General features: G+C 35.6%; 6 protein-coding genes and 1 pseudogene across 55 annotated transcripts; 5 read left to right on the forward strand and 2 right to left on the reverse strand.

Annotated features, from left to right (window-relative positions):
- The first annotated feature begins 1,106 nt into the window (after positions 1-1,106).
- LOC122295513 lies at positions 1,107-56,267 on the forward strand (annotated as a pseudogene).
- LOC122295510 lies at positions 40,619-47,591 on the forward strand. 50 transcript variants are annotated; one of them, XR_006238105.1, is made up of 8 exons: positions 40,835-41,116; positions 41,863-41,945; positions 42,050-42,214; positions 43,400-43,503; positions 44,289-44,434; positions 45,243-45,317; positions 45,834-45,903; positions 46,025-46,564. XR_006238105.1 is itself a non-coding variant. In XM_043104549.1 (7 exons), exons 1-6 carry the CDS (start codon positions 41,033-41,035, stop codon positions 45,267-45,269), a joined length of 609 nt encoding a protein of 202 aa, XP_042960483.1. In that variant the 5' UTR covers positions 40,833-41,032; the 3' UTR covers positions 45,270-45,317; positions 47,123-47,591. The 50 variants fall into 50 exon arrangements, 6 of the variants coding, with proteins under 6 accessions (XP_042960483.1, XP_042960481.1, XP_042960480.1 ...); XM_043104549.1 differs by lacking the exons at positions 45,834-45,903; positions 46,025-46,564 and adding an exon at positions 47,123-47,591 and having other exon boundaries at positions 40,833-41,116; XM_043104547.1 differs by having other exon boundaries at positions 40,834-41,116; positions 45,834-46,564.
- LOC122295509 (disease resistance protein RUN1-like) lies at positions 52,481-54,107 on the forward strand. Its single transcript, XM_043104544.1, has one exon. It carries the CDS (start codon positions 52,863-52,865, stop codon positions 53,946-53,948), a length of 1,086 nt encoding a protein of 361 aa, XP_042960478.1. The 5' UTR covers positions 52,481-52,862; the 3' UTR covers positions 53,949-54,107.
- Positions 56,268-67,195: 10,928 nt separating the features above from the next.
- LOC122295609 (transcription factor MTB3-like) lies at positions 67,196-68,794 on the forward strand. Its single transcript, XM_043104676.1, has 2 exons — positions 67,196-67,393; positions 67,816-68,794. The coding sequence occupies exon 2, from the start codon at positions 67,853-67,855 to the stop codon at positions 68,444-68,446; it is 594 nt and encodes a 197-aa protein (XP_042960610.1). The 5' UTR covers positions 67,196-67,393; positions 67,816-67,852; the 3' UTR covers positions 68,447-68,794.
- Positions 68,795-93,292: 24,498 nt separating this feature from the next.
- Positions 93,293-94,362, reverse strand: LOC122296834. Its single transcript, XM_043106632.1, has 2 exons — positions 93,951-94,362; positions 93,293-93,903 (listed from the first exon to the last, which is right to left on the reverse strand). The coding sequence occupies exons 1-2, from the start codon at positions 94,360-94,362 to the stop codon at positions 93,293-93,295; spliced, it is 1,023 nt and encodes a 340-aa protein (XP_042962566.1).
- Positions 94,363-103,367: 9,005 nt separating this feature from the next.
- Positions 103,368-104,060, forward strand: LOC122296835 (secreted RxLR effector protein 161-like). The gene has a single exon (XM_043106633.1). The coding sequence runs from the start codon at positions 103,368-103,370 to the stop codon at positions 104,058-104,060; it is 693 nt and encodes a 230-aa protein (XP_042962567.1).
- Positions 104,061-109,336: 5,276 nt separating this feature from the next.
- Positions 109,337-110,688, reverse strand: LOC122296836. Its single transcript, XM_043106634.1, has 3 exons — positions 110,284-110,688; positions 109,895-109,987; positions 109,337-109,525 (listed from the first exon to the last, which is right to left on the reverse strand). The coding sequence occupies exons 1-3, from the start codon at positions 110,686-110,688 to the stop codon at positions 109,337-109,339; spliced, it is 687 nt and encodes a 228-aa protein (XP_042962568.1).
- Between the last annotated feature and the right edge of the window lie 33,491 nt (positions 110,689-144,179).

Raw genomic sequence — 144,179 nt, forward strand, 5'->3', positions numbered from 1 at the left:
AGGTGGAATCTTCAGTTTTTGTTTTGTGTGTTCGAATGAAATTAATGGGATGCTAGCTATGTTTGAATGTGATTAGAGGAATCGCCATATGTGTGGTTAGTCACATTCTTTGGAAAAAAATAACCACACTAATATTGGAAAAGAAAGAGATTCTTGGATTTCAACATTGAACAACATAATATATTCTCTTTGATGGGTGGATACATAAGATTATGAGGTTTCATTTCTTTGTGGATTATGGGTGGATACAACATAATATATTTTCTTTGATGGGTGGATACATAAATCAAACCAGGTATCTAGTATAGGAACATTAACTAAAAAAACTTATAAATTCATGACCTTTTGAAGGTCAAACTAATTTAACATTAACTAGACAGATTATTTTTTTATTTTAAACTAATGTGTACTTTTTATTTGTATATTACTAAAATAATATAAATATATTTTCTTTATTTAACAATATGAGGATGTGACATACATGTATATAGGATTACTAGTCTTTTATTATCTTTTTAATATTACTCAATTTATTTAATTGTATGAAGAGATCGTGCATGCAGAAAAATGTTGTTCTACCAATCACAAATAATGAAAGACAATTATGAGTTCAAAAGTCTTCCCAATCTGAAACCGTAATGGGTGTTAGACTTAGAAAATCTCAAAAGTCTTGAGTTCATACAGAGAATTAATGGGTGAGACTTAGAAAATCTCAAAAGTCTTGAGTTCACACAGAGAATTAATGGGTGTGAGATCTAGACGTTTGTTTTACGTCGTAAGACTTGAATTTCAAACTGTGTGAAGGGATGCAAGTAGACTTAAAGGCAGTTGGTCATTTTCATATATTATTGACTAGTCTACCCAAGTTGGTCCACGAGGAGTACTTGTTCAATGGGAAAATGCGAAAATTGAGGGGGAGTGAGGGATGGGAATTTGAAGAGGAAAGATGGAGAGGAAAGATTGGTCCACGTGACAAGAAGCAAAAGAAGTTGCCAACACGTTTGCCATCTTTCTTTTAACTTTCCCCTTCTTTTTTTCAATATTGATAGCGCAACGCACGTGGCATTGTTTTGCCCATCAATCCTCGGATATAATTTGGCCCCAAAAGGCATACTTTCTTGTAGTCCCTACCGTTCATCAACCTAATTTCATATACTGTAACTTCTTCCATGGCCTTGCAACCAGCTCTTCCATGGGTTTATGATGTGTTCTTGAGTTTTAGGGGTGAAGATGTTCGACAAAACTTTCTTTCTCACCTATATGATGCTTTGCGTAAAAAGGGAATCAATACTTACATTGATGAGCACCTTGAAAGAGGAAATGAAATTTCACCGGCACTTCTCAGAGTTATTGAGGAGTCAAGGATTTCGATTATCGTTCTTTCTGAAAACTATGCATCATCCACGTGGTGTTTGGAGGAGCTGATGAAGATTCTCGAGTGCAGAGAAATGAAACAACAAATAGTTCTACCGGTGTTTTACAAAGTGCGTCCATCGATAGTCCAGAGACAAAAGAAAAATTATGGAGAGGCATTGGCCAACTACAAAGACAAATTGAATGATGATACGAAGGTGGATAGCTGGAAGGCTGCGCTAAAGGAAGTGGCCAATTTGTCTGGGTTCCATTTAAAGAAGGATGGGTATTTGATTTTCGAATATTTATTTTATATCCTCATACATTTTAGATGCATACACATGCGTGAATATTTATGTTTGTGTGTGTGTGTGTATATATATATATATATATGCATGTATGTATGTATATTAATTGATCTAATACTCCTATTGTTTGTTAATCTCTTTGATCTCGATCTGTTTATTTTTGTGCCTTTTTCTTATGTCCTTATATAATGGTAATTAATTAATTCTATTAAAAGGATCGTGTTAGTGAAATAATGTTTTACTTGATTATTAGTAATGGTTCTAATGATATTAATTAACACTTCTATGTTTAATAATGTCATAATAAGTATAACCGTTAATAATTCTTCTCTTTTGAATTGATAGGAATGAATCTGAATTTATCCATAGCATCATTCAACTGGTGGACTCAAAAATAATAAATCAAGCATACTTTGAGGTTGCCAATCATCCAATTGGAGTGGTGTCTCGTGTGCAGCATGTATATTCCCTTTTATGCGTCGGAGAGAATGATATTGTACATATGGTAGGGATCTTTGGAGTTGGGGGAATTGGAAAGACAACTATTGCCAAAGTGATATATAATATAATTTCTTCTAAATTTGAAGGTAGTTGTTTCTTGAAAAACATTAGAGAATCTTCAAAGAGCGAGTATGGTTTGGTCCAATTGCAAGAGACTCTTCTTTCTAATATCCTAGGAGCATCTTCGGTATGTAATATTGGCCACGTCGACAAAGGAATCAATGTGATAAAGAATAAACTTTGTTATAAAAGAGTTCTTCTAATTCTTGATGATGTGGATGATTGGGAACAATTGAAAGCTTTGGCCGGAAATCGTGATTGGTTTGGTTTTGGAAGTAGAATCATTATAACAACAAGGGATAAAAATCTACTATGTAACTATGAAGTTGATGCAACATATGAAGTGGAGGAATTGAACCATTATGAAGCTCTAGAGCTATTTAGTTTGTGTGCCTTTAAAAGAAAGAAACCACTTGATAACTACATGGAACTTACACAACGTATAATACGTTATGCTGGGGGCCTTCCTCTAGCTTTGGAAGTATACATGAATGGGAAAGTGCTTTGGAAGAGTACAAAAGAATTCCTCACCAGAAGATTCAAAAAATACTTAGAATGAGCTATGATGGTTTGCGTGAAAGTGAGAAGAAGACTTTTCTTGACATTGCATGTTTCTTCAATGGAGAGAAATTAGATTATGTTGTGAAAATATTAGATAGTTGTGGTTTAAGTCCAAATATTGGAATAAAAAAACTGATGGATAAGTCTCTCATTACCATTGATTGTAATAAATTTGAAATGCATGACTTGGTACAAGATATGGGTAGAGAAATTGTTCGAGAAGAATCACCAAAAGAGCCCGGTGGACGCAGTAGATTGTGGTTTCATGAAGATATTCGCCATGTACTTGAAGAAAATACGGTAAGAATAACTTTCAAAAATGATTTTAGTTTATGCATGTTTGGTAATTTACAAGAAAATTCGAATTTTTTGCAACCAAAAACTTTGTCCACAAAAGTCATTTATGTTGCAGTGGAACCAATTATAAAAATGTAGATTTTTCTTATAACTATTTTCGAGTAAATGGTGATGAAGAAATGCATTTGTAAGTGCCTATATATACTAGCTGTCCATTGAACTATATATTATAATTCTAGCAGTTACCAAACTATTATATAGAGGATTTAATGCCTTACTATATTGTCTCACCATGCAGGGAACAAACCAAATTGAAGGCATACTGATAGATTTGCCTAAAAAAGACATGATATGCTTGAGTTCGGAGGCATTCACGAAGATGAAAAACCTAAGATATTTCATAAATCATAATGCACGTTTCTCTAGAAGTCCTAGTTATCTTTCTAACGAGTTAAGAGTGCTTAATTGGGTGGAATATCCTTCACAATCGTTGCCTTATAATTTCCATGGAAGGAAGTTGGTTGATCTTAGAATAAGTGATAGCCTCTTCAAGGAATTGGGAGTGGGATTCAGGTACAACCACTATTATAAATATTTGCTTCTCCTTTTAATTATGTTGTAATCATATTTGAAGCGAACTTTATCTCCAATTTTGCTTTACAGAATTTCCAGAACTTGGCCAGGATGGACTTCTCCCATTGTGAAATTCTGACAAAAATCCCCGATCTTTCTCAGATTCCAAATTTAGAGTGGTTGGATGTTTCTGATTGTACAAACTTAGTTGAGGTTCATGCTTCTATAGGATCCCTTGATAAGCTTGAGCATCTCTCATTTGCCCGTTGCACTAAGCTTATCGGTTTGCCAACAAAGCTCAAGTTTAGGTATCTTAAATGCCTCCGGGTTGACGATTGCTTAAGCCTTCAGAATTTCCCTGAAATCGAGTTTGAAAGGGAATGTTTAAGGCATCTTAGTTTAGCAAACACCGATATAAAAGAATTGCCTTTATCCATTGGGCACCTCTCTAGGCTTGAAGTATTGCATCTAAGAGGCTGCAAAAATCTTATGCATCTCCCCACTAGAATTCTTCGATTTCGACATCTGAAGTATCTTAGTCTAGCTGGCTGTTCAAAACTTGTTTTTATTCCAAATATCTTGAAGGATGATTGTTGCTCAATAGACCTTCCAGCACTGGAATTGTTGGATCTTGAAAATTGTCACCTTCCAGACCCTGATATCCTGATGAGACTCAATCGCTATTTTACTCTGCGGCATTTAATTCTATCAGGGAGTGATATTATCAGGCTTCCAGAAAGTATTACCATGTTTTTTGACATAATGTACATTGAGTTGATAGATTGCAAGAAACTTCAAGAAATTCCTGCACTGCCCCCAAATATGCAAATCATAGATATAACTGGATGCATGTCATTGGAAAGATTTTCAGATGGATTAAAAGTACCGCACCTCTTTACAAGTAAAACGCGAGACCAACGATGGATTGACTCGTCCTTATGCCTCAAAATTCGTATGAATATAGATGGGTTTTGGGTATCTATCTTGCTCATTCGTCTCTTTCTTACTCGTGCTTGTGTGAGCTTTGGTTTATTGGTTGTTTTATTGAAATTTATTGATATATTTTTGTTTTATAGGAATACTTCAGAAACCATTCAGGCAACATTATATTTCCGGGAAATAGGATTCCAAAATGGTTTAGCCATACGAAGCAGAATTTCAAAAATTAGATTCCAGACCGATTCGAAGATCTTGATACGTCTTTAGCAAATATGAATCAAGATTGCAGCTATTTTAAAAGGACTCTATATTGTAGTTTATGTCGAATAAAAATAAATGGGCTGAAAACTTTGGAAAATATAAGAGGAGTTGCTATATGTGTCGTTCTCGAACCCATTCTGAAGATCTACCCCCAAAAAGGTTCTACTCTTATGGTCAATACCGGAAGGGATGTTTTCCCTTATATTGAGTATTTGTCGGGACATCATGTTGATTTAAGGGTTTCAAATGCTCATGTATGGCTAAATTACACCATTTTAGATGATCATATGAACCCATTAAATCTGGAATTTAACGTTGGTAGTGCACATAAACTGGTGTTCTTCAAAAGCTGCGGAGTCCGTCTGATATTCAAGAATGAAAAGGAAGGGGAAGATCGTCCAGGTTTTTTGCATTTAATGGATGGTATTGGAGGTTCGAAGAGGAGGCGTGTCGATGATGACCGCTACTTGGAATCCACTTCGTGCCCATAACCGAACAGGGGTTCCTCAACCTTGGCCATCAATTTGGAATTTCGAGGAGTCTCTGAACAGTTTGGAGGAGGAACTTTTAAATAATTTGCATCTTGAATTGTCCCCTTAATTGCGGATCAGGTTTTCTTGATTAGGAACTAATCATCGCAATTTGGTGTTTTGGTTTGACAGTCTCCAGTATATGAATCTTATCATCCCTGTTAGACCATTTGTGTAACCGTGATCCGTGTACATAAATTTTTTTTTAAATCTTTCTTCTTTAGTTTCCAATTTCCTACGCCGTGACCCACACGTCAATTTTTTCGGTCTTCCTTATCTTTCGCCATAAATCACATGAATCTTCCTTCTCCTCTGTTTTTCTCTCCCAACAGCTCTCACCAACTCTGCCTCTCTCGCCCAATATTTTTTCTCCTACATATAGAAGTGCTACAACCTGAGCATTATGTGAACCATCTTCTCTGCATAACTGCCATCAGCCATTTCCCCACTAACCACTGAGATCATGTTAGGACCGTATGGGTTATGCTACTATGAATTGGAATGTAATAAGGGATACAGGTAATTGGAGCTGAGACTTTGCAGGAGTGAAATCCAAATTGCATATGAGATGTTTGTGATAATGCCTCATTGGGCCATACATTTACTGATGAGGGAAACTTCGAGGGTTGCCAAACCTCCTTACAATATTCAAGCTAAAATCTAGATTCTAAGATAACTCCCATTTTCTCTCCTGTTCCCCTATATTCCCACGCCTCACCTCACGGTACAATTCACTCATAACAGAATTACAAAAAGGATAAAATGACAAGCTAATACTCTGGCTACATGACAGTCATTTGAACGCATAACATAACTGAAAACGCACAGCATAAGTAAATAACAACACACGCACACAGCAGCTTAAATGCATCACTTTGTGGTCCCAAAACGAACAGCTCCAATAATAGCTAAACGCATAGTTTCGGCAATAGCAACTAGGGGTGTGCAAAATTCCGACCCCTCCGATTCCAACCGATTCCCACTCTGATTTCGACTCCGACGGCATTGGAGTGTTCGAAAATTGAGGTTGGAATCAAAGTAATTCCGACTCCGACTTTCAATTCTTTTAAAAAAAAATCCAGATGCAAAATGACGCCATTCTGCATCTGGATTTTTTCTAACTGAGTACTGGAACGAGGCCATTCCATTTAAATAGAAACGACACCGTTTTGCACACGACCAGCCTAGTATGTTCTTCATCCTTATTCCTTCGTTCCTACTTCCCTTCATTTCTCAGTTCCTCACTCCTCAATTCCTCTCACGCTGCACGACGCCACAACCCACGACCAAGCACGATTCTGCCGTAGATTGCTTCACGCCACCGTCGCCACAGTGGCTTTTTCATGCCCTTTTTTCCAATTAGTAATTTTAATTTTTAGGGTTTTAAATTTAGGAATTTGCTCCGAATTCTAGTTTATTATTTCTTATTCAAATTGAAAATTGGATTGTGTAGATTATATAATTGTGTGAATGAATGTATTGGGGAAATGGTTGTGATGTTTCTTTTGTTGAAGTTCTTGATTTTGGACTGTGAACATAAGGTGTTAGTGGAAATGTCACAAACAAAAAATAATTGTGTTTGTCTCTTTATACTTCCCCTCACACTTGGATACTTTAGAAACAAATTAGATGATGGGAGATCCGATCCTTATTGCTGGGTTCATTGGTTGATCTAGCAATCCTTGTGTGAAAAAAAGTGTTTCTTGAATTATGGTTCCTCGATTATTGGTGGGGCTAGGGATCAGGGACTTGAAAAAGCCATAGGCAGGGAGAAGGAGTAGTAGTAGTGGGGAAAAGTATATTTTATATTATTATTATTATTATTATTATTATTGAAATTCCCAACGTACTCCTGTAAAACCACGAAATTGTCTACCAATTTTCTTGAACAAATAAATTAGATCTCAATTATTAAGATTATGAAACGAATCAAATACTTTAAAATAAATAATCAAACTTGCAAGACACAACGATTGGTTTACGAAGGGAAACCCTTTAAAGAACTCCTTAAAGGTAAAACCCTACGGGGCAGCCAAACCCAGGAAAGTCAATCTTATTATTTGAAGAACAGTTACAAGCAATAATCAATTACAAAACCTTTGCAATTCGACTCTCTTACTTGCCTAGACAAACGACCCGTTTGTCTTCTACCACAGTAGCAGCCAGAACCTCTGGCGATCTTCAAATGTTGACTTCCATTCTGGAACTCTAGAGGCTGAAATCCAATCGATGTTCCTTCACACTCAAAGCATGATCACACTCAAGAAGATATGAAAAACCCCATGAAAATTCTCAAGTGAATTTTCTCTCATAAATGCTCAGAATATCCTCTCTGAAATTCGTGGCTCAAAGTCCTTGAAAATATACAAAACTGAATCCCTTTAAATAGAAAGTTTGGAAAGAGTTCTAGTCACAGTAGGACTCTGCTGACGGTTAGCAACAGTCGCGAAAACGTATTCCGACGGACTGCTAACATTTTGTGATAATATCTTCTAATATTGACTAAACTCTGTTCAGCTTTCTTCTGGATAAATACAAATCTTCCAGAACTCGATTTTAACCTCAAAGACTTATCTAAACAACACCTAAGACTTCTAGATAGATTCAACATTGTTTAGATACAAATCAATACTTATTTTACATTTATCCAAATTTAATCAAATAATGATAAGATAAACCTTATCATTCATCCAAATTTAATCAAATAATGATAAGACAAACCTTATCATTTAGTCATCTAATCCTAGCCAATTTTTGCCTTTACAATCTCCCCCTTTGGCGGATTGGTGACAAAACCAACTTGATGAATGTCTTGCATATACAATCTTCCCTTTGGCGGATCGGTCACAAAACCAACTTGATGAATGTAGTGTGTACCTAAGACAAAAACAACCAGCAGACCAAAATCTCGTGAAAAAGTCTTAATACAATAATGAGAAGAAATGACATAGAACATTCCTTGAAACTAGTCTCAATAATAATCAAAGGTTAGATGTAATGTAAACCTACAAAAAGAGAGTGTTCTAGTCATCATCAATAACCATGTTCAATATTCTGCTGCTCCCCCTCAATATTCTGCTACTCCCCCTAAAGTATATAGTTCTCCCCCTCAATATTTTTTTGCTTTCCTTTTTTATTTTCAGCAAATTCATTAAACTCCCACTTACTCAAACTTCCCCTAAATTTCACAATATCAAGATATTCCAATTTGCTCTTCCAATACTCCACCTTTTTGTCACTAATCTGACAAGATACAAAATAGAGTAAATATCACTTATGTGTGCCAAGATGAAGACACTAAGAAAGACATGATGAACAACTCTCATGTGTCTCAATTTTTCATGGATTAAATACACATGATGTATGAGCATGAATGTATGTTAAACAATGAGCAAAAGATTGAGACAATTTGGTTGAGACAAAAAAACAAACACTTGGTGGGCATACCATGAAAACCGAATGACAAAGATCAAGAACCCACTCAAAAATCGTCCTCAATACATGCATAGAGTAGATATAACAAAAAAAATAACCCATTTACGGGCAACATAGCTCAACAAAACAGCCCAGTGCTTCTTAAAATCAAAACCATCCACACATACTTCATCTATCCATATGCCGAACATGAAACTGGAAAAAGAAAAAAAAATCAGTGAATTTGAGTATACTTGCCTTGATGATGGAAAATGAAGAGAGGAAAATGAAAGGGACACCGTGAAATGGGTCTTGCATGAAGGAGCCAAGAGATCATGAAAATGGGTATAGAGAAGTGCTTAGTTATGGGGCTGGGAGCAAATGAAAGAGGCAAGAGATGGGTTTTAAGTCTTTAAGGCTTGACTCTCTAGTGCACGTGCTAGACCAAAAAGTCCCACTGGGACTTATACACTTTGTTTAAAAAAAAAAAACACACAATACACCATCTTGACCCAAAAAACAAAAAAAAAACAAAAAAAACTTTATATTTTTATTTTTGTATTTATTTTATATAAACCAAAAAAAAAATAGAGATTATAAAAAAAAATAACAAAAAAATTGATTTTTTTTTTTTTTTATAAAAAAAACAATAGGGCAAGTAACATGCCTAGATGCATTTTAATTCAAACATAGTGTAAGTCACAAAACAAATTCAATAGAGTACACCCTCTTATTTGTGTTCATGTTTGTTGCTCATCTTTTTCCATAATGATTAGAGCAACGATTTTTTCTGTAAGAACTTAAGGTGGTAGATCCGTGTAGGGTGTTTATCTTTTTCCGCAATGAATTAACACCGACTTTTTCTATATGGATCAACTCTTTGTGTTTGGCAAGAGGAGAGCCCTTTATTGATGTACTAGGTTCAACTAATATTAGTCAATTCAAGGCATGAACTCCCTCTTTGATGAGCATCTCATTAAATAATGTGAACTTTAATTATAAAATACATACATATAAGTTCATCACTGTGCATTGAAAATGAACTTTGCCAAGATAATCCATAGGGTTAGTATGCACAAAGTGAATCGCACAAAATAGAGAGATGTATAGGTTCAAGAATTTATTAAATGATAACACAAGTGCTCAAACTTTGACATATCAAGCATGTACTTTCCTTAAAGAAAAGCTTTGAAACAAACCAGAAATTTTTTTTTATATATTATATTTTTCTTATTTAAAACTTAAAAACATAAATATAAAAGCAAAATAGAAAAATAAAATGCATGTCCTAGAGTAATGCAATAATATAAAGAATGCAAGAACATGCAAGTAATCCTATCAATTAATGTGACATGGCGCCATCTTCTTTGACCACCCACTTTGCTTTAAATTTTGGCCTATTCTTTTTATCAACATCACTTTGTATGATCTTTTCTTTATTTTGAAAACAAAAATCTGCTAGTTCACCAATTTTGAGACTTAAAAAATTGATTTGTTGACTCATATCACAAACTTGATTTTCTAGACTATTTCCTTTCCTTTTTGGATTTCTTTCACATCCATTTTTCTTCACTTTATTCAAGTTAAAACAATTTGGCCTTATATGACCAACAACACCACAATAATGACAAGTAGGAATAAATCTACCATGCAGATTTTTTGAATAAACTTGCTTAGGTTCAGCATAATTTTGAAAACTCTTACCTTGACTTCCTTTAACAAAAACAATACCTTTGGAAGTTGTGGCAGCGGATGATGAGACCAGTTTTTCTTTCTCCTTTGAAGTCATGTACCCTAGGCCAGTTCTATCACTACTCATCTTTTGAACACTCAACAGCTCTTCTAATTTTTGTGTTGCTGTTTTTTCTTGAACCTTTTCCAATTCCTTTTCTAGTGCAATTTTTTGATCCCTTAATCTTGCTATTTCAATATCAGAAATTTTTTCTAATTTTTGTGTTGCTGTTTTTTCTTGAACCTTTTCCAATTCCTTTTCTAGTGCAATTTTTTGATCCCTTAATCTTGCTATTTCAATATCAGAAATTTTGAATGCCTCAGACAAGTTATTTTTCTCACTCTCCATATCAGTGAATTTCTTGTACAGCTTCTTGTTGAGTTTCTTTAATTTGATCACTTCTTCACACGCATTATTGTAAGCTTCTTGTAAACTCAACTCATGATCATCCACAACTAGAGCAACCTCCGAATCACTATTGTCATCATCACTTTCAGATTTTGTTAGCTCAATATCAGAAAAATCATTAACAACAGTAGAAAAAGCCACAAAAGTATTGTCATAATCAGATGATGAACTTGAAGTTTCAGATTCTGAACTATCACTAAGTGTGACATTCAATACTTTTCCTTTACTTTTCTTGAAATTTGGACACTCAATTTTTATATGACCATAACCAGAACATTCATGACACTTTACTTTATCAGATTTTTCTTTATTCCATTTTTCAAAATAATTTTTCTTTGCAGAAAATTCTTTACCTCTTTTTTTCTTTCCACTATACTTTTTATTAAACATGAATTTTCTGAACTTTCTTACTATGAGATCTATATCCTCATTGTTAAGATTTTCTTCATCAGAAAAATCATCTTGATTTTCTTCTATAGTTTTTAAGGCAATAGACTTACCTTTTCTTACTTGAGGAAACGAAGATTCATACGTTTGTAAAGAACCTACCAGTTCTTCTACCCTTATTGCATCAAGATCTTTACTTTCTTCAGTAGCGGTAACTTTGGGTCGAAATCTTTCAGGTAAAGACCTTTGAATCTTCATCACGATCCTTGAATCCTCCACCTTCTCGCCGAGATTAAACCTGGAATTCACAATATCATTTAGTTTAGCATAAAAATCATTAAAATTTTTGTCTTCCAACATTTTAATCTCTTCAAATTTTGAGGTTAGCATTTGCAATTTCGAATTTTTTACTATTCTTGTGCCTTCATGTGTAACCTCCAAAATATCCCAAGCTTCTTTAGCAGTCTCACACATGGAGATTCTTTTAAATTCTTCGGAGGATATCGCCATGAAAATAGTGTTAAGTCATTTGCTATTCAAATTGCAATTGTTGATTTCATCTTTTGTCCAAGCATCTATAGATGTCTTGGGTTTAGTCCATCCTCGTTCAACTGAATGCCATACACGTTCATCTAAAGACTTGAGAAAAGCCCTCATACGAACTATCCAATAAGCATAGTTTTCCCCATCGAAGTATAGTGGAACGTATAATAACGTCGACATGATCTACAAGGGCACAGATCACACTCAAATGAGTGAACCACGCTCTGATACCAATTGAAATTCCTAATGTACCTCTGTAAAACCACGAAATTGTCTACCAATTTCCTTGAACAAATAAATTAGATCTCAATTATCAAGATTATGAAACGAATCAAATACTTTAAAATAAATAATCAAACTTGCAAGACACAACGATTGGTTACGAAGGGAAACCCTTTAAAGAACTCTTTAAAGGTAAAACCCTACGGGGTAGCCAAACCCAGGAAAATTAATCTTATTATTTGAAGAACAATTACAAACAATAATCAATTACAAAATCTTTGCAATTCGACTCTCTTACTTGCCTAGACAAACGACCCGTTTGTCTTCTACCGCAGTAGTAGCCAGAACCTTTGGCGATCTTCAAATGTTGACTTCCATTCTGGAACTCCAGAGGCTGAAATCCAATCGATGTTCCTTCACACTCAAAGCATGATCACACTCAAGAAGATATGAAAAACCCCATGGAAATTCTCAAGTGAATTTTCTCTCATAAATGCTTAGAATATCCTCTCTGAAATTCGTGGCTCAAAGTCCTTGAAAAGATACAAAACCGAATCCATTTAAATAGAAAGTCTGGAAAGAGTTCTAGTCACAGTAGGACTCTACTGACGGTTAGCAATAGTCACGAAAACGTGTTCCAACGGACTGCTAACATTTTGTGATAACATCTTCTGTTATTGACTAAACTCTGTTCAACTTTCTTCTAGATAAATACAAATCTTCCAGAACTTGATTTTAACTTCAAAGACTTATCTAAACAACACCTAAGACTTCTAGATAGACTCAACATTGTTTAGATACAAATCAATACTTATTTTACATTCATCCAAATTTAATCAAATAATGATAAGATAAACCTTATCATTCATCCAAATTTAATCAAATAATGATAAGATAAATCTTATCATTTAGTCATCTAATCCTAGCCAATTTTTACCTTTACAATTATTATTTTCCCTTGTGAATTAGCAACCAACTACAAAGCAACCCCATTTTGATAATGATGCTAAAAAGTAAAAATAATCGAGAGAATTCAGATTTTCAAAACACAGGAAATTAGAAGAAGTAGAATGATTATTGAAACAGACTCTATTTTAGTAGTAAACTAGTTTAAATAGGGAACCTCCTTCAAAAGTTTTTCAACAATGGCATGATATCCTCACCTTTCATTCACTCATGCATTTTGAAATTTTTCATAAACTAGCTAACCTAGGAGCAGCTGTGCACAAATTTATCCTTTTGATCATCCATAAACAACTACCCTCATATATGGCTGTTGGGCATATACAACTTGGATAGGATGGGAATGCCTTGATTTCGATTGCTAGTGGGCATATAAAAGGTTATGCTGTTATGCATATTGAGTCCAGCTTTCAGTTTTGGACTCTGTCAAATTAATTCACCTAGAATGAATGATAAAAGGAAAATTTTAATTCCATCTATAGAAAAAATAAACCATTATTTAACCTAGAATGAATGATAAAATCCAATGTATTTTAGAGAAGCCAAAATGCTTTGGGGACCGATAAAGCATTGATTTCTCAAGTTTTTTCAAAACTCCTATTAAGCTGAAGACAGGATCAAATACTTGGGTTTAGAAGCATAACTCAAATGGCATTTTTACTTCTTCTTCAGCTTGGCATGATTAGTTTATTTGGAACTCTAATATTTAAATATGTGTGTATGTATATATATATATATGAATATGTATATGTATGCATGCATGCATGCGTTTATGTGTGCTTTGATTAGCTAGGTCCCTTACGGCTGATCATGATGAATCAAAGTTGGAAGTTTTAAGTTTCATTAATAGACTTATTAATTAGTAAGTCTATTAATTAATTAAAGCCGAAAGTTGTAAGTTCTATCAAAGCCGAAAGCTGAACTTTCCTATTAATTAATTAATTAATTAATTATACATCTATATTTATTTGTTGCTTTTTCTTAAATATTTTTTTTATTACTGTTTTATACTTTTTGGATATTATATATATGAATAGTACATGTCAGTTGTTCTATATGCCTTTATATATTTAGCTTATCTGTTTGATACCTTTACTTGCCAACTGTGTTATGCCAATCAATCTATGCATTAAGTATATATGCATAATATATATACATAATTACATATATATATATATATATATTTGAGAATTAAGTATTGGTGTTTATATATATATATATGTGTTAGATTTCAAGGTACGGATGCGCAACCATATGGGACTCCGAAACAGGATCAGGATGCCACAATTCCATCCCCAGCACTGAGATCTAGACCCACTTCCAGAACACAAACTTCGTGTGCAAGTAGTTTATTCCCACTCAGGTAGACATAGAAGATGATGATACATTTAATGAGGAGGAGGAGATGGCTACTGGGGATGAGCCAAATGTACCACCTCCATCTGTGAAGCCACCACAACCACGATCAAATAAAAAAAGGTCATGGAGGTCGAAACATTTCACCAAAGTTGACGGTAATCCCGAGGAACCGCAGGCGAGTTGCAACCATTGTGGTACACAAGTTGGATGTCATTTAAAGAAACAAGGTATTGCTTATTTGATATCACATCTTATTGGTTGCCAAAGGTATAAGATAGTGACTGATTGGCGGCCAAAGATCAGAGCAAGGTTAGTTACAAAACTTCTACAGTGATTGATGGTACGCAACTTAAGAAAATGGTCATCCCTCAATACAGTGAGAAGATGCTGAGGGATGCGCTTGTAGAGATGATAATTAAAGATGAGATGCCTTTTACTATAGTCGACACAAGAGAGTTCCGAAAGTTTATCAAGCTGCTTGAGCCACGATTCCCATTGCCATCATGGTATATAGTGATGTGCGATTGTATGAAAAGGCATTTAAAAGACAAGGCTGAGATGAGAAAAATGTTTGTGACCACTAGCCAGAGAGTCTCATTTACGACTGACACATGGACATCTATACAAAACATTTCCTACATGTGTATCACAGCACACTATATTGACAGCGAACGGAATTTAAAAAAATGGATTATTGGATTCAAAGAAATCAATGATCATAAGGGTGCATCCACTGAGGCAGAGATGGATGATTGCTTGAAGGATTGGGGAATTCAAAAAGTTTTATGCATTACAGTTGACAATGCCAGTGCCAATGATACTGTAATTAAATGGTTCAAGAGGAATACGAGGGTGAGAGATGATGTCATTCAAGGCCATGAGTTTATCCATATTCGATGTTGTGCTCATATAATCAACCTGATTGTTACTAAAGGGTTAAAAGAGGTTGACAATTCCATTACAAAAGTCCACAATATTGTACGGTATGTGAGGGCTTCCCCCCAAAGGCTTAAAAAGTTCAGGGCAATAGAAGAACATATTGCGATAAAACATTCACGGACGCTGTGTTTGGACATTCCGACTTAATGGAACTCTACATACATGATGTTGGATGTGGCACAGAAGTACCAAAAAGTGTTTGAGCGGATTGAGGTGGAGGATGGGGGCCTTAAATATGCTTTGTTGGAGCCTGCAGAAAAGGGGCTCGGTCCACCGGACACACATGATTGCACGAGTGTGGGGTTTTTTGTCACATTTTTTTAGATTTTTTATGACATTACTATGCGGATATCTAGATCCGCATATACGACTGCAAACTTGTGGTTAGATCTCGATGCTACACCATCACTTGGAAGATGGTTATGATGACCCTAGTGGACTGTTATCTGGTATGGCTCAGAGGATGCTTACCAAATATAATAAATATTGGGGGCAAGTTGAAAAGATAAAGAGATTACTTTTTGTGGCTGTGATCCTTGACCCCGGATACAAGTTGTCCGTGATAGAATATTGGGTAAATTCCGTCCTCGGGGCAATGAAGGCTGTGTCGATTATTACAGTGCTTAAAACTGATCTCAATGACTTATACAACCGCTACAAAAATAGTGGCCAACCTCCATCCATAGTGGGTACCTCACACTCGACTCCGACACCTCTCTCCGATGACCTTAGCCCAGATGGAGCATTGCATCAACACCGTCGGAATTACAACGTTATGAATGAGTATCATCAGCTCATTGCATCGAAGAATATTATGGGGTGTACTTCGGAGGTTGAATGGTATTTTATGGAAGAGGTCAAGGCACCTAGTGCTGTATTTGAGATATTAATTTGATGGAAGGCTGATTCCACCAAGTATCCAATCCGTTCTCGTATAGCCCGAGATGTGCTAGCCATTCCTATCACTACGGTTGCATCTGAGTCGGTGTTTAGCACTGGAGGTCGAGTGTTAGATGATTTCAGGAGTTCATTGTCACCGTCAACCATGGAGGCCCCCATTTGCACAAAGAACTGGATCAGTGATACACCCCTTGGACTAGATAGCATTGGCATTGATGATGAGATCTATAGGCTTGAAGAGGATAACCTTATTTTACTTTTTTTTTATTATTGATTATTTCATTCTTTTTATGATTTCATAAATCTATTTAACTTATACTTTTTATCATTTCACATATGTAATTATGAATCCTAATATAGTTGCCGATGATTGATGGAGTATGGATAAGGATAAGTTGATAATAGAACTAACTTAATCTTTATTGGTATTAATGGTAATTAAATTCTACTTTTACTGTGTTCAATTTTTTAAATCAATTTTGGTTCCTTTTGTTGATTTAAGACTTTTTTTTATCTTAATTTCAAGTACTCCTAATGACCAAGTACGGTGTCGCAGATGATGTTTTTCCTTTTAGTTGAATCAATATCTTTATTCTTATGGATTGTTTGATCAAACTTTGAAATGGACTGTTATTTCTATTATCAATTATTTAGGACTTTCTGAATTATGTATTTACATTAATTATATTTATTATTATTTATTTAGGGTTCAAAATGGGCCTAAATGGGCCCATTTAGAAGTCGGAGTTCCGAACGGAAGTCGGAATTCCGACCACGATCAAAAGTTAGAAATTCGATCATAAGTCGGAGTTCCAACTTTCGATCAGAGTCGAACTCCGATTCTGAAAGTCAGAATACGATTTGGATTTTGACTCATGTCGAAGTCAGAAGTTGGAAGGCACTGTTCCGACTCCATCGAAGTCGGAGCACAAGCCTAATAGCAATGTAAAGCTTCAGTAAAACTCAACGCACCGCTTCAATCTTCTTCAAAATGCAGCCTCCATTTTCCTTAATGACATAAATAACACTTTTGCATCTTCACTTCGTAAGCTTGGATTCCATCATCCCTTTCCCTTTCTCTAGCTGGGTTCCTAACAAAGCCCTCTCTTCAAGCACTTTGCCCTCAAGGTGCTGCAGTGCTTAAATCTTCCAAGTCAGTGGCTTCTCTCTTGGAAACATGGAGGATAGCCTCAAACTTGAATTGGCCTTCACTGAGCAATGTTTCATAGCCAAGTAGTCTTTCCAAACATTAGTAAGGCTCTTATAGATTGCAACATACTCTCTTGCAATTGCATAAACTTGCTCTATAAGCCCACTTAGAGGGCTCAACTCCTCCCCATCAAAAGTAAAAGGATCATGGCCTTCCGCTAGAAGTTCAAACTTGGCCTCTTCAATACGGTTTGGTCTCTTACCAAGACCAAAATGACTGCTGGAACCACTATCAGTTACTAATGTTCCACTATTTGAATCCCTTGAAATTCCATACAACTGACTCTGATTATCTTTACTAAGGAATGTGGCATTTTCCATTATCTTCATACACATCAATAGTTGCATTAGACTTTGTAGATTCGGTCCATTCTTGACATGTTGAGTGACTGAACCATGCTCCATCCAATTTAACTTGTCTAGCTCTAATGCATTGCAGCAACATGCTCCTTTAACCAATCTCTTAAAGCTGGATCACTATAGCCAGTCGATAGGTAATAAATTGTGTCCATAAATTCTTCTCTACCCCTATCAAAGGGCCAATGAGGTGGCATTATATTGAGCAACTGAACAGCAAAATTATTATCTACTAAATCTTGCAAACTTATGAGCCTTTTCCATTGCCCGGCTCCTTCAATTTCATTCCATCCAACTAGGAATGAGTCACCATCTTCACTTGTTCCACCAGAGAATAATAGTCTGCTTCCATCAGCACTAGAGAGCATTCTAGTGCACCCTTGTCCAGGTGCATCATAGTCACCCCTAGAGCCCATATGTTCGTCCAACCAAACATTAATTTTTCCGTCTACAGCAGTTGGAAATATAAATTGAATATTTTCTTTTTAGAGAAGACAAATGGAATAAACATGTGCTTCATGACCTTCAAAGTTAAAAAATCTTCTTCTAGAAAAATCCCAATCCTTTAGTAATTTATCAATTCTACAAGTTACCACACACATCAAAGGAAACACTCCAAGTCCCATGACAAGAAGAAAAGCAACCTTTATCATGGTCATCAAATGCCTTATTGCTGCCAAAAACTGCCTGAATAGAGATGGAAATATCTCTGCTACAGAATCAATACCATAGAATCTCCCCATAGTCAAAGACTCACCCTTATTGTACCGACTCAACGCCACAATGCCAAGATAGAAGAGAATTATAGCAAGGATAAAAATATATTCAACAACGAGCATAGTAACATCAAAAAGCCGTGATACCCCACGACATATAAGTAATAGAGTTGTAACTAACAATGCCCATCACTTAGCATATGGGTGGACTAATAAAAACACATCCCAAGTTTTCCATCCAAACCAGTCCCACGCTGGAAGCTCCTCATTTTCTATGTTACTGAATATACCCTTGTGCTTCTCCAATATCTTTATATAGCCTTTAATTGAGGCAAATGGGTTGTTTCCTGGATTTATAAAAATTGTTCCCTGGATCTTACAATTCGTCCCCACAAGATTCATTTCTCGTCCTCTATCAAAGGGTCAGAAAACAACCCTAAGGGGCAAAACATCAAGCAATCGGGGAGCAAAAAAATTCTTACCCATAAGTTTCTCAGCAAACTCAACCACACGACCTACTTCATCAATCTTCCTTGACCCACATGTAGTGGCATGCTTTTCAACCATGCGAAGTGCGGCCACAAACAGCCCCAAATCTATCTTACGGCATCAACTTGCCAAAGAGCATTGTTATCTCTATTGCTAGAAACATAATCTTCATGGGCAAACACATTGATAGCATGCTAAAAAATAAAGGTAACCTCTTCACCCATTTGTAGCACATGAACAGAAAAATTGTAATTTATGTGGCTGACAATAAGAAGATGGTGACGCTGCACTTTATCTACATTAATTTTGTAGAATGGAGTTAGAATTTCTCCAATTTGCAGAACTCGTGTATGTTCAAGGGCGTGATCAATTTTCGTGGACCACTGCTCGAGTTCTTCCAGGTGAAGCTAGAATTCTTAGTTTCCTTTCCCTTCAAATCTATTAGAGCATGTGTACCTGCCTTAGAGGATAACACCTCACAAGCCACATCTGCTGCATGCCCTCAATAGAATGTCACCTCCTTTTCATCTGCTGATCATTCTCAATAGCATGATATAACCAACTCTGCTTCTTATGGAATATTATAGATCCTTCTAGATTGATTCTCTCGTAAATGATACATTTCTGCTATAAATATGAGTGCTACTGTACTGAGGAAAACAATATAGATGAGGAATACTTTTATTGAAATACAATCTTTCTTTGATGCATTCTTACAAACTCATGTCCTACACTTATTTTCCTACTAATTTCAACATGGTATTGAGAGCCTGATAGGGCCAACACCCACTTTTTTCTTTCTTCGACCCACTTTTTTCTTTCTTCGATCATCATGGCCTGTTGGCCCCTTTCAATCATCACAAATTAGACAAGAGACTAAAGCTCTGTGTCATTTTAGGATACACTCCTTATCACAAAGGGTATAATTGTTTGCATATTCCATCTGGTAGAATTTACATTTCACGTGATGTATGCTTTGATGAAACTCATTTCCCATTTGCATCTGCTCAACAATTACCTCCTCAGGCCCCCTTTTCAGCCCAGCCTGCCCCTCCAAATTCATTTTCTCCCTCATTATCAAATCGGGCCCCCTTCTCATATACTCAGCCTTCCGCCTAGCCCAATTCGACCCAACCATCTCTCCATCTCCTCTCAATTCTAATAATTCAGCCCAAGAGCCCACCAACACAAACTCTACTTCAAATTCTTCTCCTCCTCCCGAAAACATCTCCTCTGTGCTGTTTCCTTCAAATCTTTCCCCTGCGACATCCTCTTCAACCCAGACCTCCTCTCTACCATATGATACTCCTTCGACCTCCATCAATATTCACCCCATGACTACTTGATCCAAAACCCTCATAACCCGTCCTCTTCTTCGACAAGATGGCACCATTTTATGGCCACCACCAAAACACAGTGCTTCCCTCACCACATCTCCTTCTGTCCCTGATGAGCCCACCTCCTACATGGAAGCTTCAACATTTCCTACCTAGCATGCTGCCATGGCCAGTGAATTTGAAGCTCTCCTCTGAAATGAAACATGGTCTCTCATTCCTCACTATCCCTCTCAAAATTTTCTTGGTTCAAAATGGGTCCTTAAGACCAAACGACTTGCCGATGGAACCATTGAGCAGCGCAAGGCTTGCCTTCTTGCCAAAAGGGTCCATCAACAAGCTGGAGTTGACTATTAGGAGACCTTTAGTTTGATCGTTAAGCCTATTACTATACATCTTTGATCTCTATTGCAGTGTCTCAGAAATGGCCCCTTCATCAGTTGGATATACAGAAAGCATTCTTGCACAGGGACTAGGAAGAAGTTGTCTTTATGCAGCAACCTACTGGGTTTGTTCATTCTAATTCTCCTCATTTTGTTTGTAAATTAAAAAAAAATCTATCTATGGCTTGAAACAAGCCCCTAGGGCTTGGTTTGCAAAGCTTAGTTCAAAATTAATTTCACTCGGTTTTCATGCTTCCATTTTTGACTCATCCCTCTTTATATTTACATCTACTACTGCCACTATGTATGTTCTAATTTACGTTAATGACATTGTTGTTACTGCCTTTGATTCTTCTCTCATTACTGATTTTATATCATCTCTGTCCGCATCTTTCCCTGTCAAAGACCTAGGTTCACTTCATTTCTTTTTAGGAATCCATGTCTGTCACACGACTAAAGCTCTCTTTTTATCTCAGTCTCGTTACATCTCTAACCTATTAAAGAAGACTAATATGCATGAGTCTAAAACTGTGTCAACATTGATGTCAACATCTGCTAAACTTTCAGCCCTTGATGGGTCATCTTTTGAGGATCCTCAGCTTTATCGAAGTGTTGTTGGCAGTCTCCAATATCTTTCCTTCACTCATCCAGATATCTCGTTTGTAATCAATACAGTCTGTCAACACATGCACTCTCCCCGCCATTCTCATTGGCAAGCTGTCAAACGCATATTGCGTTATCTCAAACTCACCATCTCTCTTAGCCTATTTTTTTCCTCTGTCTCTCCCCTTAAACTAACAACATTTTCAATTGCTAATTGGGCTGGTTGCCTGGATTATCGAAAATCTACTAGTGGTTTTTATGTCTATTTTGGGTCTCACTTAGTGTCTTGGGGTTCCAAGAAACAACAAACAATAGCTCGATCCTCAACTGAAGCAGAATATAAATCAGTTTCAAATACTACTTGTGAACTTCTGTGGATACAAGCATTGTTAAAAGAATTGGGAATTTTTATTTCTGAAGCAACCCACTTGTTATGTGATAATATTGGTGCCACCTATCTTTCGGCTAATCCTGTTTTACACTCATGGACTTATTCTAGTCTTATTATTTAGATATTTAGTAAATTTTTGTGTAATGCAACCTCTATTTATAGTTGGTTAAAATTTACTATTAGTTAAATTGACATTTGTTGATTTAAATAAAGTTAAAATTCATAGCATTAAAGTGTTTCTTGGTTATTGTAGCTTTCACATTTCCCACTTCACCTTTTGATGATATTATTCGAATTCCAATGCCAAATGGTGATAATTTCTCTAATTGGAAAGAAAATATTCTTCTGAAATTGGGGTGGTTAGAGCTTGATGTGGCGCTCCATGTGGACGAACCATCCCCCTCATGGAATCAAGTACGCCAACACAGATTTCTAAAAATGAACGGTGGGAGCGATCTAATCGCTTATGTTTGTTGTTCATGAAATCTCACATCAACAAGAGCATTCAGGGTTCTATCCCTTAAACTGATAAGACTAAAGCATTCCTGAAGGCTGTTTGTAACAGCCCGCTAGAAATTCAATTGTGGAATTTCTTTTGACCTTAAGAACCTCGTGAAAATTTCGTAAGTTTACACGAATCGACTAATCGCATAGGTTTTAGCCTGTCAACATAGTTAGTGTTATCACTCACTATGGTGCCAGAAATGCGATTTTAATTATTTGAGATAGTTAGAAGTGTCAGAATACATTATAGTCTACACCACTAGGCTTAATTGAATATTTAGGCTTTTTCAGTACTAAGTTTATTACGTTTATTTTTGGAGTGAATAGTAATCTCGATAAACGTACTAAACGCAGTGTTTTCAAAATCACAGTGTGAAATGTCCAAATTATGAAGAAAATCAAGATGTGAGATCATGACACCTAAGCAAAATACACATTTGGAAAATATCTTAAGAACATAGATTTAAAATACACATGGAAAGATTTTAACCACCTTACTCTTCCAAGTCTACTCCACATTTAGAAAATATTTTAAGCTAATTTCGTGGATATTATTGAGTAAAAATATCTTGAGTTGATTTTTGTAGATATTATTAGGTAAGAGAGAGTCCTACACTCCACTTTCACTCCGGTAAGAGAGTCCTACACTTAACTCTCACTTCGGGTAAGAGAGTCCTACACTTAACTCTCACTCCAGCCTCATCTCTTCCATATCTTATCCACAAGTATCTCCAGCCACCCCTCCCCACGAAATTATCTTCATTTATGCTTTCCATTGAAAGAATACCAAACACTCTCTCTTAGACAGCTTTTAGGAGTTCTTTTGTACACTCATTTCGAAGCTTTTGTAAGTGTTTTATCATAAAGTCTCCTTCATATAAGTTGTTCCTCTTTGAGTCTAGTTTCCGTAAATGTATTTTTCGTATCATTCCATGGTCATTTGGTTAGTCAAAAGTATTTTTAACCATGGAAAGGTCATTCTGGGCGTGAATTTGGAGAGTATGTTATAGTTTGGAGTTTTTGACCAAGCTAATGGATAGATATTGGTCTGAAATTTTTATGGAGTATTGTTAACATGTATATATGACTATTGGTTGAGGAGTTTTGCATGATTAAAGGTTTTGATGAAAGATTTTCTTAAATTTAGAAACTTAGAAACTGGAAGAGGAAAAACAGTTTCTGTTTTGAGAAAGTTTAACTCTTTGGTGGTCTAAACCTATTCTAATGACTTTGATAATTTTATTGGAGGATCCTAAGCATCTTATATACATGTTATATCATTATTTTGAAGATATTTGATGTTAGTTTCAAAGATATGAAATTTTATGTAAAGAGATATTAAGATAAGCCAGAGTGTAGATATTCTTGGCTAAATTTATGTTTTGGTTAATTGTTAACCATGTGATCTTGAATTAGAAGTTTATATATGTTTTAGGACATCTTTTTAAACCATGTGATGGTTTGGTTTGAAGATCACATATTTATAAGTCATAGATCAAAAGGTTGATCAAAACAAGTTGGAAACAAAAATCAATAGAAATAGCATATGAGAATTTCGGCCCTATGGAGTTTTAATAGTTGTGATTAGTTTTAAATTTTTCTAAATTGATATTTGAATTGAGGATAAAATTTATATGAGACATGTAAATTTTGGTGACTTTTGGAGTTAGTATGCAAAATCCTTAAGTTATGGGTAAAACGGTCATTTTCCTACATGCACTCTTTAAGTTAGTATTTTTCCATATTTCAAATTATTAGTGATTTAGTGCTAACTTTTAGAATCACTAATTACAGTTCCTCGTGATCGCGCTTAAGGTTTTAATAAGAAACGCGGAGATCGAGGTAAGTTAGCTTTTAACTTACTAGCAGTCTACTGTGTATGTGTGCTAAGTAAAGGAACTACAGTGTATGTATGTATGCTATCAAATATGTCATGCCATGCCAAGTTATTACGTAATTGTCTATTATACAAAATTTATTCTGTCATCAATTTTTATCTGTTACATAATATATTCTGTCATGTATTACTGTACATTACAAGTATGTCATGTTAAATATGTTGTCTGTTATTTGTTATGCCATGTTACGAAATGTTTTTATCTCAAGTTGGTCATGTATTTCAAGTTATGTTCAAGTCACGTTATATTACGTCAGGGCTTCAATCCTTTCGTATTCCAGCCACGTTTCATATTAAGTTTGTGTAGAATACATGGGGCTACAACAACTGTGGAATATGTATTTACACATAGAATACATGGGGCCACAACAACTGTGGAGTATGTATTTTTCATGTTAAGTCAAGTTTATGTAGGATACATGGGGCCACAACAACTATGGAGTATGTATTTAACTGCATTGTGATGTGTAGAATACATGGGGCCACAACAACTGTGGAGTATGTATTTACACATAGAATACATGGGGCCACAACAACTGTGGAGTATGTATTTTTCATGTTAAGTCAAGTTTATGTAGGATACATGGGGCCACAACAACTGTGGAGTATGTATTTACACATAGAATACATGGGGCCACAACAACTGTGGAGTATGTATTTTTTATGTTAAGTCAAGTTTGTGTAGAATACATGGGGCCACAACAACTGTGGAGTATGTATTTACACGTAGAATACATGGGGCCACAACAACTATGGAGTATGTATTTTTCATGCTAAGTCAAGTTTCAGATCAAGTTCATGTCAAGTCAAGTTCAGTTCATGTTTCAATTTAAGTCATGTTAATTATGCTATGTTGTACGCTAAGTTATGCTTTAATTACTTATGAATTTGATTATGCATTTATGCTTTTACTGTCATCCATGCATCATTAGTCTGTGTGGAAGTTTCTTGTTAACTTGCTGAGATTTGTAATCAAATCTCACTGTGGTAGTCCCAACTACCATTCCCCCCGAATGGTAGATCTTGTTACAGGACCTGAAGGAGGATCAGGAGCTGACCAACTAGACACAGTCGACTGAACGACGGTGCGTCGTTAATGTTAATATAGTAGTTAAATTACTACTTGTACGATGGAGTTGCATCTCCAGTACTTTTTGGATCATAAGCATTTTGGACTAGTGTTGTGATCTTAGTTGTTCAATGGATCTTTATGTATGAAGTATGTTTTAAGCAATTGAGAGATTTTCAATTTGGTGCATGGTATTGCTAAAAAAAAAAATTATCCGCTGCGAATATTGCATAATGTTAGATGCATGTTAGGAACATTGCATCTTATATGTCATGAACGGGGGCAGGTAACCTGGTGTTGCATGTCTCGACGCTTCAAATGTCTGTCCAATCCCAAACGGAATTTGGGGGCGTCACAGGGTGGTATCAGAGCAATACGTCTCTGGGCAGTAAATCCACATGTCCTTAGGAAATGCACCAAATATTAGGCTTGAAATTTTTAGTCGTCAGTAGGCTTGAATTTCTTAAGGTATGAAAAGTAGTATGTGGTTTTAATACATATACTTGTGTGTTTTAAGAAGGGACACATGACTCATGGTAGAAAACCTCGGAATCCTAAGGGAGATAACAATCAAGAGGATCAAAATTCCCCGATGGATGAAGGATTAACTGAGGTGGTTAGTTTGCTGACCAACGTGTTTAGACATCCACAACTACGGCAAGTGCACATATCCATTAGAGTATATGCTGTCACTCAGAGAGATGTAGATGCTGGCGCTCCAGGAACTGCAGGAGCTGGTATCGTCACTGGTATTTTACTAGGACCTATGTGTGGTTAAACATAGTTAAGGTTGATCTGATTGCAATTGATGGTAGTATTGTATTATTGTTATTTTGGAGTAGGTCAAGTCATTGGGGTTGGTAAATTGTACATTGTTTGATTCAAACGAGTCATTGTTTCTATTAATTGTGGTAGTACTTGAGAATTCAGTTTGAAAGCTGAATTGTTACCCTAGTGGTAAGAGTAACAATTTTCATTAGAAGTATTATTATTCATACCAATGTAGATATAGAATACATTTTAATAATATGAGAAAGGATATTTAGGGTTGATGAATGGTATTCTACATATTTGGAGAATTGTTTTGATTCTGAGAATACGATGGAAATTGTGTTTGGAAGAGTAATTTGATTAGGAGAAGTTTTAGCCATAGTAGGATTCATTTATGATAATAGTTTTACCACGCCGCCAGTAAATGATCTCTGGCAAAGTACTATCTTTATGGATACATAGATTGATCTTCTTTTCTGGAGACTATTATATGGGGAGTAAAATCTTAGTCTTGAGGATTTATGTGAACATTAGGAACAAATCATTTAGAGTTTGAATAAGTGATAACTTATGTTGGGTAAAAGAGTTATGACAATCATAAGAGAGAAAGTCTCAAGTTTAAGTTATTAACTGGTCAATTATCGAAGTACTACCTAGGAAAATGACTGATTTTTGCGATTATAAAGAAGTAAGTTAGTCCTAGACCAGTAGAACTCCTTGAGGTTTTTATTAACTTGAAGATTACCGAGAGTTTGGATATGTATGATTAAATGCATATTTATATGAGTCATTGGATCGTGTCATATATATGAAAATCCCTGAAAGAAATAAAATGGAGCACATAAAACATCTACCAGAAAATAGAAACACAAATATGAATATTTGTGAAGTTTTATTTTATTATCTTAAAGCAAAATTATAGAAATTTGAGGCTCTTTGCCTCAATCCTTAAACGCTCTTGCTCTTCAAAAATCTGCATGTCTTTCCTATCTAAAGGAGTAGCCACTCGAAAAGAAGATTTAAGCAAGGATTTTAAATCTCTGTTATCTCGCTTTAGTGCTTCTATCTTCATGTTGGACTCCATAAGAAGCCGTTGGAGGATAGCAATATTCTCGTGGAGTTTGTCAATCCCACCAGTCCTGGATTGTAGTCGCTGAGAATATGCGACAATGGCTGATGAGTATCGGGTACCGAGACTCACAAGCTCGTAGATAAGTTCATTTTCTGACTTATTAGTCAGATCATTATTTGATTGCATAATAGCACCTACGGAAGAAGCAGAAACAACTGGTGAACGAGGTGCAGAATACCTCATGTATTGGTAATGAGAAGATTGCTGAGCCATTGCAAAATGAGAAAGCAGAAAGAGATTGCAGAGTAAGAATGCAGACTAATTTCAGAAAAGTGAAGAAGATGAGATGCGAAAGAAGATGAACTGAATAATTCTTTTATAGAGAAAATTATGACGAATCATCTCTCGTGAAGCATTTCTGTACAAGAGACAAGAACAAAGTAGTGTCATAGCTATGCGGCACCTGACAACTACAGAAGACCTATAAAAATCATGCGGATCAGAGTTGTCTGGTCTAAAACAGAGTGCCACCGATTTTGTTAGAGAGAGAGAGAGAGAGGTTAACGGCTTAATTTTGATGAATTCTCTACTAACTATGGTATTTACAAGAACATTTAAAGTATATCACCTATGTTTTTCTAAAGAAGAGTTTCGGAAGATTATTTACTTAAAGTTTTAGGTTTGGAGAGTATGTCGTTACAACTTGGCCAACCTTGTGCAAAGAAGTATAATCTAATTGTTGATTAAAGTAAGAGAGTTAAGGAATGACATAATCTCAAAGGCAAATATATACGGGATAGACAGTAGGTTGGTAAGCAACACCTCCTTATTAAATTACTATTTCTTAAATAATTCGATTTCGAGAACGAAATCTTTTTTTTAGGAGGGGAGATTGTAACAGCCCGCTAGAAATTCAATTGTGGAATTTCTTTTGACCTTAAGAACCTCGTGAAAATTTCGTAAGTTTACACGAATTGACTAATCGCATAGGTTTTAACCTGTCAACATAGTTAGTGTTATCACTCACTATGGTGCCAGAAATGCGATTTTAATTATTTGAGATAGTTAGAAGTGTCAGAATACATTATAGTCTACACCACTAGGCTTAACTGAATATTTAGGATTTTTCAGTACTAAGTTTATTACGTTTATTTTTGGAGTGAATAGTAATCTCGGTAAACGTACTAAACGCAGTGTTTTCAAAATCACAGTGTGAAATGTCCAAATTAGGTTAGCGAAATTTTATTTGGATACTTGGCAAGATCTTAACAACACATAATGAATAGTATTAGATACTTAGCACAAAGAGAAACCATTAGATGGAATTATGAAGGAAATCAAGGTGTTAGATCATGACACCTAAGCAAAATACACATTTGGAAAATATCTTAAGAACATAAATTTAAAATACACATGGAAAGATTTTAACCACCTTACTCTTCCAAGTCTACTCCACATTTAGAAAATATTTTAAGCTAATTTCGTGGATATTATTGAGTAAAAATATCTTGAGTTGATTTTTGTAGATATTATTAGGTAAGAGAGAGTCCTACACTCCACTCTCACTCCGGTAAGAGAGTCCTACACTTAACTCTCACTTCGGGTAAGAGAGTCCTACACTTAACTCTCACTCCAGCCTCATCTCTTCCATATCTTATCCACAAGTATCTCCAGCCACCCCTCCCCACGAAATTATCTTCATTTATGCTTTCCATTGAAAGAATACCAAACACTCTCTCTCGGACAGCTTTTAGGAGTTCTTTTGCACACTCATTTCGAAGCTTTTGTAAGTGTTTTATCATAAAGTCTCCTTCATATAAGTTGTTCCTCTTTGCGTCTAGTTTCCGTAGATGTATTTTTTGTATCATTCCATGGTCATTGGTCAGTCAAAAGTATTTTTAACCATGGAAAGGTCATTCTGGGCGTGAATCTGGAGAGTATGTTATAATTTGAAATTTTTGACCAAGCTAATGGATAGATATTGGTCTGAAATTTTTATGGAGTATTGTTAACATGTATGTATGAATATTGGTTGAGGCTTTTTGCATGATTAAAGGTTTTGATGAAAGATTTTCTTAAATTTAGAAACTTAGAAACTGGAAGAGGAAAAACAGTTTCTGTTTTGAGAAAGTTTAACTCTTTGGTGGTCTAAACCTATTCTAATGACTTTGATAATTTTATTGGAGGATCCTAAGCATCTTATATACATGTTATATCATTATTTTGAAGATATTTGATGTTAGTTTCAAAGATATGAAATTTTATGTAAAGAGATATTCAGATAAGCCAGAGTGTGGATGTTCTTGGCTAAATTTATGTTTTGGTTAATTGTTAACCATGTGATCTTGAATTAGAAGTTTATATATGTTTTAGGACATCTTTCTAAACCATGTGATGGTTTGGTTTGAAGATCACATATTTATAAGTCATAGATCAAAAGGTTGATCAAAACAAGTTGGAAACAAAAATCAATAGAAATAGCATATGAGAATTTCGGCCCTATGGAGTTTTAATAGTTGTGATTAGTTTTAAATTTTTCTAAATTGATATTTGAATTGAGGATAAAATTTATATGAGACATGTAAAGTTTGGTGACTTTTGGAGTTAGTATGCAAAATCCTTAAGTTATGGGTAAAACGGTCATTTTCCTACATGCACTCTTTAAGTTAGTATTTTTCCATATTTCAAATTATTAGTGATTTAGTGCTAACTTTTAGAATCACTAATTACAGTTCCTCGTGATCGCGCTTAAGGTTTTAATAAGAAACGCGGAGATCGAGGTAAGTTAGCTTTTAACTTACTAGCAGTCTACTGTGTATGTGTGCTAAGTAAAGGAATTACAGTGTATGTATGTATGCTATCAAATATGTCATGCCATGCCAAGTTATTACGTAATTGTCTATTATACAAAATTTATTCTGTCATCAATTTTTATCTGTTACATAATATATTCTGTCATGTATTACTGTACATTACAAGTATGTCATGTTAAATATGTTGTCTGTTATATGTTATGCCATGTTACGAAATGTTTTTATCTCAAGTTGGTCATGTATTTCAAGTTATGTTCAAGTCACGTTATATTACGTCAGGGCTTCAATCATTTCGTATTCCAGCCACGTTTCATATTAAGTTTGTGTAGAATACATGGGGCCACAACAACTGTGGAATATGTATTTACACATAGAATACATGGGGCCACAACAACTGTGGAGTATGTATTTTTCATGTTAAGTCAAGTTTATGTAGGATACATGGGGCCACAACAACTGTGGAGTATGTATTTAACTGCATTGTGATGTGTAGAATACATGGGGCCACAACAACTGTGGAGTATGTATTTACACATAGAATACATGGGGCCACAACAACTGTGGAGTATGTATTTTTCATGTTAAGTCAAGTTTATGTAGGATACATGGGGCCACAACAACTGTGGAGTATGTATTTAACTGCATTGTGATGTGTAGAATACATGGGGCCATAACAACTGTGGAGTATGTATTTACACATAGAATACATGGGGCCACAACAACTGTGGAGTATGTATTTTTTATGTTAAGTCAAGTTTGTGTAGAATACATGGGGCCACAACAACTGTGGAGTATGTATTTACACGTAGAATACATGGGGCCACAACAACTGTGGAGTATGTATTTTTCATGCTAAGTCAAGTTTTAGATCAAGTTCATGTCAAGTCAAGTTCAGTTCATGTTTCAATTTAAGTCATGTTAATTATGCTATGTTGTACGCTAAGTCATGCTTTAATTACTTATGAATTTGATTATGCATTTATGCTTTTACTGTCATCCATGCATCATTAGTCTGTGTGGAAGTTTCTTGTTAACTTGCTGAGATTTGTAATCAAATCTCACTGTGGTAGTCCCAACTACCATTCCCCCCGAATGGTAGATCTTGTTACAGGACCTGAAGGAGGATCAGGAGCTGACCAACTAGACACAGTCGACTGAACGACGGTGCGTCGTTAATGTTAATATAGTAGTTAAATTACTACTTGTACGATGGAGTTGCATCTCCAGTACTTTTTGGATCATAAGCATTTTGGACTAGTGTTGTGATCTTAGTTGTTCAATGGGTCTTTATGTATGAAGTATGTTTTAAGCAATTGAGATATTTTCAATTTGGTGCATAGTATTGCTAAAAAAAAAATTATCCGCTGCGAATATTGCATAATGTTAGATGCATGTTAGGAACATTGCATCTTATATGTCATGAACGGGGGCAGGTAACCTGGTGTTGCATGTCTCGACGCTTCAAATGTCTGTCCAATCCCAAACGGAATTTAGGGGCGTCACACTGTTGAGGAACAATTTATTTGCTCTGTCAAGCCTTTAGCTAGCACCCTAATGAAGAAACTATCAAGTAAGACTTTTGATAGTACTAAAGGTGTGCATGAGCACATTATGTAATTGAGGAACATGTCAACTCAACTTAAGTCCCTAAAGATGGAGATTTTTGAGTTATTCTTAATAAATTGTTCCTCAACAACCTTCAGGAATGCTTTAGTCTTATCATTTGCACCCTAATGAAGAAACTATCAAGTAAGACTTTTGATAGTAATAAAGGTGTGCATGAGCATATTATGCAAATGAGGGACATGGCAACTCAACTTAAGTCCCTAAAGATGGAGATTTTTGAGTTATTCTTAATAAATTTCATTCTGAATTCTTTTCCTTCTGAATATAGTCATTTCAAAATCTCTTACAACACACATAAGGATGAATGGTCAGTTAATGAATTATTGACCATTTGTGTTCAAGAAGAGGAGAGATTGAAAAATGAGAGGCCTGAAAATGTTCATGTGGCCACTCATACTAATGGAAATATCAAGAAAGGCAAGGATGCCCAACTACATAAGCACAAGGTGTCATTTAAGAAAAATGGCAATAAGGTTCTTGTTTCTTTTGAGAAGGATTGCCAAAAGTTTAATAGATGAATCGAAAAGACAAGTAATCTCATATCTCTAGTGTGTCATGAATCATTTTTTGTAAAAGCTCCCTGAAACACATAGTGGATTGATTCTGGTTCTACAATCCATATTATTAATACCATGCATGGATTTCTCAAAATAAGGAAGCTGAAACCAAGTGAACAATATGTCTATTAAGGAAACAATATGCGTTCACAAGTGGAAGTTGTTGGGATCTTTAAATTATTTTTAAAAACTGGTGTGTTTTTGACCTTGAAAATGTATTTTTTATTCCTAATTTTTCCAAAAATTTGGTTTCAATTTCAAAGTTGACTAAGATTGATTTTGAGTTTAGATTTGTTAATTCTACTTTCAGCATTTTTAAGAATAATGTTTACATTGGTGGTGTAATAAAAGTTGCTGGTTTATTTAAATTTAAGTTAGATCCCAATTTTGAGAATACTTATTTATCCTTCCATATTGATGTTGGTATTAAGCGGAGCATCGTAAATAAGAACTCATCTATGTTGTGGCATAGGAGATTGGGAAATATCTCCATAGAGAGAATTAAAAGGTTGGTGAATGGTGGAGTCTTACAAACTCTTGATTTTACTAACTTTAGGACTTGTGTAGACTGCACAAAGGGAAAGTAGACCAACAAGACCACTACATGTGCCACAAGGAGTTCGAATATTTTAGAAATCATACACATTGATATTTGTGGACCTTTTCCTACTCCCTACCTAAATGGTCAAAGACATTTTATCTTATTTATTAATGACCATACAAGGTATATATATATCTCTACCTTCTAAATGAAAAGGCTGAGATCGTAACATTTGCAAAATTTCTCGAAGAAGTGGGCATTATTGCACAATACACAATGCCCAACACACCGCAACAAAACGATGTAGTTGATAGGAGGAATCGCACGCTTATGGACATGGTAAGAAGCATGATTAGTAATTCTGAACTGCCATTATTCTTGTGGAGTGAAGCCTTGAAAACCGTCGTGTATATCTTGAACAAAGTTCCATCTAAGGCTGTCTCTAAGACACCTTTTGAGTTATGGACGGGACGAAAACCAAGTTTGAGTCATTTACACGTATATGATTGTCCTATTGAAGTGAGGATTATCCTCACATAGAGAAATTGGACCCAAGAACAATAAGTGATTTTTTCATTGGTTATCCGGTAAATTCCAAAGGTTTCAAGTTTTATTGACCTTCAAATAGTCCTAGAATTGTTGATAACAAAAATGTCAAATTCCTTGAGGATGCTGAACCTAGTGAAAGTGCTTATCCTCGAAAGTTACAATTTGAGGAAGCACAAGAGCAGACTAAAATTTCTTCATATGAAGGACGTGTGATTATTGATTACTCTGAATAACAATCATTTCAATAATAGTCTACTCATGAAGAACAGGTTCAAGTAGAACCTACTCCTAGTTTACAAATTACAGAGGAGGTAGCATTAAGGGAATCCTCAAGAGAAAGAAGGCCAACAATTTCTAATGGATATGGTTTACCTTCAAGAATCTGGCTTTAATGTTGGATGTAAGGAAGATCCAAGCTCGTTTTCAGAGGCCATGAGTGGAGATAATTCCACATCTTGGTATGATGCCATGAAAGATGAGATGGAATCCATGACTGAAAATCAAGTCTAGGATCTCATTGACTTACCTAATGGAGCAACAGCCACTGGCTGCAAATAGGTTTATAAAACCAAAAGGGGCGCTTTTGGTAATGTTGAACGACGTAAAGCCAGACTTGTAGCTAAATGATTTACTCAAAATGAAAGCATTGACTACCATGAAACCTTCTCACCAATTTCTAAGAATGATTCATTCAGAATACTCATGGCATTAGTAGCTCATTTTGATCTAGAGTTACATCAGATGGATGTGAAAATGACATTCTTAAATGGGGATCTTGAAGAGAAGATATATATGTTACAACCTAAGGGTTTTAAAGAAAACAGTTAGAGCTAATGGAAGACCCTGAGCATATTTTATTACTTATTTAGAGAGTTCCACATGATAATCTTCAAGTGTTTCGCCTTTCTTGAAAGCATGCAAGCTAAAGAGCCAAAGAGCTTCAATGTCATTCAAAATCATTACCTAGTATTTTGTTTTAACTTCAAAGACTTCTAATCATTGTTGATCTCTTGCTGTTATGAGAATTCTACTTCCTAAACCAAACCAAGCACGATCTCCAACTAGTTTTTCTAGTTGGACCAACTCATCCACGTCATCAAGAACTAGTAGAACCCTTTTAGAGTGAAGTCTATCTAGAATCACATTGACTCATCTGTCAACATCTTTAATATTCGATATTGTTCCTAAGATCTTGGACAGAAGTGTATTTTGCAGTTGAACTAGACCTCCCACTTCTTTTGAAGTTTCCCAAATATTTTTCAAGAAACAACTTCTTTCAAATTAAGAAGAAATCCTGTTAAAATATCTTTTGAAATAGTTGTCTTAATAATTCCACCGGTTCCAAATATCCCTACCACGTGTATAATATGATTCATTCCAATACTTAAATGCCGCTAAATATCTCGTATATGAGACTCTATTCCAATTGGATACTTGGCAACACTTAAAGGTGTTTGGTTACTATTCTTGAAACCTCCCACCAAATGATATTTTGGATAACTTTTGATTCATTCCCATCAATAGAAAAGAGAAGAAAAATTTAGGCTTTGCAAAGGTAAATGACATCTGAGTATGATTGAGTTAAAGTATATAAAGTTTTTCCTTTTTTTTCTTCACGATAGTGACAGCAGTATGTTAAGATGTCAAAGCATAGCATTTTCCTTCCTTAAATCTGATTGTTTCAATATTAGATTGTGCATTAATTTGTTGTGCCCTTGTGCTATTGTTAGACTTACATTTTTCATTCTTTTCATGCATGTATTAACAAACTTTTTAACTTTTCTTTTTTTGTTCCATTCTTGAATCTGAAACTTATAATTAGTTAAGAGTATTTGTAAGTCTTTATATCTAGAAACAAATTGAAACTAAAAACCGCTACTTATTTAAATGATTCCCAAATCTTATTCTTTATTTAATCCAAATAATAAACAATTCCCACCCTTTTTCTTAATTACTTTTTTACCAACTATCATTGATCAGTTATTTGATGGACAAAATTTCATATATTCCTCTATATATTTAATTCATATATTCATCAAAAGACAGAAACGCCAAAAAGAAATAAAAAAAGATGCATTTTATTTATTTCATGTTCTTCTATTTCTCCAATAAAATTTATGTGAAACTAATTATGTGGTAGTACTGGTACTAGATACTGATCAATGCAAAACTGCAAGTGCCCAGTATCGTAGTTTTATAGTCAAGTGATGAGAAGAGTATCGTCCTCAGGGATTGGTAACTTACTTTTGACAAATACCAAAATTATATTAATCTCGACTTTATTTAGAGAAGTCACTAAGCTTTTTGTAATTGTAATTTGAAATAAAATCAATTCAAAGAAAATATTCAAAGGAATAGAAAGTTGTTGTTCGAAGATCAAATTAATGAGAAAAAGAACTTATAGGAAATCGATTTCACCTAATCCCTCACTATACTTTTCTCATCTAACTAATTGAATTTAATTCTTTCTGTTTGTTAGCAAAATCTCCAAACTTATCCAAAAGCCTCTTTCGATAGTTAATTGGAAATATTCTTGTTCATCATTTTATACAAGAGTATGCAAATTATTAATAAAGCAAAAAAGCATTAAGACCAACGATTTTAAGACTACATAGGTTCATATAAGTCTTTCAATCTCTATATTTACCTATGTTGAAATATCCAAGTTCTATCCTATAATTCCATCTTTCGATATCAAATCACCAGATCAAGATAATCTAATTAATGGCCAGTCAATTAGAAGCAATAAGCTCATAATAAATCAGACAAACATGAAAGATAATTGCTTCAAATTAGTATAGAAAAGCAAGCATAGTTTGAAATTAGATTATATCGTTTTCCTAGAATAAAGAAAATTTATTTCATGTTAAAAATTAAATTCAACATAAACGAATTCACCATAATTTTTCTGAGAGGAATAGAAGAAAATGAACACTGAAAAAATACCCATGCCATCCGTCCTAGCCTCTTATCGTTGCGTCCTTCTCTCAAACGAAAGAGATTATGTGCCGTTCTATCTAGTCAGTGCGTCCAAGAGCCAAGACTGACTAAAGCTGCCTTTATTTCTTTTGCGTTCGTAACTCTCCTTTTCGTCAATAGAGTCCAGCCCAGCGTGAAACTCCTTTCCACATCAAACTCGGATGCCAGCTTCTCTTGCATCCCGCATGAAATCCTTTTGGCCAAGTCAAACCCAGCTACTCCAAACTGAAAGAGTTTTGCTACGTATAAGAAAAGTCGCGTACTAATCTGCGTACCAATACTAGTTCCTTCAAATTCTTGTATTCCATCAACAGCCCATTAGCCCCCAAAATACCAAATCAGTTATTTTTTTAGAAGTGATATAAAGATAAATATATTATAAAATCTAAACACATTAATATAAAAGTTTTAAAAAAAATTAATATTATGTCATTAGTTTTGTAAAAATTGTTAACAAATTGTCTCCAAATCATTTTTTTTTAATCTATATCAAACAGTGTTAATTAATAAACTCGCTTTACAAGAAAAAGAACCTATAAATGTCCTTAAGCATCTTTAGGCTCTATTTGGATATTAAAAACGTTTCATCTCATAATTACAATTTTATCAAATCTTCACATCAAATATAATAAATAATTCAATTTTTTCAAATTTCAAAACAATAATAATATTAAAAAAATAATATTCTAACAATATTTTATTTAACTTTCAATTTTCATTTCAACTCATTTAATATTAACTCACTATCCAAATGGCACCTAAGGGGATGTTTGGAAACATATCTTATCTAATCTCATCCCATCTCATTTTCTTTCCAAACATCATTCAAACACATATGCTTTCAAACTAATCATTAAAAATTTGGAAATAAATTTAGACAAATTTATTAAACGGAGCTAACTTTAATAGGAACAATGAAACTAACAGTAAAAAAATAAATTTCTGTTAAAATGATAAAAATCCGTTTCATAGCCACTTTTTATATATAAAGATAAGGGAAACAATTTGTTCTCATATGCGATAGGTTCAGTCTCTTTACAAATTACTTAGTTTATCTTGGATCACTAAATTTCATAGGAAAATGTTTTCATTCAACTAAGAGTTTAGGATTGATTTCATAAACAATGGTTGGTTTTGTTGATGTATTATTATAGCTATGACAGAAAGAAAATCATAATGTTGCGTTTGGTTCTCTAGAAGCTAAACTTAAAAAATTTGAAATTCTTGGGTTTATGGTTTGTTGGGTTTTTCTCTTAATCAGTAGTTGAATTATAGTTGATTCATATTTTGTTATCTTCTTGCTTTATACATTGAATATATGAAAGATTAATATGCTATTCAAAATTTATTTTGTAGGAACATCGACCATATGTTAAAAGCGTTGCGGAGAAATTATAAAAAATTTTTTGGAAGATTCAAGTTTATGTAGATCTCGAGAAACTGAAAAAGAAAAAATATAGGCATTTTAATATCCTCTCTATAGAAGCAATGCAAGATGAGAAAAATGCTGGATTGTCATCCTAAAATTAAAATTATCTCAAATAGGTTTCATAAAACTATGGGTGGTGTTTAATTATAGGACCATACTATAGATTCTATTAATGCTCTTCTTTTATAATATATCACAACGTGTAATTATTTATTAATTATTACATAAACATTACATCGTTAGTTATTTAATTAACTAAAAACATTACATCTTTATTAATAAAAAATTAATTCTTAACAAAAAAAATTATATATAAACTAAGCAAACGTGCATTGCACGTTGCTCTTACCTAGTATACTTGAAAAGAATGAAAATGTAAGTCTAACAATGGCACAAGGGCACGACAAATTCATACCCAATCTATTATTGAAACATTCAGATTTAAGGAAGGAAAATGCTATGCTTTGACATCGTAACATACTGCATGCTGTCACTTTCGTGGAGAAAAAAAATAAAAAACAATACAACTCAATCATATTCAAATTTCATTTACTTGTGCAAAACCTAAATTTTTCTTCTCTTTTTTATTGATAGGGATGATTAAGAATTTATCCAAAATATCATTTGGTGGGTGGACCCAAGAAAAGTAAACCAAACACCTTTAAGCCTTTCCCAGTATCCAATTGGGATAGAGTCTCGTAAACGAGATATTTATCAATATTTATGTATCGGAATGAATGATATTATACGCGTGGTAGAGATATTTCGAAAATGGTGGAATTGGTAAGACAACTATTTCAAAATATATTTATAAAAAGATTTCTTTTCAATTTGAAGGAAGTTATTTCTTGAAAAATATTAGAGAAACTTCAAAACAAGTGGGAGGTCTGGTTCAGTTGCAAAATACACTTCTGTCAGAGGAACAATATCGAATATTAATGATGTTGACAGAGGAGTCAATGTGATTCGGTATAGACTTCGCTCTACAAGGGCTCTACATTCTACTAGTTCTTGATGACGTGGATGAGTTGGTCCAACTAGAAAAACTAGTTGGAGATTGTGCTTGGGAAATATTCTTATCTAACTAATTGAATTTAATTTTCTCTGTTGTTAGCAAAATCTCCAAACTCATCCAAAAGCTTCTTTTGATAATCAATTGAAAATATTTGTGTTAATCATTTTACACAAGAATATGTAAATTAATAAAGCAATAAACATTAAGACCAACGATTTTAAGACTACATAGGTTCATATAAGTTTTTCGATCTCTATATGTTATGTTGAAATATCTAAGTTCTATCCAATAATTCCATCTTTCGATAGCAAATCACAAGATCAAAACAATCTAATTAATGGCCAGTCAATTAGAAACAATGAGTTCAGAATAAATCAGACAAACATGAAAGAGAATTATTTCAAATTAGTATAGAAAATCAAGCATAGTTTGAAATTAAATTACATAGTTTTTCTAGAATAAAGAAAATTTAGTTTATGCTAAAAATTAAATTCAACGTAAACGAATTTACTATAATTTTTTTGAAAAGAATAGAAGAAAATGAACACTGAAAAATACTCTCGCCACAACATCCTTCTCTGAAACGAAAAAAAATTCTATTTCATTCTATTTCGTCAGTGCATCCAAGAGCCAAGATAGATTTCAGGGTTGAGTTTGGGTGTTGAGAAATTTATTTTTTTTATTTTTTATTTTTATCTCTCTTGCGTCCGTAACTCTCCTTTTCGTCATTAGAGTCCAGCCCAACGTGAAACTCCTATTCGATGCGAATGCCAGCTTCTCTTGCGTCCCGCATGAAATCTTTTGGCCAAGTCAAACCGCTGCTGCGTTCAAACCCCATGATTTTCGTTCAAGCTTCAAAAATCCAAACCACCAGCTTGAGTCTCACGTCTAAGCCAAACCCAGCGTGCCTTTTGCCAAGTAAAACCCATTTATTTATGCACGTCCAAGTCAAACCCAGCATGCCTTTTGCCAAGTAAAACCCATTTATTTCTATGCACGTCCTACGATGGGTACTTAGATAAATAGATAGAATGATCCTAGCTTTTCACGTCATCTTTTGTTTTTGAATTTGATGAATACTTTTTTTTTTTTTTTCCTGGTAGATTCAATAGAGTAGATTCAAGTCACTTCTTTTTGCTAACGTCTCTTCTTTTTAAAATTTGAGAATCTTCTTTTATTGTTAGCATTTTTAAAAATTTAACTTGATCTTTATTTTTAAATAGTACTGATGATCAACTCTTATATTTAAATAAATCTTCATTTAAATCTGAGAATCCTTAAATGATAGACTTTTAAAATTTAGATGTTTTTTTCTTTAAATTTGAAATAAATTCAAATGATCACAATGAAATCTACAATCAACAAAAAATAAATAAAATTAGATTAAAGTTTAAGGTTAGTAATAAAATATAGGAAATTATGCAAGTCATCAAATACTAAATCCTAGAATCAAAAAGGACTTCTAAAATTTGATCATGTTTTGCATATAATTATTCAATGCCAAAAAAATCACAAATGTCAAATAGTTTTCCTTTTGTATGGTATTTTATCTTCACCAATTCCTCTATGCCAGATCGTGGATTTGTCTCAATTTTTCTAATAAATATCTCAAATATATATAGCATCATATATGCATATACATGATGACAAAATACATATAGGCAAAACTTATCGAAAGTTTGATAATGGTAAACCAAACAAATCGGCTACTCTTTTCAAATCTACCTTCCATTTCACCATCTTTGCTTTATCCTTGAGCTTATCTCCAAGTTTATCAAAGTATTATCCAAAATTCCATTTTTGATGTTGTACTTTCGATGGATTTACGTAGTAAAAATTAGTAGAATAATTTGTTTAATTGTATCCTTACAATCAAGAATTTTCAATAACTTGTGTAAGCACTATCTAGATTCTGTATAGTTTTTAAAGAGTACAATGATAGAAATTATTGATTCTTCAATAATTTTGAAAAGTGTCAGTAAAATTTCCTCTGATTTTTCAAGATTGTTGTCTATATAAGTATTGACTTTGATCAAAAGCTTGGTATAGAAAAAAAATAAAGTTATGGCAAACATCTTCACCGCTAAAACTTAAGAATACATCATATCATGGACGGATGGAAGGAGATCAAGAGGATGAAGAAGAGGAAGCAACTCGAGCTACATACAAGAAAAAGTCATCAATTCTAGTATTGTTAGAAATAAAATTACTGCAATAATTCATCAATTCTAACGATTTTTATGTTGTTCCAGGCTTTTAACATCAAGTTTTGAAACTTGTCTCTTGCAGCCAATTTTATCTGTTTGTGACGAAGAAAATTCATCACAATATGTAGACTGAGATTTCGCAGCGATCTGTGACTTTTTGCGAGTGTTAAATTCACGGCAAACTGAAAAAAACTTGTTGTGACCGAAAAATTCGTCGCAATACTTAAAAACACCCTCCTTTTATTCCTTCCGCGCGGCCTCATTGAAGGTCATGAACCCATCCGCTCCCACGAGCCCCTCCCTCTTATCTTCTCTCTCTCGCGCTCCCTCTCGCACGGCGGCCATTTCCCTGCAGGTACTTCTCTCTCTCTCTCTCTCTCTCTCTCTCTCTCTCTCTCTCTCTCTCTCCTGACTTCGAACCACGGCTTTCACAGCAGACCTTCTTTCTCTCTCTCTCTCTCTCTCCACTGCATATTTCTTGTGGGATTTGGGGATTTCTCCTACGTTTTGTGCAATTTTGGGTCGCTGCCGATTTTAGGATTTGGGGATATCTCCTACGTTTTGTGCGATTTTAGGTCGCTGCCGAGTTTACCCACATTGTGAGTTCTCTTCATCTCCCTAGCTCTCATTCTTTTCCTCTGTATTTTCCCCTTTCAAAGTCTCTGTTTTCCCTCTTTATACCTCACGAATCTATTTTTACAGAGCCATCAATACCTGCCCGTTGTTGGCCCTGCGATTTTGTTGTTTCCGTGAACAAACCTCTCTCACATTTGTAATGCTCTGTCGTTTTTCCCCTCTTTTTCTCTTTAATTTTTCGGATTTCTCTTTTATCTTCATTGGATGGTTTTCTTGTAAGGCACAACTTTTAAATGCGTTAATGCCGCTAAGAGTAAGACGCAGAAAATTCTTGGAACTCTAATTTGCATTTCTTTTGGTGTCACTACACAATTTTTAGGTATAGTAAACTAAGCTTGGGTCTCACTTTTCGCCCAATTAGTTCGTGGCATGTATGATTGTTTTCATTGAATTATTTTATGGATAATGTTGGAAAGGAGCAGCTGGCTTTGTTATTCTCTTGTATAAGAATCCTTCTACATACAGTCGGGTCATGCAAACGTTGCGGAGGCGCTAAGTTTTGACCGTACGGCACATGGCAGGGTCATTTCCTCCTCCAATGACAGTTGGTACGCATTTACTGTGCTGTTTCTTCTTTTATTCTCTCTCTCTCCAAGAATTTCAGTCTCCTTTTTGCATTATTTACATTTGTTCTCACTTCCTCGCACACAAGCTCTGCTCTGCACTTTACCACCCATCACATTCGAAAACCAAAGGAAACTCGGAACTCCAATCTGCTATCATCCACCTCCCTTCCCCTCCGTGAATTTCAACTCCGTAGCCCCCCGGCTCTGCAGTTTCGGCATCTCAAATCGGTTGCATTTCGTGTTCAAACCAGGTATTTGAGCTCTATAAAGCTTTGGCCGTTGGCTCCGTCTCTGCTTTGAGAGTGATAAATGGTTTCTGTTTTTTATTTTATAAATAAAAAGATAAAAGACCGCACCTGTGCGAAACGAAATGAGGAAGAAAAAAATCCAAACAAAAACACTGAAACAGAGCTCGTGTTCCTCTGGATCATTGTCTTCCTGCTTGACTGGGTTTTCAGTTGACAACTTGATTTGTAATTTCTGCTTCCATTCTTAAATCTTCCCTTGGTGGCTTAGCTAATTTTGGCAGATCTTGAGAAGGAGCTTTTCTCGCAAACTGAATACTCCTTTCAAGAGCCAGTGACATGGACTTTCCTTCTTCATCAACAGACAATATTCTAGGACATATGTCAATTGGAGGTTGTATTTGGTTACATGTTTTTTGGGATCTGGCTTCCAGCTGACTTGGTCCCCGGTTTCGAGTCTTTCAAGTTTTTTGCAGCAGGTAGAGGAGGCACCAAAATGGAAAACCCAGAAAACCCACTACCAAAAATCCATATACTCAGAAAACTTACTACCAAAAACCAAACAAACATTGAAATGAAGGAAAAAAAAGTAGATAATCGAAACCTTATTTCTGGTAACTCTGAAATAAATTAGTGGGGAAAAAGAGACATGGGGGATTTTGGAAGAGTTGGAGCAACTTATGGTATTTTCGGCCTCCATTGGTTATGTAGTAGAGACCTTATTCTCAAAATCTTCCATGATTGTCTTAAGAGAGGTAAGAATTCCATTAGTTCTGTATTTTCTCTTTTCGTTTCGTCTTCAAAGAGCTAAGAACTCGGGAGCAATGAAAGAAAGGGAGGGAAATGGAAGGAGGGATCACTAAACGGGGCGTTTTGATTTTTTGCCACATCGCCTGGTGTTTGCACCGCACTTACCCAAAGCAACTGCATTTAGCTTTTTTCCTTGTATAATTGTTAAGGTGTGGCAGTTTGGGTTAATTTAATTGGCTGTACAGGATGTTTTTAAACTGTTTTGAGTGTTGTATCCATGATGTTTTGAGAAGATATTGGTTTTCAGGATGTCTTATTGGTGGATTAAGTAATGTAATGTGTGAAATGGTAGAGTGGGTTACAGACTATTTTTTACAGTAATTTTTATTGTATTTTGTGGTCTTTGTTCCTGCTTATTACGATTTTATTTCAATTTTCAAGGCATGAGAAGTATTTTGATATCAGGCCCTGTGAATACTTGGAATTCTTTTCGTTGAAGAGAAGAAATAAGGTGGACTATGTTGAGTCTGTGACTGGCAGTCAAGGTATTATTATGTTAGGATAGATTTCTGAATATTCTGTTGATGCCTAGGTTTCCTTCATGCTATTTGTTCTCAGCTTATTATATATCTGAACTGGTCTTGGGTTGAAGTATGTCGTGTAATTTTTCTAAATGAATTGGTATGATGCCTATGCATATTCAGACTATATTATTATATAATGACTATCATCACTATCGTCCATTGTCATTGGCATCTTGCTCCTGTACATTGAGATAAATAGACGTTAGGGCTTTTGCCTTTTTTGGTATATCTCATGGAAATAATCTATTATATGCTTTTGAGCTTATCAGTTGTCTTCAGTTGCGGCATTTTAATAGGTTAAAGCTGTTACCGAGGAAACCAAATCTGTGGTTATTAAATTTGTACCTACTGTTATTTCTTTAATTTACACAGCATATACATCTATAGAGACATGCAAATCTTAACTCATACATAGTGAGCAGTACTTCATATGATCAATCTATATTCATATGATCAATTTAAATTAATTTTACATAAATGAACATTAATGGAAGCAGAACTTCATTATAGTGAGCCAAGTGCTCTATCCTGTATAACTTTTTGGGGCTAGATGATGTTCAAGAGTTGACAGAAAGATTTTAGAATTGCTTTAAGAATTGCTTGATATGCTAGGGACTTGGGTAAGGTTGTTGGGTGCAGATATTTATAACTTTAAGAATTGCTTGCTTTTTAAAATATTTTGACTATGTAAAATTCGCAGTTCTAATACCCTTATGTCTTGTGTTGACATGGTTTCATGTCATTAGGTGTTAGTTTTCCTGCTCTATCACACATGGCCATCAATATTCCCTTTGTGGGGTATATGGCTCCGATCTACCTCTTATCTTCACTGTGCATGGCATGCTTTTGGAAAGCATTTTGGACATATGTAGACCATGACACATTTACAGTGGTACTAGACCTTGCTTTTGGTTGGCTTGTTTGAGATGTCATTTATATGGAATTCAGCTTGATCGGCTGCATCACCTCTGAAACAAAGGGAAAAAAGCACAATTGTTGGACTAGCAGTAATCTAATTCAAAGTTTTGGCTTTTTTAACTTTATCATTGGCTGATCAAAGACTATATTCTTCATTACTTGTTAACATTTAAACTTACAAGGGGTTTTATCAAATTGTTAGACCCTTTCATAAAATTTATGAGCTGTATCATTGAGTGCAGAAGTAGCTGGCCTGGCCTGAGTGTCTATTAAAGTCATTTTTATTCTTCATTAGCTCAATTCTAATATTTTTATATTTGGGTAGATAAATTATGGTACTAAATCATGTTGCTTTTATTTCTTACTTCTTACTTCTTACGATCATTGTTTTATTTTATTTTGTGGTAGCAATATGGTGATATCAGAACTCTGTGCTTATTACTCGATCTCTTGAAATTCTTGTAGTCAATTGTTTTACTGATCATCTGATCTTTAGCTACTTGCTAGGTGACTACGATACCAAGCCTAACCTTATGTTTTTACTTATCGAGAAAAAAAAAAAAAGATACCAAGCCTAACCAGAGCATAAGTGAAGTAGCTATGTTAAGAGGAGCCTCTATTTATTATTGTTCAGTTTTCTTGGTAACCAAACAGAGATTAATAATGATGCCGTCTTCGTGGACTGATACTTTATTTTCTCTTTAATTGATAATCAATTCATATATTGTGTGTAATCCTAATGAATTCATATATTAGGTTTAATCCTTTGTAAATTCTTGTAGTTGCTGCTAAAGTTTAATGATGAGTGACAGAAGATGGAAAGAGGGCATTAAAGGAGCAGCATGGGTGAGGCAGAGGTGACATCTATCTGCCTGTTGGTTCCATGTAATTTCTTAGTAAGTTAATTTTTATTTATAGTTAATTGATGCCTTCCTGGTATGCAATGAGAAGGACATTGCAAAACACCTCAGGGTAAGATGTTTAATATCTCATGGTTGAAGCGAGTTGTGGATGTTCCAAGTATGGTAGGCTATGATTGTAAGAAACATTAGTTGCTTCCCTATTGTAGTACTTAATTGCCTTCCATTAATGCACCATGCCAGTGTATAGATTACTATAGTACTCTGAAACTGCTCATTTGGATTTATGAATGACTATTCTATTAAACCAATTTGTCTCAGTTGCCACTTGGACTTTCTTGTTGTGCTTAATTTGTAGAACAAATGGTGAAACTTAGCACGCTCATTTGGATCATCTCATTAAATTATGTTTTCAGTTTCTAAACATATATATGTACTCCCTTTGTGTTGGATCAGGTTTACATATCCAATGTTGCATTTAGTTTAACAAAGCTAGTTTAATATATGTTACAGGAAATATGGAAACAGAACTCTTTGTACTAATGAAAGAATTCAAATCGATAAGAAGGCTCGTAGAAGCAAGGTCTGTACTAGCATACTAGCATGATGAAGAAACTCAATGGCACTTATTAATAATTATAAGAACCATCTATCTAATCATGTACTCTAAATTCATTTCAATTGTGCAATTTGTCTCCATACAGGTGCAGTTTTTGCCCAAGCAGGTGCAATGTAAGCATACACACATGCATCCATCTATTAATATATAAATTGGAGACATGGATTTTATTGTAAGGTTAACATTATAACACATTATAAATCTGTACAGATATATGTATATATATATTTACACCAAATATATGCATGCTGGATTTCTTATCTGTACATCCATCTATTAATATATCTAAATATATATGTCATGACTTGATCAGCATGCACATTTGGTTGTCTAGTGTTAGAAATTATATTGGTTTTGACTTCAATGCCTCCTGCTTTATTACTTTAAGATCATAAACTTATCTATATATATATATAGACACACACATACTGTTGTTAATTTCCAGAGTAGTTAAAGCCTTGAAGAGTTGAGGATGTTCAGCTGTTATTGGTGGCCGTATTGACTCTTGGTCGGTTTAGACTTTAGACAGAAATTAACCAGCTATCTTGAGGTTGATGTACCATATACAACATTAACAAAGAAGGCAAAATTTTTCCATGCATTCATGCATGTGGGTATTAGATTATTTTAATTCTTGGGTGATATTTTCTTGCTGAAACAGAGCCTTTTTCTTGTAGAATAAATGCCCCTTTTTTTTACCTTCTAATCTGTAAGTAAGTGATTTCTCTATCCTTCAAGGGCAAAACCAGCTATCAAGTGATCCTTAGTTCTCCAAACTTTTTGGTTTCAACAAAGTTATCAAAAGCTGTCAAAACATCTATTTTGGTGAAATTTTCCAGATTTTCCCTAACAATCTGGTTCCCTTCAATTCCTAACACTTTCCTATAATCTATACATTCTTTATCCATGACTTTCACCTAGTGGTAGGTCTTCCCCCTCTTTTTATCTGCACAACAATTAGCGTCGCACTAGCCATCATAAAATACGGATCATTCGGCTTCACAAGTTTCATTTTAGCACAATGTATGCTCTATGATTTTCTGAACTAATTTTGTTATATAACTCCTTATAATTCTTGATGTTTTAAAAAAAGAAGAATCCACGTGTCACCCTTCAGCAATTAGGCATTCTTGCTTGTTATCGTGGAGAAAGAAAACTTATGAGCACTATTATTTATTTGCGGTGGGACTATCAACTCATTGTTGTCGTGGAATGGGGTCCTCAAGTCTGTATCAACTTTAATTGGCGTGAGCCCAGAGGCTGAAATTGCATTATATACCCTATGTTTCTGTTGGGTCCGTATCTCGTTAAATGTTAATATCAAGTGCTATCATCTTGGAGACACGATTGGGTCTGCATTTCCTATTGCAGAGTGTTGAATATCAGGTAGAAGTATCCAGTTACTTCCCTGCATAGCCATGAGTTATGTGTGAGAATATATAAATCAATAAAAAGTTTGGTAGTGTGATAAAAACTTGCAATGATGGTCATAAACGTTTGTGATTATCTTCTATATTTTTTCCCCTTCTAGATAGGTATCTATCTTATACATCCAGTGTACATAAGTTGCACATTTGGTTCTTTTTAATAAAGATTTCTTGTTTATAAAAAGAAGGTAAAAAATCTATGCAAAGAACCATTATTTTCTGGGATTTACATAGTTTATTCTTTTTTCCACCTATCATATAAATTTTTGATAGATGAAACCTTGGGGAACTACACACGCCATTGATATATCATTTACTGTGTTGGGCTTATTGACAAGGCATGATACTGCATTCTTGACTTTCTTATATCGACCATTATTTTTTATTCTCAGCACTACAAATTGGCATGGATTCATGCTGATTTGTCATTCTATTTTCTTGCCCTTATATTAATTTGGTACTTAACATCTAGGGAATTTGGTTTCTGGGATCCTTCAGGATGCACAAATGCATCTAACTTGGATTCTTTTTCTTATCTTTTTCCTTTTTACTCATTTAAATTAACCCAAATCAAATGAAAGAGTCCTAGGGCAGTTTTCCCTTTAGACAGAATTGTCACGTTGCTTGTAAGTTATGGTTTTTTAACTTCATGCAGAAGATTTCTTCTCCACGTCATTTTATCTTTCTGAAATTTTCCTGCAAGGATTTCTCAGTTATAGTCAACTAATTGGTTTAGACAAAATCATGGAAGTGGGGGCGGGTAATGTTTATAAATTGTGTTTTATGTTGATGTGAAAATTCATGTAATGGGATTTTGTGATCTTGTTTAATGTTTTTTATTTTTATTTTATATATATATATAATTTTGTAAGCGGCCATTTTCCGCGATTTTAAATCACCGGAAAAGCCTATTTTCGGTATTTTTGAATCGTCGCAAAAGGTATGCCGACGACACTTAACCATAGGTTAATATGCTCTATTTGGCGAATTTACAGGCCTTTTCTGGTGATATATAATCGCTGGAAAAAGTATTATTTCCAACGATTATTTTCCAACGATTATTATAAATCGTTGGTAAAAGCATCAGCAACCCTTCTTTGGCTTCCAACGTAGATTGGCACAAAAATCGATGGAAACACTTATTTGTAGTGATTTTGGGCACTTTTTGTGACAAAATCAAGTGCTGGAAAAAGCCTATTTTCTTGTAGTTGATTGAAAGGCCATTAGAAGAAGTCATGCTCTCGATACGTATGTGCGATTACAATTTAGCAAGAGGTCCAATTATAGAGTAGTATTTATTGCAAATAAATAAAAACAAAATTTATTTATTATCTATTTTTTATCATTTTATCATAATGTGATAATAAATGATAGGTTTATAAAAGAAATATAATAAATAATTTTTAATTATTTAATGTTATATAATAAAATAATAAAATAATAAGAAAATAGATGATGAATGGAGAGCAAATGGGTCAGACAAAGGAGAGACTCTACTACTCAATAAGAATGTCGACCATACATGCCAGCTAATTGCGGAACTTTCAACCTTCGAAATCGTATTAAATTATCTAATTGGTCCCACAGCAATAGCAATATTAATCATCTTTCTTTTAATATTTTTCAAAATATAAAAATAATAAAAAAATTTATTTTTTCATCTATCGATAATCATGCAAAAATTATAATAATATGATAAAATATGAATAAAATTTTTATTAATTATTTATAAAGTACAAAATAATGCAATAATCTTGTCCTCTAACAAGTTATAATATAAGTAAGTTTATCTATATAATTTAATTAAAGAAATATTAATAATAAAATATAATAATATTTTATTATTATATAGAATGTGATGACTAGTCTAATGTAGACTTTTTTTTTTTTTTTTTTTTGAAATAGACTTCAATTCAATTCTTGAATTAAGAAAGTTACAGCTGTGATCAATAAATCCGGGTACCAACCCTGATTACAAGCCAACTACTTATCTGTTTTAAACTCCCCCGCACACAATAAGTGTCGGACACTGTCTAAAAAAACTTTAGAAACTCTCTGATGACACAGCCATTTTGAGATGCGAGACTCTGTATAAACAGAGATGTCCATCCCGACTTGTCTATGAGACACCAATCCACACCACTCCCACCCTCCAAAAGAGGGAAATGACTCATTACCCTACTCCTCCAAAAGAGGAAAGGGACTCACTACCCTACTCCTCTAAAAGAGGAAAGGGACTCACTACCCTACTCCTCCAAAAGAGGAAAGGGAATAATCTATTTCAATTTATTTTCATTACCCTAATAAAACCCACTAACAACCGTAACTGAAAAGCAAAACAAAGTAGCATAGTACATAACTACCCAACCCCACTAACTGCACCGTATACTGTGTGCTACTCTAACCCACTAACTGCGGTGTGCTCTCCACTAACAGAACAGTCATCTGTTGCATGTGCTCGTCTCTGTGCCCATGCCCGTTGCTGCCCATGCCCAGGAAAAAACCAGCCCCGTCGCCGTCTCCTCTCACATGCACATGCACATCTTCACCTTTGTTTATGCACCGAAGCCCAGAGGCAAAACAACCTCCTCCTCTTCGTTCAGACCCCATGCGCAGAGCCACCGAGAGCTTTATTCCATACACACACAAAAACAAACTGGACTAACCAGATTTAATACAAGAAATAAAAGAAGAAATCAACAAAACCGCCTGACTTTGATTCAAAAAAGCTCCGACCATCATCCCCAAAAACATCCACCGTGAAACTCCGGCCAGAATCCACCCCAAAGATGCTTTATCCCCTCCATACCGCTCGGCGTGCATCCCCCAAAAAAACCCCTGTTTTCCATGGTTAAAACAGAGTATATATACTCCATGGAGAAGCACCCCAAAACAGTAAGCAAAACATCCATCTCCCGAACAGCAAACTAATCGAGCCACACCGTGAACCCTCTCTGCCATCCCCTCAGAAGACCAACACCACATGGTCAGGGACGCCGGCCATACATATCCGAAAACTCCATTTCCCACAGAGAATGACCCTCCGCCCAAACTGGGTGAACTGATATGGGTAAGGACACGGACCCAGGCCTTGTGATGGTCTTTCAACAGAGCAAAAACTCAGCTAAAAAAGACAGAACAGCTCTTATTAAAAGCATCCCCAAATGGTTAGCTTTGCCCATACCATGACCATGGCCAAGAACGACGTCGAGGCCCTCCTTCACCACCGTGCAAGCATCATTCCGCCCACTGCGAGATATAAAAAGAAGGATGGCTTCGAGCTCCTTGACCGGGAGGATGGCTTCCACCTCCAAACTAACACTTTCTTGTAAACATAAAACACACAAAAAGAGAAAGGGAACGGAAAAAAGACCTTAAACTAAGAGGGAAACAGAGAGATGGAGGGAGACGAAACTCGGCCTAAGTTTTTCTAGAGAGATGGAGGAGCTTCTCTCTTTTGTCATTGCAGAATTCTAATTAGACTGATTAGTCTAATGTAGACTAAGTTTTAAGTGATTGGTTAAAAGTAAAAAAGTTATATATTAGTAAAATTTTAAAATATTGAAATGACTAATTCAATACCAATGCAACCAGCGCATAAAATATTAAAACTTGTCTTCTATCATAAAACTTGTCAAACTTTTGTATTGAAGTAGCCTTCTATAAAGCAATATTAAAACTCAATTGTATTTACATAATTGCCACTTAGAATAAATCTTCCCAACACCCTAACACCCCAACACCCCACCTTTTTTTTGTTTTTTAATATTTTTTTAATATTTTTTTTAAATTAATTTAATTATTTTATTTATTATTTATATATTAAATATTTGATAAAAAATAAAATAATAAAAATTAAAAAATAGGTGGGGTGTTGGGGTGTTGGGGTATTGTGTAGCATAACCCTTGCCACTTATCCCTTTTTGCCGTGCAGCTTCCCGGAAAGAATTCTAAGGGTCCATTTGGTTATCAAATTTATCTCAATTCATCTTATTTATTCATTTAATTTTTTTAATTTTTAATATAAAATATAAAAAATAATTCAATTTTTTAAAATGTTAAAATAATAATAATATTAAAAAATAATATTTTATTCAATTTTTAATTTTTATTTCAATTCACTGCTTGTCCAAACCGGCCTTGAATTTTTCTTTTGTTAGGATGTTGGCTCTTCGTTGGATGTTGGCTCTGATTGAGTTGGAATTATCAATTATGTTACAGTGAATTATGTCGGTGTTTGACTTCGATTACCAGTCCCACGTACGTGACAAGAAGCTCGAAAGAAGTTGCCAACAGGTTTCTCATCTTTCTTTTAATTTTCCCCTTCTTTTTTTTAACATTAATGATGCAATGCACGGGCATTGGCCTGATTGATACCCTTTCTTTAAATAACGAAGCTTCCTACAAGTTTCCTACAACCACTCAACACTATTTTGCCCATCAATATTCCCCGGATATAATTTGGCCGCAAAAGGCATACTTTCTTGTAGTCCTTACTGTTCATCAGCCTAATTTCATACACTATATCTTCTTCCATGGCCTTGCAACCAGCTCTTTCATGGGTTTATGATATGTTCTTGAGTTTTAGAGGTGAAGATGTTCGACAAAACTTTATTTCTCACCTATATGATGCTTTGTGTAGAAGGGGAATCAATACTTACATTGATGAGCACCTTGAAAGAGGAAAAGAAATTTCACCGACACTTCTCAAAGCTATTGAGGAGTCAAGGATTTCGATTATCGTTCTTTCTAAAAACTATGCATCATCGACGTGGTGTTTGGAGGAGCTGATGAAGATTCTCAAGTGCAGAGAAATAAAACAACAAATAGTTATATCGGTGTTTTACAAAGTTGATCCATCGATAGTGAGGAAACAAGAGGAAAATTATGGAAAGGCATTAGCCAACTACAAAGACAAGTTGAATGATGATACGAAGGTGGATAGCTAGAAGGCTGCGCTAAACGAAGTGGCCAATTTGTCTGGGTTCCATTTAAAGAAGGATGGGTATTTAATTTTCGAATATTTATTTTATATCCTTATACATTTTAGATGCATAAACATGCCTGAATATATATGTTTGTGTGTGTGTGTGTGTGTATATATATATATATATATATGCATGTGTGTATGTATACTAATTGATCTTTTTATTTTTGTGCCTTTTTCTTATGTCGTTATAATATGGTAATTAATTAATGCTACTAAAAGGATCGTGTTAGTGAAATAATGTTTTACATGATTATTAGTAATGGTTCTAATGATATTAATTAACGCTTCTATGTTTAATAATGTTGTAATAAATATAACTGTTAATAATTCTTCTCTTTTGAATTGATAGGAATGAATATGAATTTATCCATAGAATCATTCAACTGGTGGACTCAAAAATAATAAATAAAACATACTTTGAGGTTGCCAATCATCCAGTTGGAGTGGCATCTCGTGTGCAGCATGTATATTCCCTTTTACGCATTGGAGAGACTGATATTGTACATATGGTAGGGATCTTTGGAGTTGGTGGAATTGGAAAGACAACTATTACCAAAGTAGTATATAATATAATTTCTTCTAAATTTGAAGGTAGTTGTTTCTTGAAAAACATTAGAGAAACTTCAAAGAGCGAGTATGGTCTAGTCCAATTGCAAGAGACTCTTCTTTCTAATATCCTAGGAGCATCTTCGGTTTGTAATATTGGTCACGTTGACAGAGGAATCAATGTGATAAAGAATAAACTTCATTATAAAAGAGTTCTTCTAATTCTTGATGATGTGGATGATTGGGAACAATTGAAAGCTTTGGCTGGAAATTGTGATTGGTTTGGTTCAGGAAGTAGAATCATTATAACAACAAGGGATCAAAATCTATTGAGAAATTATGAAGTTGATGCAACATATAAAGTGGAGGAATTGAACCATTATGAATCTCTAGAGCTATTTAGTTTGTGTGCCTTTAAAAGAAAGCAACCGCTTAATAACTACGTGGAACTTACACAACGTATAATACGTTATGCTGGGGGCCTTCCTCTAGCTTTCAAAGTGCTTGGTTTGGATCTATGTGGAAGAAGTATACATAAATGGGAAAGTGCTTTGGAAGAGTACAAAAGAATTCCTCACAAGAAGATTCAAAAAATACTTAGAATGAGCTATGATGGTTTGTGTGAAAGTGAGAAGAATATTTTTCTTGACATTGCATGTTTCTTTAAGGGAGAGAATGTAGATTATGTTAAGAAAATATTAGATAGTTGTTCTTTAAGTCCAGATATTGGAATAAAAAAACTGATGGAGAAGTCTCTCATTACCATTGATGATTGTGATAAATTTGAGATGCATGACTTGGTACAAGATATGGGTAGAGAAATTGTTAGAGAAGAATCACCAAAAGAGCCTGGTGAATGCAGTAGATTGTGGTATCATGAAGATATTCGTCATGTACTTGAAGAAAATACGGTAAGAATAACTTTCAAAAATGATTTTAGTTTACGCATGTTTGGTAATTTACAAGAAAATACGAATTTTTTGCAACCAAAAACTTTGTCCACAAAAGTCATTTATGTTGCAGTGGAACCAATTATAAAAATGTAGATTTTTCTTATAACTATTTTCGAGTAAATGGTGATGAAGAAATGCATTTGTAAGTGCATATATATACTGGCTGTCCATTGAACTATATATTATAATTCTAGCAGTTACCAAATTATTATATAGAGGATTTAATGCTTTACTGTATTGTCTCACCATGCAGGGAACCAACCAAATTGAAGGCATACTGATAGATTTACCTAAAAAAGACATGATATGCTTGAGTTCGGAGGCATTCATGAAGATGAAAAACCTGAGATATTTCATAAATCATAATGCACGCTTCTCTGGAAGTCCTAGTTATCTTTCTAATGAGTTAAGAGTGCTTAATTGGGTGGAATATCCTTCACAATCGTTGCCATATAATTTCCATGGAAGGAAGCTGGTTGATCTTAGAATAAGTGATAGCCTCTTCAAGGAATTGGGAGTGGGATTCCAGGTACAACCACTATTATAAATATTTGCTTCTCCTTTTAATTATGTTGTAATCATATTTGAAGTGAACTTTATCTCCAATTTTGCTTTATAGAATTTCCAGAACTTGGCCAGGATGGACTTCTCTCGTTGTGAATTTCTGACAAAAATCCCCGATCTTTCTCATATTCCAAATTTAGAGTGGTTGGATGTTGCTGATTGTACAAACTTAGTTGAGGTTCATGCTTCTGTTGGATCCTTTGATAAACTTGAGCATCTCTCATTTGCTCGTTGCACAAAGCTTACCAGTTTGCCAACAAAGCTCAAGTTTAGGTATCTTAAATGCCTCCGGGTTGACGGTTGCTTAAGCCTTCAGAATTTCCCTGAAATCGAGTTTGAAAAGGAATGTTTAAGGCATCTTAGTTTAGCAAACACCGATATAAAAGAATTGCCTTTATCCATTGGGCACCTCTCTGGGCTTGAAGTATTACATCTAAGAAGCTGCAAAAATGTTGTGCATCTCCCCACTGGAATTCTTTGATTTCAACGTCTGAAGTATCTTAGTCTAGCTGGCTGTTCAAAACTTGTTTTTATTCCAAATATCTTGAAGGATGATTGTTGCTCAATAGATCTTTCGGCGCTGGAACTTTTGAATCTTGAAAATTGTCACCTGCCAGACCCTGATATCCTGATGAGACTCAATCGCTATTTTAGTCTGCGGTATTTAATTCTATCAGGGAGTGATATTATTAGGCTTCCAGAAAGCATTACCATGTTTTTTGACATAATGTACATTGAGTTGATAGATTGCAAGAAACTTCAAGAAATTCCTGCACTGCCCTGTAATATACAAGTCGTAGATATAACTGGATGCCTGTCATTGGAAAGATTTCCAGATAGATTAAAAGTACCGCACCTCTTGACAAGTCAAACGCAAGACCAGCGATGGATTGACTCGTCCTTATGCCTCAAAATTTGTATGAATATAGATGGGTTTTGGGTATCTATCTTGCTCATTCCTCTCTTTCTTACTCGTGCTTGTGTGAGCTTTGGTTTATTGGTTGTTTTGTTGAAATTTATTGATATATTTTTGTTTTACAGGAATACTTTAGAAACCATTCAGGCAACATTATATTTCCGGGGAATAGGATTCCAGAATGGTTTAGCCATACGAAGCAAAATTCCAAAAATTGGATTCCAGACCGATTTGACGATCTTGAGCCGTCTTCAGCAAATATGAATCAAGATTGCATCTATTTTAAGCGGACTCTATCTGGTAGTTTCTGTCGAATAGCAATAAATGGGCTTAAAACTTTGGAAAATATGAGAGGAGTTGCTATATGTGTCGTTCTCGAACCCATTCTGAAGATCTACCCCCAAAAAGGTACTACTCTTATGGTCAGGACTAGAAGGGATGTTTACCCTTATATTGAGTATTTGTCGGGACAACATGTTTATTTAAGGGGTTCAGATGCTAATGTATGGCTGAATTACATCATTTTAGATGATCATATGAACCCATTTAATCTAGAATTTGAAGTTGGTAGTGTACATAAACCGGTGTTCTTCAAAAGCTGCGGAGTCCATCTGATATTCAAGAATGAAAAGGAAGGGGAAGATCATCTAGGTTTTATGCATTTAATGGATGGTATTGGAGGTTCAAAGAGGAGGCGTGTTGATGATGACCACTACTTGGAATCCACTTCGTGCCCACAACCGAACAGGGGTTCCTCAACCTTGGCCATCAATTTTGAATTTCAAGGACTCTCTGAACAGTTTGGAGGAGGAACTTACAAATAATTTGCATCTTGAATTGTCCCCTTAATTGCGGATCAGGTTTTCTTGTTTAGGAACTGATCATTACAATTTGGTGTTTTGGTTTGACAGTCTCCAGTATATGAATCTTATCATCCCTATTAGACCGTTTGTGTAACCATGATCTGTGTGCATATTTTTTTTGAATCTTTCTTCTTTAGTTTCCAATTTCCTACGCCGTGACCCACACGTAAATTTTTTTGGTCTTCATTATCTTTCGCCATAAACCACGTGAATCTTCCTTCTCTGTTTTTCTCTCCCAACAGCTCTCACCAACTCTGCCTCTCTCGTCCAATATTTTTTCTCCCGCATATAGAAGTGCTGCAACCTGAGCGTTCTGTGAACCATCTTCTCAGCATAACTGCCGTCAGCCATTTCCCCACTAACCACTGAGATCATGTTAGGACCTTGTGGGTTATGCTACTGTGAATTGGAATGTGTAATAAGGGATACAGGTAATTGGAGCCGAGACGTTGTAGGAGTGAAATCAAAATTGCATATGAGATGTTTGTGATAATGCCTCATAGGGCCATACGTTTACTGATGAGGGAAACTTTGAGGGTTGCCAAACCTCCATACAATATTCCCACACCTCACCTCAAGGTACAATTCACTCTTAACAGAATTACAAAAAGGATAAAATGACAAGCTACTACTCTGGCTACATGACAGTCACTTGAACGCATAACATAACTGAAAACGCACAACATAAGTAAATAACAACACATGCACACAGTAGCTTAAACGCATCACTTCATAGTCCCAAAACAAACAGCTCCAGTAATAGCTAAACGCACAGTTTCGACAATAGCAATTAGGGGTGTGCAAAATTCCAACCCCTCCGATTTCGACCGATTCCCACTCCGATTTCGACTTCGATAGCATTGGAGTGTTCGGAAATCGAGGTCAGAATCAGAATAATTCCGACTCCAGCTTTCAATTTTTTTTTTAAATCCAGTTGCAAAACGACGCCGTTTTGCATCTGGATTTTTTGTAACTGAGTACTGGAACGATGCCGTTCCATTTAAATAGAAACGACACCGTTTTGCACACGACCAGCCTAGTATGTTCTTCTTCCTTATTCCTTCGTTCCTACTTCCCTTCATTTCTCATTTCCTCACTCCTCAATTCCTCTCACGTTGCTTGACGCCACGGCCCACAACCAAGCACGATTCTGCCGTAGATTGCTTCACACCACCGTCGACGCAGTGCCTTTTTCATGCCCTTTTTGCCAATTGGTAATTTTAATTTTTAGGGTTTTAAATTTAGGAATTTGCTCCGAATTCTAGTTTATTATTTCTTATTCAAATTGGAAATTGGATTGTGTAGATTATATAATTGTGTGAACGAATGTATTGAGGAAATGATTGTGATGTTTCTTTTGTTGAAGTTCTTGATTTTGGACTATGAACATAAGGTGTTTGTGGAAATGTCACAAACAAAAAATAATTGTGTTTGTCTCTTTATACTTCCCCTCACACTTGGATACTTTAGAAACAAATTAGATGAGGGAGATGGGAGATCTGATCCTTATTGCTGGGTTCATTGGTTGATCTAGCAATCCTTGTGTGAAAAAAGTGTTTCTTGAATTATGGTTCCTCAATTATTGGTGGGGCTAGGGATCAGGGACTTGAAAAGGCCATGGGCGGGGAGAAGGTGTAGTAGTAGTGGGGAAAAGTATATTTTATTTATTTATTTATTATTATTATTATTATTATTATTTTCCCTTGTGAATTAGGAACCAACTAAAAAGCAAGCCCATTTTGATAATGATGCTAAAAAGTAAAAATAATCGAGAGAATTCAGATTTTCAAAACACAGGGAATTAGAAGAAGTAGAATGATTATTGAAATGGACTCTATTTTAGTAGTAAAAGTTTTTGAACAATGGCATGATATCCTCACCTTTCATTCACTCATGCATTTTGAAATTGTTCATAAACTAGCTAACCTGGGAGCAGCTGTCCTCATATATGGCTGTTGGGCATATACAACTTGGATAGGATGGGAATGCCTTGATTTCAATTGCTAGTGGGCCTATAAAAGGTTATGCTGTTATGTATATTGAGTCCAGCTTTCAGTTTTGGACTCTGTCAAATTAATTAATGTGACATATTTTAAATGATTTTATATGTCATTACTTCAATGAAAAGCTAGTTAAAATGTGATACACAGTGGCATATCCAAGATCTTAATTCAATGGATGCAAAAATAAATTGATGGCGCTATGCTTTTAAAAGGAAAATTTTACTTCCATATATAGAAAAAATAAACCATTATTTAACCTAGAATGAATGATAAAATCCAATGTATTTTAGAGAAGCCAAAACGCTTTGGGGATCGATAAAGCATTGATTTCTCAAGTTTTTTCAAAACTCCTATTAAGCTGAAAATAGGATAAGATACTTGGGTTTAGAAGCATAACTCAAATGGCATTTTTACTTCTTCTTCAGCTTGGCATGATCAGTTTATTTGGAACTCTAATATTTAAATATGTGTGTATGTATATGTATATGTATATGTATGCATGCATGCATGCGTTTATGTGTGCTTTGATTAGCTAAGTTCTATCAAAGCCGAAAGCTGAACTTACCTATTAATTAATTAATTAATTATATCTATATTTATTTGTTGCTTTTTCTGAATTATTTTTGTTTTTTTTATTATTGTTTTATACTTTTTGGATATTTTATATATGCATAGTACATGTCAAGTTCTATAGGCCTTTATATATATAGCTTATTTGTTTGATACCTTTACTTGCCAATTGTGTTATGCCAATCATTCTATGCATTAAGTATATATACATAATATATATACATAATTATATATATATATATATATATTTGAGAATTAAGTATTGATGTTTATATATATGTGTTAGATTTTATGGTATGGATGCGCAACCATATGAGACTCCAGAACAGGATCGGGATGCCACAATTCTGTCCCCAGCACTAAGATCTAGACCCACTTCCATAACACAAACTTCGTGTGCAAGTAGTTGATTCCCACTCCAGGTAGACATAGAAGATGAGATACATTTAATGAGGAGGAGGAGATGGCTATTGGGATGAGCCGGATGTACCACCACCATTCGTGAGGCCACCACAACCACGATCAAATAAAAAAATGTCGTGGACGTGGGAACATTTCACCAAGGTTGACGGTAATCCTGAGGAACTGCAGGCGAGTTGCAACCATTGTGGTACACAAGTTGGATGTCTTTCAAAGAAACAAGGCACCACTTGTTTGATATCATATCTTAATGGTTGCCAGAGGTATAAGATAGCGATTGATTGGCAGCTAAAGATCAGAGCAAGCTTAGTTATGAAACTTCTACAGTGATTGATGATACACAACTTAAGAAAATGGTCATCCCTCAATACAGTGAGATGTTGAGGGATGTGCTTGCAAAGATGATAATTGAAGATGAGATGCCTTTTACTACAGTCGACAAAAGTTTATCAAGCTGCTTGAGCCACAATTTCCATTGCCATCATGGAATACAATGATGCAAGATTGTATGAAAATACATTTAAAAGACAAGGCTGAGATGAGAGATGTTTGTGACCACTGGCCAGAGAGTCTCATTTACGACTAACACATGGATGTCTATACAGAACGTTTCCTACATGTGTATCATAGCACACTACATTGATAGCGAATGGAATTTAAAAAAATGGATTATTGGATTCAAAGAAATCAATGATCATAAGGGTGCATCCACTGGGGTAGAGATGGATGATTGCTTGAAGGATTGGGAAATTCAAAAAGTTTTATGCATTACAGTTGACAATGCCAGTGCCAATGATACTACAATTGAATGGTTCAAGAGGAATAAGAGGGTGAGAGATGAAGTTATTGGGGCCATGAGTTTATCCATATTCGATGTTGTGCTCATATAATCAACCTGATTATTACTGAGGGCTTAAAAGAGGTTGACGATTCCATTACAAAAGCTTGCAACATTGTGCAGTATGTGAGGGCTTCCCTCCAAAGGTTTACAAAGTTCAGGGCAATAGAAGAACAGTTTGGGATAAAACATTCACTGACGCTGTGCTTGGACGTTCTGACTTAATGGAACTCTACATACATGATGTTGGATGTGGCACAAAAGTACCAAAAAGTGTTTGAGCGGATGAAGGTGGAGGATGGGGGCCTTAAGTATGCTTTGTTGGAGCCTGTAGGAAAGGGGCTCGGTCCGCCGGACACACATGATTGGACGAGTGTGGGGTTTTTTTGTCACATTTTTGTAGATTTTTTTATGACATTACTATGCGGATATCTGGATCCGCATATATGACTGCAAACTTGTGGTTCAGTCATATCTCAGCGCTACACCATCACTTGGAAGATGGTTGTGATGAACCTAGCGGACTGTTATTTGGTATGACTCATAGGATGCTTACCAAATATAATAAATATTGGGGGCAAGTTGAGAAGATAAAGAGATTACTCTTTGTGGCTGTGATCCTTGTCCTCTGATACAAGTTGGCTATGATAGAATATTGGGTAAATTCCATCCTCAGGGCAATGAAGGCTGCGTCGTTTATTACAAGGCTTAAAACTGATCTTGATGACTTATACAATCAATACAAAAATAGTGGCCAGCCTTCATCCGCAGTGGGTACCTCACACTCGACTTTGACACCTCCCTCTGATGACCTTAGCCTAGATGGAGGATTGCGTCGATGCCATCGGAATTACGACGTTATGAACAAGTATTATCAGCTCGTTGCATCGAAGAATATTATGGGGTATACTTCAGAGGTTGAACGGTATTTTATAGAAGAGGTCGAGGCACCTAGTGCTGTATTTGAGATATTAATTTGGTGGAAGGCTAGTTCCACCAAGTATCCAATCCTTTATCGTATTGTCTGAGATGTGCTAGCCATTCCTATTACTATAGTTGCATCTGAGTCGGCATTTAGCCGTGGAGGTCGAGTGTTGGATGCTTTCCGGAGTTCATTGTCACTGTCAACTGTGGAGGCCCTCGTTTACACACAGAGCTGGATCAATGATATGTCTCTTGGACTAGATAGTATTGGCATTGATGATGAGAGCTATAGGCTTGAAGAGGGTAACCTTATTTTATTTGTTTTATTATTATTGATTATTTAATTCTTTTTATGATTTCATAAATCTATTTAACTTATACTTTTTATCATTTCACAGATGTAATTGTGAACCCTAGTATAGTTGCTGATAACTGATAGAGTATGGATAAGGATAAGTTAATAATAGAACTAACTTAATCTTTATTGGTATTAATGGTAATTAAATTCTACTTTTACTGTGTTCAATTTTCTGAATCAATTTTGGTTTCTTTTATTGATTGAAGATTTTTTTTTATCTTAATTTCAGGTACTCCGAATGACCAAGTACAGTGCTGCAGATGATGTTTTTCCTTTTAGTTGAATCAATATGTTTATTCTTATGGACTGTTTAATCAAACTTTGAAATGGACTGTTATTTCAATTATCAATTGTTTAGGACTTTTCTGAATTATTTATTTACATTAATTATATTATTATTATTTATCTAGTATTCAGAATGGGCCCATTTAGAAGTGGGAGTTATGATCAAAAGTCAGAATTTTGACCACGATCAGAAGTTGGAAATCCGATCGGAAGTTGGAACTATTCCTTTCGGAATCGGAGTCAAAATACAATTTGGACTCCGACTCACGTCGGAGTTGGAAGTCGAAAGGCACTGTTTCGACTCTGTCTGAGGTGAAGCACAGGCCTAATAGCAACGTAAAGCTTCCGCAACACCAAACGCACCGCTTCAATCTTCTTCAAAACATAGCCTCCATTTTCCTCAACGACATAAATAACACTTCGGCATCTTCACTTCATAAGCTTGGATTCCATCATTCCTTTCCCTTTCTCTAGCTGGGTTCCTAACAAACCCCCCTCTTTAAGCACCTTGCCCTCAAGGTGCTGCAGTGCTTCGACCTTCCAAGTCAGTGGCTTCTCTCTTGGAAACATGGAGGATAGCCTCAAACTTGAATTGTTCTTCACTAAGGAATGTTTCATAGCCAAGTAGTCTTCCCAAACATTAGTAAGGCTTTTAGAGATTGCAGCATACTCTCTTGCAATTGCATAAACTTGCTCTACAAGCCCACTTAGAGGGCTCAACTCCTCCCCATCAGAAGTAAAAGGATCCTGGCCTTCTGCCAGAAGTTCAAACTTGGCCTCTTCAATACAGTTTGGTCTCTTACCAAGACCAAAATGACTGTTGGAACCACTATCAGTTACTAATGTTCCACTATTTGAATCCCTTGAAATTCCATACAAGTGACTCTGATTATCTTTACTAAGGAATGTGGCATTTTCCATTTTCTTCAGACACATCAATAGCTGCATCAAACTTTGTAGATTCGGTCCATTCTTGACTTGTTGAGTGACTGAACCATGCTCCATCCAATTTAACTTGTCTAGCTCTAATGCATCGCATCAACATACTCCTTGAACCAATCTCTTAAATCTAGATCACTATAGCCAACCGGCAGGTAATAAATTGTGTCCATAAATTCTTCTCTACCCCTATCAAAGGGCCAATGAGGTGGCATTATATCGAGCAACTGAAGAGCAAAATTATTATCTACTAAATCTTGCAAACTTATGAGCCTTTTCCATTGCCCTGCTCCTTCAATTTCATTCCATCCAACTAGGAAAGTGTCATCATCTTCACTTCTTCCACCAGAGAATAATAGTCTGGTTCCATCAGCACTAGAGAGCATTCTAGTGCACCCTTGTCTAGGTACATCATAGTCACCCCTAGAGCCCATATGTTCGTCCAAACCAAGCATTAATTTTTCTGTCAATAGCAGTTGGAAATATTAATTGAATATTTTCTTTTTGGAGAAGACAAATGGAATAAACATGTACTTCATGACCTTCAAAGTTAAAAAATCTTCTTCCAAACAAATCCCAAAACTTTAGTAATTTATCAATTCTACAAGTGACCACACACATCAGAGGAAACACTCCAAGTCCAGTGACAAGAAGAAAAGCAACCTTTATCATGGTCATCAAATGCCTTATTGCTACCAAAAACTGCTTGAAGAGAGATGGAAGTATTTTTGCTATAGAATCAATACCATAGAATCTCCCTATAGTCAAAGGCTCACCCTTATTGTACAGACTTAATGCCACAATGCCAAGATAGAAGAGAATTATAGAAAGGATAAAAATATATTAAACAACGAGCGTAGTAACATCAAAAAGCTGTGATACCCCAAGGCATATAAGTAATAGAGTTGTAACTAACAATTCCCATCACTTAGCATATGGGTGGACTGATAAAAACGCATCCCAGGTTTTCCATCCAAACCAGTCCACATGTGCTGGAAGCTCCTCATTTTCTATGTTATTGAATATACCCTTGTGCTTCTCCAATATCTTTATAGAGCCTTTAATTAAGGCAAATGGGTTGTTCCCTAGAGTTATAAAAATTGTTCCCTGGATCTTACAATTCGTACCCACAAGATTCATTTCTCTTCCTCTATCAAAGGGCCAAAAAACAATCCTAAGGGCCAAAACATCAAGCAACCGGGGAGCAAAAAATTTCTTACCCATAAGTTTCTCAGCAAACTCAACCACATGACCTACTTCATCAATCTTCCTTGACCCACATGCGATGGCATGCTTTTCAACCATGCGAAGTGCGGCCACAAACAGCCCCAAATACTGTCTTACGACATCAACTTGCCAAAGAGCACTGTCATCTCTATCAATTCTAATAATTCAGCCCAAGAGCCCACCACTACAAACCCTACTTCAGATTCTTCGATTCCTCTTGAAAACATCTCCTCTACGCCGTTTCCTTCAAATCTTTCCCCTGCAACATCCTCTTCAACCCAGACCTCCTCTCTACCAAATGATACTCCTTCGACCTCTATGAATATTCACCCCATGACTACTCGATCCAAAGCCCTCATAACCCGTCCCCTTCATCGAAAAGATGGAACCATTTTATGGCCACCATTCTGAAACACAGTGCTTCCCTCACCACATCTCCTTCTGTCCCCAACGAGCCCACCTCTTACACGAAAGCTTCAAAATTTCCTGCCTGGCGTGCTACCATGGCCAGTGAATTTCAAGCTCTCCTCCGAAATGAAACATGGTCTCTCATTCCTCCCCATCCCTCTCAAAATATTCTTGGTTCAAAATGGGTCCTTAAGACCAAAAGACTTGTCGATGGAACCATTGAGCGGCGCAAGGCTCGCCTTGTTGCCAAAGGGTTCCATCAACAAGCTGGACTTGACTATTCGAACACCTTTAGTCCGGTCGTTAAGCTTGTTACTATACGTCTTTTGATCTCTATTGCAGTGTCTCGGAAATGGCCCCTTCATCAGTTGGATATACAGAATGCATTCTTGCATGAGGACTTGGAAGAAGATGTCTTTATGCAGCAACTTACTGGGTTTGTTCATTCTAATTTTCCTCATTTTTTTTGTAAATTAAAAAAAAAAATCTATCTATGGCTTGAAACAAGCCCCTAGGGCTTGGTTTGCAAAGCTTAGTTCAAAATTAATTTCACTCGGCTTTCATGCTTCCATTTCTGACTCATCCCTCTTTATATTTACATTTGCTACTGCCTCTGTGTATGTTCTAATTTATGTTGATGACATTGTTGTTACTGCCTCTGATTCTTCTCTCATTACTGATTTTATATCATCTCTGTCTGCATCTTTCCTTGTCAAAGACCTAGGTTCACTTCATTTCTTTTTAGGAATCCATGTTTGTCACAAGGCTAAAGGTCTCTTTATATTTTAGTCTCGTTACATCTAAAACCTATTAAAGAAGACTAATATGCACGAGTCTAAAACTGTGTCAACACCGATGTCAACATCTGCTAAACTTTCAGCCCTTCATGGGTCCTCTTTCGAGGATCCTCAGCTTTATCGAAGTGTCGTTGGCAGTCTCTAGTATCTTTCCTTCACTTGTCTAGATATCTCGTTTGCAGTCAATAAAGTTTGTCAATACATGCACTGTCCCCGCCATTCTCACTGGCAAGCTGTTAAACGCATACTGCGTTATCTCAAACTCACCATCTCTCTTGGCCTATTTTTTTCCTCTGTCTCTCCCCTTAAACTAACAGCATTTTCAGATGTTGATTGGGCTGGTTGCTTGAATGATCAGAAATCGACTAATGGTTTTTGTGTCTATTTTGGGTCTCACTTAGTGTCTTGGGGTTCCAAGAAACAACCAACAATAGCTCAATCCTCGACTGAAGCAGAATATAAATCAGTTCTAAATATTGCTTGTGAACTTCAGTGGATACAAGCATTGTTAAAAGAATTGGGAATTTTTATTTCTGAAGCACCCCACTTGTTATGTGATAATATTGGTGCCACCTATCTTTCGGCTAATCCTGTTTTACACGCACGGACCAAACAACATGTGGATCTTGATTATCATTTTGTACGTGACCGTGTTGCTAACAAAACTTCATTGTCTCCTTTGTCTTAAGTAAAGAACAAATTATAGATATTTTCACTAAGCCACTCTCCTCGGTGCTATTTGCACTCCTACGTTCAAGCCTCACCATCCTATTGGTGCCGCTTGAATTGCGGGGCGATATTAGAGCATGTGTACTTGCCTTAGAGGATAACACCTCACAAGCCATGTCCACTGCATCCGCTGCATGCCCTCAACAGAATGCCACCTCCATCTCATCTGCTGATCATTCTCAACAGCATGATATAACTGACTCTGCTCCATATGGAATATTATAGATCCTTCTAGATTGATTCTCTTGTAAATGATACATTTCTGGTATAAATGTGAGTGCTACTGTACTGAGGAAAACAATATAGACGGGGAATACTTTTATTCAAATACAATCCTTCTTTGATGCATTCTTACAAACTCCTGTCCTACACTTATTTTCCTACTGGTTTGAAAAAAATCCGACACAAAAGAAATTCATAGGGATTGCCTTGGTGTAATTGAGCGCACCCATCTTGCTTAAAGGTTCCAAATCATTCAAATCTCCATGTATAACAGCCTCACTAATAAACGAGGGGACCATCTAGTCCCCTTGAGAGAAGGATGAGAGAGATTGTGGAAAATGGTTTGTAGAGGAGGTTCCCCTTTGGGATAGTGGTTGAATCCGGCTTGTGAAAAAAATAAGAGTGTGAATACCTGGATCAAAGATTCACAATCCAGCATAAGAAACCTGAGTATTTCAGGAAAAAAATCCTTACGGGAAGATCTCGACGGACATCACCCCTGGCTTCACGCTTTATAATTTCCCCATTAGGAAGCGGCCGCGATGCTCAATCTTCTGAGAGTTGAAAAATTAATTTTGGTTCTGGACTTCTAAGGAAAGATGGAAGAGAGATTTCTTTTGAAATAGTTTCTGTGGGCATCACAACAAACTCCTCCACCTTCGCTTCCCTTTTTATGCCCTCCTCCACAGCTTGGTCTTCCCAGGCCAAGCACTCTTCCATGGACACCACAACCAGCTCTTTCACCTCTACTGCACTTTCTTTTTCTTCCTGCGTAGTTTGGTCGTTATCCATTGTTCTATTTTCTTCAGGCACTATTGATTGTTGTGTTTCTTTGGTTGAATCCGTATCTCCCAAGTTCTCTTCAGCGACTTCCTGGTCTTCAACAACTACTAGCTTTTGCTTCCTAACCTTTAATCTCACTAATTTTAAAATAACATCATACTGATTAGATATATTGTTCTGCTTTATCACCCAATAAAGCATCATATCTATCAAGCCGTTCAATCTGTTATTAACCCCCTGAAGACTCTTTTCATTAGCGTCTACCCACCGCTGTATGGCCTCCATGGATCGTCAGCTCTAGATACCACTTGTTAGGACCCTGTGGGTTATGCTACTGTGAATTGGAATGTAATAAGGGATATGGGTAATGGAAGCTGAGATGTTGCAGGAGTGAAATCAGAATTGCATATGAGATGTTTGTGATAATGCCTCATAGGGCCATACGTTAACTGATAAGGGAAACTTTGAGGGTTGCCAAACCTCTTTACAATATTTAAGCTACCAATTAGATACCAATTAGATGATGTGGCAGCTTTTTTTCCTTTTAAAGCTTTTAAAATCACTTATTAGCAACAAAATCTGTCAAGATATTTCAAATTCAAAAATAAAATTTAGTCCCCCTCGCATTCTCCCCCCTGCATCCTCTCTTTAGTAGCTCCGTCCATTAACACCATTCGGCACCACCATCTCAGGTGACTCTCTCTCCCTCCATCTATTCTCCTCCCCTCATCGACTCTCTCCCTCCCTCTCCCTCTCTCTCTTTCTATGATTTTGACAAAAAATGGTTAATGTTTACTGGTTACAGCCTTCATTGTTGCCATTGATTGAGCTGAAATATTGCATGTCTTAGCTATTTAAAACCAATGTATTTTAAATTCTTCTTGACACTATTATTGGTTTTAGATGGAAAAAATAGTTAATAAGCATAAATACGAGTTGCGATTTTTAATTGATTAATATCATGTTTATGCTTAATTTTATAACTATGATTTAATGGGACAATATTTCCTCACATATATAGTTTATTTGTGATAATCTATTTTTCTTTTAATTTATTTTTGAGTGTTATTTTTATTGTTTGTGAACAAGTGACAACCATATGTGCATGATGCAGTGAAGGTGGTGATATTGAGTTGGAAGAAAGATAGAGGATGATGGTGAAGAAGCTGGTGCTTCAGAAGCTTCATGCTTCTTTTGGTAGGTCAGATGAAGATAACTTTGCAGCAAGGCTGAATGGAGTATCTGATTTGGAGATGTTCTACATCACCTCAATGTATTTTACATTTCGATGTGATTCCTCACGTGGACTTGGGGAGTCATATACTTCTGGTAAATCAATTTGGGCTTCAGATTTGCCTAGTTGTTTACGTCATTATCAGCAGAGGTCATTTCTAGCAAGGTCAGCTGGGTTCCAAACTGTGGTGTTTGTACCCGTGAAATCTGGAGTTGTAGAGTTTGGTTCGACAAAATCGATTCCAGAAGAACAGAATACTGTGGACATGGTTAAAAAGATTTTTGGGGAATCTAATTCTGCACAGTCAAAGGTGCTTCCAAAGATTTTTGGACACGAACTTAGTCTTGGTGGTACAAAATCCTGCTCAGTCAATATTAATTTTTCCCCAAAGGTGGAAGATGATTCAGGTTTTACTCCTGACTCTTTTGATGTGCAAACAAGAGGTGCCAATACTATTTATGGAAATTCTTCTAATGGATGTCGAAGTGATGATAACGAAGCAAACATATAGAACTACATATGCAGCACATGGATTGAGCTGGAGCTGAACAAGTGCAGCAAAGAGAGCTTTCGGACAGCTTACCAAAGTGCAGCAAAGCAGGACCCACTCACACGATGCAACCACTCACACATGCTGCAGCAAAGAAAAGTGCAAAACCAGAAAAACATTCGGACAACACCTTGCATGGGACCCAGACACATGGACAACAACTCCACTCACACGAAGATGCACTCAACAAACCACACACATGCAGATGCAGCAGCTTTCGGACAGCTTCAAAAGTGCAGCAACCTGGACAGAAAACATATGCACACTCGGACAGACCATGCACATGCAGAACACAGCAGCTTTGACAGCCAATCAAACCAGCACATGGAGCACTCAAAAGAACACAACCTGCAGCAAGGAAAAGCACAGCTGCAACAAAAGAAATGCACACTCGGACAGCAGGACTCACATGCACGCATGATAGCATCATTCGGGCACCATGCAGGACACCAACTCATGGACACATGCAGCAATGCAAAACACTCACTTGGGCATCACATGGACAGCACACAGCTGGACCCACAGCAGCTCACACATGCAACACACGGACAGACCATACACAAGCAGAACATTCGGTGTTGCAGCAGCAGAATATCAATAGCACGGCTATAAAAGGAAAGAAGGTTGGATGGAAATAGGGGATGAGAGGTCGGCAGTAGTTTAGTTTTGGCTTTGAAGTTTGTTTTCTTTCTTTCATTTCGTAGAGTAGCTTAGTTTAGGTTTTTTTTATTTCCTTTCATTTGTTTTCTTTTTTTTGTTTAAGCTAAGAGTTGAGTAAGTTTAGTTTGTATTTTTATTTTCTTTCTTTCGTTTTAGTTTTTGCATAACGAGTTTATTTTTCTTGCACTTTCTTTTGTTTATTTTATTTTTATTCGGCTACAGCAGTAGCTTAGCTTGGAGTTCATTACTTTCTTTCATTTTCTTTCGGTATTGCAACAGTTTTATTTTTATTTCATTTTCGTTTCAGACAGTATCTTTATTTTTATTCGGCTATTTCTTCGTTTTATTTTTCATGGTTACTCTTCATTCTATTTTCTGCAATTTACGTTTCAGTTCTTATTTTAGTATTTGTTCTCATTCGGATATTTTCTCAGATTTTGTCATGACTCAACTTAGATTTATTTTTATCGCTAGAAACATCGTGTGTATTTAATTTTAGAAACTTGGGTTGTGGAATGAGATTTAATTTATTTTGGGTTGTGATTAATTGTTAATTTCACTATGTTACTAGTCGGATTTAAATTGAAAATAGATTGCGGCTCTTGCTCTTGTTTTGTTGTTGACGTAAGGCACAGCAAAAGCTTGAATGGAACGTGATTTGTTTTGGATTCTAGATCGATGAAAAATTCTGTTGATGATTGTTGATTTCACTAGTCGGATTTAAATTGAAAATAGATTGCGGCTCTTGCTCTTGTTTTGTTGTTGACGTAAGGCACAACAAAAGCTTGAATGGAACGTGATTTGTTTTGGATTCTAGATCGATGAAAAATTCTGTGATTGATTGTTGATTTCACTATATTACTAGTCGGATTTAAATTGAAAATAGATTGCGGTTCTTGCTCTTGTTTTGTTGTTGACGTAAGGCACAGCAAAAGCTTGAATGGGACGTGATTTGTTTCGGATTAAAAAAAAAAATAGATTGAAGCTCTTGCTCTTGTTTTGTTGTTGACGTAAGGCACATCAAAAGCTTGAAAATTATCAAGGCTTCTCTCGATTGTTTATTAATGTGTGTTCGGCTAGTAAAATAGAAAATCCCTTAGGAAAATATTGCAAAAACTTGAGCTTAACCTTTTTATCTTCCGTTTATCAATGCCTTGACTGGATTGTTAATCGAGAAAATTATTGCAAAAACTTGAGCTTAACCTTTTTATCTTCCGTTTATTAATGCCTTGACTGGATTGTTAATCGAGAAAATTATCTAGAATCCGAAATAAAGAGAGTCTCAAACCCAACCCAAGTGTTCGTTAATTTGTTTTTTTTTAGAAACCCCAATTTCAATTTCAATTATTTTCTTGCATTGCATTTGAATTTTATTTTCATCTCTCAAAATCGACACAATTGTTACCCACAAATCGCTCATATATGCTTTGATAACCCATTGTCCCTGTGGAATACGATCCTGGACTTATCCTTGATACAACTTGACACTTCTATACTTGGAAGCACATTTCACCACGAGTCAAGTTACACACTGCCCAAGACACCCTTCTCATGCCTCTAGGTAAGTCCCAAGTCCTTCTTCCCCTTGCTTTGGTCAAGCTCAGTTCTGATTCATTCAATATAGGTCCATTTTTTTCCCTAATTTGGTTGTGATTATTGCATATTTGGTGGCCGATTGGGATTGCAAAGTATTTTTCTCCCTGAGTTGATTGTGTATTTGGCCCTCAACCTCTTCACAATTGAAGCTTTCGACAGACTCCATTTCCACAAATAAATCTAACTGATCAAATAAACTACAGCTTTGGATTAAGATATCTAAAAAAAGGATATTGAGATATTTGAAATGGAAAAATGAAAGGATCTAGGAATTTAATCAAAACCCAACAATATTTGTAACGCCCATCTTTGTGGTGAGTCATTCTCAAAATGATTTTGATAAAAATCGATGGGAATTACAGTTTCTTATAAATTTCTTTTCCTTTCATGCCAGGATACAAAAGACTCCATGTTATAAATAAAATTCATTTTCTTAATTAAAAGATTACAGTGGAAAACATTAAATTTTAGAATTTAAGTTTCTTGTACAAAATATCTTGCCTAGGCCTTCATGCTCTTCCCCTTAGGTTGTGCTTGTCCTAACTTGTCATGCTCATCTTGTCCCTAGGAGGGCACACATAAAAACTAAAATGAGTCGATGACTAGTAAACATTACTTCATACAGTCAAAATATAACAACATAGGTTTTCAGTCATGCAATTATCATTCCATACATACATATCATGCTTATCATGCATAGACATTCTTTTCGTTGTAAAACGTTGTGAGGTGGAGTTTTTTTTTAAAAACATGCTTTCTTCTTTAAAATAGTTCCCACCCTTCACTGCCTTCATTTCTTAAAGAGTCTGTTCATGCATACGTCTTTTTACATACATACATGCATACATACATTCATGCATTCATCCTTTCTTACTTACGTACATTCATGCATACATCTTTTCATACATACAAGCATTCTTTCTTTCTTATTACTCCCCATGTGCTGGGGTTAGCGGTCTTTTGGACCTCATTCTGCCCATGGCCACGGGTTGGGAATCCATTCCGTTAGGGTGCAGCACTGGGTGCACTACCAGTACTACTTACCCGGCATTGCAATTTGCCCAATCCAGTCCATTCATTCATACCATTTCCATTTCATTCATGTGGCCGTTACGTATTTTCATACATTATGCATTTCAATCCATTCATTCACTTACAGTCATTTCCTTTCCTTTACAGTCCTTTGCAATTCTTTAGTTCGTTTCTTTCATAGAAAGTCATTTTAAAAGAAAATAATTTTCTTTCTTTTCATAAAAGTCGTTTTAAAGGAAGTTTCTCTTTTCGGAAAAGTCATTTTAGAAAAAGTCATCTTTCATGGCATCATTTAAAACATCAGTTCGTGCATCATTTAAAGTATCGTCTTCCATAGGGACATTTTAAAACACTTTATTCGCGTCGTTTAAAGCATAGGGCTGAGGCATCACTTTCATAGGGACGTTTTAAAACATTTTCTTCGCGTCTTTTAAAGCATGGGGCCGAGGCCTCACTTTTCATTTTGTAAAAATACATACAATACATACCACGTATAGTATCCATCCACATGCATACACTTAAATACTTTGGGTGCATGAAAAAGGGCTACCAAGGAGGGCCGCTACGTACTTATACTTGAAAACTTAAGCTTCGTTTTCTTTTAAGTAAAGCGTGTCTCCATGGAGAAAAAGTTTCATTTTCCTTTTAGAGAAAAGCTTTCATTTTCTTCTTCGTTTGTATAAAGAAAACTATAGAAGAGTATGAAAGCAATACTTACCTTGACTTCATGCCATACTCATTCCATGCAGTCCATTCGTGTGAGTGTCAGATGACAACCTACATGCATACACATAACCTTACGTCATCATCTATCTAATGCATAAGCAACTATACTAAAATAGAACTATGCCTCACTTGGAACACTCTCCATCCATCCTTGGGCTCTTATGTGCCATTTACTATGCTAAAACCTTCAGAGTCTTACTCCTTAAAGTGAATCCTCGTGATTCACCTTAGGGTTAAGACACTAAGACCTCCGTCTCATTTATTTATTTCCACATTCCGAAGCATGATTTTGACCGACAGAGTCATGCGTCCCAACCTTAGACTACTTACCCATTACCACCTTCACATATCCTAGCCCATACTAAATCCTCATTCCCATCCAGACAGGCTACATGAATTCAAGCCAACTCTGGGGCTAAAACACCATGTAACCATGCTCATGACAGATTACCCATTACATATGGTAAACCTGTCTGGTAGATGTGTCTCGCTAGAGACACCTGTATCTTATCCCCTTTTATCACCTAAGAACAATTTATAATTCTAATGAATGCTTGCTTGTATCAACAAGCTCCATACTCCGATACCCACTTGCTCAGACTTGGTCGATAGGACTCTTTCTACTTCCGGGCCCTGTACAAGTTCATCCCAACACTTGATAGGAGAGGACTACATCCATAAATGCACCTCTGTCACGTCACGCAACGAGAGACTAATCCCGAGTCATGTCACGATGCCCATCATGCTTCCGCTGCACTCTCTGATACCTTTTCACCACTTCCATATACTATTAGCCATAAGTCAACCACAAGGTCACACCCGTCACCCCGGACTACAGGCCATATCACCACTGCTTCAGGACACTGTTACACAGTTCCCGCCACTTAACAAGAGGACTGCATCCACAAATGCGCCTCTGTCACATTATGCAGCTTGAGACAACTTCCCGAGTTACAGCACGATTCCCATCATGGTTCCACTACACTCTCTGATACCTTTTCACCACTTTCATATACTCTCAGCCATAAGTCAACCACAAGGTGATACCTGTTACACAGTTTCCGACGCTACACCATACACTCCATGTTTCTCCGCTACACCATCCAACCCTTCATGACACGCTTTCTGGTGTATCACGACATAGCATAGAGTACACTCACGTGAACTCTCTTCCATCCACACTACAACACACATCGTTACAATACACACCTCACGGTGCATTGCTACGTGACATGGAGTACGCGCCACGCATATTCCCTTCGCTACATCACTTATTATCACAATGCACAACACATGGTGCATCGCCATACAACACGGAGTATGCTCCATGCGCACTCCCTTCATTCTACGCCACACGTCACTATAGCGCACGTCACATGGTGCGTCGCTGCAGTACAAGGAGTATGCTCCACGCATTCTCCCTTCACACTTCACGCCGTATCACAACTACGGCATCCATCTCATGTCCATACTCACAACACAGTCCACAACACTACATAGTCAAGCCCAACACTTCACAACTGCACTTCACTTCACAACTACGCAACGAACTCCACAATTACTAACTACACAGTCTACAGTCCAACCAACCAACTAATATAAATAGAAATAACCCGTGCGTCGGTCGCTGCCCGTCACCTTCAAGGCGTCGGAGGAGTCGTACGTGGCGGTAACACCGTGTACGATGGCTGTCCACCATGTAAAGTGGCGGTTTGGGCTTGAGAATAGTTAGGCGTGGTCTTAGAAAGGCTCAAGGTGGCCTCGTGCTAGTCGAAAAGGAGATAGGTTGCTTGAGGTGGAGGAAGGCCATGGAACTTCATGGAAAGCTAGGGAGAGGTAGAGCAAGATATGGTGGAGTTGTGGTGGCGAGGTGGTGGCTAGGCGGTGGCTCACAGCGACGGATCAACCACAAGTGGTGTAACTCATGGCTTGGAGAGTGAGGGAGAGTGAGAGCTATAAAAAGCTCGGTTGGGCATGGGATTTATTAGGGAAGGTCGTAGTGATGAGGGGAACAAGATGGTGGTGGTGAAATAGCATGGGTAGCCGTGTATGGCAATGCACAGTTGTGCAACCAAACCTATGGTTGTGGAGACCAATTGGAGAAAGAGAGAGAGGTAGAGGAAAAGGAGGACATGGGGAGGAAGCCCATGATGTGGTTAAGCCGTTGGTGGTGCTTGGTAGCCATTTTGGCCGCGTATGGTGGCTCTGGGTGGAGGAAATGAGTGTAAAACCCATTTTGAGGATGGTGCCATGGAGGGAGAAGGAGGGCACGTGGGGGCTCGCCGGTGGGAGGGAATGATGGCCGGAGGGTGGTGGTCATTTGGTGACCGGTGGTGAAGCCAAAGCTGTCGTGTACAGCAGCGTGGAGGTGGAAGATGGGTTTTTACCCATTTCGGTCAAGGAGCTCTTGGGAGGAGATATAGAGAGCATGGGAGCTTGCCGACGGGAGGGAGTGGTAGGTGGCCAGAGGTGAGGCCAACAATGGCCAGTGGCGGCTGGGCTATGGAGATGAAGGTTGCACACAGTGATGAAGAAGGAGCACGTCGGGCATGGGAAGAGAGAGAGGAGAGAGAAGAAGAAAGGAAAAAGTGAAGAGAAAGGATAAGGGCTTGGGTATTTAATCCAAGTCCTTCATTTCGGAATCCTCAAAACTATCTAACGATGAGTTTAAACACTAATTTAAAAATGCGTAAGTGTTTTATTTAAAATAAAACATTGAGAGGAATTAAGATTAAAGTTTATAAAATAATATTTCTTCAACATTATTTAAAATGATGAAGTATCGTTAATTACTCAAAGAGAATAAAATCATTTAAATTAATTTTAGAGTTTTCAACGTAAAGTTAAATCTCTTAATATTTTAAAATAAATAAAATATTTAATTTAAGTATTTATCCACAATTATAATATTTTTAGAGCTCATTAAAATATTATAATTGTGTTACTTTAAAACAAACTTATCTGATAATACTAGAAATATCTCCTATAGATATTTCCATTATATTTAAAATATCCGTAAGTTTTAAAATATCTATCTTACTTTGAAATCCGTTGGATAACTTTCTGAATACGCCATTGAGATACAGCATGTAAGATAAGGCTCAGCACGTAGATCGAAGCTCGGCACGTATAATGTGGCTCATAAATAAAGAAGAAGAAAGAAGGAGCGGATAACACAATATTTGGGCCTGAATTTTATTTGGGGAGGTGAGATTGATGTCTCCTATTTTTCTCCAAATTTTTATGGCTCAGTGTTGAACTCAAGGTTTCAAGTTTCATGTGATTATAAATCTACACATGGATTTTGATGATAACAAATGAATTCAAAGAATAAAGAAGTCTCAAGCTCAAGTTGTCTACACAATGGAGTCAAGCACATCAAGGAAACAAGCATGAGCAAGAATGGAACAAGTTCACATTAAAATTATAGAGTAATGTTGTAAATCTCTTCAAAATTCGAAATTAGGATTAATGCTCAAAATTAATATTTTATCATAAAGCATTAAAATACATTTTCCACATGTGCATGAATATTTTTGAAAATTAAATTTGAAAATTTTGAAAGATGATTGATTGTCATCTTTTGCATGTGCATGCCTTGATTAAAGGGTTGAACTTTGAAAATATTAAAGATGATTGATTGTCATCTTTCACATGTGCATGTTTTATTTGAATATTTTCAAAAGTGATTGATGCTTTTTTTAGACTTATACAAAAAGTAAAAGATTAGGTTTGAATTTTTTGAAAATGAAAGTGTGCTCATTTTGTCATATGCCAAAAGTAAAAGATTAGGTTTGATTTTTTTGAAAAAGTGAATGATGTTGTCTTTGACAATTGAAAAAGAAGAACCTTTTATTTGAATTTTTTGAAAAAGTGAATGATGTTGTCTTTGACATGTGAATCTTTTTAAATTTGAATATGAAGTCTCATATGCCTATAAATAGATCATTTGAGAGCTTCACATTCACAACACCAAGAGCATACAACATTCATTCAAAGCTTTCATTCTCTCTTCTCTAAACATTGAGCCTTAATCCTTGTTCATTTTGAGAGATATAGCTTGCGCTGTATTGTTTTTATTTCACTCGTTGAGGAGTGTTTTCTGATAACCTACCCACTATCAGCTTTTGTATCAGAAAAAGGGTGTGTATAACCCTTGTGTGTGTAGAAAGTATTCTACACAGGGAATAGTTGAATCACCACGTGTAAGGTGATTGCAAGTGTAGAGGGTGTTTTACACGGATCCTTTGTAGCGGTGTTGTTCAAAGGTGTAATAGGTTTCTATCTCCACCTGAAGGAGGTTGAATAGTGAATTTGGGAATCCTCAAGGGGTAGCTTGAGGCGAGGACGTAGGCAGTGGGGCCGAACCTCGTTAACATACTGAGTTTGCTTCTCTCTTACCCTTACTCCTTATATTTATTGTTATTTCATATTTTGTTTATATTTTATATTATATATTTGATTTATAATTGTTAATTTTTTTTAATACAACTCAATTCACCCCCCCTCTTGTGTTAGTCATCTGGGCAACAATTGGTATCAGAGCTAAGAGCTCTATTATAAGATTAACTATCTTTTGAGTTAAGATCTTATGGCTAACATTGCAGCTTCATTTGGTGAAGGTCAATCTAGTAGTCGGCCTCCACTCTTTTGTGGAGATAATTACTCATTCTGGAAAGTTAGAATGAGAATATTTCTTCAAGCTTAAGGTAGAGAAATATGGAAATGTATTGTAAATGGACCTTATATTCCAACAAAAGTGGTTGGTGGAGTAAAGGTCAAAAAGGAAGAAGAAGAGTTTGATCGTGAAGACGATAGACTTTATACTTTAAATTTAACTGCTATGAATTTATTATATAATGCTCTTAATGGAAATGAGTTTAATAGAATAATGAATTGCGCTACGGCAAAGGAAATTTGGGATAACTTGGAAGTAACTTATGAAGGAACTTCGCAAGTCAAGGAATCAAAAATTTATATTCTTACTCATGAATATGAAATGTTTAAGATGAATGATGATGAATCTATTTCTAGTATGCACACTCGTTTTACTAACATCATAAACAGCTTGACAGCTCTTGGCAAAGTTTATTCCAAGGTAGAGATAGTAAGAAAAATTCTCAACTCTTTACCAAAACGTTGGGAATCAAAAGTTACAGCGATTCTTGAAGCTAGAGACCTCAAGAAGCTCGAAGTCAATGAACTCATCGGGTCACTTATCACCCATGAGTACACATTGAAAAGAGGAGAAGAAGAAGGAAAGCCAAAGAAGAGTTTAGCACTTAAAGCTGTTCCTCATGAAAGTGAAAGTGATGAAGATGAGGAAAATGACGATAAAGATGAAGAAGTTGCGATGATAACAAGAAGAATTCAGAGGTTCTTGAAGAAAAATAGAACTCCTCCGAGGAAATCTTTCAAAAAGTTTTCCAAGAAAGATTCAGGTAAAAACGACACTTTAATTTGTTATAAATGCAATAAACCTGGTCATATCAAGCCAGATTGTCCTCTGCTAAAGAAAGATCGAAACAAGGGCAAGAAAGCAATGAAAGCTACATGGGATGATGATTCAAGTAGCTCAGATAGTGAAGCAAGCAATGAAGAATCAGCAAATCTTTGTCTTATGGCTAAAGATGCCATTGAGGTAACAAATCTTGATAATATTGAAAATTCTTCATATGAAGAATTGCAAAATGTTTTAGAAGAGATTTATGAGGAATTTGAAAAATTGGGTATCAAGTATACTGCTTTGAAAAAGAAAAATTCTTCTTTAACAAACGAAATTGAAATTTTAAGAAAAGAAAGTATCATTTTGAAAGATGAAAATCTTGAATTGAATAAGAAGAAAACCGATTTAGAAAATATTGTTGAAAACTTTACGAATGGAAAAAGAAATTTTGAAAAACTTCTTGGTAGTCAAAGATGTGTTTTTGACAAGGCAGGTTTGGGATATATGCCAAAACAAAAATACAAACCTTATAAAAATTTCTTTGATAATCATTCTACCTCAAAGACTAATATTCAAAATTCTTTTCATAAAAATAATTTTGTCAAAAAAGGATATTATTATAATCATTCAAGTTTTTCATATATGTCACATGCTATTTGTAATTTTTGTAATAGAAATGGTCATAATTATCATACTTGTCCTATTAGAAGAAATCATACAATGACTATTAGGGCCATATGGGTACCTAAAAATCTTGTTTCTTCTAATACTAATAAATAAAGGACCCAAAGAACTTGGGTACCAAGAAAAATCATTTTAATTGTTTTTATAGGTATGCATGAAGTCATCCACAAGCAAAAATAAGTGGTTTTTAGATAGTGGATGTTCAAGACACATGACGGGAGACAAGACTAAGTTCTTTGATCTTAGATCTAAAGAAGAAGGACACGTGACATTTGGAGACAACTCGAAAGGGAAGATCGTGGGAATAGGTAAAATTGGTAATGAATCTTCTCTCATAATTGAAGATGTTCTACTTGTTGAAGGTTTAAAACATAATCTTTTGAGCATAAGTCAATTATGTGATAAAGGATTTACAGTTACTTTTAAAATGGATAAATGCATTATTTTGAATGATCATGATTGTAATATTTGTTTTATTGCTTTTAGAAACAATAATGTTTATACAATTGATTTTGAAGAAATTACCTCACAAGATGCTATTTGCTTGTCAGCTCAAAATGAAACTAGTTGGTTATGGCATAGAAGATTAGGTCATGCCAACATGGAACTTATTTCCAAACTTTCAAAAAATGATCTTGTGAGAGGTTTACCAAAAACATATTTTCTTAAAGACAAAATTTGTGATGCATGTCAATTTGGTAAACAAACAAAAACTTCTTTTAAAACTAAGAAACATATTTCCACTACTAGACCATTGCAACTGATACACATGGATCTTTTTGGACCAAATAGAGTTGCAAGTCTAGGAGGAAAATATTATGCATTTGTTATTGTTGATGATTTCTCTAGATATACTTGGGTCATCTTTCTTGCTCATAAAGATGAGGCACATAATGCCTTTACCAAGTTATGCAAGAGAATTCAAAATGAAAAGGGCTATACTATTTCAAGTATCCGAAGTGATAGGGGAAAAGAGTTTGTTAATAAAAATATTGAAACATTTTGTGATGAAAACGGTTTTATTCATAATTTTTCTGCTCCTCGAACTCCTCAACAAAATGGGGTAGTAGAGAGGAAAAATAGATCTCTTCAAGAGATGGCAAGAACAATGCTCAATGAGAACAACTTGCCTAGTTATTTTTGGGCCGAAGCGGTAAGTACTGCATGTTATGTTATAAATAGAGTTATGTTAAGGTCTAAATTAGATAAAACCCCCTATGAGCTTTGGAATGAGAAAAAGCCCAACATTGGTTACTTTCATGTATTTGGATGCAAATGTTTTATTTTGAATGACAGAGATAATTTAGGCAAGTTTGATGCAAAATCTGATGAAGGTATTTTTCTCGGGTATTCTACTAATAGTAAAGCTTATAGAGTATTCAACAAAAAGACTTTAACTGTACAAGAATCTATGCATGTAGTATTTGATGAATCTAATTCTCCACTATCCAAGAAATCTATTGATGAAGAAACAGAAGGTATAAATAACACAGAAAGTCTCAATCTCAAGAAAGAGAAAGCAATAGAGGAAGTTCAACATGGAGCCATCAGGAAAGATCATCAAAATTTAATACAAGATGCAACCAAACAGTGGAAATTTGTGAAAGATCATCCAGTGGAACAAATTTTGGGAGAACCTTCACAAGGTGTAAGTACTCGATCATCTCTTAGAAATATTTGTAATCATACTGCTTTTCTATCTCAAATTGAACCCAAAAATATTGATGACGCACTTCTTGATGAATCTTGGATTCTAGCTATGCAAGAAGAGTTGAATCAATTTGAAAGAAATGATGTTTGGACACTTGTTCCTAGACCCAAAAATTATACTATTATTGGAACAAAATGGGTTTTTAGAAACAAGAAAGATGAGTCTGGAGTCATTACTAGAAATAAGGCTCGACTTGTAGCCCAAGGTTTTAATCAAGAAGAAGGAATCGATTATGATGAGACATATGCACCTGTCGCAAGATTAGAAGCTATTCGAATGCTACTTGCATATGCTTGTTATAAAGATTTCAAAATTTTTCAAATGGATGTTAAAAGTGCTTTCTTAAATGGTTTTATAAATGAAGAGGTATATGTTGAGCAACCTCCAGGTTTTGAAAATCATATTTCCCCAAATCATGTTTTCAAACTCACAAAAGCACTATATGGACTTAAACAAGCTCCTAGAGCTTGGTACGAGAGACTCAGTGGTTTCTTGATTGAAAAAGGTTTTTCAAGAGGAAAAATCGACACAACTCTTTTCATTAAATATGAAAATGATGATATTCTTTTGATTCAGATTTATGTTGATGATATAATATTCGGTGCTACTAATGAAAATATGTGTCAAGTTTTTGCTAAGACTATGTAGGAAGAATTTGAGATGAGCATGATGGGTGAACTTACATTCTTTCTCGGATTGCAAATTAAGCAAGCAAAAAGTGGGACATTCATCAATCAATCAAAATATATTAAGGAATTACTGAAGAAGTTTGGGATGGAAAATGCTAAGGAAATTGGAACACCAATGAGCCCATCAACTAAACTTGATAAAGATGAATCCGGTAAGCCAGTTGACTCGAAGATATATCGAGGTATGATTGGTAGCTTATTATATTTAACAGCCAGTAGACCAGATATTATGTTTAGTGTGTGCTTATGTGCACGTTTTCAATCATCTCCAAAAGAATCACATTTAATTGCAGTTAAGCGCATTCTTAGATATCTTAGTGGTACAATTAACCTAGGGTTATGGTACCCTAAGCACACATCTTTCGATCTAATCAGCTACACAGATGCAGATTATGCTGGCTGTAAAATAGATCGAAAAAGCACTAGTGGAGCATGTCATTTCTTAGGTCATGCATTAGTTTCCTGGTTTAGTAAAAAACAAAATTCTGTTGCACTATCTACTGCTGAGGCAGAATATGTTGCTGCGGGTAGTTGTTGTGCTCAAGTTCTCTACATGAAGCAACAACTTGAAGATTTTAAACTCATGTATAATCACATTCCAATCAAATGTGACAATACAAGTGCTATAAATCTTTCAAAGAACCCAATACAACATTCTAGAACTAAGCATATTGAAATAAGGTATCATTTTCTTCGAGATCATGTGCAAAAAGGTGATATAATGTTAGAGTTCACAAACACACACGATCAGTTAGCAGATATTTTCACAAAACCTTTACCAGAAGATAGATTATGTATGATCAGAAGAGAAATAGGTATGATGCATGCTATGAATATCTCTTAAAAGATAGACCAGAGTCAATAAAAATAGAGATAGATTTTTTTTAATACTTTTACATAAATTTGAGATTCTTAGCCTCATGTTTGAGACGCTCATTCTCTTCATACAATATCATGTCATTCTTATTCATGGGAACCGGCAAGCGGAATGAAGAATCTAATAAAGATTTCAACTGTTTATTCTTCTGCCGAATGATTCCTTCCCTTGTGTGAGACTCTTGAACAATTTGTTGAAGTACAACAATTTGTTCTTTGAGCTTTTCAACTTCGTGATTTTTGGCTTGTAGCCCCTGAGAAAAAGCCACAATAGAGGAAGAGTAGCGAGTCCCAAGACTCACCAAGTCATAAATAGCATCAGAATCTGACTTATTAGTCAGATTATTATTTTCTTGCTGCAACATGGCACCAATGGTAGCTGCAGAAAGAACAGGAGGTTGAGATGCAGAATGCCTCATGGATGGATCTAGAGAAATGTTAGAAGAATGAGCCATTGAGAAAAGAATAGAAGGCTTAAAACGAGAATGCTGAAGGAATGCAGATGAGTTATAGAGATGAGATGAAAACTTGATGCGGATTAGATGAACTTCAGGACTGATTTTATAGAGATAGCATAAAGAATAAGACAAACTATTTTCTCTTCAAATCTTATTTAGTCAAAAGAAATACAAGATATGCTGGACACACATTGTCAAAAGTTTTCTTACTAAGCCAGCGAGATTAACAGTAGATTGTCCCTATTTTTCTAGTAAACGATGAACCTCTGCTGTTATCTGCCGATGTTGACCTTGTATCTGAACCCTTTCTCGTTCCAGCTCTTCTATTCGTGGTTGCAGATCATGAGCATACCAATCTGCAAATTTTTTCAACTCTTGGTTTTCTTGCTTTAGCCTTTTATTCTCACTATCCTTATTAGCAAGCTTCTGTCGTAACTCAGATATTTGCATGTTAAGATGATCAATCTCACTCACCCTCGCCATTAACCTTCGAGACATGATCGTAACAGAGGCAGCATATTGATTACTGAGCATTCTTGATTCTGCAATAATCTCAGAATCAGCCTTACTAGAAAAACGGTTCACTGCTCCTATCATGGTATTGACGGCCTCAGGAGAGAAGATTGATGATTGATGCGTCAAGGGTTCCTGATTCAAGTCTGGAACATTAGTGGAAGAGAATTGCTCAGCCATTCTATCGTTGTGGAAAAATAGAACTCAGGTCAAGAAGTGATTATTTTTTTGGCATCCGATAGATGAAAATGATCATTTTTTTATAGAAACTCGGAGCCTTCAATCCCGTTTGTCAACAACATCAGGCGATTGTTTAAATCTTTAGCCGTATTAAATTCATAGAGTTAGGCCTCGAGGCTTTGCAGCACTTGTCGGGTCACGGACGGCTCCATTTTTCAACTATCTACAGTGACTATTAAACGCATCGTTTTCTTCAGTCTATTTACTTGTTGCGGATCCTTTTTAATGATGCCAAAAGGGGGAGAAGTGTTAGACTAGAACATTAACATTGTTTAAATTGCTAAACTTGTTATATATGCTTGGAATTATATTTATACTTTTGCTTGAAAAACTAACGCATATTTTCAGGGGGAGCTTAAGTATTAATATAGGTTTCAAGTTCTATCAAATATTTGTCATCATCAAAAAGGGGGAGATTGTTGAACTCAAGGTTTCAAGTTTCATGTGATTATAAATCTACACATGGATTTTGATGATAACAAATGAATTCAAAGAATAAAGAAGTCTCAAGCTCAAGTTGTCTACACAATGGAGTCAAGCACATCAAGGAAACAAGCATGAGCAAGAATGGAACAAGTTCACATTAAAATTATAGAGTAATGTTGTAAATCTCTTCAAAATTCGAAATTAGGATTAATGCTCAAAATTAATATTTTATCATAAAGCATTAAAATACATTTTCCACATGTGCATGAATATTTTTGAAAATTAAATTTGAAAATTTTGAAAGATGATTGATTGTCATCTTTTGCATGTGCATGCCTTGATTAAAGGGTTGAACTTTGAAAATATTAAAGATGATTGATTGTCATCTTTCACATGTGCATGTTTTATTTGAATATTTTCAAAAGTGATTGATGCTTTTTTTAGACTTATACAAAAAGTAAAAGATTAGGTTTGAATTTTTTGAAAATGAAAGTGTGCTCATTTTGTCATATGCCAAAAGTAAAAGATTAGGTTTGATTTTTTTGAAAAAGTGAATGATGTTGTCTTTGACAATTGAAAAAGAAGAACCTTTTATTTGAATTTTTTGAAAAAGTGAATGATGTTGTCTTTGACATGTGAATCTTTTTAAATTTGAATATGAAGTCTCATATGCCTATAAATAGATCATTTGAGAGCTTCACATTCACAACACCAAGAGCATACAACATTCATTCAAAGCTTTCATTCTCTCTTCTCTAAACATTGAGCCTTAATCCTTGTTCATTTTGAGAGATATAGCTTGCGCTGTATTGTTTTTATTTCACTCGTTGAGGAGTGTTTTCTGATAACCTACCCACTATCAGCTTTTGTATCAGAAAAAGGGTGTGTATAACCCTTGTGTGTGTAGAAAGTATTCTACACAGGGAATAGTTGAATCACCACGTGTAAGGTGATTGCAAGTGTAGAGGGTGTTCTACACGGATCCTTTGTAGCGGTGTTGTTCAAAGGTGTAATAGGTTTCTATCTCCACCTGAAGGAGGTTGAATAGTGAATTTGGGAATCCTCAAGGGGTAGCTTGAGGCGAGGACGTAGGCAGTGGGGCCGAACCTCGTTAACATACTGAGTTTGCTTCTCTCTTACCCTTACTCCTTATATTTATTGTTATTTCATATTTTGTTTATATTTTATATTATATATTTGATTTATAATTGTTAATTTTTTTTAATACAACTCAATTCACCCCCCCTCTTGTGTTAGTCATCTGGGCAACACTCAGGGTCATTGACCACCACATAAATGAAAAATTACCTCTATATCCATTCATACAAACACACACATATGTATATGAATATTTGACCCAAAACATATATGCACATCAGTGTCACAAAGAATTCTTCAAAAACCACAAACCTTTTTCTTTGCATTGTGCACTTGCCTGTGCTCTTGACTCTGTCTGAACATTTTTTTTAGTGGATATTAATCAAAATTCGTACTTGTCTTGTTACTCTTGGGGTTTTATTTTTCTTTGAGGTTTTATCAAAGACCTTTATATGTTGAGTTCTTTATGCAAAATGTGAAATATTAGTTATTCATCCTCGTCCATTGCTTGGCTTGAAATATGTTTATAAATCCATTTTAATGCAGGTTTGAGATTTCAGCTCCATTGGAGGGATGCTTGGATTATGTCACAGTTTTTCAGTTTTTGGTTGAATTGTAATGTGTTATAGATAAGCACTAAATTAGTTTTTAGTCATGTTATAATGTGTACAGTTTTGTTCAAGGATTAAAATTAGTTTTTTAGTCAGGTTGAAAATTAGTTGTAATGTGTAGATTGGTTGAAAATTAGTTGTATGTAATAGATAAGTGAATAAATAGTAGTAATGCATACAATTTTTGGCCGACTTGTAATGTTTACTATTTAGTTGTAAAATGTACTCCAATTATATTGAAAAAGTATCGTATTGAAAATTAGATGTTTTGAATTGATGAAGTAAAATTGTTGTCATGGAAGTTGCACTAGACCAGAAAGCATTTTGATCAACTTAAGCCTTGAAGGTCAATCTTTTGGCCTATCTGGCATCTTTTGCACCACGCAAACCCTCATATTGGTGTTATGGGCTAAAAGTGTTCGTAGATGGCTCTTGGAATGGCACTAAAAAAAGAGTGGTGAGATAAGTGGTGTATACCTGATCTTCACATGAAAATATGACAGTTTGATTGACTTTTCCTCAATTTTTCTAAATTTTTTTTACTTAAGATATGAAGGAAATTAATCAACTTATGTCTATCTACATGTGTAATGAAAATAAGCAACAAATAAATCTAACTAGGGTGTAGTGCAAGCACAACGTTCACCTGCAATTAACTAGCAAATATTCACATTAAGTGAGAGAGGAAAATATCATTGGCTTATTTACAACATGATAAGCTTTAGTGGAAGCTCCATTAATTGCTTTTAGGTTTAATTTAAATTAATTGATGGGTCATAAGTACAAGTTGAAAAAGATCCATGGCACTCAAAGTGTGATCCCATGCATTCTATGGATCAATATTTTGCTCCTACTTGTTTTGTTTTCGAGTTCAACTCAGTGCTAAACAACTTTTGGTTCCCTCATCATCCTATATTTGGATATATCGTGTTCGTCCATTAAAGGACTTTGAGCAGCTTCAGCCACCACCTGCTCATTTAGTTCCCTATCTATCATGCTTGGACCATATTCAGGGACTTTTGGATTTACCCAAGTAAAAAATTCAAATGACGTGCAAGCTACAAACCAAAGCAATAAGATGATTTATCCAAGACGGACCATATTCAAAGTGCACGAAATAAAAGAATAAATAATATATTAGAGAAATGAAAAAAGAAAGAGTGGTGTTATGAAAATATGGCATGAGCTACCAAAAGTGAAGCATGAATCTGTAACAGATATGCCACTTCCATAAATTAATGCTTTCAAAGGCTCCTGAGTTGCTGACTTCTCATTAGAAAGCACATAAGCTGATGCATTAATTGATTCCTCCAAAAAATCATATCTGACACTATGTGGCCATGCAAAATAATTCCTAATTTTTTTGATGGGTGAAGTGAATCAACAAATGCATGTAGGGAGCTATGCAAGTGGTGGAGGTGTGGTTCATCTAAACATTCACCTTTGACAAGCAACTGGTGGAGAGATTCTTAAATTGGAGATTAGAATAAAACAGAAAAAACAAAGTTCTCTCTATGCAAAATTGGAAAAACAAAATTACCTGAAGGATCAGGAATCAAGAATCGATCTCTACAAACAATTCAATCCCAAACTGACTCCACTTATGAAAATGACAAGAAGTGCCATGAGTTTGCAGGCAAATTCATGTATATTACCTACATAATCTCAACAAAAAAGAGAAAACAAACCTATGATATTAAACTACAAAATGGATCGTATTCTAGGCCTCCCATTTTGCTTGAAGAATTAAAAAAATAAAGGTCTTTGATCAATGAAAACCTCAAAGAAAGATAAAACCGCAAAGATGATAAGACAAGTACTAATTTTATTAAATTTTGATTAATATCCACTCAAAAAAAATGTCCAGGCAGAGTCAAGAACACGAGCAAGTGCACAACAATCTCAGCTCCCCAAATAAAATTCAGGCCCAAACACTGCTGGGTTATGATTAAATCCCTAGATCCTTTAGCTTTTTCCATTTCAAATAGCCCTATATCCTCTTCTTCTTTTTTTTTTTTTTAGACATAGCTTAATCCAAATCTGTAGTTTTTTTGGTCAGTTAGATTTATCTGTGGAAAGGGATTTCGTTGAAAGCTTCAATTGTGAATAGGTAGAGGGCCAAACACCCAACCAACTCAGGGTGAAAAATGCATAGCAATCACAACCAGCCATCAAATATGCAGTAATCACAACCAAATCAAGAATAAATGAACATATACCGAAAGAATTGGAATCGAGCTTGACCAAAACAAGGGGGGAGAACAACGACTTGGGGCTTACCTGTAGGTGTAAGAAGGGTGTCTTAGGCAGTGTGTATGGTAGCAATGAAGGCTGTAACCAGTAAATGTTAACCATTTTTGGTCAAAATCATAGAGAGAGAGAGAGAGAGAGAGAGAGAGAGAGAGAGAGAGTCGGGGAGGGGTGGAGAATAGATCGAGGGAGAGTGAGTCACCTGAGATGATGGTGCCGAACGGACGAAATTTTGTTTTTGAATTTCAAATATCTTGATAGATTTTGTTGCTGAGAAATGATTTTAAAAGCTTTGAAAGGAAAACAAAAATAAGCTGCCACGTCATCCGATTGTAAACGAATCGTAAACAGGAGTGAAGGGTATCATTACCCGAAATTTTCTCTCCTGCTCCCCTATGTTCCCATCGAAAAATTTAATTGCAAGTACAATTATGTATTAATATGTACACCAATATAATATAATTGGTCAAAAAGTAGATTTTATTAAAAATAGTGCCAATTTAAATTTGAATATAAATGAATCAATATTGATATGCAAATTAGTACGCGACTTTACTTGTACGTAACAAGTTACAGTGAAGCTACTATGTCTAGGGCTTAAAGTAAAGTCTATAATGGAAAATCTAGACATATTAGCTTGAGACATGAATATGTCAAACAATTAATAAGTGATGGAATTATCACTGTTGTATATGTGCGATCAAGTAAAAACTTGGCGGATCCTTTCACAAAGGGACTCTCGAGAGATTTGGTGAATAGTACATCTAGTGGAATGGATTTGAAACCTTTCTTTTAAAAAGTCACCTGTAATAGGAACCCAACCTTACACTATTAATAAATAGTCTAAGGTTTTGTTGAACCCAATGTTTCAAGTTTTGTGTAATTATATATTTACACATGGATTTTGATGATAACAAATGAATTTAAAGAATAAAGAAGTCTCAAGCTCAAGTTGTCTACACAATGGAGTCAAGCACATCAAGGAAACAAGTATGAGCAAGAAGGGAACAAGTTCACATTAAAGTGATAGAGTAATGTTGTAAATCTCTTAAAAATTCGAAATTAGGATTAATGCTCAAAATTAATATTTTATCATAAAGCATTAAAATACATTTTCCACATGTGCATGAATATTTTTGAAAATTAAATTTGAAAATTTTGAAAGATGATTGATTGTCATCTTTTAAATGTGCATGCCTTGATTAAAGGGTTGAACTTTGAAAATATTAAAGATGATTGATTGTCATCTTTTACATGTGCATGCCTTGATTAAAGGGTTGAACTTTGAAAATATTAAAGATGATTGATTGTCATCTTTCACATGTGCATGTTTTATTTGAATATTTTCAAAAGTGATTGATGCTTTTTTAGACTTATACAAAAGGTAGATGATTTTGTTTGAAAAATTTGAAAAGTAAAGTGTGCTCCTTTTGTCATATACAAAAAGTAAAAGATTAGGTTTGAATTTTTTGAAAAAGGAAAGTGTGCTCCTTTTGTCATATGCCAAAAGTAAAAGATTAGGTTTGAAGTTTTTTAAAAATGAATGATGTTGTCTTTGACAATTGAAAAGGAAGAACCTTTTATTTGAATTTTTTGAAAAAGTGAATGATGTTGTCTTTGACATGTGAATCTTTTTAAATTTGAATATGAAGTCTCATATGCCTATAAATAGATCATTTGAGAGCTTCACATTTACAACATCCAGAGCATACAACATTCATTCAAAGCTTTCATTCTCTCTTCTCTAAGCATAGAGTCTTAATTCTTGTTCATTTTGAGAGATATAGTTTGCGCTGTATTGTTCTTATTTCACTCATTGAGGAGTGTTTTCTGATAACCTACCCACTATCAGCTCTTGTATCAGAAAAAGGGTGTGTATAACCCTTGTGCGTGTAGAAAGTATTCTATACGGGGAATAGTTGAATCACCACGTGTAAGGTGATTGCAAGTGTAGAGGGTGTTCTACACGGATCCTTTGTAGCGGTGTTGTTCAAAGGTGTAATAGGTTTCTATCTCCACCTGAATGAGATTGAATAGTGAATTCGGGAATCCTCAAGGGGTAGCTTGAGGCGAGGACGTAGGCAGTGGGGCCGAACCTCGTTAACATACTGAGTTTGCTTCTCTCTTACCCTTACTCTTTATATTTATTGCTATTTCATATTTTGTTTATATTTTATATTATATATTTGATTTATAATTGTTATTTTTTTAATACAACTCAATTCACCCCCCTCTTGTGTTAGTCATCTGGGCAACAGGTTTAATGGGTAATAACTAGTTACAGTTAAGTGGCTGGAATAGTACTAAAATTTAATTTAATTGTGAGAAACCCTTCCAGGATGGTCAGTGGTAGCTGTTACGCTAAATGTAGGATGAGTATTATGCTCTTAATAAAGTTCAATAGTTGAATTAGTGTCTGAAGTAACAGAGACATGAAAGGAACTTTACCTATGTGAACATAAGAGGTGGGGATAACTTCTAGCAAAAGTTTAAGGTTTACTTTTGTAAATGTTCATGAATGTCAGGATGGAGCACGTGTATTAATGCAAATAATTGGTGAGTTATCTCGCTAAAATTGGATGGAGTCATGTGTGTGGTATTTCCATTCTTAACGTATAGAGTCTTGGTTTAAGCCTAGGCCACCATTGACTTTGTTAATAATTTGAGATACTTACACTAATTGAAGGTTTAAGTCGAGAGATACCTTCTTGTATGCATGAGGATATTAGTATTTGACTGAAAATTTAATATTGCAATCTAAGCGGGGGATTGTTATATTTATTATAGATTGTGATATTAAATATGTAAATTTATTGAATGTGGGTTATTATATATTTCAATGAACCATTATCTCAACGAAATGCATTGGTTTAGTGGTAGTGACGTGTTGTTTCAAATGAAAGGGTAAGAGTTTGAAACTCCACAAGTGCACTTTCATTTATTTTGTGGAATAAGTGAAGTGTTGGACTTGGATAGGCACAATGCTAGGGCCGAACAGGTTGGGCCAAAGAGACATAATGCTGGAGCTAAAGAGACACCACGCATGGGCTGAACCGGTTGGGCTGAAGAGGTACCATGCATGGGCCGAATAGACACAATGTCTGGGGTGGGCCGAAGAGGCACCACGCATGGATCGAACCAGCCCGTGTGAAGACCTACTTGGTGTGCTTCAAAATAATTTCAACAGAAATGTTGAATAGGTGTGATTCAAACCAGTGACCTCCCTTTAGGGAGAGAGGTGTCCAACCACTTGACTAGACATGTTCTTTGGTCTTTAAATGAAACAACATGACCTTTAAACTATAACTACCAGTTGAAAAGTCACAAGTTAAGAGTTGTGATTTTTCACATGGTGTCACTTCACCCTCTATAAATAGAGGATAAGACCCAAAAATTTAATTCATTCCATTCTCTCATTTTTTCAGTCACTTACACAATTTTGTAGAGAAACTCTGAAGGAAAGACTTCAGAATTGCTATCTGTAATTGGTGACTTTGTTGTATCCTGGAGGTGAATTGCTTGTAACCCGAAAGCAAACTCTTTCAAGTGGGGGCAATTATTATCTTAAAGATAGTGTTCTACACGCCTCAAAGTCGCATTTATTTTTTTAGATTACTGTATCCACAACTTTCTTCAATAGTTTTCAAGCACTAAAACATAGGAACGAGTTCCCCACGTCGGTGAAGTCTAGCGACTTTGCCAGCCCTCCACACCGCAATAAACGGAAGGCACTTTTCCCGAGAAAAGTAAAAACATTCCCGCCAAATATCAATCTCAACGATTTTAAACTCGCTGCAGTTCCTTCGATACTATTCCTCCATTTCTAATATACTGCGGCGGAAGTTAAAAATCGCCGCTAAAAGCAAAGGATTTCCTAGCAATTTTATCATCACCGCTATCGAGATAAAAAACTGAAAACACATTTCCCAGCAATTAGGAAATCACTAGGAAAGGTTTTGCCAGCAATTTTTTAATTGCTGCAATTGAGTTTTTTGTTAGTGAACTCAGTAGCAGCGCTTATTTAATCGCTTGCAAAACCTTTCCCAACAATTTCCTAATCGCTGGGAAATGTGTTTTTGATTTTTATCTCAATCGCAGCGATTAGGAAATCGCTAGAAAAATTTGTCCAACTCGAATTTGGACAAATTTTGTCGGTATTGTTTTGCAACAATTCAAAAAATAGATCAATCTTAAGCTTACTCTTGATCTAAATCTATATATAAACACAAAACACATCAGTATTACACAGAGGAAACCAAGCCTTATTTTCAAAATTGGCACTTAAACCGCAAAAGGCAGATACACAACATTTTGAACCAAACAGAGGAGCTAATACATCAGTTACGCATAAACAAAAATTATTGACCAAAAAAAACAAATACAACTTTTGCAATGCAACCTATGCATGAAGGGGGAAAAACAAATAAATTAGCAACAAGCGATACCTGGATGGCAATGATATTCCCTAGAGCAGAGGACGATTATATTGGATTGCAGCAAAAGTTCAACTTGGGAAACGAAATGGAGGCACATAACCTCAGTTGTAATGGAAGGAAATGTAGGGTCACAATGTCGTTACTAACCGAAACGAAGGGAACTTGGTTTTTTCATTTTGCAGGTAGTCGAAAATGGAGAACCAACAACGGAAGGGAGAAGGGTGTGGGAAAATGGGATAGTGAAAATGAGATTTGGCTGAAGAAGGAGGAGGTGACGCCATGCACAAACGTTGGGAAGGGGCCAAATGTAGGTGGTCTGCAATCAAGGGTTCGTCGAAGTGCAAAAGCTGGGTGTTGGGGGAAATGTGTTTTTTCGGTCGGGGGGAGGGGGGGAATAAAAGTAATCCAACTGATTTTGTGCCCACACGATATAAAGCGACGTAGTTTATAGCGTCGGCAAAAAAAAAAAAAAAATTCCCAGCTATTTTAATCATTACGAGAGTCCTGATTAATGGCCCCAGCTTGTAATTGGTTGTATTTGATTTAAACTTGTGGTGATTAAAAAATTGCTGCAAAAGGGTACCTTTTCCAGTGATTTTATTTGTAATGATTTAAAAATCACTGGAATAGACCAGATTTCTTGTAGTGCCATCTCTAGCTACACAGACAGTGCCGCCAATCTGCCACCCCTAGACTGTCGCAAACACGATGAGTTTTCTCTCCCACTCAATGCCATATGTCCCTAGCACTCTCTGTACCTCTCTTTTGTTTAAGAGTTGTATTTAGAGTGAATCACTTAGCTATAAAGTTTGTTAAGATTTTTTTTTTTTTTTGTTAAGAAGTTAAACTTAGGTGTTAAGATTTTCATTTTGACCAGTTAGTAATGGAAAAACCCTATCCTATTTTTTTTCTGGAAAAAATAGTTCAAGTCTAACTCTGTTAGAGGGTCTCTAGCCTAACATATAAATAAACGGCCTATGTACACCATCAATACTATAATAAAAAAGAGACATAGGTCACAAGATTCTCTTCCTACTCAAATATTTATTTCTCTTTAAGTAATGAGTTTTCTTTTAGCTCTTGCTCGTTCTTTTTTTTTTTTTTATTTGAAGAGAAAACCTGATCTCATTAATAAAACAGCTACCAAATACACCCAAAGTAATCTGAAAGAACAATTCAAGCTAGAGAGTATACAACATTTCCTTGGTAACTATAGTACAAATACATGATGGACACACTTCAATGTCATAAAGATCTTCAGAGCACAAAAGAGCATCTTTTTCTAGATAGTGAGCTGCTGAATTAGCCTCCCGAAGAACATGTGATACAGACCAGTGACTATATTCGTTAAGTAGCTATCTTGCATCTCCAATGAGGCATCCACCTAGACTCCAGTTCAGTTTATGATTCTTCAACAGGTCCACCACTTGTTTTGCATCCCCTTCTAAGTAGATACTTTTCAAGCCAAGATCTCTACAAAAAATTGCTGCTAAGAGTACACCATATGCTTCAGCATCAAAAGAAGATCCTTTTAGGGGCCTGTTTGCATGAAGGGCTCCAATGACCCGACCTTGATGATCTCTGATAAGAACTCCTATGCCTATTTTTCCTTCCCTTAAGTTAATAGCTGAGTCCCAGTTGACTTTGAAACCTTCAGCATCAGGTCTTGACCAAGTGGGGGTCTTTGCTGGGGCCTTGCCATTGGAAGTTGTTGGTTCTTTGAGGGCCTCCATATAATCTGTCATTTCTGTTTTTGCCTGTTGATAAACACACGTGGGATGTTTGAGACCTTTTCCATGGATGAACTCATTCCTCCTAGTCCATATTCTTCTTGTAGTAATGGCTATCTCAGTAAGGTCTGGTGGGTCTATGGAAGCTACCGTAATGGACCAGATATCAAAGAAAAAGTCACTATGGTGAGACATCTTTTGCACCTTTTCTCCCCCTTGATTCCACACATCTTTGGCTGCATTGCATCCCCATAGAGCATGACCTGAGGCAAACATATCAAACATGAGTTGTCTTCCACAATTTTCCTTTTTTTCAGATTGGCCTGGGTGGGAAGAGCCTCATTGCAGGCCCACCATATGAGCATCTTAGTCTTGGGGGTTGTATCTAATTTCCAGATGGACTTCCAAATCAACTTATTCTTGTTTCTGTCTGATGTCTCCCCTTCTGATTCTCTGTCTAGCTTTTTACTGAGGTGATATCCACTTTTAACTGTGTATAAGCCATTGTTGGTAAGTTCCCACACCAACCTGTCTTCCCTTCCTCCCGTACTTAAAGGTATAGCTTTAATGTTCTCAATTTCCTGTTGGTCGAATAATTCATAGAGAAGTGAGTCTTTCCATTCCAGCCTTTGAGGATCTATGAGGCCACTGACTTTTTCACACCAACATTCATCATCTCGGGTTGATAGTACCATGTGATTATGTATATGAGGTATCCATCTATCAGACCATATATTCACTTTGGCTCCATTCCCTATCCTCTACATGAGACCCTTCTTCAACAGATTTGCTCCTGCATTGATACTTTTCCATACAAAAGAAGGCCTTGATCCCACCTGTGCTTCTGTGAATTCGACCTTACTGAAATACTTTTGCTTAAGTACCCTGGCCATTAGGGAGGATGGATTTTGTAGAATCTGCCACCCTTGTTTGGAAAGTAATGCTAAGTTAAACAGCCTCAAATCTTTGAAACCAAGTCCTCCTGAGCCCTTTTCAGTACTGAGTTTGTCCCAACTAACCCATTGTATTTTTTAGGTATCCTCATCAAAACCCCACCAGAACTTTCTGAGCATTTGATTCAGTTTGTTAGTAATGGACATTGGAAGGAGAAACATCCCCATGGTGTAAGTAGGGATGGCTTGCAAGACTGCTTTTAGAAGGACTTCTTTCCCAGCTGTAGAGAGGTGTTTTGTCTTCCAATTGGCTACACGAGCCCAGGTTCTGTCTATGAGGGAGTGAAAGGTTGCTACCTTGGTTCTGCCACCAGTGCAAGAAGGCCCAAGTGCCTTTCAAAAGTCCCAGAGGATTTAATCCCTGCTACTTGCAGTAGTTGATTCTGTGAAAATTGGTTTGTATTTTTACTGAAGAAAATAGATGATTTTTCCTTGTTCAAAACCTGACCAGAAGCCTTCTCATATTGGCTAAGGATATTGAGGACACAACTGAGTTCCTCAGGGGCTGCTTTGAGGAATAAGAGACTATCATCTACAAAGAAAAGGTGGTTCACAGTGACAGGTCCTCTTCCAATTGGGACAGGTGTAAGGTTTCCACAAAGCTCAGCTCTATTGAGGAGGCAGGTAAGAGCTTCAGCACAAAGAATGAACAGATAGAGGGACAAAGGGTCCCCCTGTCTAAGGTCCCTGGAAGGCCAGAAGCACTGTTGGGCTTCTCCATTTATGAGGATTGAATATGACACTGAATTAAGGCAAGTCTAGATGATGCTTATCCAGTGGTTTGGGAATTCCATCTTTTTCATGATAGCTTCAATAAAACTCCATTCAACCCTATCATAAGCCTTACTCATATCTAACTTGAGTGCCATGAAACTTTTTTTCCTTTCATTCTAGTATTCATAGAGTGTAATATTTCGTAAGCCACAATGGTATTATCAGAGACTAACCTGCCTAGCACAAAGGCACTCTGGTTGTGAGAGATAAGTCTAGGGAGAATTACTTTCAATCTGTTTGCAATTGTTTTGGATATGATTTTGTACACTACATTACAAAGACTGATGGGTCTAAACTCTGTAACATTTTAGGACTCTTGACTTTGGGAATTAGAGTAATGAGTGTATCATTTATCTCAGAAAGGGAACCACCTTGACTAAGGATTTGGAGGGCTAGCTTGTAAACATCTTCACTCACTACTTCCCAGTGTTTTTGGTAAAAATGGGCTGGAAACCCATCGGGGCCAGGAGACCCCAATGGGTTCATTTGAAAAGCAGCAGCTCTGATCTCCTCTCTAGTGAAAGGAATCATAAGCCTGGTCTTCATATCCCTTGCCGGGTTAGTATCCATGGCATTTAAACACTCTTCAAAATTAGAAGGCTGAGAAGTTGTGAAGAGAGTAGAGAAATAGCCTATAAAGATTGCCCCAATCTCTGTCTGTTCAGTGATAGTTCTCCCATTTGGATCCTTTATTGCTTTGATAGTATTGGTTTTCCTCCTTTGGCTAGCTTGCATATGAAAGTATTTGGTATTTCTGTCACCAAGTTTGAACCAGTGTTGCTTTGCCCTCTGCCGCCACTTTAAGTCCTTCTCTGTCAAGTTTGTCTCCACTTCCTTCTGAATCTGCTTCATTTGGGACAGGTGATCACCTGTGCCAGTTTCTTGGAGGTAACCAATTTTTGCCATTCCATTGTTGATTGCCTTGTGATCTTCCTGTTGCCTCTTGTTGTTCCAACCCTGCAGATCTCTTTGACAAGCAACAAGTTTCTGTCTCAGATACTGTCTTCAAACAGTCTTCTCTCATCTCTCAAGCCACCTTATATCTAAAACAGCTCACTCTTTTCTTTCCTTTAGGACCTTTTGTGTGCTTTTCAATTACAAGGGGGAGTGGTCAGATTTAATTGCAGCTAGTGCAGTACTCGAGCCATTCTTGAAAAGATCATTCCATTCCTCGTTAGCAAAGGCTCTATCAATCCTTTCTTTTATGAAGGCCTTTCCACCTCTATTGCTAGACCATGTGAACCTCAGTCCCTGTGAATGGATGTCATTAAGTCCACAGTAGTCTATAGCCATTCTGAAAGATTCAATTTGTCAATATGGCCTGCTTGCTCTACCCACTTTTTCTTTTTGGTGCAGGATCTCATTGAAGTCACCTGCACAGAGCCAGGCCATGGGGCTAGAGGGTTTTAGCATTTGCAACAATTGCCAGCTACTACTCCTTTTGGCCGAGTTAGGGTGTCCATAGAACCCTGTGAACTGCCATGTTGGTCCAGGATCTCCTTCTTGAATTAGTGCACTAATATGCCATCTTGTGTAGTTGATTATTTTGACCTACAGGCTTCCTTCCAAAGTAATGCAATGCTTCACTCATTCCCACACAATCCACAGGAAAACAACCCTCCATCTTCAAACTCCTTCTCACCTCTTCAAGTCTTGATTTTTTGCTCTTAGTTTCCACAAGGAAAATTAAGTTGGGCCACTTTTCCTTAGTTAAATTTCTAAGGACACTAATTGTCCGAGGGTTCCCAAGCCCTCGGCAGTTCCATACTAGTATGCTCATTGGGGTTGGCAGGGCTGGGCACCAGCCTCTGCCATTTCATTGTGGTTTTCCTTGTTATCATCAAATCTCTTTGTTCTTTTTTTGCCAGGAACATCCTCATATACCCTCCTCTTACACCCCCTCTTGTAATTAGTTCTCAAAGCCTGGTTGGAGATATCAGCCAGATGCTCTACCTCCTTCTCTTCGTTGTATGAACCTCCTTTTCTTGCAGTTCTTTTCCATTTCTTAGTTTTATTCTTCAAACTAGCCATACCTTGTGTCCTATATCCACCTTCTGCTTGCTGGTAATCTGTCTTTTTGCTAATGCTAGACTCCTTGACCTTAGGACCACATTGCCCCTCCTTAGCCCCCTCCTTACTTTTAGCTGTTATTATGTTCACTTCACTATCTAGCACGTGTGCCATAGTATTATTATCAACCCCTATTCCTCTAGGTGTTGTTAAGTCAGCCTCTATGTCCATTCCCACGTTGGAACCCTGTGGACTTTGGGAACTAGTGTTTTCCCCCGCTACACTATTTTCATGGACGTACATTGCCTCATTGTGTTCTAAAAGTTTACTTTTGGCCTAAAATGGGTTATGGACCCCTAGGTAAGAACCAAGATAGTTACCTTTACCCAAGCTTCCTTCATTTAACTGTTGTGTGCTGCAGGCTCGAAGACCATTTTCCTTCTTTTACGCTGGTAAACTTTCCTGCTCTTCTGCCTTAGCCTGTTGATTGACAACTTGAGATTTTTGGCATGCCTCTTCTCTGACACCTTCAGCTCTATCTCTTTGATGTTCTCCATGCTGTTTTTTCTCCCCGCCGGAGCCACCATACCTGCGACTGTCAAAGATGTTTATGTTCCTCGGCTGCCCACGGAGCCAGGGGCCAAACTGTGTTGGAGCTTCCTCCTCACCTCGATGCTCAGGCCGCAGTCTGGTGCATTCTTTTCCTTTGTGAAAAAGTACCCCACATTAAAAGCAGAAGTTCTGCAATCTTTCATATTTAAGCAAAATCTAGTGCTTCTTTTCTCCAAACTTTATCCATTTCCCTCTCAGAAGAGGTTTATGGATGTCCACTGCTACCCTTACTCTCAAGCTTCTCCCCCATGCACGTCCATCTGCTTCAGTGTCCACCCGTATCACGTTTCTAATGGAGGCAACAAACTGTTCTCCCAGTTCTTCTGTCATGGTGGCTAGTGGCAGGTTATGGAGCTGAACCCAGAAGGGTTCATACGCAAAATGAAGTTCGTTTATTGATATTGTTCCATCCACTTCTAACAGCGTGAGGAGATGTCTGTCAAAGAACCAGGGACGGCCACTGAGAACTTTCTCCTTGTCTGCCTGAGTTTTGAACTCGATCAGAAAACACTGGTCTCCCGACTCTTTAAACCTGACCCAGCCTTCCAACCTCCAGATTTGAGGCATTGTGATTCTGAACGATTCGCTATTAATCCCTTTTTCTGTCATCGCTCTTCTGACTATGCAATGCTTTCCTCTTCTATCCTCCTCCTTTGATAAATGTTGTTTGACGTGAAAACAAGACTTTTTCTTCCTCCGATAGGTGAAGTCTCTTCCACCTCTTTGGCAAATTCTCTGCCTCCATTTGATCACTCCCAGTCGTGATATGCAAAGAGCACTAGATACAGAAACTAAGTAAAAAAACTTAAAACTCACAGGGTGTGAGATGTAAAGCCTTTGAGACCAAAGGCACTAGACAACCTCACTCTTTCTCCAAAAGGAAAGGTAGGACTCCAAAATTGTCCAGGTCTTGCTCGTTCTTGAATCACCATGGTAGGATGTATGCAATTTATTATTTTTATTGCTATCTATTTTGTATTTTATATGAAAATATTACATGTGGTATCAGAGCCACTTTCATTCCTGTTGATTCAGATTTTTAAGATATATATATATATATTCTCCTTTGATCATGAAAATCTATTATTATTCTGTTTACTTTGGGAGATCGGATTTGGTTTGATATGAGAAATCTTATGGCCTTTTGTTGTGGGACTAAGAATACGTACAGTTTAAGGAGGTTCTATCTAGAAGATTGGGTTTTAAGTGAGACTAGTGTGACCCCTCCAATCTTTCCTGGGAACCTTGAAGTTTTGTCTAGAAAAGAAGAATCTTTCTCGAGAACTTACTTAATAGTACTATTCATTTTTACGATAAGATTCATTAAGGTGTTGACAAGTGCTAATTAAGGCTATGGGCCTATTTTGAAGTTATGATTTATTGGCCCATATTATTATTAGGCCTTTAGGCCTCTAATGATTTTGTTGGCCTTATTAGGCCTTTTTGGCCTTTAATGAGTTTTAAGCCTTTCAGAATGGGCTATGTGCTCAATAAGTATTGATCCAAATAGAACAATTTTGACCAGCCCAATTTAATTATAAGAATAAAATATTAACTTTTAAATAATATTTTATTATTTGAAACAAGGATTTTACTCCTGGGCTTGTTTTTGGATTGTTTGTTCTTTGTGTTAATTTTTGGAACATCAATATATAATATTTTTCCTATGGTAAGATGCTAGAGGTTATGATTATTTCAAATATTTTGGGAGTAGCCAAAGCATCCTAATTTATAATGATAATCATATAAAGTTTTAACTTCATAAAGATATATTAGCATCTGTGTTGTGATTAATACATTATTTTAGTAACCTAGCCTCAAAGGGAGGTTATTATTTTGTGGTTTAATTAGAATAAGTAGATGGTTTCATGTTGATGGTAGATTTTCCTACACCCAAAGATATGGAGAATTTATTCATTAACATTAAATTATTCTAGTCTTATTATTTAGACATTTAGTAAATTTTTGTGTAATGCAACCTCTATTTATAGTTGGTTAAAATTTACTATTAGTTAAATTGACATTGGTTGATTTAAATAAAGTTAAAATTCAAAAAATTTCACTTATTTCTTGGTTATTGTAGCTTTAACATTTCCCACTTCACCTTTTGATGATATTATTCAAATTCTGATGCCAAATGGTGATAATTTCTCTGATTGGAAAGAAATATTCTTCTGAAATTGGGGTGGTTAGAGCTTGATGTGGAGCTCCGTGTGGACGAACCATCCACCCTCATGGAATCAAGTATGCTAGCATAGATTTCTAAAAAAGAACGGTGGGAGCGATCTAATCGCTTATGTTTGTTGTTCATGAAATCTCACATCAATAAGAGCATTTAGGGTTCTATCCCTGAAACTGATAAGACTAAAGCATTCCTGAAGGCTGTTGAGGAACAATTTATTTGCTCTGTCAAGGTTTTAGCTAGCACCCTAATGAAGAAACTATCAAGTAAGACTTTTGATGGTACTAAAGGTGTGCGTGAGCACATTATGCAAATGAGGGACATGGCAACTCAACTTAAGTCCCTAAAGATGGAGATTTTTGAGTTATTCTTAATACATTTCATTCTGAATTCTCTTCCTTTTGAATATAGTCATTTCAAAATCTCTTACAACACACATAAGGATGAATGGTCAGTTAATGAATTATTGACCATGTGTGTTCAAGAAGATGAGCGATTGAAAAATGAGAGGCCTGAAAACGTTCATGTGGCCACTCATGCTAATGGAAATATCAAGAAAGGCAAGGATGAACAACTGCATAAGCACAAGGTGTCATTTACGAAAAATGGCAATAAGGATTCTTGTTTCTTTTGCAAAAAGAAAGGGCATATGACGAATAATTGCCAAAAGTTTAATAGATGGCTCGAAAAGACAAGTAATCTCATATCTCTAGTGTGTCATGAATCATTTTTTGTAAAAGCTCCCTGAAACACATAGTGGATTGATTCTGGTTCTACAATCTATATTATTAATACCATGCAAGGATTTCTCAAAATAAGGAAGCTGAAACCAAGTGAACAATATGTCTATTAAGGAAACAATATGCGTTCACAAGTGGAAGTTGTTGGGATCTTTAAATTATTTTTAAAAACTGGTGTGTTTTTTACCTTGAAAATGTATTTTTTATTCCTAATTTTTCCAAAAATTTGGTTTCAATTTCAAAGTTGACTAAGATTGATTTTGAGTTTAGATTTGTTAATTCTACTTTCAGCATTTTTAAGAATAATGTTTACATTGGTGGTGTAATAAAAGTTGCTGGTTTATTTAAATTTAAGTTAGATCCCAATTTTGAGAATACTTATTTATCCTTCCATATTGATGTTGGTATTAAGCGGAGCATCGTAAATAAGAACTCATCTATGTTGTGGCATAGGAGATTGAGAAATATCTCCATAGAGAGAATTAAAAGGTTGGTGAATGGTGGAGTCTTACAAACTCTTGATTTTACTAACTTTAGGATTTGTGTGGACTGCACAAAGGGAAAGTAGACCAACAAGACCACTAAATGTGCCACAAGGAGTTTGAATATTTTAGAAATCATACACATTGATATTTGTGGACCTTTTCCTACTCCCTACCTAAATGGTCAGAGACATTTTATCTCATTTATTGATGACCATACAAGGTATATGTATCTCTACCTTCTAAATGAAAAGGCTGAGATCGTAAGATCTGATAGGGGAGGTGACTATTATGGTAGGTACATAGAAAGGAGACAAATGATGGGTCCATTTGCAAAATTTCTCGAAGAAAAGGGCATTATTGCACAATACACAACACCCAACACACCGCAACAAAATGATGAGCTGAAAGGAGGAATCGCATGCTTATGGACATGGTAAAAAGCATGATTAGTAATTCTGAACTACCATTATTCTTGTGGAGTGAAGCCTTGAAAACCGTAGTGTATATCTTGAACAAAGTTCCATCTAAGGCTGTCTCTAAGACACCTTTTGAGTTATGGACTGGACGAAACCAAGTTGGAGTCATTTACACATATATGATTGTCCTATTGAAGTGAGGATTATCCTCACATAGAGAAATTGGACCCAAGAACAATAAGTTGTTTTTTCATTGGCTATCCGGTAAATTCCAAAGGTTTTAAGTTTATTGTCCTTCAAATAGTTCTAGAATTGTTGATAGCAGAAATGACAAATTCCTTGAGGATGCTGAACATAGTGAAAGTGCTTATCCTCGAAAGTTACAATTTGAGGAAGCACAAAAGCAAACTAAAACTTCTTCATATGAAGGACATGTGATTATTGATTACTCTGAATAACAATCATTTCAATAATAGTCTACTCATGAAGAATAGGTTCAAGTAGAACCTACTCCTAGTTTACAAACTACAGAGGAGGTAGCATTAAGGAGATCCTCAAGAGAAAGAAGGCCAACAATTTCTAATGACTATATGGTTTACCTTCAAGAATCTGGCTTTAATGTCGGATGTAAGGAAGATCCAAGCTCGTTTTTAGAGGCCATGATTGGAGATAATTCCACATCTTGGTATGATGCCATGAAAGATGACATGGAATCCATGACTGAAAATCAAGTCTAGGATCCCGTTGACTTACCTAATGGAGCAACAACCATTGATTGCAAATAGGTTTATAAAACCAAAAGGGGTGTTTAAGGTAATGTTGAACGACGTAAAGTCAGACTTGTAGCAAAATGATTTACTCAAAAGGAAAGCATTGACTACCATGAAACCTTCTCTCCAGTTTCTAAAAAGGATTCATACAGAATACTCATGGCATTAGTAGCTCATTTTGATCTAGAGTTACATCAGATGGATGCAAAAATGACATTCTTAAATGAGGATCTCGAAGAGAAGGTATATATGTTACAACCTAAGGGTTTTAAAGAAAACAGTTAGAGAGTTTGCAAATTTAAAAAAAAAAAAAAAAAAAAATCTATACATGGACTTAAACAGGCCTTTAGCCAGTGGTATGTAAAGTTTCACAAGGTTATTAACTCATTTGGATTTATTGAGAACTTTGTTGATAAGTGCATATACCTTAAGGCCAGTGGGAGTAAATTCATTTTCTTAGTCCTATATATAGATGATATTTTGCATGAAGCAGTGATTTAGGCTTACTTTACGACACCAAACAGTTTCTTTCTCAAAACTTTAAAATGGAGGATTTAGGTGAAGCCTTTTATGTCAATGGCATAGAGATTCACAGAGACAGAGAACAAAGAATTTTGGGATTGTCTCAAAGGGCCTACCTTGAAAGGGTTTTGGAAAGATTCAACATGAAAAGCTGTAAGGTTTTAGTGGCACCTATTATCAAAGGAGATGCATTTAGTAAAATCCAATGCCCTCAAAATGCATTAGAGCAGAAGTAGATGAAAGGGATACCATATGCATCTGCAGTAGGAAGCCTAATGTATGCACATGTCTGCATTAGACTTGACATTGGCTTCGTAGTGGGATTATTGGGTCGATATCAAAGTAACCCAGGATTGGATCATTGGAAAGCTGCAAAGAAAGTTTTACAGTACTTACAAGGAACCAAGGATTATAGATTGACCTACAGACACACCGACCGATTAGAGGTGGTTTGTTATTCAGACTCGGATTTTGTCGGATTTGTAGACACCAAAAAATCTACTTCAGTATATATTTTTCTACTTGCTAGAGGTGCTATATCTTGGAGGAGTTATAAGCAAACTATTGTTGCTATGTCTACTATGGAGGCAAAGTTTATAGCATGCTGTAAAGCTACTACCGAGGCATTATGGTTGAGGAATTTCCTCAGTGGTCTTAAGATTGTTGATTTAGTAGAGAGGCCACTACAGATCTTCTGTGATAGTACTACTGCAGTTTTCTTCTCCAAGAACAATAAATGCAGTAGTAGAAGTAAGTATATCGACATCAAGTACCTTAGTGTTAGAGAGAGCATTAAGAGGAATGAGGTGTTTATTGAGTGCATAAGTGCTGAGTTGATGATTGTAGATCCCATGCCCAAAGGCTTACCACTACTGCAATTCAAAGGTCATGTGGACAATATGGGACTTGTCAACTTATTTTATGTTTAGTTTCTCTTTATTTGGTTTATAGACATACAATATTTATTTTGGAGAATAAAGTTGTGTTGCTCATATTATTTTTATCCATGGGGATAATGTAAAGTAAGACTCGAATGACTTATTGGAAGTTCATTCATAATGTTATCTGCTCATATAGTACTTAATTTAAGGGGTATTATGCATGTTATACATGGAAGGGATGGCTTGACTTTATAAAGGCTTTACCGCCATGATTCGTGTATGATATTCTTTATCTGAGTGTGAGTGTTCTATAACTAGTTGAAAAAAGCAATGTTTGGCCATATTTGGTTTTCTATCACCCTATTTGGAAACTTGTGTGACATGAAGGTCAAGTTGGAGAATGTTAGAGTTCTATTTAGAGTGACCCTCTTGCCTATCAAGTTTGTTAAGATTTTATCTGTTAAGAAGTTTAATTTAATTTAAACTTAGGTAAACTTGGGTGTTAAGAGTTTCATTTTGACCAACTAGTAATGTATAAGCCCTATTCTATTATTTGATGGGAGGAATAGTTCAAGTCTAACTCTGTTAGAGGTAAAAAAGAGGCATAGGCCAAAAGATTCTATTCCTACTCAAATATTTATTTCAAGTGAGTTTTTTTTTTTAATTTTTTATAAATCTTGCTCGTTCTTGAATCACCATGGCAGGAGGTATGCAATTTATTATCTTCGCTACTGTCTATTTTGTGTTTTATATGAAAATATTGCATCTCTCTCCGTGCTCAGCTACTCATGTGTGATATACGACTAAATATATTGAAAGGAAAGTGATACAAATACAAGACGAACAAATCTCATAGAACCAAAGCAAACCAACATAGATCCTGCACACAACCTGCCTTTAACGTCCAAAGAAGCCGCTTAGACTGATGGTATCTTCGTCGCACTACCGCAATCCATCATCACATGCTCCACCCTCAGCCCAACTTCCGTCCCGCCTCCTTCCCTCTACAGTGGTTCTGTTTTTGTTTTGGTAAGCTGCCGCCTCTAGGTTTAGTAATGTGTTTCTACGTTGAGTTATTTTTAAGTTTTACTTGTAAGTGTGTGTAAATTACAGTCATGCCCTTAGGCAACTTATAGCAAATCTAATGCTTTTGGCATGGGATGAGCCTAGTTTTACTTGAATATTTATGTTATAGAAAATATTCTTGGGATTAATTTATATTTTAAAATATTAAATTCTTGTATAAATAGATTTTAGTAGTATTTTAATTAAGTAATTTATACTATATTATTTTATTATTACTTTTACAATTAGATTTCAATTATAAATAGTTTAATATTTTATTTTAAACATTTAGGTCTATTGTATGTAATGATTTTTTATGTTACTGAAATAGATTTTGAAACATTTATCATATTAAAGTTATATTTGTAAAATAAAAAAATATGTTAAGAATATTGAAATGATATGGGTATTATTAGATTTCTTGTAAAGTTGAATAATTATGGTAATCATCACAAAATAAACATTTTTAAGAGAGGAGTTTTTCATGACTTAATTTATTAGAATTTAGAGTAGCCAACGGATTCTACTAATTTATAATATGTTATTAGTATTTTAAATATTTTAAAATATTAGTATTTATTGATTTTCCTCTTAAACATAATATTTATTCAATTATTTTCTCTTTGGTATGAATTCGATTATGTGGATTTTTGTAGAATTTAGAAAGTGATGGTATTTTAGGGTTAAGAGAATTTTAGGTTTTTGAGTATTAAAATAGGTGTTTTAAGTATTCTAGGTTCATATACAAAGTAAATGTTCAATTGGAGATTTATCCAAGTTACATGATTTTTCTATAGATAATGATTGATATTCCCTTAGTACTGTTGTGAGGAAATTCAGAGAAGCTACGAAGTACAGGTGAGCGGGGTTCCTATATTAAATTTTGCATAAAAATAAAATAAAACGAGATTGATTTTGGAAAATATGTATGTTTTGTTATAAAAAGAAATGTGAAGACAACCTCAGTCATTTGTTCGACATTACTTATGAATTTTCTATGAAAGAGAATGCATTTCTGTCATGATTGGTGTAGACATGAGTTTATTTTTGGCATTTAGTTTCTGAACTATGCGAAAAGTTTATGAACTATGCGAAAAGAGCGAATATGAAATCTGAAATTTTTTGCATGTGATGTGAAGATGTTATGAATCATTTTTTGGAATATGTGAAATGATCTGAATCTATTTAGTACTCAAGCTTTGATATGATGTGGCATTTGAAAAAACTTTGACATGACTTTTTGATTCTATATCTTCCAAGAAGCATGAAGTTGATTCCAAGAAGCATGAAGTTGAGACCTTTATGCCATCTTGGTCTTTGGGGTTGCTCAAGCCTTCGTGATCTTCCTGAAATTGAGTGTAAAATGGAATCTTTAATTCAAATGACTCTAGATGGCACTGCAATAGAAAAACTACTTTTATCCATTAGGAACCTCGTTGGACTTGAGGAATTATATCTATGAGATTGGAAAAACCTTATGCGTCTCCCAATTGCTTGCATTCGGTTGCAATATTTATGGCTACTCTTGATTGGTGGTATTTGACTAAAACTTGTAAAGAAGATGAGGGATGATGGGCTATCCCTTCTGGCTATGGAGTCTACAAAAATGGAAGAGGAGAAATCATTACTTGCAATTGTGAGAAAATTGAAGAAATACCAAAACTTCCACCAAATATAAGACAAGTAGATGTTATGAGATGCGAGTCATTAGAAGATTTGCATAATTAAAAATATATATATATTGCAATTCAATGGAAGCCACATCAGATCGCTAGGAAGAATTGAATTGACTGGCTGCGACAAAATGCATGTGAATATATGGAATGATAAAGGGCAAAATCCTTTATTGTGGAAGGTATGTATGTGTGAATTGTGATCTCATTTTTAATAGCAAGCATGACTCAAATTAAATTGATAATGATGATGATGATGATATTGGTTTAAAAGGAGTCTAAGAATATGATGCTACTTTGTTTTCAGAAAATTAGATTCCAAAGTGGTTTGGTTATATTCATGACTTTCTAAAAGATAATGAAATGGTGAAGGGCCTAATGATTAGGTCAAACCGATGGGAGAAGAAGAGTGGGCAATAGATATCAAGAGGCCTCACTATTTGGAGAAAATAAATGAAATTGTATTATATGTCGTAATAGTTTTTAAAGATGCTAGGAAGATTGATATTGGTGATGCTAAGATAACTAGTAACAGCTCAAATCATGTATGCTCCAGGGAAGGGGTACAATTGGTTAATATGGAATGGTACAAAGAGGAAAATAGGACTGAAAATGTTGTATGGGTGGGGCTGTACCACATGGGCCAATGGCCAGATCCAATATCCTATAATTTTCGGCCCACTAACATTTTAATTTTAACTTTTTAAGTCCAAAAATATCAAAAAGAACTTAAAAGGAAAATAAAAATAATCATAAAAGGAAAATGGCGTATATATAATAAATTTGAATAAAAAAAGATTACATCAATACAATTCATAAGTTCATAACACACCTCTCACCTCTCATATTTACATCAATACAAAATACACATATATATAAACCAAGAAGTCAAATTAATACATAAAAAAAAAAAAAAAGGTTAAACATTAGTCTCCATCACTTCAAGTCTTCAACGTTTACCCATTAAAAAATTATAAAAAATTAAAAAAAATTAAAAACAAAAAAGAAGAAAAGAGGAAATCAATGATTCAATACATTATATTTTCACAACTCAAAATCAAAACTATATAGAATATTAGAATTACTCTTATTGTTTAGTATTATCTAACAACAATATTGTGTTCTAATACAAATGAAAATAATATTCTGTTTTAATATATATATATATATATAGTGAATATAGCATATCCAATCACATAGCCAGTAAACATTGTAAGAACAACATGCAAACCAAAATGAAGGCGAATAAAAGAAAATTGAAAACGGAAAATCAAAGGGCACAACTCAACTGTAAGGAAAAAAAAAATACTTCTGGAATTACTTACGTAGATTCTATTAATTCAATATAAAAAGGAAAAACATTGAATTAATTGAATCTACGTAAGTAATTCCAGAAGTATATGTCAAGGTACGTATTTCAATAAATAAAATCATGCCAAGCAAAGAACATAAACCACAAACCAAATTCTCCAGTTTTCTTGAATACCAGATTGAAAAAAATATATATATTTTTACTTCTTTCTTTTTGATTTTAGGGTTTTGATTTTTTATTTTGCAGGGACCTTAACATTAAAAGGTCATTAAAAGATGTTAACAGTCAGTACCTTAACATTATTGACCTTTACTTTTGCCCATTAATCTAAGAAATCTCATCCCACCAACACCACATGATATATACAACACAACCATCATTTAGAGCCAAAGTCTAAGTTAATTATCTCTATCAAGCTTTAAATAATTAACCCGAAAACAAATGCCTTCTTAAGACATGCTGTATAGGAACTCACCTCATTGATCTGCATTGGATGTAGACATTGTATTTGATGCCTCCATAATATTTTCACCCTCTCGAGCAAGTTCTATAAAATAAAGAAAAAACAAAAGAAATTTCTTAAATGTAATGGAATATAGATCATAAAAGTTATAAAATAAAGTAAATAAGAAACATACCTATATCCAACTGTCTCTCAAAATCCTCCACCTCATCCATTAAAGTCCTAAGGCTGATTGGAGTAGAAGAAGAACGAAGCCAATTTTGTGCACAAATAAAACCCTTAACCTTTAATTGGATTGAATACCTCCCTAGTGAGGGTTTCCTTTCATTATATAGATACAAGTGTGCAAGATACAAGGCTAGAATCAAGCCTAAATTACAGGAATTAAATATGTCTACAAGAAAGGAAATTAGGACTATGTACAAAATCTGTCTAAGTATGGAACATCAGCCATCTAAATAAGGAAGTATATATATACAACTCATGAAAGCTAAATAAGGAAAGAAGGAAACGTATCATGCTATCATCCCCCCTCAAATTGATTTTGGTCAATCACTCAAATTGATTTTGGTCAATCAAGAAGCATCAATTTGTCCACAAGAAACTGATGAGGATGTCGTGTCATGGCCATAGTAAACACATCAATGATCTGGAGGTCAGTAGAAACATGAGGAAGAGAAATGATACGAGTGTCCAATACTTCCCGAATGGAATGACAATCCACCTCAATGTGTTTGTATGTTCATGAAAAATTGGATTTGCAGCAATTTGAATGGCATTAGTGTTGTCAGCATGTAGAGGTAGGATCGGACTAAACGCAACCAATCTCAACGAGGAGACCACGAAGCCAGAGAATCTCAGAACAAGCAGCATACATCGCATAGTATTCGGTGGAAGATTTGGAAACACGATCTTGTTTCTTACTCTTCCAAGATATCAAAGAGTCATAAAGAAATATGCACCAGCCCATAACAGATTGTCGCATATCAAGACATCCTGCCTAATCAGCATCATTGTAAGCCACAAGACAAAGAGAAGTCCTAGTAGGAAAGAACATGCCACGGTTAGGAGAGCCTCGAAGATATCAAATAATACGACGAACGGCAGCTAAATGTAGATGATAGGGAGCCTGCATGAATTGGCTAACTTGCTAGACATCAAATAAAATATCAGGTCGAGTAATAGTCAAATAGTCCAGGCTCCCCACTAACTGTCGATACAGAGTAGGGTTGGAGAGGATATCACCCTAGTCTCGACAAAAAAAGTATCCACAGAAAAAGCATCCTAAAGACTAGCCAAAGTAATTAGATCCTGAATATATTTATGTTGATTCAAAAAAATGCCAGATGGATCAGTATGAATTTCTAACCCCAAAAAGTATGTAAGAGGACCAAGATCCTTCATATGAAATGAGGCTTGAAGATGCTGCAGTCGCAGTTGGATGATCAAGGTAGAGTCCATCCTAGTAATAACAATATCATCAACATAAACCAGAAGAAGAATAATTTCAATAGATGTCTTGCAGAAAAATAAAGAAGAGTCATATTGACTCTACTTAAAATAAAACTGTAGCAAAGTGGATTGGAATTATCAAACCATGCTCGGGGAGCTTGTTTTAGCCCATATAACTAGTGTTCAACTTACAGACATCTAAGGAAGAAGAGGGGGACAAACTAGGTGGAATGGTCATGTATATCTCTTCTTTGAGATCGCCATGAAGAAAGTCATTTTTGACATCCATTTGATGAAGAGGCCAACCTTGGGATGCAACAATAGAAAGGACAGTCCTTGGCAACTGGAGCAAAAGTCAGGATAGTCCACCCCATACTCTTGCCTATTGCCAAGCGCAACCAATCGGGCCTTATACCTATCCAAAGTCCAGTCAGAACGCAACTTGATAGAATAAACCCATTTGCAACCAATAGCTTTAAGCTGAGCAGGACAAGGGACAACATCCCATGTATGATTATCATGAAGAGCTCGAAGTTCGTCGGTCATCGTCGTACGCCAACAGTCATGTTTAGCCACCTTAGAATGACCTGACGGAATGGGAATGGAAGACAAAGTAACATGAAGAGACATATGGGAGAAATCATACCGATTCGGTGGACGAGAAACTCTGGTAGAACATCGAGGAACTGTGGTAATGTCTGGATCACCCATAGAAGATTCAGTTTGAGTAGGTTCAGATGATGGATCAGGCTTAGGAAGGGGCAAAGTAGGGCGTTGTCTTTTATAGACTAGTCAAGATTTGAATCGGTCAGGAGAAGGAGCCAAGTCATCAAAATGAGGCAAAACATGCATCTCAAGCAAAGACTCAACATGAGAAGAAAAGAACGACTGAATTTCAAAGAAAAAAACAAGACGAGAAATGCGAAATCTATTAGAGCATGGATCATAGCAAACATAACCTTTGTGTGAAGTACTCTAACCCATAAAAGCACATTTAACAGATTGAGTAGATAGTTTATGACGCTCATGGGAAGGCAAATGAACAAAACAAACACAACCAAAGTGTGCATATCAAGGTAGCGAGGATGCTGATGATAAAGGTGAAAGTAAAGAGTTTCAAAATTCAAGACACTGGACGGCAATCTATTAATTAATTAAATAGCCGTAGATAAGGGTTCAACCCAGAATTTAGGGGAAATAGATGATTGAAGTAATAAAGTACGAACAACATCCAACAAATTTATATTTTTACGTTCAGCGACACCATTTTGCTGAAGTGTATGAGGACAAGCACGTTGAGAAACAATGCCTTTTGTTGGAGAAAAACGTGAAACTCATGAGACATATATTCACCACCTGAGCAGACCTTAGAATTTAAATGCTAGGAGAAACTTGAGTCTCAACATAAGTAGTGAATTGTTGAAAAACAGAGAAGACCTCAGATTTATAATGAAGAAAATAAATCCAGGTATACTTTGAATAATCATCTATGAAAGTACCAAAGTATTTATAATTTGCATGTGAGATAATAGGATAAATTCCCCACACATCACTATGAATCAAATCGAAACAACGTTCAGCATGACTACCATAAGAAGGAAAAGAAAGAGACTTACTTTTACCTAATTTGCATGTGGAACAATCAAAAGAGAGATGAGAAGAAAATTGATCTTTATTGCCCAACAAACCATAATTTATTACATGAGATAAAACAATGGAATTAGGATGACCCAACCATTTGTGCCACACTTCACACTTATTGTTCACAATGTTACAAGCAAATGAAATAACAACAGGAATGGAAAAATGCAAAGGAAATAAATGTCCAACTTTAAGCCCCTTCGCGAGTATTTGGCCTAACACCTGATCCTGCACAAGACAACCATCATGAGAAAAACAAACATCAAAGTTGTTATCAACCAACTGACCTATTGATAAGAGACTAGTAGAAAACTGAGGAGATACAAAAACACCTCGAACAGTGGAATCAACATCCCCAATAGCATGAATAGGTAACTAACTATCGTTAGCAATCTGAATGTGTGACGATTCATTATAATTCTGAACATTGTTAAGTGTATCAGAAGTACTAGTCATGTGATTAGACGCACCCGAATAACAAGCCATGAAAAGGATGAAAGGGAACCGTTACCTTGCAGCCCTAAGGTTGAAAATGCTGAAATAATCATTTGCTGGACCATCTTAGTAGTAAAAGCAGAGGAGTAACCAACAATAGCATAAAAGGAGGAACCCAAAGTAACCTGATAAGCATTAGCCTAACGATTCTAGGGACGCATAGTGTAATCTTTAATAATATGCGCCGGCTTCTTATAGCAGTTGCAAGATTTCCTTGCACAGCGGGCAGCAATATGTTCGTATTCCTTGCAGCTAAAGCATTGAACTTTTCACATGTCTCGTCCGTTGCCTTTCCTTTGAGCAACATAAGCCACATCAATGGGTTTCATTTTGTCATGCTGATAAGTGGCCTGGGTGGCACGACGCTGCTCCTCACGAAGTAACTCCCCAAAACAAACATCCAAAGACGGCACGGGATCCCTGTTCATCAAATTAGAGTGAGTGGCCTCAAATTCAGTTTGTAACTTCATTAAAAACTGATCTCGCTTGCTTTGCTCATGAATTTCCTACACAACAGAGAGAGACTCTTCTAGTAAAGTACCTTGGAATAAATCATGTCAGTAAATTCTCCCCAAAGATTATTAAAGCCAAAAAAATAATTTTTGAATGGAGAGATCACCCTGAGTATAATAGGCAATCTCGTACTCTAATTGAAAATGCTGGGCAGTATTGTCCTAATTATATACTTTCCTTAAGTATTCCCACATAAATTTAGCAGTTTTATATGGTCTTAGATTAAGAACAACAAGAGGATCAACCGATCCTAAAATCCATGTCATCACCCTAGCATCTTTGATCTTCCACTGTGCCAATTTACAAAGCTTAGTAAGAGCTGGATCACTCCCATCAATATGACCCTATAACTCTTTCCCCAGAACAAATAAACGAAACTAAATTTCCAAGACAGAATAGTTCTTACTCGTGAATTTCACAACAAAAGATTCGGAAGACATGATGACCGTAAGCGAGAGTGGAAAAAACAAAACAGCAACAAGCTTAACCAAATAAAAGGCCTAAATTAAATGGCAAAAGAGATAGCAAATAACAAGCCCAAACAGTGTAAGTCCAAGTAACAAGCCCACGACAAAAGAAACAGGAGCAAAATCAACCAAATATGCCTAGGGTCGGTAAAGACACCAAACAGGTTGCCCAAGCAATAACAGGCCCCAGTAACTCCAAAAGAAATAGCCCACAATGAAGAAGCCCAAGAACAAAACAAAAAAGGGCCCAAGTAATGATACCTACCCAAAAATGAAACAATCGCCAAACCAAAGTGCTAATGTCAAAGACCTTGAACCAAGTACTATCGATAGCTACTACAGAAGTGATCGACCACCACACGGTCACCACCAGACACTACCGTCAGGCTAAAAAAAGGTGCGCAACCACCATAAGAAAAGGCATCGAGAGAGGCAGCCCAGAAAAAAACACTTAAGGTGTGACGCCCTCAGATTTTCGTTTGGGATCGGATGGACATCCGAAGCGTCGGGACATGCAACACAAGGTTACTTGCCCCCGTTCATGACATATAAGATGCAATATTCCTAATATGCATCTAGCATTATGCAACATTCGAAGTGGATAATTTTTTTTTAGCAATACTATGCACCAAACTTATAATATCCCAAATAGTTAAATCGTAATCCAAACATACTTAACAGAATAAATATCCATGATTTTAGTACGAGTTTCAGAAGACTGTAATCTCTAAAACATGGAAAGCCAGACTCCATATTTACATTACCAAATACACTATTGAGGAAGTTCGTCGAGTAACTTGTGTAACTCGACTAACAAGGCCAAAATCTATCCAAAAACTAACTATGGAAGCAGTAAGTTCTGCGTCGTGTCTGCGGCGTCTAGTCAACCTCCTCCAGTCTACCAGTGTCTGCTCCCTACTATGATCCTGAAACAACGCCTATCATTCAGGGGGAATGGTAGTTGGGACTACCACAGTGAGATTTAATTACAAATCTCAGAAAATAATATGAAACTTTCACACAAGTTAATGATGCATGCATGGCAGTAAAAACATGAATGCATAATTAAAGTCGTAAGTAAGCATAACATAACTTGACATATAGCATGGCATAACTGACATACTCTGAACAGAAACGTGAACCAAACTTGACTTGACATGACATGAACTTGAACTTCAAACACAACATGGACTAGCAACATAACAAGAACTTGAACTTGAAACATAACATGGACTTGAAACATAGCATGAACGTGAACATACATAACATAAACATGAACTTGAACTTAACATAAACCTGAGCATAACATGACATAAACGTGAGCTTGAGACATAATGTAAACATGAACATAACATAACATGTACATGGACATAACATGACATGAACGTGAACTTGAAATATAACGTGAACATTGAACATAACATAACATGAACATGAGTTTGAACTTAACATAAACGTAAACATAACATGATATGAACATGAACTTAACATAACATGAACATGAGTTTGAACTTAACATAAACGTGAACATAACATGATATGAACATGAACTTGAAACTTAACGTAAACATGAACATAACATAACATAACGGCAGATTATACTCCTTCACCATAGTACTCGGCAGCTTATAGCCTTAACCGCAGTACCAAGCAGCGTGTATCATCCTTCTGTAGTACGGCAGATTATACTCCTTCACCATAGTACTTGGCAGTGCATAGCCTTGACCACAGTACCAGGCAGTGTGTATCATCCTTGACCGTAACATAACTTAACATAACAGTAGATTATACTCCTTCACCGTAGTACTTGGCAGCGCATAGCCTTGACCGCAGTACCAAGCAGCGCGTATTATCCTTAACCATAACATAACTTAACTAATTTAACCATCTGTAGTACGGTAGATTATACTCCTTCACCTTAGTACTTGGCAGCACATAGCCTTGACCGCAATACCAGGCAGCGCGTATCATTCTTGACCGTAGTACAAATTAACTGATAACTGAAACTTAACTGTTCTCAAAATGCATAACTGTATTCGAGATGAAACGTGACTGGAATATGAAAGAACATAAGTCCTGACGTCACATAACATGATTTGAACGTAACTTGATAGACATGACTTACTTGAGATGGAAATATTTTGTAGTATGACATAATATGTAACAGACAATATTTCATAACATGGCATAACATGTAACAGTAAATATTACGTGACATGGCATACATGTAATAGATGGCATAACATAATATGACATACTTGTAACATATAGCAATACGTGACATAATAGATCGTGTAACAAATAAGCATTCATGACGGAATAAATCATGCGTAACAGATATACATGTAATGACGTGGCATGGCATGGCATATATGATAACATACATACATAAATTGTATTTCCCTTACCCATCATACATACACAATAAACTGATAGTAAGTTAGAAGCTAACTTACCTCGATCGTCGCGTTCTACGAGAATAAGCGCGAAACACGAGGAATTGTAAGAGGGTATTCTAAAAGTTAGAAATTTAATTACTAACAATTGGAAGCATGAAAACAAGCTAACTTAGAGTAAAATTACCATTTTACCCTCTACATGTGAAAAAATGACCATTTTACCCCTAACTTAAGGATTTCACATCCTAACTCCAAAAATTTCTAAAATTTACATTCCTAGTGTAAATTTTGTCCTAAACTCAAATATCAAGTCAGAAAAATTTAAAACAAATCACAACTATGGAAAACACACTATGGCCAAAACATTCATAGGTCATTTCTCTTGATTTTTGTTGCAATTCCTTCCAACTTCAAAACTCATGCTTAACCCAAAATTTTGCAACAAGGATCTTCCTATCCTAAGTTTAAAACCATACTTAAAACATCCATTTAGAAAAATCTAATAATCAACACCAAACTTTTTGTAAAAGGATCCAAACACTTGAGTCACAAGCTTTGACCCTAAATCAAAGCATCTCCAAGAATTCCAAAAAATCAAATCTTACCTCTAACATATTCATAACATCATCCTAAGATCATCCATGCTTTAAATCATCAAAATAAAGTCACCAAAGTCACAAAATAACACTTGGAGTTTTTGGTTTTACACTTAGTCCAAAAATAGAAACTTTTTCCTCAACTAGCTTTGATAAGTCTCTTGATCAATGGCTTAAGAACGTGAGATCTTTGAAATAAAGCATCACATGGTTTTAAAATGTGTCCTAAAGAATATCCAACCATAAAACTTAAAATCACATGGCTAAAACTCAAATAAAATATGGATCTAACCCAAAAACATCAAATCTTAGGCCTAACCGAAATTCTCTTGAATAGAAAAATCATATCTTTGAAACTAATGCTAAATATCTTCAAAATAACATCCTAACATGCAAATAAGAGACTTAGGATCATCATATAAAAATATCAAAGCCATTAGAGTAAGATCAAACCACGAAATATTCAAACTTTCTCCAAATAAAAACTGTTTTTCCACTTCCAGTTTTCAAGTTTTTAGATCTAAGAAAATATATCATCAAAAGCTTTATTCATGCAACAAAACTTCAATGAACACTCTTAAACACATGCTAACAACACTCCATTAAATTTTCAGACCAAGATATGTCCATTAGCTTGGTCAAAAATTCCAAAACATAACATACTCTCCAGTTTCACGCCCAGAATGACCTTTCCATGGTTAAAAATAATTTTGACCAACAAAATGACCATGTAATGATACTAATAATATATATATATATATGGAAACTATACTCAAAAAAGAACAACTTTTATGAAGGAGTCATCGTGTGAAAATACTTACAAAGGGTCGAAAAGCTCCATGCAAAAAGACCCAGAAATCTGCCTGAGAGAGCTCTTTTGGATTTCTCTCTAAGAACGGGGTGAAGAAGTGATGAAAGGGAAGTAAGTGTGTCTTGCACGAATCAAGGCTTCTGTAGGGGGAAGATATGGACCTGAATGACCTTGATTAGAGGTGGCTACGTGACATAAAGTGGAGAATAGTGAGGGGCAAAGGACAGCCTGCAGAAGCTATGAGGTATGGGGGTTGATGGGGTGGGTTTCTCCATCTCATCAAGGCACTATTGGGTGTAGCCAAGGGCAGTGAATGGTCTGCCATGTGGGGGAGGAAACTTCTTCAAGAATCCTTGCCAAGGTGGCCAAATTCGTGGGCCTTGGTGGGCCTCAACCAAGTGGGCTTCAATTTGGGGTTTAAAAAGGGTTTGGTTAGGGTTTGAGATGCTATCAAGCCCAAAAATCCAATTTTTCTTGGCCCAAAAAAATTTCCAAGGTTTAAAAGGTTGGATAATGATGTCATAACAAGAATTTGAGAAATTAATAGCATGTGGAAGTGATTTAATCAAGTGATTAAACACAATGCTAGAAATCGGATCAAAGAGGGTTTGAAGGCCAACTTTAGGGTTTGGGGAAACCGTTTAGGGTTTCGGTTTGAACCAAGTTTTTTGGGGTTTCAATTGGATTCCAACCATTTAGGGTTTCACTAGGGTTGAAACCCTCTTTGATCTGGCTCAATCTTGTTGATCAGATGAAAAACAATTTTACTTAGGTGGCATGATCTCACACCTTGATTTCCTTTACAAATCTATCTAATGGTTCCTCTTTGTGCTAAGTGTCTAATACTATTCACTATGTGTGGCTAAGATCTTCCCAAGTAGCCAAATAAAACTTCTCTAACCTAATTTGGACATTCCACACTGTGATTTTGAAAACACTGCACTTAGTACACTTATCGAGGTTACTATTCACTCCAAAGAAATGCATAATAAATTTAGTACTAAAAAATCCTAAATATTCATATTAACCTACAATGAAAATCGTTTACCAAAATTCAACCCTGAAGTGCCCCTAAAAATAAATTCACAGTTTCAAACAGTCGTTTCGTCTGAAATTATGAAAATGAGTTATTGTGCTATAAAATCCTAAATATTCAACTACGTATAGTGGCGTAGACTATAACGTATTCTGGCATCACAACGAGTGATAATACTGACTATGTTGACAGGCTAAAACCTATGCGATTAGTCGATTCGTGAAAACTTATGGAGTTTTTGGAGTTTTCACGAGGTTCCTAAAGTCTATAGAAATTCCACCATAGAATTTCTAGTGGGCTGTTACATAAGGCACCAGAAAGGAAAAACCCAAAAGAGGAAAAAAATTCATAGATGGCTCTTGCTACCATGTCAACTGGATTCAATACCTCCTTAGTGAGGATTTCCTTTCATTATATAGGCACAAGTGTGCAAGATACAAGGTTAGAATCAAGCCTAAATTACAAGAATTAAATATGTCTACAAGAAAGGAAACTAGGACTATGTACAAAATCTGTCTAAGTATGAAACATCTGCTATGTAAATAAGGAAGTATATATATACAACTCATGAAAGCTAAATAAGGAAGGAAGGAAACGTATCATGCTATCACAACCATCATCAGAGATAAACTATTTAGGAAAGGATCAAGGACATGACCCGCCGTGCTAAAGCAAGATTCATAGGCAACTATAGATACCAGTATTGCAAGTACATCGAGTGCAATTTTTGAAAGCACGCGATATCTAACTGAATTAACCTTCCACCAAATTAGAATGTTAAAACTTGCATTGTCTTTCTCACAAATTCTAGCTAGGCATCTATCAACCTCTAACTTGTTTTCAAGAGAGTTTTCCAATTGTAACCGTTGCTTAAATACGGCCATTCTTTGTGCACGGATGTCCGCGTCTCCACTTGCATCATCTTCATCTGTAGGATTTACATCTTCACATGGGAAACTTGTGCATTGCTGCTGTTGTTGTAAAGAAATATTCCCTTCTTCATTTTCAGCTTATGCCTCATACATGTTGGTTAAAGTATTTTTCACATTTAAACTCAAATCAACCACTTTTGTGGGATCATGGGCATACATCCCTTTCAATCCAAAGTCAAGATATCGCATCTTGTACCGAGCTTCAAGAAGAATCCCAACAAACAACAACATATTCATATTATCCATGTTGCCCTAATATTTGTCAAATTTTTTCTTCATATTTGTGGCCATTAGTCTCACCATGGGGCTTCTTTCTTAACACTCCAAATCAATCGTATCGGATCTTATAACTAACTCCCAAAAAAAGGTGTTGCAAGTTACATATTGACCACCTGAAAAGAGTAAAGTTGCATCATGAAATAGTTTAAGAAACCTTACAAACAACCTTACCTTCTCCCAATCGATATTATTGGGAGGCCCTAACTTCTTCAACATTCTCCTATTCACCACATGCTCCACATCATTGTCATCATTGTCTCCAATACTAGTAAGGAACCCCCGAATCTTCTTCTTCCAACCATTCAAAACATTTTCAAAATTTTGATGCCCTCTCCAACATAAGATAGGTGGAGTTCCACCTAGTAGGTACATCTAAGCAAATGTCACTTTTGCATGTAATATTTTCCAACTTTACACATTTCTTAAATGTACTCCACCTTTGAGGTGAGGACTTCACATATTTCACAACACCTCTCACATTTGCAATAGACTCATCAAATTCCTTCAACTCATCACGAACGATTAAGTTTAAGACGTGGGCACAACATCGAACATACAAGATTTCATGTTCCAAAACAGTGTCCCTCCTATACTTGGTCTTTTTCATCAAATAAGAAACTGCTCCATTATTAGAACTTGCATTATCAAGTGTGATAGCAAGATATTTCGGTTGGCCCAGTCATGCAAACACATCTCTATGGCGCTACCAAGTGTATCACCCTTGTGATTCTCAACCAAACAAAAAGAAAGAATCCTCTTGTGCAAATTCCAATCATCATCAATAAAGTGTACAGTCGAACACATATAGTTGAGATTTTGCATGGATGCCCATGTATCCGTGGTGAGGGAAATTCGCTGCCTTTGAAGAGCACTTCTCAACTTGTTTTTTTCCCTCATATACACACTAAAGCAATCTTTCACAACCATAACATGGAATGGAATCGTTACCCACTTAGGGTAAACAATAAGCATAAACTTCTTGAAATCCACCCCTTCAACAAACCTAAAGGGCAACTCATCAAGAATTATCATCTCTGCTAATACTTGTCTCCAAGCCTCAACACTAAATGCTATGGGCACAAGTTCCCCACTACCACTTCCTCCATTCGTCTTCCAACTCAGAGTAGTTTGGGACTTATCTATCCTATTAAACAGACATTTCTTATATTATTTCTAGATGTGATACTTCATAGACTTTGTACTGTTAGTTTTCATATCATATGCATACAAAGCACCACAATAATTACATACAGTCCTAGGTTTACTTGGATCACCTTTTGGTATTCTTGTAAAGTGATCTCAAACCATTGACCTAAGTTTACAACTTACACCTGGTTGAATACTACTACTTACATTGGGTGGGAGTGGAGGAATGACTTGTCCCTTTGTATGTTGTGTTGACTCTACATCATCTGTAGTAGAGTCTTGTTGAATCGTTTCTGGAATAGGGTCCATCTACAAAAATAACAATTTTTAAACAAAATGTAGAAATAATCAATCATCAGAGTATGGAGATTGGAGAGCATACTTTTGTCATCAAAAAAAGAGAAAAAAAAAAAAAAGAAAGAAAAATCAGAATAATTCAAAATCAGAGAAAAAAAAAATAGACTATATGTCATCAAGCCTCTATCAAAACAAATTCAAAATTAGACTAGGTGGGCTAGCTTTATCCCTTCTCCCTTTTAAGTTTTAACATAGACACACAAGTCACAAAAATATGCATACGCAATTGCACATACTTTTTAAAATATGATATATGATATATCATTGCAAAGAAGGATAATGTTCACGCTAGTATACTTATTTTTAGAGAGAGAAACTCTCTCATCTCTCTAGAACCAAAAAATGAAAATCTCCCCAGAGGGAGGTGGGAGCTTCGGCTCCTCCTCCCTCCCTCCTGCTCCTTTTGTTTTTGTTAGTTTTTTCCCTTTTGTTTGTCCAGCCCTTGTTAGTTTTAGATCTGGTGTTGTTAATAAGAGGAGACGGTATCTAGTCTCCATGGCTGTGGCACAAGGTGTTAGGGGGTTGCTCTATTCTAGACGTGGCCCACGGTGTACGACCTGGTGGAGAAGGAATGAAGACGAGGTGGCCCACGCCGTACAAGATGGTGCTAGTCAAAACGAAGACGAAATGCCGGAGAAGTGCATGGAGATGGAATGAAGAGGAAGTTTGCCCTGTATTTTTATCTGTCAACATATACCAGAGAGCAGAGCTTTCTCTATGGCCTGCGGAGGACCGCTGGAGATCATGCATGTATTCGATGTTTTCAGACAATGTGGAGGAGCTTGGAGCAGTGAGCAGTCCTTGTTTTCAGATGGCGAGGAGGAGCTTGGAGCCGTGAGCTTGGAGGAAGTGCTTGCTCTGCACTTGGTGTTTCCCTGCACCTGTTTGGAGGGAGGGCGCTGCACGGTGAGGGAGCAGAAGCAGCAGTTAGAGATGTAACCCTAAGTGGCTCTCCCAATGGGCTGGTTTTTGTTTGGGCTGGGCTGTTTTTTTGTTTGGCCTGGGCCTAAGGTGTTTCTTTTTTTTTTTTTTTTAAGTGGTGTTTTTTGTTGTATTTGTTCATTTAGTTTGTTTTAGTTAGCAGTAGGAAACATAGTCTCTAGGATCGAGGGTCCGTAGAGTTTGTACTCCACTCCTTGGGAGGGGGAGTTGTGTGAGCTGTCTAAGATAGAGTTAAGTCTCTCATACGGTTAGTCTGGAGGCCTATCTCTCAGGCATTTAGTTTGGAGGCGTTGGACAAGACTCTGTCAGCCGCAAAGAAATTTGTGGGTAGAAGAGCGAGAAAATGTTAGAATTTGACTTGTATTTTACATGTTAAAAGTTGTAATTGTCCGCTTTCATGAATGAATGGAACTATGTTTCACTTTCAACAAAAAAATAGTATACTTATTTTTATAAACCATATGTGGCAATGTGTTATTTTCTCATGGCCTCATTTTGTGAGCTCTTTCTGTGTATTCCTCTACCCACACTCTGTGAGGAGAAGCATCCTCCTCTGTTTAAGGTTAAACTATTACTCATTTAAAATCTGTATTTCAAAATTTTCCATAATTCCCAAACTTTATAGCTAGATTAGGCATTTTCTTAGAGTGGTTGTCTTGCAACTTTTTATTTTTTTTCTTGCAACTTCCGAAATATTAATAAGACATAATAAATTATAGAAAAATGAGATGATTTTACAAAGGAACACAATCATGGTGCGTATTGGGGGTCAAGAGCAATGGAAGAAATGTTTTGTGATTTGGTAGAGGAAGGACTTAATTCTTCTATGTTATAGACACGTGGATACGCTACAAAAAAATTGAACGAAGATTTCAAACAAAAAACAGGTTTAGAAAAGTGTTAATCGTAAAATCAGTTCCTGAATTTTCAAGAATTCACAAAAGGGTATTCTAAGTTCTAACCAATTTACAATTCTAATTTGTCCATTTTCAACAATATTTATGAATATTTATAAAGAAGCAAAGATGCATCAATTAAGCAAAAAAAAAAATAGAAAAAAAAAGAGATGCATACCACTGCTGATTCACAAAATCGGTGGGGGAGGGGAGGCCTTACGACAAAACCGGGGGGAAGCCTAGTGAGTCTGCGATGGAAGGGGGGGAGGGGGGCGGGGGTTTAGGGGGTATTGTTGAAATGGCGCCGTTTGGATTGAAAATAATCCTAAATGGTGCCATTTCAACATATGCTCAGATTTAATTTCCCTTCGAACTGGACTTAAATGATGCCGTTTAGGACCAATTTGGACTAAACAGTGCCATTTCTGTATTTACTAAACTTCTCATTTTCAATTGTTCTATCTTTTAGAAATTAAATTAATAAAATAAATTATTTAAATTAGTAAAATTAAAATTAAGTAAACTATTCAATGTAGATTATTTAATTAACTCATTAAAAAATAATTAATTAAAATTATATTGATGATGTTAATTGTTACTTTATTATGAACTTAAAGTATGTCAATGTATGATGATAGTTCTAAGTTAATGCATAATGAGCTATATACAATTTTTTACATTTTGATTTTGTATATGAAGCAATAAGCATATATAATTTAATTAATTTATATGCTTTATATTTAATAGTATCCATACATCCATATATGCTTTATATTTACTTGCAACTTAGATCATAGATGTAGATGTTAGTAATTAGTTAATGGTGAATTGGTGATAGGTTAGTTAATTTATATCATACATTAGTTAATTACAATTTACAATAATATTTTTAATTGTTTTATATTTACTTACAACTTAAGTATTTTACAAAAAAATTTATCTAATAACTTTGGACTGGAACCGACCAACCCTAAATTCGATCCAATCAATTTTTTTGGTCTGGACCGACTATCTTTCACCCCTTCCCACTCCCAACACTCTCTCTGTCTCTCTCGCCTGGTCTTTCTCCTTCACGAGTCAGTAGTCACCAAATAGACAAAGCCACTAACTAAGATCATTCCCAATGGATGCTTTATAATTTAATTTTCTTTAAAATATAAAGAAATGTTTTCAAAAGTGTCTTCCAATGTATCTTATATTACATCATTCACTTTATATTCTGCTACTGGAACCGCTAGATATGGGGGGAGTTGTTCATCATTGTAAATATTTTAAATTAGTTTCTCTCTCCTATGATTGATTTTGTCCATTTATTCAAAAGTCATTTATTTTCAGTTGAGACCCTCTCTCTCTGCTTTCTTCTTTGCGGGCGAAGACAAAATTTGAAGTTGAATTAATCTCTTCTTTTCATTATATAATCTCATTTTTTTAATTAATTTATATTTTGGTTTAACTTATGAATTTAGATTAATTTAAAATAGAATATAATTATCTGATATTGTATATGGAGAGATATTGCAAATATTTAAAGATTTAAGGATATCATTAGTAGTTACAAAAAATATTTGAAATGAACCAAAAATATTAAAAGTATAATATTTAAATAATATGAAGGAAAAATAGATAAATTGATATATGATATATTGTAAAAATCTATATATAAAATAGGAAAAGTGAATTTTGATAACATATTTTAAAGAATAGGATTAAGAATATTAGACTCGTGCCTTTATCTTTGCATGTTGCTGCATGTGATTAACCCAGACCAGCCACCCTTCTCCATACACTGATCAACCTTGCACCTCTTCACCTTCAACAACCACAAGCAACACCACCAACTCATGTGCATTCACTGCATGGAGCCACCCTACCCACCAGCAACCTCTCGGCTCCCTTAGCACCCTACCACCATCACCAAAAATCTAGCACCCGACGACTAGGCCACCTGCACCCTTCAAAAATTGATGACTCGCGAGACTTCCTCCAATGGAAGATAAAGCATTTTTGTCATAACTGGTGTAGACATGAGTTTAGTTTTGGCATTCAATTTTTGAACTATGCAAAAAGAGTGAATATAAAATCTGAAAATTTCTGCATGTGATCTGAAGATGTTATAAATCAATGTTTGGAATATGTGAAATGATCTAAATCTATTCAGTACTCAGTTTGGATATGATGTGGCATCTAAAAAATCTTTAGTATGAATTTCTTATTTTGATTTTGATTCTATTTCTGCTCTGTTCAGTTACGGCCCTCCCATAGGTGATAATAATGGTATACGGCCATGCCACAGGTTATAGTAGTGGTCTCTGTTTGAGTGCACACCTTTTGGTGACAGAGTGATTTATGTTTTGTCTAGTTATCCACAGATGCACAACCCTACCACAAGGGTTATACATGACCTCTGTTATGATATAATGTTCTGATATGATGATGATGATGATGATTAGTTATGCTATACTAAAGGACTTTAGAACAAAATATATATGAACCTTTGCTTTGATATTTTGATAACATGTTCTGCTTCTGTATTCTAAAAATGAAAATATTTTGTTCTACATTCTAATCTCTGTAAGTGCTCATGTTTACATACTAGTATATATTCTCTACTTACTAAGTTGTTGCTAGTATATATTTTGTTGTGTTCTGATGACTTTGTATTTTGAAGTCTGTAATTATATTGTTAGAATGTGAGTTGAGTTAAGTGACAAGAAGTACACTACAACCCCTCTGGGACTAGGCCGTTACAGTTGGTATTAGAGCAAAATATAAGTGATAGATAGTAACCCTTTGACTCCTGCGAGACCGAGGTGTTACAATATGAAACTTATCATCCCATTCTGATGTTACTAATTGTTGCATGTCTTTCCAGTTATGCAAGCCATGCACACAGAGCTTCTTCAGCATTTGACTAATGAACGAGGTTGTGTAGGGCAACCAAACTATCTGAGGCACAGTCACTAGCATGAATTGTCCTGAGAGCAAGTTTTTGAGAAGTTGAAATGACGAGTTATACTTCCATTCAAACTTTAAAGTGTTTGCAAAGGCGATTTCCTATAGATTTAATGTAGCCTTTTGTAGTAGCTTTGTAAACTGGAAATTCAACCTGTTACAACTTCCATTTTAGATACTATGTTAATGTTTTTACAAAAATAATAGGTTTAGGGGATGCTTGGGGAATGAGATGAGATGATAATTTTCTGAATAGAAGAAAGATTGTATATAAATAGTAGTGAGATGGTTTGAGTTGAGTATTTTTTGGATTTTAGAAAATGAGAGAAAAAAATTGAATAAAAAAATTATAAAATTAAAATATTGTTAGAATATAGTTTTTTTAATATTATTTTTGTTTGGAAATCTGAAAAAAGTTGAATTTTTTTTATTTTTTGTTTGAAGGTTTGGAAAATTTGTAATGATTAATTTGAAAGTATTTGTATTTGAGTGATGTTTGGGAATGAGATGAAATAAGATATGATGAAATGAGATGAGAATTTTGGGATGAAAACTTTTTCTAAACATCCCCTTACTACTTGTTAACAATTTGTTTATAACTATATATGAATTAAAATAATATATTTCTTAAAATTTAAGTTTGACTTTTGTTTCAATTTGATGTTTTTAAGTATTTTAAAAAATATTATTTTATTAAGAGTTGTAAAGTAATTGTGATTGAATAGTAATGTTTTTATTCTGTACAACTTCCATTTGTAATCCTTTCTTCTGCAGAGTGTTAAGGCCAAGTTCTTCCAATTTCATTCCTATACAAAGATTTAGCAAGTTGCTACTTTTTCCAGTCATAATTTCTCAAAGGCTCGTCATCTCTTATCTATCCCAGTTCCCAATCCCCAATTAATTTCCTGTGTTGGATAATACATGACCGTAAGGCGTAAAGAAGTTGACAAATCCAACTTTCATGCGCCTAAGATGTTGCCAGCTGGAACCTATTGACTTCAATATTCAATTTTCACATTCAAATGTGGGAACATATTGACTTCAATATTCAACTCTCGTTGCCTTAGAAGCTGGAGGGAACCACGTCCTCAAGAATATGCCTGCCAATATTCTAGCTCATCTAATCAATTTTTGTTTTCTTTTTTATGATGCAACTCGATCAGCATCGACCTCTATACTTGAGATAGCCGTTCTCCAATTATTTCTCATAGATAGTAATCATAACTTGAGCCTTCCAAGGAGCTTCTTTCTCTTCTTTCTCAGCCCCTTCATGAGCGTACTATGTATTATTCTTGAACTTTAGAGGGGAAGATATATATACCAGGAACAGTTTTACTACTAATCTATATGACGCTTTGAATCGAAAGGGAATAAACACTTACATAGACAACAAGCCTAGAAGGGGAGAAGAGATTTCACTGGCACTTCTTGAAGCCATTGAAAAGTCTAGCTAGGATTTCAATCATTGTATTGTCCAAACACTATGCATCATCCACATGGTGCTTGGAAGAGTTGGCCAAGATCATTGAGTGTGAAAAACAAAGCAACAATTGGTTCTACCAATATTTTATCATGTACATCCATCAAAGGTACGAAAACACAAAGGAAGTTTTGGGGAAGCACTAATTAAACATGAAGAGAAATTCAATAAAGACATGAAGGTGCAGAGGTGGAAGATAGCCTTACAAATAGTGCGCAATTTGGCCGGGTGGCATTTAAAAGAGAATGGGTATTTCTAACCACTCCTTTATTTTTCATGCAAGATTTTTGTTTTTTAATCAAATGCTTTTTACATTGTATGAACGAAAAGGGATTTATTTAGGGAATTATTTGGGTAATCAAGAGAATAATAAACCGTGAGTACTTCCAAGTTGATGAGTATCTAGTTGGAATAGAGTCTCGTGTAGAAGACATCAATGCACTTGTAAGTGTTGAGAAAGATGACATTCACATGCTAGGGATTTTTGGAGTTAACTACAAAAAAGGCAAAATTGGCGGCGTTTGTTTATGCGCCAGGAGATATATAAATTTACCGGCGCTTAATGTTTCCGCCAGTAAATTATTGAAATTCCTAACGTTTAAATTCTTACGCCAATAATAATATATAGCTTTGGCGGCGTTTATAACAACACTGCCAATATAGTAATTATGCGCCGGGAAATTAATAGTTTCCCGGCATTTATATTGTTACGCCACTAATTTAGGTTTTTTGTGGTGGTTAAATAAATGCCACTAATTTATTGATTATACGCCATTATATTAACCGTGTTTGCCAGTGTTTATAATATTACGCCGGTGATAATATATAGTGTCAGCGGCATTTCACAAAACGCCGACAATTGATAAAGTTTATGCTGGTAAAGTGTTGAATTTTTTGGCGTTCATATTTTTTGAACAAATGTCGGCTATTGATTAATTTTACGCCGGTACATAAGTAGTTTTCCAGCGTTTATAGTGTTATGCCGGTAATAATTATATAGCATTGGTGGCGTTTACAAAATGTCAAAAATTGATCAATGAAACATCGGTAATTGATAAATGCGCCGGCGTATATATTGTTACACCGATAAGAATATATAGCATCAGTAGTGAAAGCTATTATAAATTTATTAGTAGTAAAATAAATTCCACATGCTGTGATTTTCTTTTGGAGAATTGGGTGGTGTCATCTTCAAGTTCATGTTGGTAGGTTCACCCCTCTCCTTAAATTTTCAGGTTCCTCTCCCTTGCATGAGCAAGTTCTGACATTTTTGACGGATTACAGGGAATTAATTCCACATTTGAGTTCTTGGGGATCGATGACTTCTACGATGAACTCAATTGGTATTGAGAGCAAAGGAGAGGAGCATTCTATCTTTTCTAATGCTATACGAAGAAAATAGATTATGAAAACGCTTTAAGAAAGAACGAGAGGAGAGATGAAAATGTATCCATTTTTGGCTATGCTGGAAAATAGATGATGAGCTTTTTCCTAATTCTGATGGATGATAAAACAAAATTTCTGGGAATTGGAAAGCAGGAGTGTTGTTATCTTCTACCTATGCTTTCAATCTTGATAGATTTGGGCTTTCTTTCCAGCATGCTTACAGATTTGGACTCTTGTTTAATTAGCTTTTTGAGAAGGTGTGCTGGAAATGGAAAACACAGACACAGAGCAGGAAACAGAGTTTTAATCGAGAGGGGTTTTCAAGTTACTTGGAGAACCTGCGATAGTTATTAATGGGGTGCCCCACATGCCCCCAAATAATAGCACTCATGTTCTCTCTAACACAATAAATAATGTAGAATTGAATGGGAATACAGTTTTAGGTGATTGGTTGGAAGAGCGGACTATTCAAAAGTTGTTCGGGGAGCAATATTATTCTGGTATGGTTACTGAGTTTGACAAAGAGTCAGGGTGGTACAGAGTGGTATATGAAGATGGTGACTTTGAAGATCTTGACTAGCATGAGTTGGAAGAGGTGCTTCTACCCTTGGACATAATAGTTCCACTGAGATCGTTAGCACTGAAGACTATCAAGAGAAGCAAGACAGTTGTCAACAAATCCGGGAAAAGTGTTGGTCATTCTCGAATCAGTAAAGCCAAAAATGTGGCGAGTAAGGGAAAGAAAATATCAGAGCCTGAAGAGGTAAAGGTTGACAAACCTCAATTCTTCATAGAGGGTAAGTAGGAATAGGTTGCACCATTTGGAAGATTGGTTTGCAAGATGGAAAAAAACAATTATGTGACTCAGGTGAAGCAGCCTAAATGTGAATAGCTGTTGTTACTATTTGTGAATTGGAAAAATATAGTTGCAAGCATAGTTGTGCACTAATCTTTGCACCAATGTGATGTGATTGGTCAAAAAGTAAATTTTATTGAAAACAGTGTTAATTTAAATTTTAAGTATGAATAAACCAATATTGGTACACAGATTAGTGCGCAACTGTGCTTGTATGTAGCAAAACTCTTGTGAATTTAGTCCAAATGTTTACTATGTTTGTAGTTTGTGAATTTCAGTGCAAATGTAGTGGAATCGGAAAAACTTACTGTACTTGTATCAAACCTTTTTCAAATGCTCAGCAATGAATAAGAAATAACAACTTCCATGCGATGTCCTCCTTAAAAAATACAAAAAAAAAAAAACAAAATTTCTTCTTTTGTTAGAAAGCTTGCATTTTCCACTCTGTACTATTTGTGGACTCTTTTGTTAGATAAACGTCGTTAATAAATTTTCCAAAGTACTATTAGGGGCATTTAAATAAATGCCACCAAATTATATGATGAGCCAGCAGCGTATTAGTGGCGGTGTTTAGATAAATGCCATTAAATTATTCAATTTGTCACCGCCAACGTACTATTAATGACATTTAAATAAATGTCTCAAATTTATATGATATGTCGGTAAATTACTAGTAGCGGCATTTATCATAATGCCACTATTTTAAAAAGTGGCGGCGGTCAGATAAACGCCGTTAACAACTTCAATGTACTGCTGCTAAATTACTATTAGTGGCATTTAAATAAATGCCGCCAATTTATATGATGCATCGGCAATGTAGTAGCAACGGCGTTTATGGTAACGCCGCTAGTATATGCCAGGGGATGGCAACGATAAAGTGGCGGCATTTCGAGAAACGCTGTTAATGTAGGTACTATGGCGGAGTTTCAAGAAATGCCGTTAAATTGTATATAAACACTGCTAATGAGATTTACAAATACCGGCGTTTGCGCAAATGCCGAAACATGGAAATAGCGACCCTCCATTACCGGCGGACAGTTACGTCGGTAGAAAAATGTTGCAAATTAATTAGCGGCATTTTTTTGGACAGTTGCCAGCACATAACCAATGCCAGCAAATCTGTCTTTTTTTGTAGTGACGTTGGTGGAATTGGGAAGACCACTATTGCCAAAGTGATCTATAACTTGATTGTTTATCAGTTTGAAGATAGTTGTTTTCCTGAACATGTGAGAGAAGATTCATTAGCTAGACTACTTATGGCTGATCCGATTGCAAAACAAAATCCTTTATGATATCTTGGGAGATTCAAGTTTGAAGATTGATAATGTTGATCAAGGAAAAAATACCATAAAGGAGAGATTGAGTTGTAAAAAGATTCTTTTAGTTCTTGATGATGTGGATCAATTTGTCCAATTAGAAACATTATGTGAAAATGCGATTGGTTTGGTTTAGGGAGTAAAATCATCATTACAACAAGATATAGACATTTGCTATATGTACATAAAATCAATTTGACATACAAGATGAAGGAATTGGATCGTAACAAGGCTCTTCAGCTTTTCAGTAGGCATGCTATCTATGTTTCTGTCTCTTTTATGTGTAAATATGCTTTGATTTATTGGTTAAATTTAATAGGAACATGTTGAGGGAACTTTAGGTGGCATTATATTTTCTGGAAATTGGATTTGAGACTGGTTTAGCTTTTGCAAAGAGACCTTAAATAATAATTCGTTTGAAATTGGCATTAATGAGATCTTGTGTTCAAATGAAATTAGAGGAATTGCCATATGTGTGGTTATTGGACCTTTGACTGTGATCTCCTTAGATACAGCTCTTGATATTGGTTATGGTATTGAAATCATTGGTGATGGCTGATGGTGTTGTAATTCAAAGAGTTCTTCCTTTAACAAGCTCATATCATGATCATGTATACTTACTCAAAATTTGTGTTCTTTAAGACCTGCAGAATCCATCTGATACACGAGCATGAAGAGAATTCAAAAGATCACCATCAAGATGTGCTCCTTGAAAATGTCGATAGTCATTTGGATGTAGCCAATGAAGAAATTGAAAACTCATAGAACTACTTTTTAAAAGATGAATTGAATTAGCATCCACAACAGTAGAGGCCTCAGTTGAATCACATCTAATCTAAAACCCCTTGGCTTTTCTTCACTAATCGCCTCATCGTAATGGCTAGTTATTTCCTTTTGGCTTGATCCATGTTTGCAACATTTGAGCCTTACCACTCACTATTGATGCTACAATGACACTGAGCTCCATCAAGCATTTGACTGAGAACAAGTTTGTGCAAGGGAACCCAACTATTGAATGTCACCTGCAATGCCACATGTATGGTTTTGGTTTTGCACTATTTGTGCAATCTAGCAAAGGCAAGTATCACCCTGTAAGACCTCTTTATCATTTTATTTTTGCCAATGATATGGCCAATTTGTATAAGCAATTCTAAGATTGTTACCTCTTCATTATGGCCTTACTATTTCTAAGATTGCCATTCCTTTCAAATGGCCATAGAAGTTCATAAGCAAAACAACCCCACTGGTATTGAAAAGGAAAGAGATTCTTGGATTTGAGCATTGAACCAAAGAATACATTCTATGTGACCCCAAATTATTACAAAGAATTTAACATTTTTTTATATTTTACTTTTGTTGGTAAGTCAAGTAGAACCGGCCATATACACGGTTTTGAGCTTTCCAAGTACATGCATGCGTAAAATACAAATAATTTATTACTATTGATGCTACAATGACACTTAGCTCCTGCATTTGATTGAGAACCATTTCAGGCAGTTTCTGTAACCATTTATTAAATGTGACTTGCAATATTTGTGTAATCTGGCAAAGGCAAGTAAATCTTAGATATCAAGCTAGTGGCTTTACCCTACAAGATCTCTTTTCATTATTTTTGCCAATGATATGGTCACTTTGTATAAGCAATTCTAGCTATTGAGTCTATGCGGTAATTTTCATTTTTTTTTATGACAACTTTAACTTTCAATTATTGAAGGAATTGGTCATCGAATGGTGTATAAGGTTAGTTGAGGTGCATCATTCCATTGGATTCATGGATAATCTTTTAGATTTGAGTTTTTCTCGATGCTCTAACCTCCAAATATTTCCAAGAAGCCTTGAGTAAAGATCTTTACGCGACCTTAATCTTAGTTATTGCTCAGGCCTTTGTGACTTTCCTGAAATTGGGTGTAAGTACATTATATCTACATTGCACCGCAGTGGAAGAGCACATGTAAGAACAAAAATGGATTGAATTTATGATAGCCCTTGTTGCTACTATTTCTTTGGTATTTCAGGTGAGATTTTCCTTTCATTTTTGTTTGTTCTCTCTGGTATTTTAAAACTTGAATTGGTATTTGCCACTGAGTATAGGATCTATCATATATTTCATATATAATGTTAAAATTGCTCATGTTGGTTGGATGGGATTATGTGCAACTCACTCCAATTGATCTCAACTTTTGGGTTTAGGAACATTATATTTGCAAATACAATTTTATGGTTTGCAACAATCATAATCATCTTAGTGAGGAGATATAAATCTTCCCAAGTCCGTTAATTAAGAAACAAGAGCCCAATTGATTTGCTCAATGATTTTAGAATGACTCAAAGACCTGTAGAACATGTGCACTTTGAGTTTTGAGGGATGCTCTAACATACTAGTTGAGGTGCATGACTTCGTTGAGGCACTTCTTCAATGGTCCTTGTCTACCCAGTCTATGAGCCTGTGATACCCCATTTTTACGTGTATTTTCACTGAATGAGTATTTTAATTTAATTAAAATATTAGTTCTTTTATTTTAATTTATTGTATTTTAATTGGATTTATTTTAGTTTGATGTGGTGTTTAAATTATTTTAGTCGTTTTATAGTTTTTAAAATTGTTTTCGTCAGATCAGTTTTTGGACTCCGGAGGTGAGGATTGGACCTCATTTCTTTTCCCCATCTTTTCTTTTTCTTTTCTCTTTTTCTTTTTCTCTTTTCCTTTCCTTCTTTCCTTTTTTCTTCTCTTTCTTTCTTCTTCCCCATTCTTTCTCCCGTGCGCTGCATCCTCTCTCTCTCCTCACTATCGTCGTCCAGCTTCTGCCGCCCAGCACCGCCGCTCGCCGGCGACGTGGTCGACACCAGCCACCCAGAAACCTTCCCCTCCAGCCGGCACACCTCCCCACCAAATTTCACCTCCATCCGAGCCGTTGTTTGCCACTAAGAGCCCCTCCAAGCTGCACGGTTTTTGTGCATTTCCGCCACCGTCGTTCCACCTCCGGCCACCATCTCTTCACCACTTCATCACCTACCTCTTGCCGTCCTAAACCACCCATTTCCGGCCCCAATCCGTTGCCGGAGCAGCTCCCACGAGCTCAACTCTGTTTTTCCATTTTTTCGCTTCCACCGCCATTTCCACGGCCACCCACGGCCAAATCTCACTTCCATTAGCTTCATAAACATCTCTAGGCCATTCCCTATCAATTTCAAGTCTTGGTTTGTCCCCGTTCGAAAGTGGGTATTTTACAACCGACGGCCACAGTGTAAGTTACACTGTTACGTTACTTTTTCTCCGCCGTTTGCAACTCTTTGATCGTTCGAGAATTATCATATAGCGCTGTAAGTATTTTCCAAACTCTATTTTAGATTTAAATATATTATTGCTTTTACAATAAATTCATTGACTGGTTGGTTAATTCCAGACTGAGTCCGAGGAGTCGGGGGTCGGATGGATTGAGAACGGAATTGTTTGTTATTGTTGATTTTGTTATTTATTGGATGGATTGTGTCTTGAGGTGTGCATTGCATGGTGCATTCATGTGCATTTATTAAATTGAGAAAAACTGGTTTTATTTGTGTAAATGGGTTTTCGGGTGCGTGAGTATCACGACCCCAAGCCGGGATGGGGTATTATTTCGGTGGAGCTCCTCTGGTCACTCAAGAGCGTAATATACTGAGTGACGTCCCCTGGGTTGTCGCTGGGTGACAACGGGAGTAGGCGGGATGGTAACACTGTCATACCGACTCCGTGGCCCTTTGTTGGCGAGGGCTAGAGGATGCTTGGCTACGTACGCGCGGGGCGCGGAACTGGGCATCGCTCGTTACGAAGTCACACCCATGGTCGTTACTCGTGGTGTGACGATGGGAGCCAGGGGGTGCGGATGACCCCTAGGGGAGGTCATGGTGCATTCGAATTAATTGGATATTGAATTGAGTTGGATTTGCGCCAAATGAGACTTTTGGCGTGAGTTGGAAAGTAATATGTTTTTTTGGGGCCAAATGGAATTTTTGGCATGCGTGGGAAAAATGTGGATTTATAGAATATGTGCATTTGGCATTCTTTCATGCATATTGTTGAGTTTAATATGTTTTTATCTTGTGGCGTTTGGATCTTTACTTACCTGCGGCACCATTTTGGTATTGTAGACTTTGATGCAAATGTGGAGGAGGAGGAGGAGGCTGAGCCCGAGGAGGCGGCTCCGCCAGAGTATTGATTTAGAGTTTTATGCCTTGTAGTTTGGTTTTGAAACGATATTTGAGACTTGTAATATTTTATTATGTATGTTTTAATCGGGTTTGTATTAAACAAAAATTCTGGTACTTAGTTATAAGACTTTTATTATCCGCTGCGTGTTTTTATTGCACACTTGTTGCATGTACACACACTTGGCACTTTGCGATAGGGTGGTGACCCGTGTTGTCATCATCCCAACGTCTCGATTTCCACGTGTCCGTACGTGGGATTTGGGGGCGTCACAAAGCCCCTTTTCGATTCCCTCGCCCAATCTCATGAGAAGCAAGCCCAAAAGCTTTCTTATTTGAGTTTTGAGAGATGATTCCACAAGGATCACTTGGCTTTTTACTTTGTTCGTTTACTTATAGCTATTAGTTTGTTTCATAGATGATGAACTCATCAATTGTTGTGCTACCTGAAAATTGTCTTCCACATCCTTATTACAACAAGTATATGCTAAAAACATGTGTTGAAAAGTTAGAAAACACCTCTTCTCATTCAAAAACTCCCATTAAGTTGGAGAGCAATATATATAAAACAAATAAAAATTGATCGATATGCATGCATAATACATATTTGTCGTAATAATGTCTCTGTGTTGTGTGTTGCTTTCTAAATTCATCATCCAACACCAGCCTCATATATATAGTACTAACCCTTTGTATTTTGTGCTACCGATTAGCTTGTAAGCTTTTCACTTTGGTTGTTTACTTGTAGCCATTAATTTGTTTCTTGGATTATGAATTTAGTGTTTTGCTAAACAAAGACGGTAAGTATCCTTATGAATTGAAGTGTTTCTTCTTTTTTTTTTTCACCCCACTTTTGCCATAGTTCTTTTTTTTTTTTTTTTTTTTCTTCACAAGTAAACTTTCATTTCAATAAAAACCAAGACTAAGATCATTACAAATGTCTTAAGCAGGAAAAGAGAATATTTACATATGAAAAAATCTATTCATCATCCTCTTGTCATCTCATGATGTGACATTAGATACTAGGTTCACAAGTGAAATATAATAAATAGTCTCCAATCATCTAATGCTACCTTAATATAGGATGAAACAATTAGGATAATGAGTAGCATTACTCTTTAAAGATTATACATAGGGTAGTGAGAAAGGATCTTTCCCACTATGGAAATTCAGCAAACATTGAAGAATTTTGATCAGCAGGATATTTCCAAACATGCTGGAATGCTCTCATTGATTCTGAGATCAATGTATTTTGATTGCTTCACAAGCTTCGAAATCTTTGAGGAGATACCTTCTTGTTCTTAAGTGGTTTATAGTAGTGTGGCAACGTAGGATTGATGCTTTTCCCTGAAAAAAGTTCTAATTTTGGGAGTGATTGAGAGTGGCTTATCGGCACCTATTTAATATCTCATTTTTAGTCTAGATAGATCGAAACATAGAGAGAATACTTCAACTTTTGACAGTTCTGATTGTGATCCATGATATTAGAGGCAGTTCTTGAATTTAGTTCATCTTTATTTAGTTAGATAGGGGAAAGATTGCTCGGGGCTTTGGTTTTGGGCGAAAAAAACTTATTTCAACATTCTATGATTTAAAGATCGAGGGCAAAGTACGAGCCCAACCTCAGAAGCCATTTTCAAATGGCAACAGAATAAACAGAATTATCAAAATTATGGATGCAAATGAAACCATAACTTGTGATTCTAGTCACAACTGCAAAGTCAACGTTCGTCCAAAAATTTTAAATTTACAAGAATAGGTAGATAGGCTATGTTTGGGTGTTGAGGATACCTCAACACTTCTCAACATATTTTACTACTATTCATTACTTTATTATTATTTTTCACTTACTTTTACTACTATTCATTACTTTTTACAACTATTCAATATTTTATTATTACTTTTCACTTACTTTTACACTACTATCATGTAGGTTAGATTCACCTTCAATATATAGACCCAACATGCAAAAAATTTAATTAAATAGATATAATGTAGAGTCAGGACTTGAACTCAAAACCTTTACCCTGATACTATGTGAAAGCAGTACCACTCATCCCAAAAGCTTAAGCCTAGATGAAGTAGTAGATTTAATTATTTATATTTGTCGTAACAAAGATTGAGGCAATCATTATATCCAAACACCACAGACAATAGGTTAAAATTGAGTTGACTTTATTATTTAAAAAAATCAATTTATATATGTAAAAATGTGTATGATAGTAAATAATATAAGATTTTGTTATATTAAATAAAGATTACCATGTCTTTCAAGCATGGTATACCTCAATCAACAAATCACACGTCACTCATTAAGCCAAATTACCCACACGTACACGTAGAGCTAAAAATACAATTAAAATATTAGTATGAATTATTGACAGATGAAAGGAGCTTACTTGCAAACACTACTGCTGCAAATCTGTTTGGCCACAGCTAGTGGCCATATCAGCAAGAGTGTTCACATCTGAACCATTCATTTTCTTTGCCATCATTGCCAAGTGGTCACATTATACTCACATAGTCCTTGCACGTCCCTTACGTTGCCACATTAATCTCCATTAATTTCCAAAGATATCAAAACATGTTTTTGTGTTGGTAGCCATATGTCTACTGTCATTATTGAAACCCTTCCATGCTCTGAAAAACTATCAAGGTCATGTTTGGTTCTAAAAAATGCGGAGAATATTTGAGAATTTTGAATTTAAAAAATAAGAATAAAAAAATGCATAGAATATTTAATAGGAAAAACATTTAAAATTTTCCAACCAAACATGGCCTTAGATTTGCCTAACAAAGTAATTAATAACATAAGCAGAGCTAATATGTTGCCTTGGATTTGGGAGTAGGCATCCATATTGATTTTCTGCTTCTTTCAGCATTTGAAAACTCAAAATTCCAATAAAAATTTCTATAAATTCCTTACTGTCACCACCTCTTAGAAATTTAGTAACGTGGATACAATTGTAGAAAAACAAAGCAAAAAATAAAGAAAATAAGACATGTAGAAAAATCAAAATAGAGAAAGCCAAAAGACACAGCTTGAATTGAAGCAGTGGAATAGAGGTCTGGAATCTTGGAGCCAGCAGTCGGCACAATGCAATGCAGCACGAGACACAACAGCAAAGCTGATAAGGAGTTTTCAAGCTTGAGAGTTGAGAGTGGCTCCAGGTTGGAGTGAAGAAGGGAGAAATAGAGTGGGACATAGAAGGGCATTGTGGGCTAGATATCACGGTGGATCTTGCTATGTTGGTGACGTCGGCACTATCTACAGTAATCCGGGTGGAACTGGAAATTGGTTCTGTTGCAGACGGTGGTTGGCACTTGGCAGCTCAATGGGTCTTCCTTACGATGATTGTGTTATGAACACAATCAACTTGGACTGGGCTTGAGGGGCCTCAAGCTAAATTGTTTTCTTTTTATCTATTGAGTTACTAAGTTGTCCTAGTGGCCCGTGGGCTTATTTTGTTGTTTGTAAAAATTGGCCCATGGCCTTCTTTTGTTGTTGGCGTGTTGTTAGTCCCTATTCTAGGTTGAGTAGCATATGTACGGGGAGAAGGGTCTAAAAGTGATTACCTGAAAGCTTATTAAGAATTCTCTTGAATTCCAGGAGGTTAAGGTTCCTCGAATAGCCTTGTTATCATTTTACAGTAATTCAATATCAATTTATTTATTTCTAATACACTTTCTAAATCCACAAGGGTTACTTCTCCATTCACTATTAGAACTATAACAACTGGAATCTAGAGCCACCGATTCTCATGGCTGAGTTGAGTAATGCAGAACTACAAATTTGTTTCCAAAATTATCATCGTACACTCTATGATCAAACATTTATAAAGCCTAGAGAACAGGTTCTCACAGTAAAGTTTTTGGATGGTAAAAACTTAAAGATCTTGGTGGAAGCCTCCTACACCATTTACTATGTGAAACTGAACATTGAATACGTGTATGGAAGAAATTATATCCATTGGAGCAACAACAATTATGGCACAAAGATGTTCTTTTGGAAGATGATGTTACGTTGACAGAGACGAAAATAATTGAAGATGGGTATCTCTTTCTTGATATGAGTAGTGAAGAATTCGGCTAAAAAAAAATTAAACAAAGAGAAAGAAGCAGCTATAGATTCAACAAAAGAAACAAACAAAATTCCAGAACCTCTTCCTTAAACTACACAGGACTTCAACGAAATTTTAAATGAAAATGAAGCGGAGGATGTAGAAAATACAATAGAGGTGGAAGAGATTGTTTACCCAAGCATTCGCACTCCCTCTCAAACCCATATCATGGAATAACGTAGGGGAAGCCTCCTTTCCTCTCTGCTCAAGGTTGATCTGAGAGTTTTTATTGTGTTGAATCTGCCGCCTTGGATGTATGGTGTGTGACACCAGCACGGGCTTGAGAGTTTGCTTTTTTGGCATCAAGACACCTGTGTTATGGTGTTCTCGGAGACAATCAAGATTAAGGACACTACAAAAAAGTGGCCATTCGATAATCCACTTATGTCTATCCTTCTATGCGACTCTCCCGATCATTTGGACGATCATATCCGTCTCCTTCCTTCAAAAGTATATCAGAATCCAAATGTAGATTTTCATTCACTTTAACAAACTAGATGCCAGGTTTGAATATTATAACAGAGTACATTATTGGGTACATGTACCTAAATCGTTCTGTTGCTAACATGTGCTTCAAGGTGCATGGATACATCAGCGTGACTCAAGCTCCAACCCTTCTGGCACTCTTTAAACTTGGACATTACATGAAGATTCCACCAAGATCGATGTTCATGGCATAGATGGTAGGAACTTTACTAGCAATAATTGTATACACAGGAACCTTGGTTAACCAAGAGTGCATCACTACTCTAAACCTTGAGGACGATGTTTTTTTTTTTTAAAGGGGGAACAATGTTATGAACCCAATCAACTTGGACTAGGCTTGAGGGGCCTCAAGATAAATTGTTTTCTTTTGTTCTATAGAGCTACTATGTTGTCCTAGTGGTCCATGGGCTTATTTTGTTGTTTGTAGGAACTAGCCCATGGCCTCTTTTGTTGCTGGCATGTTGTTAGTCTCTATTCTAGATCGAATAGTATATGTACAAGGATCAATTCCTGGCCCTCCTCCCCATACATATACTACTCGAGGTTAGGGTTCCTTGAAATGCCCTGTTATCCTTTTACAATAATTCAATTACAATTAGGTCATCCATTTCTATTACACTTTTTGAATCCACAAGGGTTATGTCTCTATTCACTAAAAGAACCATAATAGACTGTATGACGACCGTGGAGAAATCGAGAGAGAGCTACTGCTGCTTGAAGAAGGACAAAAACAAAAAATGAGAAAGTCGTGGGGATAAAACTGTTGGAAAAAAGTTGAACCAAAAAATACTATTGCTTTTTGGATAGCCACTTTTATATATAGAAGATATATAAATGATAAATGATAGTTTAGAAATCATTCTCTAAAAAAAATAGTAATATGAGATAGTAAAATATAATTTATTTTTAAAAAAAGAGACAATCATCAAACCAAAATAAACCAGAGAATTCTAGGTTCTCCAATCAATGGTTTTCTGGCCAAAGCTCTTATACTGAGTAGCAAAGTTGGCAAGTAGGAAGTTACCAAGAAGTTACTCATCATCTTTCTTTGAATCCTTTTTATATGCTAGGGGCCCATCTATCTATCTTTTTCTAAGGAGTTTTACCAATTAGGGTTGAGTAAAAATCCAAAAATCCAACTTCGAATCTTGCTCGCTTCGACTTTGCTCTGGCTTCCCTTCAACTCCAACAAAATGGAGTCGGAGTCAAATTTCTTACTTAATTTTTCAGTCAAAGTTAGAGTTGGAGTCGGAGGTGTCGTTAGACTAACTCCAACTTTATGCCCTGACTCCAACTCCAACGATCCAACTCTGAATCCAACTCCGATATTTTACATATACTATAAAAATATGTATTTATCTATATATTTATCATATATATTAATGTAGTTATGTAGTTATATAAATAGAACTTATATAGTTAAATTCAATAATATATTAATATGATCTAATTATTATAAAATAATATACCTATACTATAATAGTATATGTAAACATCATAGTATTATTACCATACATAATTGAGTATAGGAATAAGTTAGACACTAGTATTTAAATAAGTCTAATATAATAAGTTAATGACACATATACTAATTTAGTATAATAATATGTAATTAGACACTAGAAAGTCTAGTATATAATTAAGTTAGAAATAAGTTAGACATTAGTATAATAACATATGATACTAATGTATCATAACATATAATTATACACTATATTATAGTCTTGTATAGGAATAAATTAGACACTAGTATAGAGATAACTAATAAGTCTAATATTATAAGCTAATAACACATAATACTAATTTACAAAAATATAATAACATGTAATTAGACACTAGAAGTAAGTTTGGTATAGAGATAAGTTATAAATAAGCTAGAGACTAATATAATCTAATAACATGTAATACTATAGTATATAATAATATAATAACATGTAATTAGACGTTATAATACAAGTCTAATGTGAAAATAAGTGAGAAATTTAAAAGCCCATGAAAAATTCTGTCAATGTCGGAGTTTGGATTTGAACTCCAACAAAGTCGGAGTCGGAGTCAAATTTAGGAGAATCCTACTCCAACTAAGTCCGTCCTCACCCCTATGACCAACTCGTGAAATTATTCTTATTATTTGTATATACTTATCATCTATATAATAATTGGAGTTTGATCTTCAACAAATGGTACAAACCTCAATAATTGGAGTGTGAATTGTGTGTGTGTGTGGCGGTGGTGGTTAATTTCCTTCAATTTTATAGACTTTATTATTTTGACTTATTTTCATTTTCCTGTTTTTGATGAGCAACATGCAGCCAATGTCCTTCACGACGAACAACGTAATACCCAACTTCCTTCCTAGCTATCATCAGCATTGGGAAGGGCTAAATTAATGTTTTATGATTGACCTGCTGCTTAATTAGCATGGTCGACGTTCTTGCCAAGAAGTTGCTGACAATCAAGTTTCTCCATTCTTTGACCCATTTTTAATTTCTTTTATACATTGTTTTTATACTCTTAAATATTTTTTTAAAAAAATCACAACATCACTAAAAAAATACTTCTTAATCACTCAGTAAAAAAAGAAAAGAAAAGAAAAATTCAATCGGTAGCCACTATCCATGACTTTTGTCGGTGGATAAAGTATTATCCTTTTACAAATAATATAAGATTTTTTTTCTTTGTTTTTTTCATTGGCAAGCCACACATTTTGAGCCTGTGAATTACATATAGTTGTATTCAAAGTTTCAAGGTAAGTCTACTTGCATCCCTTCACACGGTTACAAATTCAAGTCTTACGACGTACAACAAACGTCCAAATTTGACACCCATTAGGATTATTCTAATTAATTTTCTGTATGAACTCAAGACTTTTGAAATTTTCGAGAAAGGGAGAATAGAAAATTTATCACATTCAATTAGAAACTGTACTGACATCTTTTGATCTCCCTATGCTAATAATATTGCTTCAAGATATTATCCAGACTTCTTTTTATAAACAATATTTTTACAAACAATATCTTTTTTTGGTTTTATAATTAGCTAAATAGATTTAACACTAGTGGGCAAGTGGCGACTCCTTTTTGGCTTTTGACAGAAGAGTAATACTACATACAGTCACTTTTATGTACTCCATGCACACTCAATTGATATGATTAGCTGGATTAATTTTTTTTAATACATAATTAATCATATCTCTGGAGTGCACAAAAGAGTCTGCAAAAATGACTGCACATATAATTTTTGTTAACAAAATAAGATTTGGGAATCGTTTAAATAAGTAGTGGTTTTTAGTTTCAATTTTTTTCTAGATATAAAGAATCACAAATACCCTTAAATAATTATAAGTTTCAGATTCAAGAATGGAACGGGGAAAAAAAAAAAAAAAGAGTCATACAGTTTTTTAATACATATATACTTGAAAAGAATGAAAATGTAAGTCTAACAATGGCACAAGGGCACGGCAAATTAATACCCAATCTAATATTGAAACATTCAGATTTAAGGAAGGAAAATGCTATGCTTTGACATCATATCATGCTGCATGCTGTCACTTTCGTGGAGAAAAAAAAAATAAAAAAAATACATACTTTAACTCAATCATATTCAAATTTCATTTACTTGTGCAAAACCTAAATTTTTCTTCTCTTTTTTATTGATAGGGATGATTAAGAATTTATCCAAAATATCATTTGGTGGATGGACTCAAGAATAGTAAACCAAACACCTTTAAGTGTTGCTAAGTATTCAATTGGGATAGAGTCTCGTATACAAGATATTTATCGAACGCATTGGAATGAAAGATATTATACGCGTGGTAGGCATATTCGGAATTGGTAAGACAACTATTTCAAAAGATATTTATAAAAAGATTTCTTCTCAATTTAAAGGAAGTTGTTTATTGAGAAATATTAGAGACACTTCAAAACAAGTGGGAGGTCTAGTTCAGCTACAAAATACACTTATGTCCGAGATCTTAAGAACAATATTGAATATTAATGATGTTGACAGAGGAGTCAATGTGATTCGGTATAGATTTCGCTTCAAAAATGTTCTACTAGTTCTTGATGACATGGATGAGTTGGTCCAACTAGAAAAACTAGCTGGAGATTGTGCTTGGGAAATATTCTTATCTAATTAATTGAATTTAATTCTCTCTGTTGTTAGCAAAATCTCCAAACTCATCCAAAAGCTTCTTTCGATAACCAATTGGAAATATTCGTGTTCATCATTTTACACAAGAGTATGCAAATTAATAAAGCAAGAAAGCATTAAGACCAAAGATTTTAAGATTACATAGGCTCATGCAAGTCTTTCGATCTTTATATTTACCTATGTTGAAATATCCAAGTTCTATTCTATAATTCTCTCTTTCGATAACAAATCACAATATCAAAATAATCTAATTAATGGACAATCAATTAGAAGCAATAAGCTCAAAATAAATCAGATAAACATGAAATAGAATTACTTTAAATTAGTATAGAAAATCAAGCATAATTTAAAACTAGATTATATAGTTTTTCTAAAATAAAAAAAAATTTAGTTCATGTTAAAAATTAAATTCAACATAAATAAATTTACCATCTGAAAAAATAGAAGAAAATGAACACTGAAAATGAACACAGCGTCCTTCTCTAGAATGAAAAGAATTTTGTGCTGCTCTATCTCGTCAGCGTGTCCAAGAGCCAAGATAGACTTGGGGTTGAGTTTGGGCGTAGAAGCCTTTTTTCTCTTGCATCCGTAACTCTCCTTTTCGTCAAGAGAGTCTAGCCCAACGTGAAACTCCTTTCCGCATCGAACTTGGATGCCAGCTTCTCTTGCGTCTCGCATGAAATCCTTTTGGCCAAGTCAAATCGCTGCTGCGTTCAAACCCCGTGATTTTCGTTCAAGCTTCAAAAATCCAAACCACCAGC

The sequence above is a fragment of the Carya illinoinensis genome, chromosome 15, assembly GCF_018687715.1.
Source record: "Carya illinoinensis cultivar Pawnee chromosome 15, C.illinoinensisPawnee_v1, whole genome shotgun sequence".
Taxonomy (NCBI): domain Eukaryota; kingdom Viridiplantae; phylum Streptophyta; class Magnoliopsida; order Fagales; family Juglandaceae; genus Carya; species Carya illinoinensis.

Coding starts and splice junctions, on each gene's coding strand:
- LOC122295510 (XM_043104545.1), top strand. CDS start 41,033: ATGAACCCATCCGCTCCCACGAGCCCCTCCCTCTTATCTTCTCTCTCT. Junction 41,946..42,049: donor TCCTCCTCCAATGACAGTTG/GTACGCATTTAC, acceptor CTCGCACACAAG/CTCTGCTCTGCACTTTACCA. Junction 43,504..44,288: donor GTCTGTGACTGGCAGTCAAG/GTATTATTATGT, acceptor TCATGTCATTAG/GTGTTAGTTTTCCTGCTCTA.
- LOC122295509 (XM_043104544.1), top strand. CDS start 52,863: ATGGTAGGGATCTTTGGAGTTGGTGGAATTGGAAAGACAACTATTACC.
- LOC122295609 (XM_043104676.1), top strand. CDS start 67,853: ATGATGGTGAAGAAGCTGGTGCTTCAGAAGCTTCATGCTTCTTTTGGT.
- LOC122296834 (XM_043106632.1), bottom strand. CDS start 94,362: ATGGTACTATCAACCCGAGATGATGAATGTTGGTGTGAAAAAGTCAGT. Junction 93,904..93,950: donor AATTGTGGAAGACAACTCAT/GTTTGATATGTT, acceptor GATGCAATGCAG/CCAAAGATGTGTGGAATCAA.
- LOC122296835 (XM_043106633.1), top strand. CDS start 103,368: ATGAAAGGGATACCATATGCATCTGCAGTAGGAAGCCTAATGTATGCA.
- LOC122296836 (XM_043106634.1), bottom strand. CDS start 110,688: ATGGGTGATCCAGACATTACCACAGTTCCTCGATGTTCTACCAGAGTT. Junction 109,988..110,283: donor TTCTATTGTTGCATCCCAAG/GTTGGCCTCTTC, acceptor TGTTATTACTAG/GATGGACTCTACCTTGATCA. Junction 109,526..109,894: donor CCTCTTACATACTTTTTGGG/GTTAGAAATTCA, acceptor GATGCTGATTAG/GCAGGATGTCTTGATATGCG.